Consider the following 144,179-nt stretch of genomic DNA (forward strand, 5'->3'; position numbering starts at 1 on the left):
GGCTCCATTGTGTACACCTTGCACACACACGGCTCCACTCAGTAAACACATGGCTCCACTCCGTAAACCTCGTACACATGCGGCTCTGCTCCGTACACCTTGTACACATGTGGCCAGTGCTCTGTAAACCTTGTACACATGCGGCTTTGCTCCATAAACCTCGTACACACGCGGTTCCGCTCCATACACATCACACACACGCGGCTCCGCTCCATACACACACGTTCGACTCTGATCCATACACCTCGTACAATGCAAGTCAATGGGGAATAAAAGTCAGCATTGAGTGGATGAATGTCCCATTGACTTGCATTGGGGTCGGGTTTCGGACGAAACTCCGACTTTTTTTGCCCTAGTCGGACCAGTTTCATCTGAAACGAATTTTGTTTCATGAAACCCGATCCGACTAAAGTCACTCAACTCTAGTGGGGGGGGGGGTGGTGTTGGTGGTGGGTTTGTTATAGTTGTGATTGGTGTTTTAGTTGTATTTGCTGTGTAAAAAAAAATTTAAAAAAAATTGTGTGGTTTAGATAGATGTGTTTTAAGCCAGGTGGCTGCTATGTTTCTATTTGGCCGATGGACCAGAGTTTTCTTTGTCAGGTTTGGTGTGAAGTGTGTATGTGCGCGTGTATTAATAGGTGAGGTAACCTGGGGAGGAGGAGAACTGGAGGAATCAAAAAGTGAAAAGACGAGTAAAGGACAGAAAACAGCATGAGAGAAAGATAATGGAGGAAACGTCTCTGAGAGAGAAGAAGACAAAGTTTGATTTCTGTTTGTTTTTGGGAGGGTTGTTTTGGCTGGGGGCAGTTATGCTGGACTCGGACTTTGCTTTGGACTTGGGGGTAATGTTGGACTCGGACGGTTGCTTTTACTGGGGTTTGATTTTTGCTATTTATTGATTGTAAGTTTTGTATTTTTATAATAAAAGAGTTCACTACATGCAGATTTATACAGTCACCACTAGGGGGAGCTCACTACTTAAAGGTTTATACAGTCACCACTAGGGGAGCTTACTATATACAGATTTATACAGCCACCACTAGAGGGAGCTCACTATATACAGGTTTATAGAGCCACCACTAGAGGGAGCTCACTATATACAGGTTTATACAGCCATCACTAGGGGGAGCTCACTACATACAGATATATACAGTCACCAGAAGAGGATGCTCACTACATACAGATGTATACAGCCACCACTAGAGGGATTTCACTACATACAGATTTATAAAGTCACCACTAGGCGGAGCTCACTACATACAGATTTAATATACAGAAGGGGGGCTAAAGGAAAAAAGAGAGCGCAATAGGGTCTTATCCGGGTGGTGATTCAAATTAAATATAGAAAATCCACTCACCTAATTCAGGAGCGACAAGGGCATAAGAACCAACTGTCAGCCTGCTGCACGCCCGAAGGTCCACTCCGTGACCGCCAATGTGAATCCTTATGGATAAAGTATTTTCTCGGACTTAATGTGCGCTGCTTGACAAAGTTCAATTTAGTACGACATGAGAAGTTTTAACTGTTTAATTCCCAACGCGTTTCGAAGTGTCTATCACTTCTTCCTCAGGGGATGACACTTCATGTCATCCCCTGAGGAAGAAGTGATAGACACTTCGAAACGCGTTGGGAATTAAACAGTTAAAATTTCTCATGTCGTACATACAGATTTAAACAAACGCCACTAGAGGGAGCTTAGTGCATACAGATTTATTCAGCCACCATTAGGGGGAGCTCACTACATACAGAATTATACAGTCACCACTAGAGGGAACTCAGCATATATAGATCTATACAGCCACCACTGGGGGAGCTCACTAAATACAGATTTATACAGTCACCACTAGAGGGAGCTCACTACATAGATTTATACATGCACCTCTAGGGGGAGCTCACTACATACAGATTTATACAGTCACCACTAGAGGGAGCTCACTACATAGATTTATACAGCCACCTCTAGGGGGAGCTCACTACATACAAGTTTATACAGCCACCACTAGAGGGAGCTCACTACATACAGATATATATAGCCACCAGAAGGTGGAGCTCACTACATACAGATTTATACAATCACCACTAGGGGAAGCACACTACATAAAGATTTATACAGCCCCCACTAGGGGGAGCTCACTACATACAGGTTTATACAGCCACCACTAGAGGGAGCTCACTACATACAGATTTATACAGTCACCACTAGGCGGAGCTCACTACATACAGATATATACAGCCACCAGAAGCTGGAGCTCATTACATACAGGCTTATACAGCTATCACTAGGGGGAGCTCACTACATACAAATTTATACAGTCACCACTAGGGGGAGCTAACTACATAAAGATTTATACAGCCTCCGCTAGGGGAAGCTTACTACATACAGATTTATACAGCCACCACTATAGGGAGCTCACTACATACAGATTTATACAGTCAACACTAGAGGGAGCTCACTACACAGGTTTATACAGCCACCACTAGGGGGAGCTCACTGCATATAGATATATACAACCACCTCTATGGGGAGCTCACTACATACAGATTTATACAGTCACCACTAGAGGGAGCTCATTACATATAGATTTATACAGTCACCACTAGGGGGAGCTCACTACATACAGGTTTATATAGCTTCCATTGAGTTTAATACTAGCTGTAAATATCCATTTGCAGTGAGATTCCCTTTGTCATAGTTACAGATTTTTTTTTATTAAAAAAAAGTTCTCCACTATACAGATGTAATCTATTTTGGTGTACAATTAAGGAACTCTCTGTGGGAGACCAGGACTACTCTGACCTTTGCTTCTCTTCCATGTCTTCTTTCCGGAGATCTGTCAAACAAGTCAGTTGTTTGGGAAACATTCATGACCCCTTTGATCCCACCATACAGGATTCACAAACTTCTCTCCCTCTGTGGCCTTGATCAGCCTGTTTTTTATGTTCTATCTCTGTGTGACCCATGAACACGCTCTGCCCAGAAGTAGAAAACTTCTTATGAAGTCATAATAAAGACCATAAGAAAAGTTCTTAATGATCGTATCCAGCATATAATTACAGGGGGAAGATAAAATAATTTTGGATGGATTATATTTTTGGGCGCATGATTTATTTACGCTACACTAATATACTAATGTAGGGCGTTCATAGTTTCTGTTCTTCTGTAGACAGAACTTTTTATTCCTAAAACCTGGACCCCATAGTAATTGCTGGGGCTCCTCTGCTTCTCCTTACATAACTTATGCAACAGAGCATTTACGCCATATGTCTGTTCTTTATTATTTATATAGCACCATTATTTCCACGGTGCTGTACAAGAGAAGGGGGTTACATACAAAGTTATAGATATTGTAAATTTGATTACTGTTCATAGAATCATAGAATCGTAGAGTTGGAAGGGACCTCCTGGGCCATCTGGTCCAACCCCCTGCTCAAAGCAGGATTCCCTAAATCATCCCAGTCAGATGTCTGTCCAGCCTCTGTTTGAAGACTTCCATTGAAGGAGAACTCACCACTTCTCGTGGCAGCTTGTTCCACTCATTGATCACTCTGTCAAAAATTTTTTTCTAATATCTAATCTGTGTCTCCTCCCATTCAGTTTCATCCCATTGTTTCTAGTCTTTCCTTGTGCAAATGAGAATAAAGATGATCCTTCTACAATGTGACAGCCCTTTAGATATTTGTAGACAGCTATTAAGTCTCCTCTCAGTCTTCTCTTTTGCAAACTAAACATTCCCAAATCCTGCAACCTTTCCTCATAAGACTGTTAACGATGACAGACTGGAACAGAGGGGAGGGGACCCTGTCCTTGCGGACTTACATTCTATGGGATAGTGGGGAAGAAACAGAAGGTCGGGGGTGCAGCAGCTCCAGTGATGGTGAAGCGGCGGCTCGGGCGGTGGTGAGGCGGCAGAATGGTTATTGCAGGCTGTACGCTTTCCTGAAAAGATGGGTTTTCAGGTTCCATTTGAAGGATCCGAGGGTGGTGGATAATCGGACGTGTTGGGGCAAAGAATTCCAGAGGATGGGGGATATTCGGGAGAAGTCTTGGAGGCGGTTGTGGTGAGGAACGAATAAGTGTGGAGGAGAGTAGGAGGTCTTGGGAGGATCGGAGATTACGTGAGGGAAGGTATCGGGAGATTAGTTCAGAGATATATGGAGGAGACAGATTATAGATGGCCTCGTAGGTCAGTGTTAGTAATTTGAATTGGATACGCTAAGGGAATGGGAGCCAGTGGAGGGTGTGATAGGCTATGTGGATATCATTTTGTGTATATTTCTATTTCATTTATTTTCATACTGTTTTTCTTGTATGTCTATAGCCTGACTGTATCTGTCTCTTGATGACCCCCTGTAGTTCTTTAATCCCCAAGGCTCCTTTGTTCTCCTCTGGGAGGCCTGGAAACCGCCCCAACCTGTTTGACTACCCCTGGACACAAGGAAGGGGGTGGGGAGGACAGGAGCTGGTCAAGTCAGTTCCTGTGTGGGGAGGATCGTATAAAGACTGCACTTCAGAGAGAAGGACCCATTTTATCCTCTGGTGCTAGAGTTTTGGAATCTCGTCTCCCTGGAGATTTTATCCTGTTACTGGACTACATTCTTGTTCTGGACTATTGTATCCTCAGTGTGGTGGATTGTTTATGGACCTTCTAATTTTGCCTGTAATAAAGGTCTTGGGATTGTTCACCCTTCCCTCGCTCTGTTGATTGTGTGGTATCGGAGAAGGAGCCCGTGACAGGGAACTACTGTGAGAGGCCCTCATACAGTGTGGGAGTCAATATAAAGTATGGGGATTACTGTAGGGCCATTGTACAATGAGAGAGCTAATATGGGTGCCATTTTACAGTTGAGGGGCCATCATATAGTGTGGAGACTACTGTAGAGGCTAATATAAAGTGTGAGGGGTTACTGTGGGAGCCATGACAGTGTGGAGGCCATTATATAGTGCGGTGTAACTGTGGGGGCCTTTATTCACTGTTATGACTACTGTGGAGTTCATTATACTGTGTTTGAGAGCAGAGGGCCCATCATAGTGTTTATAGGGCAGCTGTGGGCCCCTCATACCGTGTATAGGAGAGCTGTGGACCCACCCTGCTATGTATAGGGAAGCTGTAGGCTCTTCATATTGTGCATAGAGGAGCTGTGGACCCACCATACTGTGTATAGGGAACATGTGGGCCCATAATACTGTATATATGGAAGCTGTGGGCCACCCATACTTTATTTGGGGGAGCTGTAGGGGAAAAATACTGTGTATAGTGGATCTGTGAGTCCCTTCAGGGCCGGACTGGGACTAAAATTCAGCCCTGGCATTTGAAGTTACACAGGCCCACTAGTCACATGGTGACTATATAATATCTTTGTACACTTGTAGTTTACAAGAAGTGAGAGGAGATTAACACGACTATATAACATGTAGTCAGAGCTGTGCCCAGTATTTCAGCTCAGTCCTATTTATTGCTTTTAGGTACAGTACTCCTCCCAAATCTCTGTCCCCTTTTGTATGCATGATTACAGAATTCCTGGCAGAACTGCTCTCTATTGGGCAACCAGACCCCCTGGTCATAGCCGCCCCTATCATACCTCCCAACTTTTGAAGAAGGGAAAGACAGACAAAGACTGCGGCAAATTTTGGCCACGCCCAGCCACACCCATGTCACAAATAGTCACACCCATGTCCACACCTAATCGCACCCATTTAGCACTGCTGATCACACTGACTGGTACTGAGGGCACAGTGGCTGGCACTAAGGAAGAGAGAAAACAGAGAGAGACAGAAAAAAGAAAACAGAGAGAGCGAGAAAGAAAGGGGAAAGAAAGAAAGAACAGTGAGAGACAAAGAAAGAACAGTGAGAGACAGAGAAAGAGGGGAAAGAAAGAAAGAACAGAGAGACAGAGAAAGAACAGGGAGAGAAAGAAAGAAGTAAAGAAAAGAAAGAACAGAGAGAAAGAGAGGAAAGAAAAAGAAAGAAAGAAAGAGGGGAAGAAAGAACAGAGAGAGAAAGAAAGAACAGAGAGAGAAAGAAAAAGAGAGAAAGAAAGATTCTACAAAGATACTATAGCAGCCCGGCTCCCATTGTAGTGCCCACCTGAGCCTCCCGGTGCAGGACCTATCATGATCCGCTCACATGGCCGGCATCCCCGATTCCAAGGCGATCCTGCTGTCTGCGCTGTCGGAGGAGGACACGGTGATGGATCTGAAGCATTCCTGGTTCCGTCACAATCTCCTCAAGAAATTATCTCATTTCCGGTCAGCTTCCAGCACATCACTTCAGGTGGAACATCATGTGTGTGTTTTAAAATGCTCCTCGGGGCTCCGCCGTATACTCCTGTGTCCGTGGGAAAAGCACGCTTTGTATGCTTTGTACACACTTGGCTCCGCTCCGTACATCCCGTACACATATGGCTCCACTCCATACACACACGGTTCCACTCTGTCCACCTCGTACACGCGTGGCTCCTCTCCGTACATCTCGTACACATCCGGCTCCGCTCCGTACACCTCATACACACGCGGCTCCTCTCCGTACACCTCGTACACGCGCAGCTCCTCTCCGTACACCTCGTACACGCGTGGCTCCTCTCCGTACACGCGCAGCTCCTCTCCGTACACCTGCGGCTCCTCTCCGTACACCTCGTACACGCGCGGCTCCTCTCCGTACACCTCGTACACGCGCAGCTCCGCTCCGTACACCTCGTACACCCACGGCTCTGCTCCGTACACCTCGTACACACACGGCTCCGCTCTGTACACCTCGTACACACACGGCTCCGCTCTGTACACCTCGTACACACACGGCTCCGCTCTGTACACCTCGTACACACACGGCTCCGCTCTGTACACCTCGTACACACACGGCTCCGCTCTGTACACCTCGTACACACGGCTCCGCTCCGTACACCTAGTACACACACGGCACCGCTCCGTACACCTCATACACACACGGCTCCGCTCCGTACACCTCATACACACGCGGCTCCTCTCCGTACACCTCGTACACGCGCGGCTCCTCTCCGTACACCTCGTACACGCGCGGCTCCTCTCCGTACACCTGCGGCTCCTCTCCGTACATCTCGTACACCTACGGCTCCTCTCCGTACACCTCGTACACGCGCGGCTCCTCTCCGTACACCTCGTACACACACGGCTCTGCTCCGTACACCTCGTACACACACGGCTCCGCTCCATACACCTCATACACACACGGCTCCGCTCCGTACACCTCGTACACACACGGCTCCGCTCCGTACACCTCGTACACAAGGCTCCGCTCCGTACACCTCGTACACACGGCTCCGCTCCGTACACCTCATACACACACGGCTCTGCTCCGTACACCTCATACACACACGGCTCCGCTCCGTACACCTCGTACACACACGGCTCCGCTCCGTACACCTCGTACACACGGCTCCGCTCCGTACACCTCGTACACACGGCTCCGCTCCGTACACCTAGTACACACACGGCACCGCTCCGTACACCTCATACACACGCGGCTCCTCTCCGTACACCTCTTACACGCGTGGCTCCTCTCCGTACACCTCGTACACGCGCGGCTCCTCTCCGTACACCTCGTACACCTGCGGCTCCTCTCCGTACACCTTGTACACGCGCGGCTCCTCTCCGTACACCTCGTACACACACGGCTCTGCTCCGTACACCTCGTACACACACGGCTCCGCTCCGTACACCTCATACACACACGGCTCCGCTCCGTACACCTCGTACACACACGGCTCCGCTCCGTACACCTCGTACACACACGGCTCTGCTCCGTACACCTTGTACACACACGGCTCCGCTCCGTACACCTCGTACACGCGCGGCTCCTCTCCGTACACCTGCGGCTCCTCTCCGTACACCTCGTACACCTGCGGCTCCTCACCGTACACCTCGTACATGCGCGGCTCCTCTCCGTACACCTCGTACACACACGGCTCTGCTCCGTACATCTCGTACACACACGGCTCTGCTCCGTACACCTCGTACACACACGGCTCCGCTCCGTACACCTCGTACACACACGGCTCCGCTCCGTACACCTCGTACACACACGGCTCCGCTCCGTACACCTCGTACACACACGGCTCCGCTCCGTACACCTCGTACACACACGGCTCCGCTCCGTACACCTCGTACACACACGGCTCCGCTCCGTACACCTCGTACACACGGCTCCGCTCCGTACACCTCGTACACACGGCTCCGCTCCGTACACCTCGTAAACACGGCTCCGCTCCGTACACCTAGTACACACACGGCACCGCTCCATACACCTCATACACACACGGCTCCGCTCCGTACACCTCATACACAAACGGCTCCTCTCCGTACACCTCGTACACGCGCGGCTCCTCTCTGTACACCTCGTACACGCGCGGCTCCTCTACGTACACCTCGTACACCTGCGGCTCCTCTCCGTACACCTCGTACACGCGCGGCTCCTCTCCGTACACCTCGTACACACACGGCTCTGCTCCGTACACCTCGTACACACACGGCTCCGCTCCGTACACCTCGTACACACACGGCTCCGCTCCGTACACCTCGTACACACACGGCTCCGCTCCGTACACCTCGTACACACACGGCTCCGCTCCGTACACCTTGTACACACGGCTCCGCTCCGTACACCTTGTACACACGGCTCCGCTCCGTACACCTCATACACACACGGCTCTGCTCCGTACACCTCATACACACACAGCTCTGCTACATCCACACTGTAAATCCTGACCCCACACATACTTACCTCAACCAGCACCATGACAACAGCAAAGCAGAGTCTTGCAGTCGCAGACGGTAGAGGCAAGGCTGAGCGCACAGGACCTGTGATGAGGTCACAGGAGGGGCGGAGTCAGGGGTGACATGATCGGGGGTCTGGACAAAGGCTCCTGATCATGTGACCCCCTGACTCCTCCCCTCCTGTAACCTCATCACAGGTCCTGCGAACAGAGCGAGCAGGCAAGCGAGTGCGACGCTGTGAGTGGCTGCGGCCGGGGGGGGGGTCTCATGCTAAGGCGAGGGCGTGGCGGCTTATCTCCCTGCAGTGCGGGAGGAACTTGGAAACTATCACCGCCGTGCTGCAGAGGGCCGGCGGCAGGAGCAACAGTGGCCTCAGCAGCTGGCAAGCGGCCAGATGATCGGGCGCTGCCGCCCGCGGCCCAGGTGACAGCGGCCCAGCGGGAAAATGCCCGGTTGGTTATATTGCCAATCCGGGCCTGAGTCCCTTACACTGTGTATAGGGGAGCTGTACATTTTGGGACTCTGGACAATATTAAATGTTAAGTGGGCACTTAAGAAACATTATTGTTATAAGAGCATTCAGAGTTTTGTGACTGCCAAAGGTGGCAGTATCAGTAGGATGAGGAGTTTGTGCAGGCAGGGAATAGATGGGAACGATGCTGGAAAAGTGAGAAATCACATGTGTCTTTGTTTTAATCTCTGCAGCTGAGACCTGGCTGGAGAAGCTGTCATGATGGTCTGGGCCACATGGAAAAGACAGGAAAAGTGAATGTTTACATCAGAAAGAACGTCACCTGTAAGTCACTATTTATACCTGTAGTGTAAACTCCTGTATGTTCTGCAGTAGAGATATCTAGCACCATATGGCGGTAATAAGTGTTTTTTTATGGAGATTTATTTTCAGCAATATCATGCTCATCAGCAAGTTCCCCTATGCTGACAATTAGGGTGTGCCACTATAGCTGTAAGCAGGGTTACCTGGTTAGGGGCCCACTCTGATGTTTTGCCCCTAGCTACATCTCTGGATGAGGAGGTAGTGTGGGAGTGGGAAACACTGAATGTGCGGTCAGAAAGATATGAGGTTTGATGCCAAGACCTTCTTTAAACAGGCAAGCTAAAATTATTATTATTTTTATTACTATTATTATTATTATTATTTCTCTTATTACTATTTTTATTTTTACTATCATTATTATTACTATTATTATTGATAATAATATAAATAATGTAATAATTATTACCATTATTATTACTACTCTTATTACTATTATTATCATCATCATCAGGACGTATATTAACAAAATAATAATTCCTACAATTCGGTACATTAGGAGAAAAATATCTTAATCACTTAGGAAATAAATAGAAAAATGCTAACGGAAAAAAAAAATATAATATGGAAATAATATGTCAAATAATTCACATATGAAAGTTGATCTACACAATATCATTTATTTAGTTATAGAATAATAATGATCAAATATTTAATTAATAGTAATATTAAGGGTATTTGTTGCTAAATATTAATGGCGAGTAATAAATATTAGTAATATTAAGAGTAAGTAATAATAGTAATAATATTGTAACAATAATATAATTTTTATGTTATTATTTAAAATATCATAATATCATATCTGTGCATGTTATAATGACTCCAGAGCTGAACTCATGGTGGCGTTCTTACACCGTGGTGTGCTTGTGCAGGATGTGGTTGTATCCTCTCCATCTTGGTGGCACTGGATCCCTGATGTATCGGGCTGTAATAACCTCCTCCAACCGCGGAGCGACCCGCTGTAAACATATCCAGGACGTAGGTATCATCCGTCCAGGTAAAATGTATGGAAGTATTAAAAGTGAACCTGTTAAAGCCTTCAAAACCTTCCTGCTGGAGATGTGTGACAGCGGAAAGCAGTGTTGTGTGGAACCTTCAGATTTAGGGGTCTTTTTCCTTCCCGCTATGTGACTGTGGACTTGTGAATCCTCACAGCGAGCACAGTGCGCGCTCTCAGGATCATCCGGCGTCAAGAGCTAGCAGGCATGTGAGCGCAAGTATGTGATTTGCATATATGCTGTCATGTGAAGACTAGACGTGCGTGATCTCAATACATATGAATTGAGCGAGGCCAGACACGTCTAGTCGGAATGTGACCGAAAGTATGTAAATCGCCTGTCTTCTTCCGTATCTGGCACTGGAGAATCCTAACAGCACACACTGTGCGCACTGTGAGGATTCACAAGTCTACAGTCATATAACGTGACTGCAGACTTGCTCCCTTGCAAAAGCACGGGCAATATTTTATTTTCTTTGTAGCTAGAAAGACACTTAAAAAATATGATAAAATAATCAGAGACACCAGGAGTGTAACAGGTATTTATTGTATTTGGTCATACCGAGTGCAAACACTGGGCACAGAACTCAGGTTTTAGGATTAAGGAATTATTTGATAAAAAATATAAATTTATTTAAAAGTATTATGCGACTGAAAATAAGAAACCGTCAGGGAGCTCGTTCTGACGGGGAGTTTGTAACTCATGTATCTGTCTTTTTCTGAGCTCCTCTGTGTTGATCTATGACCAAATCAAAGATCAGCTTGACATTGATGTGGTCTGCGGTGGTAAATCAACACAGAGAAGTTAAAAAAAAATATACCCATGAAAGAATTACAGGCTCGCTGATGGATTCTCAGTTAACTCATTCTTCAGAATGCAAAATGCTTAAAGGGATTCTTCTCTTTTAGATATGTTTCCATATGCCACATTGTGCATCACTAGTTGCCAGGAGACCTGCTCACAGGGCAGTGGTTTCCAAAAGTGGACAATCCCTTTAAGTTGGACTTTAATTGAGAAAATATATCAATCATAGTTACACGTATAACAATAAAACATTATCTCAGTCTAGGCTTATTTGTTTTGCTACTGGCAACAAGGCCAGTTTTCATTTTCAGGTCATTTCGATAAATGAGACCCAATGAGATACAGTACCAGGTATTAAAACATGTTCACATCATACATAGTAAAATCCATAGTGGATGTAATGGACTCTACCACGTCAGCAGCATGAGCATTGATTAATATAAATATAATCATTAAAAAAAAGTAAAATGCTCAAAAATACCAAACATTTCTAATTGCATTGGACCATTATGTCTACATTTTTGTACAGTTGTAAGCAAATCTGAATATCAGCTTCCCTAAAAGATTTTTATTCCCTTTTTATGAATCAATAATTTATAATTTTATTTATTTATAACACTGATCTATTCTTCCAATTTTATTCAGATTAGACTCCGCCCCCAAGGAGCTGATAAGGCAAATTCTTCTTTATAAGTGACATTAACTGTGGCTAAAAATTGCAGTGTCTATCTGCTATGGGTCCAAGGTATGTTTCATAGCATAGCTGTTTTCATTTAGGCTATAAGCCACCCCCTTTCATGTGTGCCTGAAGGTATATGTGGATATTTTTTTGTTTACACATATTAGACTCCGCCCCCGAGGAGCTGATAATGCAATTTCCCCTTTGTAATTGACATAAACTTGGGCCAGAATTATGGTAAGTCTGTACCAGGAGGAATTGCTCTTTTCATTTATACGATAAGTTGCCCCTTCATGTGTGCCTGAAAGTTTATGTGAATATTTTTGTTTACACATTTAGACTCCGCCCCCGAGGAGCTGATAATGCAATTTCCCCTTTATAATTGACATAAACATGGGCCATGGATTGGTTGAAAGGCTAGAAATGATTGACATTGATTTAAGTCTGTACCAGGAGGAACTGCTCTTTTCATTTATACTGTAAGTCGCTCCCCTTCATGTGTGCTTTTTCTATTTTATGTTTATACAGATTGTATTTGGACCACCAAAAGCCACAAGGTCCTGGCATCAGTCTATTACTGATAATGTAATTAAATGTGAGGACCCCTCAGGGGTCTTGGGAACCCTTTTGCTTCTAGAAGTTAAAACAAAAGGGAAATTGAAAAGTATAAGGCTAGTCTGCAATATTTGACAAAATGGTGCCAGTCTGTACTCATGGAGGGATGTCACCTGAGATGAAGTTCCTCATGGGCGGGGCACTACTGGAGTTAATTAACCCATATAAAGATAACTGTGTCCATATCTTTCCTTGGTTGGATTTGGATCACAAAAAATTTGTGTAATTAATCAACGGGGCCAACCTCCGGATCAATATGACATCTAGTCTTACAACCACAAAGCTGTGGACAATTCCTTTAATTATGTGTCACAGTGGTCAGAGGTGTTATCACTTATGATATACTAGCTATTATGGCCACTGGTAAAATGTGAGGGTGCCAGTGGGCCCAGAGTCTGACCTGCAGTATACGGCCGCGTGCACACCAAGCAAAGGCCGGCCTCATTGCATCTAGTGAATTTTTTCCAGTGCAGACTAGACGCCTCCGCCGGCCTGTACTGCAATCATTTATACCAGTTTTACATTAATTAAATATCACATTATTAATAATTAGACACAAACATAAAAAGGCTCCAATCGCCAGCACCAATTCATAACTTGTTTAAGACTGTCCATAATGAGTATAAAAAGTTACAAAGAGAATTAAAAGTTAGAACGTTAAGTAGATGTAGATACTAGGAGGCCCTAATTCCCGAAATGGTGGACATTGTATCCTTTAATATGACCTGAGTCTTTCATTTGATGCAACAAATGGTTGAGCCTCCGGTGTGGGAGGAATATCGGTTCTCATTAGGGAGATCCATCCAAAGGCAATGCATGATGGGGAAAGATATGCAAATTAGCTCTCCTCGAGAAGGAAGAAAGCTAACACAGCTAGCGCCACCTAGTGGAATAAGTCAATGTTGGACGCTTTAAAGTGCCCATGATATGAAAGTTTGTCTTTGGTGGTGGTAAAAAGCCATCTCAGACTATATTGGCCATCTTGGATTTATTTTTTTCGGACGACGGTATTTTCTTTTAATCAGATGAAAAATCAAAAATGCCGATTTGTCTTTGCAATCATGACGATCGTTCGTCAGTAGGTCGTCTGTTGTAACGAACGATCATTTCATTTCACTGGTCTTGACGATGATCGTTCGGTGTGGTCCAAAGAAGCCATTTCATTTTGCCCTTTAGCCAATGTTTATCTGGGCCATGAGTCTTTTAGCAAGGCTTGTTAAAGCATCAGACGTTGATGTGTTGAGTGGCTACCTTCTTCTGGTGGGGAGCGAGTTTGGATAAGGGTTATATGAAAAATTTTTTTTTTTTAAATTGAACCCTAAGATTTTCATGGTGGAGACTCAGCCTAGTCTTAGAATCATAGAATCCTAGAATTTTAGAGTCAGAAGGGACCTCCAGGGTCATCGTGTCCATTTTACCACCTGAATTTTACTGGCAAGAGAATCTCTTCAAAGATCGAAGAACTTTCCAACTCCTAAAAAAAAAAAAATCTTCAAACATCTAATTTCTACCCGTGATTACATTACTGCAGCACTGCTCAAAAAATAATCCCTACTAAAAAAAAATATCCAGCAAAATTTATGAAAAAAAGAAGAAAATTAGGTGCAAAATTCAGTTTGTTTTCCTTTTGTAGGCCATGTCCTAATGGCCACCATGGATGGTCATCAGTTACTAGAAGTAGTCTACTGTATGCTTGGTTACAATATGTTCAGAGTTACATCCAAACCTCAGTTTTAGTGGTGAATAAATTAGTACGCCCTATGTTATTTACATGACTGGGTAAGATGTGACCTCTACCACGTTCCTTGCGCTCCTCACAAGTCTTTCTTCTCTAACTTTTGCTTAATTTTCTGCCGTAGATAGAAGGCCGTACTGGCCGTGCAGATAATGAGAAGGAAGAACGAAAGGCAAGAAGCTAGGGTCAAGGCCGGACTGTATCGTGTGGTAAAATGTTCATGTCTGGCCCGGTAGTCTAGTAACACGGCTTCTAATTGAGACAGAGTACACAAACCTAAAAACAAGTGGAAAATTTGGTGGCCATGACCAATAATATCACATCCACCCGGGAAGAATTTTTCCGGAACGGGACAAGAGAAAAAGTAGGAGCTAATAACAAAGAAGAAGATCTGTAGTGAATGGTACCAAACGGCCCTATCGGAGCAGTCTTCAACATAGCAAACGATAATCCGATGGACCACCGGGCTGATGTCCAAGATGTAGGCCAACCCCGCAGGGACCACCTGGCAGATCTTCCTCATTACTGGATACGGCCGACTATATCTGTATTTGGCATAGCAGCAACCCACACAGGACATCCACCCCAAGACAGCAGCCCCTGGCAAAAAGAAAAACCAGGCTTTGTCATACCAAGCTTGGTGGGAACTGTAGTAGTAATGGGCCAAGGCACTTCCATACTGGTAAGTGCTCACCCCCACGTAGTCCATGAAGTAGAAAGTGTAATGGGCCAGCTCCGATTTGGACTGAAGCAAGTGTGCTAGGATACTGCATGTGAGATAGGTCAATGAGGCTAGTACATATAGGACCAGAGGTATGGATAAGGTGTCCCAGGAGAAGCCTTCAGTCTCCACGAAGGTTCGAAACCTCAAGAGAACGGCCAAGGCCACCAGGAGGTGAGTCCAGACATTCACTGATTCATTGTGTTTCTGGAAAAGGCTAAGAAAGTAATACTTCCAGTGTTGGTCTGTCGGTCTATATCCGGCCTGAATGTAGGGTTCTCTGAAGAGGTTGGGAACATCCGACTCCTTGACCGTAGAAGGCATCTCCTTGAGAAGACCGCTCTCCAGAAGCTTGGGGAAACGACGGAGCTGCTGAGCGCTGATGGACAACGTGCTGATACATTCCAGAATGACGGTAGTCATGGCAAAATGGAAGAAGTGATGAAGCTCGATGTAATCAGATTTCCACCTAAAGTAAAGGAGAAACGAAACGTAAGTCAACTGGAAAGAAAACCATCGGCGAAAAGCACTAACGAAGACAAATGTCCGACCACTGACTTATTTGATCAGACCTTACATTATAGTCCGAGCCGGAGCAGTCTTTCCGCTTCTTTACATGACTAATTCATCCAGATTATCTGAGGCTTTTAGCTTGATGTGAGGCTGGAAAATCACAGTACTTATAAAGGGCAATAACAATAAGTATTCATGTATTATTGAGGTCTGAGGCACAGCGAGCATTACAACAGGGCGAGGCTTTGACTTATAACAACGGAGGGACCATTCACATTCAACAAGGTCTGTATACATACAAGTGGCCATAAAAATAGTATCAGGCCCTATCATATAATACCGCCATACAGTGCCCTAATATTAAATAGTGCCAGAAAGTGCCCATGCAATAAGTCAAACTATATAGTGTCTAAATAATACTGAAATACAATCCATATACAAGAAACCAAACTGTATAGTGCCTAAATAGTACCCCCCATATAATGACAATACAATAAGTCAAACTGTATAGTGCCTGAATAATACCGCCATATAATGACAATACAATAAGTCAAACTGTATAGTGCCTAAATAATATCGCCATGTAATGACAATACAAAAGGGTCAAACAGTATAGTGCCTAATATCGCCATACAATCCCTGTAAAATAAATCAAACTGTATATGTGCTTAAATAATACCCCCATATGATGACAATAAATAAATCAAACTCTATAGTGCCTATATTATACCGCCATACAATCCCTATACTATAAAACTGTATAGTGCCTAAATAAAACCATCAAACAATACCTATACAAGAAGTCAAACTGTATAGTGCCTAAATAATACCCCTATACAATGACTATACAATAAGTAAAATGGTATAGTGCCTAAATAATACCGCCATATAATGACAATACAATAAGTCAAATTGAATAGTGCCTAAATAATACCCCTATACAATGACTATACAATAAGTAAAATGGTATAGTGCCTAAATAATACCGCCATATAATGACAATACAATAAGTCAAACTATAAAGTGTCTAAATAATAATAATAATTTATATAGCGTTAACATTCAGCAGCACATTACAATTAAATGGTGACATGTACAGACAAAAAAAATCAGATTATGAGACTGATGCACTACCTACTGCACTAACAAATAAAACCACCATACAATGCCTATACAAGAAATCAGACTGTATAGTGCCTAAATAATACCTCCATACCATATGACTATAGAATACATCAAACTATACCTAAATAATAGTACCTAAGTAATACCCCAGTACACTGCTTTTACAAGAAATTAACCTTTATAGTACCTAAATAATACCGACATACTATGACTATAAAAGAAATCAAACCGTATAGTGGCGTAATAATATCGCCATCTAATGCTTACACAAGAAAGCAAATTGAATCTGCTCTATGTCGTATACTGGAGCGGGACGTCAAGGATTGCTGCCTCCAGTCGGTGGCACTGGAGACCCCGATCACTTCCTCTGTAAGGCGGGGAGCATTGCATGGTCTATATAGTACAAGCGATCAAACGATCGCAAGTTCAAGTCACCTAGTAGGACTAAAAAAAAAAGTAAAATGTTAAAAAAAATAGAAAAATACCTATTTTAAAATATATTAACTAAAAAACGCAGATTGCAGTCGCGTGACTTGGAAAGCACCTCCGTTTGCAGGCTGCCGTTTTGGGGATTTTTGCTCCTCCTCAGTGCAGAGCAGAACGTTGCTTGGGTAAGTCAAGGGTCTATAGGGTTAAATTTCTCCTTTTGTTGGAAAACCTGTTTAGGGTAACACAATGACTGATTTTCCATAGGACTGCAGGTAAAGGTATTCCATTGCCTTGATTGCACGAGCACTATGGAGTACAGTGACAAACTGAGCTCTGCTACATCCATCTATATTGTTTGCATAGAGCAGGCTGTCATCACACAATGCCCTCCTGTCTTACCTAGACTTTTACAGATATTATGCTCATATCCCAATTTATGTGTGACTTTACATGGGACTGCAAGTTAAATCACTGCATAATCTAAACTCGATAGTGATCATGATCAATCACAAACTGAGCTCTGCTGTACCTTTCTATATATCTGTATACGACACGTTATGTTCATTTTTACCCTTTCCCTCCTCATTTTTCCTTCATATACACATGTAGCAGAGCTGGGTTTGTTATGGTGATTCCCAATGTGGTACCTATAGTTTTTTTTTCATAGGACTGCAGGTAAACCTCTGATAGTGAATGATCAATTTCTGCCATCCTTTAGAGACTCTGCTACATCTGTCTACAGGACTGCCGAGATTTCCTTCCTCCATTCCTTGTATTGCAATGATTTTACATAGGACTGCAAGTAAATCTACTGCAGCCAGAGAGTGATCACATATACTGTTGCCCTAAAGAGCTCAATGACAAACTCAGCACTGCTACATCTGTCTATAGGACTGCTGAGATTTCTTTCCTCCACTATATTAATGCTGAGGTGCAGCAGAGCTGAGTTTGTCATGGTGTATTGCAATGATTTTACATAGGACTGTAAGTAAATCTACTGCAGCCAGAGAGTGATCATATATACTGTCGCCCTAGAGAGTTCAATGACAAACTCGGCTCTGCTACATCTGTCTATAGGACTGCTGAGATTTCTTTCCTCCACTATATTAATGTTGAGGTGCAGTAGAGCTGAGTTTGTCATGGTGTATTGCAATGATTTTACATAGGACTGTAAGTAAATCTACTGCAGCCAGAGAGTGATCATATATACTGTCGCCCTAAAGAGTTCAATGACAAACTCGGCTCTGCTACATCTGCACCTAAACATTTCTATTCATAATCCTCTTACCCTTTCTGGAAAGGTCGCTCCCCTCCTCGTCTTTCCTCATAGAGCTCTGCTACATACTAGATGTCACAACCTACATATCAGGAGGCCACCCGCATTAGGGTGTGTGTTGTGCGACAGCTACACCCTCCTAGCTGTAACCAGGCAGGTCCCGGGTGTGGGTGTCAAACACAATCAGTGACACATTATGTAAATCTGTCACTTGACTAGAAGCTTTCAGGAAATCCTTGTCCCATCCTTGTGTAATCTGTGCTCAAGTTTATCAAAATTCTGTCTAACCTCTGCTTGCTGTCAATGAATAGAAACAACGTGTTTGCTTACAGAGCCCCAAACTGAGTCCTAAAAGTGTCCATCTTACAAACAGAGAGCTCTGGATACACTGTAACGAGCCCTGCAGCTGTGTCAGTTGAGTGTTACAAGGACAGATTTTAAAATGTAACTCCTCCCACTTTTCTAATTGCACCACCCCTGCTTACATTTACCAGACGGGGAAAAAAAAGGTTTAACTACACCTACTTTTTCAAAAGTCACACCCCTGCTTACATTTATCTGTCCAAAATGTATAACTCTTTTGACGGGTTCACTACCTGCTTATGTGTATGATTCCAAGTGTTGGGTAACTCCACCCACTTTTTCAGTGCAACACCCCTGCTTACATTTCTGTGTCGAAAATGGTTAAAGTTTTCTAAACTTTTTTTTTCACATCTCATCTCTGCTTACATTTAGCTATCCAAAATGATGAAATAATGTACCGTAATTAAAACTGCTTTTTAACTCATTCACTACCTGCTTACATTTATCAGATCAAAAATGATGTAGCTCCACCTACTTTTATCACTATCCCACCCCTGCTTAAAGTTACCTGTCTAAAACTATGTAACTCCGCCCACTCTTTCTAACTGTTTTTATCTGTCTAATATCATGTTACTCCACCCAATCTTTTTTTTTACCTTTTTATCTTTGCTTACTGTACATTTATTAATCTAAAATCATGGAACTCCACCCACTTTTTTTATTGCCCCACCCCTGCTTACATTTCTGTCAAATTCAGATGTTCTTAAACTTTTTTCACTGCCAACCTCTGCTTACACTGCTTACATTTCTGTCCAAATGATGAACTAATATAATTCAATCGGCTCTTTTTAACTGCTTCACTACTTGTTTACATTTGTCAGTTCAAAAATGATGTAACACCACCTACTTTTAACTGCCCCACCCCTGCTTACATTTATCTTTTCAAATATTGTAACTCCACACACTCTTTCTAACTGCTTGTATCTGTCTAATATCACGTTACTCCACCCAAGCTTTTTTTTTTTTTTACTTCTTCACCTTCGGTTACATTTATCAATCTAAAATCATGAAACTCCACCCACCTTTTTTTTACTGCCCCACCCCTGCTTACATTTATCTTTTCAAATATTGTAACTCCACCCACTCTTTCTAACTGCTTGTATCTGTCTAATATCATGTTACTCCACCCAAGCTTTTGTTTTGTTTTTTTTTTACTTCTTCACCTTCGGTTACATTTATCAATCTAAAATCATGAAACTCCACCCACCTTTTTTTACTGCCCCACCCCTGCTTATCTTTTTCTGTCCAAAATTAAAGCAATCCAGCCCACTTCTGGAAGTGATCCATTCCAGTTGCAATGGACAGCCTTAGCATCTATGTACCCTAAGCCTAAAATGGCTGATAACAGGGAATAATAGGTCACTTTCGCTTGCACAATGAATAGAGAGCAGAAACATTTTACTGTCCCTTTAATAAGCTACTTCCTCCTGTTTATGCAGGTTCATGAAGGTCTTCCAGGAGATACAGGAGTGGTAGCTATAAAAGCAGCAGAAACTGGGTGGAGTGAACATCCTGAGGATTTCCAGAAATAGAAACAATCAGAATCAATGTTCTCAGAAGAAAAAAAAAAACCTTAAGCAATTGCCAGTAAGCGATTGCCCAGTAGTGATCTTGCTGTAGTTCTGCATAGCAATAGTTTTTCATCATGCAATACTGATACTGGCCCTTTAAGAAACGATGGCATATTTAACTATAGGATTCAGAAGAAACTGTAAAACCTGGATGAGATCTCCTGTGGGATTTTACATTGGTGTCCAGCAGCCACAAAACTTTCCCAGGTTCCTGACAGGCAAATCAACCTAGCTAAAAAGTGATACGGGAGCGGGAATTGTATCACTACGTAACTAGGAACATTACGTAAACCGGGCGTGACGGCTACATTCCTGGAAAGGCTCATAATAGAGGAAGTGATTGTTATAGCAAGCCAAATATTGTGGACATTGGGGGGAGGAAATACTAAACTGTTACAAAGTAACAATATTTTTAAAGGGGAAGCGTCATCTCTTAAAACCCTAATAGGGCATACGGATCTTGCAGATGGAGATCCCCTTCCTTTGGTCTCTAAGGCTAAGTTCACACTGAGCGTTTTTGCTGCGCTTTTTTAGTGCTAATTTTCAGCTGCTTTTCACAGTACCAGCAAAGCCTATGAGATTTCAAAAATCTTATGCACACAGTTTTTTTCTTTTTTTTTGTCATCAGTATTTTGTGCTTTGCATGGTTTTTTTTTCTGGACAGATCGTGTCACTTCTTTCAGCGTTTTTCAATGTTTTTCACCCCTTGAATTGAATGAAAGAAAAAAAAACCTATGTAAAAAAATCACCAAAACAGTACCAACAATGCAGCAAAACCTACATTTCTGCCGCAGCTTCGTTCCTACCAAGCACTCAGATTTTGCTGCTGAAAAAATAACGCAGCAAAAACGCCTAGTGTGAACTTAGCCTTAGTCAGAAAAATTTCAGCTCTGTAGTAGTGGTGAGCGAGCCTGAACTGTAAACTTCTTACTGTTCGTCTGTGATACTGTTCTGGTTTAGCAGACGAATATTGGCAGGGCTGGGATTGGCCGGCGCACCAAAAAATAAATAAAAAAGAGATGTAGGGTCCTTCCTATTTTTGATAACAAGCACAACCCTCAGCTGTCTGCTTTATCTTGGCTGGTTATTAAAAAGAGAGGGCCTCCACGCCATTCTGTGAACAAGGTTCAATAGGGTTAATTGCGGCAGGAGCGTGTGAATTTTTTTGTTCCTGACGATGAATGGGAGAGAACTGTGAAGTCTCGTTCTGACAACTTTCTCAACAAGATTACATAGGACTCAATGGGTGTTATGGCACATTTCACTATTAGATTGCAGTCGGAATTTCCTGGATTTATTATTAATTAATAAAAGGGTAAACAAAGAGTGGGGGAGTCTTTATTCAAATAAAGTATTTTTTTCTGTGTGTTTATTTTTACTACTAGGTTAGTAATGGGGTGTCTGACTAACACCTCTCCATTACTAATCCCTGGGCTTGGTGTCAGCCAGCTTCTGACATCAACACCATTACAATTACCCTGATTATCACGGCACCAGGGCAATCGGGAACAGCTGAGGCTAAGTGCCAGAATTGGACCATTAAATATGATGCGCCAATTTTGTGATGGCTCCAGGTTGATATTTTAGGTTGGGAATGTTCCTATAACCATAGGCATTCCCAGCCTATGAATATAAGCCTGCAGCTGTCTTCATTCCTTTAGATGGTTATTAAAAATAGGAGGACCCCACACATTTTTTTCATTGAGTTATTTATTTACTACTAATGAATGAATGAAAAAACCTAAGAAAAAAAAATGAATAGTATGATGTAGGGTCCCCCCTATTTTTAATAACCAGTCAAGGGAAAGCAGACAGCTGGGGGATAATTGTAATAGGCTGGGAAGGACCATGAATATTGGACACTTCCCAGTCTAATAAGACCAGCCCTCAGCCGCCCCAGAAATGTCACAACCATTAGATGCGGCAATTCTGGCTTAGACTCGGCTCTTCCCAATTGCCCTGGTGCGGTGTCCATCAGGACTGGGGGGTTGATGTCAGCTGTGCAATGTCCACTGACATTAAGCCCATGGAACATTAGGGACTAAGGAGATACACTAGAGAAGCTGAGGCCAAGAAGATAAATGCCTTGTTCTCCAAAGAACCATCCAAAGTATACTCCCAACTACAGAACAACAGCACAAAGGCAGCAACTCCACCAATAACAGAGACTGAACAATACTGTAGAAACATGGGAGAAGCAAAAAACACACAACACCAGTGCAATGTGGCTGCAAGAACTGAGAATGAAACACAGCAACCACCTAGAGCAAGAATCAGTGACCATTACAGAAGCAGACATCCAACATCGGGTCAAGAACATGAAGAGCTGGACAGCACCTGGCCCAGACATGATCCACACCTACTGGCTAAATAAATTAACAGCAGTACATGAACGCACGGCAAAACAGATGAAACAACGCCTAGAAGAAGGCCACCACCCAGCTTGGCTAACACTAGGTAGAACAGTGCTGATCATGAAGGATCCTCATAAAGGAACAATTCAATCCGACTACCGCCCAATAACCTGCCTCACAACAACATGGAAACTCCTGTCAGGCATCATAGCCACCAAACAACAGAAGCAGTACATGAATCCCAGCTCAGAAAGGCATTGGGACCAACACCAGAGGCTCCAAGCACCAGCTCCTAGTAGATAGAGTATTCGCTCAAGACTCAAGATCCAGATAGAGCAATCTCAGCACAGCCTGGATTGACTACAGCAAAGCCTATGACTCAATGCCACACACATGGATCTGTGAATGCTTGGCTCTCTACAATGTCAACAGGAAATTAAGAACTTTCCTCGGAAACTCAATGGGGCTATGGAGGACAACATTGGAAGTCAACTCAAGACAACTAGTACAAGTGACCATCAAATGCGACATATACCATTGCTGTTCTGCATAGGTTTGAACCCCCTCAGTCAAATAATTACAGAGTCTGGCTATGGATACAAGTTCAAGAGTGGAAGCACCATCAGCCACCTCCTCGACATGGATGACATCAAGCTATATGCGAAAAATGAACGAGACATCAATTCACTGATCCACCTGACAAGGATCTACAGTGGCGACATCGGGATGTCCTTCAGACTGGAGAAGTGTGGCCAGTTGGTAATAAAGAGAGGCAAGGTAGTCAAGACTGATGGAGTTGAATTACCAGCAGGGCACATAGCAGATGTACAGAAATGCTACAAGCACCTCAGCATCCCAGCGGGATACGGTAACCATGATGAGGAGGAAAGGAAAGCAGCAACATCCAAATTCCATCAAAGGGTAAGACAGGTCCTGAAGAGCCAGCTCAATGGGAGGAATAAAATCTGCGCCATCAATACATATGCTCTGCCAGTTATCAGATACCCTGCTGGCATAGTGTGCTGGCCAAAAGAAGAGATGGAAGCTGCAGATGTGAAGACACAAAAGCTCCTCACAATGCATGGAGGTCTCCACCCCAAGTCTAACACCAAAAATTGTATACCAACAGAAAGCTCCTCACAATGCATGGAGGTCTCCACCCCAAGTCTAACACCCAAAGATTGTATGCCAACAGAAAGGAGGGTGGTCGAGGCTTGATAAGCATCCAAGCCACCATCATGGATGAAACAAGGAGTATCCAGGAATACATCAGAAACATGGCAGCAAAAGATGAGATGCTAAGAGAAAGCCTAAGGCAGCAAGAACAACAGTTCTGGAAGGAATAACAGTAACATGAAGCGCCATGGGAAGACAAGCTGCTGCATGGGATGTACCATCGACAGATAATGGAAGTGGCTGACATGGAGAAATCCTACCAATGCCTGGAGAAAGCTGGACTCCGAGACAGCACAGAGACACTAATCATAGCGGCACAAGAGCAAGTACTAAGTACCAGATCCATAGAAGCAGGAATCTACCACACAAGACAAGACCCAAGATGCAGACTATGCAAAGAAACCTCAGAAACCGTCCAACACATAGTGTCAGGATGCAAAATGCAAGCAGGAACAGCGCATACCGAACGCCACAACCAAGTAGCGGGAATTGTATACAGGAACATCTGCGCAGCATATGGGCTAAGTTCCTTTAAGTCCAGTTGGGAGAACCTAGAAAAAGTGGTGGAAAATGGGCTAAAATCCTGCGGGACTTCAAGATCCAGACGGATAAGCAGGTGTTGGCTAACCAACCAGACATTGTGATAGACAAGGATCAGAAGACAGCAATGATCATAGATGTGGCAGTGCCAAGTGACAGCAACATCAGAACGAAGGAATATGAGAAGCTGGAGAAATACCAGGACCTCAAAGGAGAACTGGAGAAGATGTGGAAGGTGAAGGCAACAGTGATTCCAGTGGTGATAGGAGCACTTGGAGCAGTGACCCCTAAGATGGAAGAATGGCTACAACAGATCCCAGGAGCAACATCTGAGCTCTCTGTCCAGAAAAGCGCAATGCTAAGATCCTGCGCAGAGCCCTCAAACTCCCAGGTCTCTGGTAGAGGACCCGAGAATGAGAGAGGACAACAAAGACCACCCCCATTGGGGAGTGAGAAGGAAGTTTTTTTTTTGTTTTATAAACAGGGGTCGCCGTAATCCATAGTACGACGATCCCAGCCTTCTTCATTCAGTCTATGGAATTCCATTCAGAGAATGTAGCTCCATAGACTGGTGAAGCAGCCACTGCTGGGTCTCGGGCTGCACTCCACGAGACCCGACTGGTGTGAACTGAGGTGACTTCAATAAGATTATCTCAGTTCACAGCTGCTGGCTCTCACCGGGGCAGCCGGTCTAATGAAGATCGTGAGCAGTCATCAGTCTGGCACTCAAGCTGCAATGAGACACGGTGGCAGTAAACTCTGGTAACCTAAAAGGTTACCGGAGTTTCCAACTGCTGGAACACCCGGAGGCTGTGAACAAAGGTTTTTTTTTTAAATAAAGATTTTTTTTTTCTGATTTCTTCTCTTTTTACTTAGTAATGGGGGTGGTGTCTGATAGATGCCTCATTACTAACCCGTGGGCTTGAGGTCAGCAGATATTGTACAGCTGACATCAGCCCCATAATCCAATTACCACGATTGCCACCGCACCAGGGCAACTGGGAAGAGCCAAGGCTAAGCGCCAGAATTGGTGTATCTAATGCATGTGCCATTTCTTGGGGTGTCTAAGGGCTGGTCTTATTAGGCTTGGAAAGGGCCAATATCTGTGGCCCTTCCCAGCGTATTAATATCAACCTGTAGCTGTCTGCTTTACCTTAGCTGATTATTAAAAAATAGGAGGGCCCCATGACGTTTTTTTAAGGCCTCCCCCATATTTTATAACTACGAAAGATAAAGCAGACAGCTGTGAGCTGATATATTAATAGGCCAATATGGTATAGCCTTGTTCTTGGTGGTTATTCATTTTACTCAAATAGGAAAACCTGTCAATTATATTACGTCAGGTGGGGAAATCTGAAGGGGTGGAGCAGACACCTCTCTCCAAATGCCTAACATTCAGACACCAGCTGCTGTTGATATTATATTTTAGAGTTACACATACACCCTCTTAGGGCAGCATGAAATTACTATAAACAAGTTCATTATAAATGAGAAAATTCTAGCTCCCAGCAACCGCCACTAGGGGGAGCTCACTGCATACGGGTTTGTAATGCATGGAACCTCATTGAAATCAGTGGATTAAAAAAAAAATAAAAAAAAAATATATATATATATATATTTTTTTTTTTTTTTGCAGACAGCTCCCTCTATTGGTGAGGCCAGCAGCTTTTACAGCCGACTTGTCTCGTCTTCCAGGAGGCCAGGTGATTTCCTCAAGTTATGAGTGGTAGTCAAAATAAGTAATATTTTGAGCCTTTTTGCTGGTCTTGTGCAACTTGTCCCCCACCTGGAGTTGCATTGCGGTGTGATAAACCATAACCGATCTCCTCGCATCCTTCTACCGTTCTTGGCCACCTTATACCTGCGGAGGACACAGGACACCATCTGATAACAGGATACTACGGGTTTCAGGGTCTCGTCACCTGTAGGCAGCGCCGTCCCAACCCTCAGGTCTCATATAACCCCGCGCTGCCTGCTCCGTTGCCGAATCTCCAATACCCTTGACCTTCAGCTGACTGCAGCAGTAACGACGAGACCCATCATGGGGCTGAGCACATTGATGTACTTATTATAGGGGCATCCAGGCTCAGACCCCTAGAGCAGGGTTCCCCAACTCCAGTCCTCAAGGCCCACCAACAGGTCATGTTTTCAGGATTTCCTTAGTATTGCTCAGGTGATAATTGCTTCACCTGTGCAATACAAAGGAAATCCTGAAAACATGATCTGTTGGTGGGCCTTGAGTCCTGGAGTTGGGGAACCCTGCCCTAGAGGACCCATGGGTCACCCTGTAGACTAGCTCCTTTTCTGTTGCATGTTTCATCCCCATTACCGGCACTCAGACGCCAAGAAATGCCCATAAAATCCCATAAAATCTCCCAGAATTGAACATTTATAGGGCAGGCGTTAGGGGGTACAAACTGGGCAAATGCCAATGGTCCCAAGCCACGAAGGGGGCCCCCTACTTCTGCAGCCCCTTTATGAGGTGCTCAGCGGGTGTACAGCACTCCTTACAGACCCTGCCCACCTGTGGTTAATTTTGCAGGACACTTCTGTTAAAACTTAAGCTGCATATGATCAAACTTTTTGATAAATATTTTTTGGGGGAGAGCTAAAAAAAAATAATTTTTGCAATCGCGTTTCATTAAAAAAAAAGTTTGCCTTCTAAAGTCACTGTCTATTGCAGGCTGCAGAATGAGTTGACTGAGGATCCATCAGTGAGCTCAATCTCACAGGTCCGTTTGAAGAGTCTCTAATGCCTTTATCTGTCATTTTTACGAGCTCCTCTGCTGATTTATGATCGTAGACCACTAGAAAGTAGAATATGCAGGTAAACAAAGACAAACGTGCAGGATTTCAGTCTCTGGACATGAACATTCACTGTCAGCAAGCGGAGATATTGAAAATGAAAATAAATAGGTATAAAACATCTTTTTACCCCAGCGTATCATAGTGTTTAATACACATAATACGGTCACCGTGTGCCCTGCAATAGTGGCGAATGCGGGCACGTGCGAGGTGTGCTGTGTTTGTATTACACCATGATGCCGCGCAGGGCGGCGAGAGGAAATCTCTGCTGTGTGTTGTAACATGGGGGAGTTGCGGAGGCGGCACCTGCACCTGTTCACTCTGCTCTTGCATGGAGTCCTGTGTGTGGTACTTTGCATAAATGATATACTGCCCTGCAGTGTACAAATCCGCAAACCATACAGCGCCTACCTGTATGTACGGAGGGTTATGGCGTCCAAAAAGCAAGGAATATATTGACCCAACAGTTCCACATACCGCCACCGACTGCAGAAACCACATAAAGCACAAATAATACAGCCATATAGTGCTGAATAATTCCCACCACATAAAGCACAAATAATACAGCCGTAAAGTGCTCAAATATTACCATCAAACAATGCCCTCATATTACCCCCATACAGTGATCAAACCAATAATAACATTAAATCTACGTTGCTTCCGCTTTTCCCGGCATAGGCCCCAGGTTGAGCAGTAGCATCAAACATCGTCACCTCCAGAAGATCTATAAAAACATCCTTCACTAATAATCGAATTAATGTGGCTGCAATTTACATTTAAACCGCGGTCATATTTATGACACCTCCTCTGCGCTTAGTTACGACTGTGTTTTCCGGAACATACTGAAGGTGATAAACTTTCAAGTTTGCTCGAATAATACTTCCATAATGTGCTCAAATATTTCAACCACACAGTGCATGATACCACCATACGGTCTTAGAATAATACCACCGTATAGCGCTCATGTAATACCCTCCAACAGTGCTCATATAATACCATTCAGTCCTCAACTATTACCCCATTCAGTGCTCAAATAATACCCCCATACACTGCTTTTATAATATCACCATTCAGTGCTCAAATAATACCTCAATATAGTGCTAATATCATACTACCAAACAGTCCTCAAATAATACCCCCATACACTGCTTTTATAATATCACCATTCAGTGCTCAAATAATACCTCAATATAGTGCTAATATCACACCAAACAGTCCTCAAATAATACCCCCATACAGTGCTCAAATAATACCTCAATATAGTGCTAATATCATACCAAACAGTCCTCAAATAATACCCCCATACAGTGCTTTTATAACACCACCATTCAGTGCTCAAATAATACCTCAATATAGTGCTAATATCATACCACCAAACAGTCTTCAAATAATACCCCCATACAGTGCTCAAGTACCTCAATATAGTGCTAATATCATACCAAACAGTCCTCAAATAATACCCCCATACAGTGCTTTTATAACACCACCATTCAGTGCTCAAATAATACCTCAATATAGTGCTAATATCATACCACCAAACAGTCCTCAAATAATACCCCCATACAGTGCTCAAATACCTCAATATAGTGCTAATATCATACCAAACAGTCCTCAAATAATACCCCCATACAGTACTTTTATAACACCACCATTCAGTGCTCAAATAATACCTCAATATAGTGCTAATATCATACCACCAAACAGTCCTCAAATAATACCCCCATACAGTGCTCAAATAATACCTCAATATAGTGCTAATATCATACCAAACAGTCCTCAAATAATACCCCCATACAGTACTTTTATAATACCACCATTCAGTGCTCAAATAATACCTCAATATAGTGCTAATATCATACCACCAAACAGTCCTCAAATAATACCCCCATACAGTGCTCAAATAATACCTCAATATAGTGCTAATATCATACCAAACAGTCCTCAAATAATACCTCCCCCATACAGTGCTTTTATAATACCACCATTCAGTGCTCAAATAATACCTCAATATAGTGCTAATATCATACCAACAAACAGTCCTCAAATAATACCCCCATACAGTGCTCAAATAATACCTCAATATAGTGCTAATATCATACCAAACAGTCCTCAAATAATACCTCCCCCATACAGTGCTTTTATAACACCACCATTCAGTTCTCAAATAATACCTCAATATAGTGCTATTATCATACCAAACAGTCCTCAAATAATACCCCCATACAGTGCTTATATAATGCCCCCAGTGTTCATAATACCACCATTTAGTCCTCGAGTAATCCCCCCATACACTAATCCACTATTACCCACTTATAGCGCTAAAATAATACCCCCATACCATGCTAATATAAGACAAACCTTTGTGCAAACCTTTCTCGCAGGGACAATCCCAAATTTGCAAAAAATTAGGACAGTTCAGCAAATTGAGGAATATGTTACATCAGTCGCTCCGTGTCATCATCGCTGTAACATGTTCCTGGTGTCGGTGAAGGAGGAACGAGGGGGAAATTTATCAATTGTTGTTTAACGATGTTGGTAAAAATGGAACACCTGGGTCCTAGTGTGTGAGGGAACCCGGGATCCCCCTGCCACGTAAGAAGTCACCGGGGCAATAAATGGCGCACCAAGTGTTGCAGCATGGGTTAGGACTAAGGTTAGAGGTGGGGTTCATGTTTTGGCTTTGGTTAGGGCTAGGATTAATGTTAGGGTTAGGACTAGGGTTAGGATGACAGATAGGGTTAGAGCTACAGTTAGGGCTGCTGTTAGGGTTGGGACTAGGATTAGTGCTAGGGTTAGGACTAGAGTAAGGGTTAAACAGATATGAAGATATTGTTAGCGTTAGGGCTACGGTTAGTGCTAGTGTTAGGGCTAGAGTTAGGATTAGTGCTAGGATTTGGCATAGGGCTGTGGTTAGTGCTAGGATTATGACTGGGGTTATTGGTAGGATTTGAGTTAGGACTAGAGGTAGTACTTGGGTAAGATTTATGACTAGCATTAGGGTTAGGAAAAGGGTTGGTGTTAGGGTTAGAATTAGGGTTATTGTTAGGATTTGGGTTAGGTCTAGAGGTAGTGCTTGGATTAGGTTTAAGACTAGCATTAGTGTTATGGATAGGGCAAGGGTGACTGCTAATGTTGGGACCAAAGTTAGTGGTAGGGTTAGGTTTAGGGCTAGAGTTAGGGTTAGGACAAGGGTTAGTTTTGGGGTTAGGCAAGGGTTTGGTTTTAGGTCATTGTTAGGATTTGGGTTAGATCTAGAGGTAGTGCCAGGATTAGGTTTAGGAGGGTAGTGTTACGGTTAGGGCTAATGTTAGGACAAGGGATATTGCTAAGGTTAGGATCAGACTTTGTGGTAGGGTTAGGGGGCTAGTGTTAGGGCTAGGAAAAGGGTTAATTTTAGGGTTAGGGCTAGCGTTAGGTTCAGGACAAGGGTTAGTTTTAGGGTTAGGGCTAGCGTTACGTTTGAGGTTATTGTTAGGATTTGGGTAAGGTCTAGCGGTAGTGCTAGGATTAGGTTTAGGACTAGGGTAGTGTTACAGTTAGCCATAACCCGTGTCCTAACACTAGCCCTAACTGTAACACTTCTGCTAGACCTAAACCAAATCCTAACAATAACCTCAATCCTAACGCTAGCCCTAACCCTAAAACTAACCCTTGTCCTAATCCTAACAGTAGCCCTAAACCTAACCCTACCACTGACTCTGATCCTAACCTTAGCCATAACCCGTGTCCTAACACTAGCCCTAAGGTTAGGATCAGAGTTAATGGTAGGGTTAGGGTTAGGGATAGGGTATTAAAATGGTTTTATTAAAATGTCCAACAAAAATAATAACAAAGATAAAAATAAAAATAACACAATGTGTAACTATTTATTTTTCACATTTTTTACCAGATTTCAGCAAGAAGCATAAAAAATAGAAGCAAAGGGCAAAGCACAATTACATCCATGATTTCTTACAATACATATCGTTAGTGGATCACGGAATCAATACGGGAGCAGTGACTCCGGGAGTCAACAGTGCACAGGTTAGAGAGCGCAGGACTGGCAACCCAACCGGCACCACTGGGCACATGGCAGGCTGGGGCCTTATGGCGGCTTCCACCCTTGGGCATGTGCCAGGGTAAACTAAGGACAGACACTTAGAGACTTCCCTCCCGGCTCCGCACACAGGTCACCTCCCCAGAAACTGACAATGTGATCTCTGGGCCGGGCCGGGAACAAAGGGAATTTCTCGAAAGAAGTTTGGCGTGAGCGGCTGCCGGGCGACCATTGTCTCTGCCTTCGCCCAACGTGATCCAGCAGGTTCTCCGGTTATGTCACGGACAATGGATTCCAGTAATGGAATTTAACCCTTCCTATTCCAAAGACCTCAATATCCTCGATACACGTGAAAGATCTTTCTCTACAAGCCGTTCAGTCAACCGGGAAAGCTGAGTGACAACGCTGTTCTGATGGTTATAAATCGGGTGTCACACAGCTTTCCCAGGAACAGATACAGATATTAATTTTGGCTTCAACAATAGATTCCAAATGATTTATTATCCAGCTTTTCCAGTCTCCTGAATGTCAAATTTCCTTGATTATATATCCCATTGTAGTGCAGTTACATAACTTGCTGGGTGGGAAAGTTGGGTGACAGTCTTTGCAGGAGCAGCGACAGTGATGATATTGGGTGTCACTCAGCTATTCCAAAGTCTTGAATGGCAATAGATAACTGTGCATTACAGGAATCTTAGAAAGCTGGGTGACAACCTCTTTGGGAGCTCTGATATATAATATATTGCTTGTCACTCAGACTAGATTGATAGTGATAAGTATCATTTCCTAAATAGCCAGGGAAGCCAATCAGAAGTCTAGGAAAGCTGACAACCCCAGTACTAGATATTCTGATTGTTGTCACCCAGCATTTTTTTTACAGCTCATATTATCCAACTTTTCCTGGCTCCTGAGTGTCATATCTGCTTAGATACATGGTGATGAGAAGAAGAAATATCACAATGAGAGGAAAGTGATGATCTGCTCAGGAGTTTGGGAAAGCTGGGTGACCACCTCTGTAGGAGCCATTTTGGTAATAATTTTCAATGTCATCTATCTTTTCTAGAGTCCAGAATGCCTCGTTTTGCAGACTAGGGGATAGACCATGGACTGACAAGTTTCTTAGAAATGTAGGAAAACTGGGTGACAACCCCTTTATATCCTATTACTTGCCACACAGCTTTCCCAGGAGCAGATAGACCACATTTAAGTAAAAAAAAGTGATATATAAGCTTCACTTTCCAGTGCCCCCACAGGACATTGCATACCCCCATAACTGCACACCAGGGGGAAGCTCTGCCATATCAGAGGAGTAAACACCACATGACGCTTGAGGGGCCCCTGCTGTAGATCTTGCGTTAGGGCCCAAAACCTTCAAGTTATGTCTGCAGGAAAGACTGGAGGGCAGCAATGGGTTAAGCTTAGTCTGTAGTTTCCCAAGGGGGCGTCCTTGAGCAGCCTGTGTGATTACAGCGTGGAGCCCCTGAGGACGCCGGTGTCATAAACACAGCGGCTGTAGCTCTGCCCCACGATAAACCGCCACAACACCGGAGCCGTCATACAGTATGTATCATGGAGGAGCGCGGACGGGTGACTTCTGTCTGCCATCATGGTCCTAATATCCGGTCATGGGCTCTACGGTGACCCCAAACCAGCAAATATAGGGGGTTAGGGCCTCCAACATGATTGTTGGTTACCTATTCTTTAAATCAGTTTTTATGGTAAATTTGTATTTTTAAACAAATTTTGGCATTTTTTTTTTTTCATATCACACATTTTACTATAACAAAAACAAAATTTGTATTTTCAGGAAGAGTTTTCAGCAGTTTCTTTATCAGCAGAGACAGGGTTACAATGACAGGTAACATGTCTATACACAGATGATAATACCAGACCCAATGTTACAAGTTTCCCTCCCTGCACACGCTCATTTGACACCTCAATACAAAAAACCGGGTCAGGATATGTAATGTACAGGTGTTATTTCCTGATACAACAGGTTAAAGTGTAAAAAAAAAAAAAAAAAAAAAAAAAATCCCCTGTGGCCAGTGTGAGAATCGCAAGATTTTTTTATTTTTAATAAAGATTGTGATACATTAAAAAGAAAATTGACAAACATTTTTAAAAGATACAAAAAAAACAATAAAAGGAAAGATGGGAAGTCACTCTCATCAACCAGGACATTATGTATAATATCTTTTTTGGAGCCTAGTCTTAGGTGTGAAATGTGAGTTATGTCTTGGGTCTCAAGTATGGAGTTTGCAATATGGGTCCGATCTTGGATCTGAAGTATGGGGCCTGGTCTTGGATCTGAAGTATGGGGCCTGGTCTTGGATCTGAAGTATGGGGCCTGGTCTTGGATCTGTAGTATGGGGTCTGGTCTTGGATCTGTAGTATGGGGTCTGGTCATGGATCTGGAGTATGGGGTCTGGTCTTGGATCTGAAGTATGGGGCCTGGTCTTGGATCTGAAGTATGGGGTCTGGTCATGGATCTGAAGTATGGGGTCTGGTCTTGGATCTGAAGTATGGGGTCTGGTCTTGGATCTGAAGTATGGGGCCTGGTCTTGGATCTGAAGTATGGGGCCTGGTCTTGGATCTGAAGTATGGGGCCTGGTCTTGGATCTGAAGTATGGGGCCTGGTCTTGGATCTGAAGTATGGGGCCTGGTCTTGGATCTGAAGTATGGGGCCTGGTCTTGGATCTGAAGTATGGGGCCTGGTCTTGGATCTGAAGTATGGGGCCTGGTCTTGGATCTGAAGTATGGGGCCTGGTCTTGGATCTGAAGTATGGGGCCTGGTCTTGGATCTGAAGTATGGGGCCTGGTCTTGGATCTGAAGTATGGGGCCTGGTCTTGGATCTGAAGTATGGGGCCTGGTCTTGGATCTGAAGTATGGGGCCTGGTCTTGGATCTGAAGTATGGGGCCTGGTCTTGGATCTGAAGTATGGGGCCTGGTCTTGGATCTGAAGTATGGGGCCTGGTCTTGGATCTGAAGTATGGGGTCTGGTCTTGGATCTGAATTATGGGGTCTGGTCTTGGATCTGAATTATGGGGCCTGGTCTTGGATCTGAAGTATGGGGCCTGGTCTTGGATCTGAAGTATGGGGTCTGGTCTTGGATCTGAAGTATGGGGTCTGGTCTTGGATCTGAAGTATGGGGTCTGGTCTTGGATCTGAAGTATGGGGTCTGGTCTTGGATCTGAAGTATGGGGTCTGGTCTTGGATCTGAAGTATGGGGTCTGGTCTTGGATCTGAAGTATGGGGTCTGGTCTTGGATCTGAAGTATGGGGTCTGGTCTTGGATCTGAAGTATCGGGCCTGGTCTTGGATCTGAAGTATGGGGCCTGGTGTTGGATCTGAAGTATCGGGCCTGGTCTTGAATCTGAAGTATGGGGTCTGGTCTTGGGTCTGAAGTATCTGAAGTATGGGGTCTGGTCTTGGATCTGTAGTATGGGGTCTGGTCATGGATCTGGAGTATGGGGTCTGGTCTTGGATCTGAAGTATGGGGCCTGGTCTTGGATCTGAAGTATGGGGTCTGGTCATGGATCTGAAGTATGGGGTCTGGTCATGGATCTGAAGTATGGGGTCTGGTCATGGATCTGAAGTATGGGGTCTGGTCTTGGATCTGAAGTATGGGGCCTGGTCTTGGATCTGAAGTATGGGGCCTGGTCTTGGATCTGAAGTATGGGGCCTGGTCTTGGATCTGAAGTATGGGGCCTGGTCTTGGATCTGAAGTATGGGGCCTGGTCTTGGATCTGAAGTATGGGGCCTGGTCTTGGATCTGAAGTATGGGGCCTGGTCTTGGATCTGAAGTATGGGGCCTGGTCTTGGATCTGAAGTATGGGGCCTGGTCTTGGATCTGAAGTATGGGGCCTGGTCTTGGATCTAAAGTATGGGGCCTGGTCTTGGATCTGAAGTATGGGGCCTGGTCTTGGATCTGAAGTATGGGGCCTGGTCTTGGATCTGAAGTATGGGGCCTGGTCTTGGATCTGAAGTATGGGGCCTGGTCTTGGATCTGAAGTATGGGGCCTGGTCTTGGATCTGAAGTATGGGGCCTGGTCTTGGATCTGAAGTATGGGGCCTGGTCTTGGATCTGAAGTATGGGGCCTGGTCTTGGATCTGAAGTATGGGGCCTGGTCTTGGATCTGAAGTATGGGGCCTGGTCTTGGATCTGAAGTATGGGGCCTGGTCTTGGATCTGAAGTATGGGGCCTGGTCTTGGATCTGAAGTATGGGGCCTGGTCTTGGATCTGAAGTATGGGGCCTGGTCTTGGATCTGAAGTATGGGGCCTGGTCTTGGATCTGAAGTATGGGGCCTGGTCTTGGATCTGAAGTATGGGGCCTGGTCTTGGATCTGAAGTATGGGGCCTGGTCTTGGATCTGAAGTATGGGGCCTGGTCTTGGATCTGAAGTATGGGGCCTGGTCTTGGATCTGAAGTATGGGGCCTGGTCTTGGATCTGAAGTATGGGGCCTGGTCTTGGATCTGAAGCATGGGGCCTGGTCTTGGATCTGAAGCATGGGGCCTGGTCTTGGATCTGAAGCATGGGGCCTGGTCTTGGATCTGAAGCATGGGGCCTGGTCTTGGATCTGAAGCATGGGGCCTGGTCTTGGATCTGAAGTATGGGGCCTGGTCTTGGATCTGAAGTATGGGGCCTGGTCTTGGATCTGAAGTATGGGGCCTGGTCTTGGATCTGAAGTATGGGGCCTGGTCTTGGATCTGAAGTATGGGGCCTGGTCTTGGATCTGAAGTATGGGGCCTGGTCTTGGATCTGAAGTATGGGGCCTGGTCTTGGATCTGAAGTATGGGGCCTGGTCTTGGATCTGAAGTATGGGGCCTGGTCTTGGATCTGAAGTATGGGGCCTGGTCTTGGATCTGAAGTATGGGGCCTGGTCTTGGATCTGAAGTATGGGGCCTGGTCTTGGATCTGAAGTATGGGGCCTGGTCTTGGATCTGAAGTATGGGGCCTGGTCTTGGATCTGAAGTATGGGGCCTGGTCTTGGATCTGAAGTATGGGGCCTGGTCTTGGATCTGAAGTATGGGGCCTGGTCTTGGATCTGAAGTATGGGGCCTGGTCTTGGATCTGAAGTATGGGGCCTGGTCTTGGATCTGAAGTATGGGGCCTGGTCTTGGATCTGAAGTATGGGGCCTGGTCTTGGATCTGAAGTATGGGGCCTGGTCTTGGATCTGAAGTATGGGGCCTGGTCTTGGATCTGAAGTATGGGGCCTGGCCTGGGGTGTGAATTATAGGGTTTGTCCTGGTGTCTGATCTTGAGATCTGCTCTGAGATCAGAATTATGAGGTCAGGTTTAGGGCTTGAAGTATGGGGTCTAGTCTGGAATTTGATTAACGGGGTCTGGTCTGAGGTCTCTTAATTTTGGGGTTTGTATATTGAGTGCTAAATATTTGGATCTAAATGTTGGGATCTTGACATGCAAGAAAAAAGAAAACATTTATCAAAGTCCACCCCATGTTAAAACTCCACCCTCATGAGAAGCCTGACCTGGGCCAAAGTGGAAGTGTCCCTAGGAATAAAGATGTCTGTGCTTTAGTAACAGTAGTAGGTGCAGAACACAAAAGGTCTCTCTGCCCCGTGGGAAAAGTACAATAAATGGGGCGTCATTTTGGGGGTCCTATTACAAATTTTGTACTGGAATTTTGTAGATGACTCTGTAATACTGACCCCTGCAGGACGGCAGAAGCTACTGCACCAAAGAAAAAAAATATATGATACAACCTTGTTTCGTCTTGAAAATTTCTATTATATTTTATAAAATGTCATTTTGTTTTCGAGAGACGATGTGACTCGCGGGGGTGACTCGTCTCGTGTTCTACAGAAGATGACAAGCTGGACTGACATTTCGGCACCACGGTGATGTCATCGGACATTTACGATCAGACAATGGGGTATTGTCTTTTGTCTTTTTTAAATCACTACATTATGTCCTGCAGATTCCCATATATTCCGTATTCTAAACCCTTTCCTTGCCTCTTTTTATCTTTCTGAAACGACGTGCTTCTGCACACAGTGCCTTACTGATGACCAGGTGAAAGGCGATCTATAACAAGTCTGTGCAGCGCAGAGATGCAGTCTACTGTAAAGCAAATAATTGTTACAGCGAGGTATAATGAAATGGTGGCAGACAACCTGCACTCCTTCAGCTCGCTGAGTACTCTGGGTGACAAATGATTGATTGCTGACTACACTGTCTCCACAACAGTAACAGCGCTCATCTACTGGTTGCCTATGGTCCGTGTAACAGCGTGGACTGACTGATACATGGCACTGACTGATACCATGGTGCTACATTGTTGCACTTTCTCAGTTGATACTTTGTGTGTATGGTGATCGGCGCAGAGCCAATATTCAGAGAACACATCGTTGTCACGAGGGACTCATTAGTGGCATAATTACACTTCATCTCCTGTCAGGGCTGAGCCACCCGAGAGATGAGGGCGTCCCGACCATTGTCCGTGGCCTCGGAGGTGTCCCGACCATTGTCCGTGGCCTCGGAGGGGTCCCGACCATTGTCCGTGGCCTTGGAGGCGTCCCGACCATTGTCCGTGGCCTCGGAGGTGTCCCGACCATTGTCCGTGGCCTCGGAGGTGTCTCGACCATTGTCCGTGGCCTCGGAGGTGTCTCGACCATTGTACGTGGCCTCGGAGGTGTCTCGACCATTGTCCGTGGCCTCGGAGGTGTCCCGACCATTGTCCGTGGCCTCGGAGGTGTCCCGACCATTGTCCGTGGCCTCGGAGGGAACTCCACCTCAATTACATAATTCCAATATTGTTACAACCTTTCTGGTCTTTGATCTGTTGCTGCTGCTTTCTGATTTGATAATGATGATGATACATTTCAGTCTCTATTCCATGTGCGCCCTCTCTGTCAGACACTGCTTGGGCCTGTTTCACACATCAGTTTTTTCAAATCAGTCAAAATCCGCCAAAAAGAGAAAATGGCGGATCCGCCACAAGAAAAGCGGATCCGCCATTTTCACTTTTTGGCGGATTTTGACTGGTTTGAAAAAACTGATGTGTGAAACAGGCCTTATGGGGCACTGCTAGGCTGACACTGTGTGGGGATACTCTGTCTGGCACTGTTTATGGGGCACTGCTTGGCTGACACTGTGTGGGGATACTCTGTCTGCCACTGTTTATGGGGCACTGCCTGGCTGACACTGTGTGTGGGGATACTCTCTGTCTGGCACTGTTTATGGGGCACTGCCTGGCTGACACTGTGTGTGGGGATACTCTATGTCTGGCACTGTTTATGGGGCACTGCTGGCACTGTTTATGGGGCACTGCCTGGCTGACACTGTGTGTGGGGATACTCTATGTCTGGCACTGTTTATGGGGCACTGCCTGGCTGACACTGTGTGTGGGGATACTCTATGTCTGGCACTGTTTATGGGGCTCTGCTGGCACTGTTTATGGGGCACTGCCTGGCTGACACTGTGTGTGGGGATACTCTATGTCTGGCACTGTTTATGGGGCACTGCCTGGCTGACACTGTGTGTGGGGTTACTCTGTCTGCCACTGTTTATGGGGCTCTGCTGGCACTGTTTATGAGGCACTGCCTGGCTGACACTGTGTGTGTGGGGATACTCTGTCTGCCACTGTTTATGGGGCTCTGCTGGCACTGTTTATGGGGCACTGCCTGGCTGACACTGTGTGTGGGGATACTCTATGTCTGGCACTGTTTATGGGGCACTGCCTGGCTGACACTGTGGGGTTACTCTGTCTGCCACTGTTTATGGGGCACTGCCTGGCTGACACTGTGTGGGGATACTCTCTGTCTGGCACTGTTTATGGGGCACTGCCTGGCTGACACTGTGTGTGGGGATACTCTATGTCTGGCACTGTTTATGGGGCTCTGCTGGCACTGTTTATGGGGCACTGCCTGGCTGACACTGTGTGTGGGGATACTCTATGTCTGGCACTGTTTATGGGGCACTGCCTGGCTGACACTGTGTGGGGATACTCTGTCTGCCACTGTTTATGGGGCTCTGCCTGGCTGACACTGTGTGTGGGGATACTCTATGTCTGCCACTGTTTATGGGGCTCTGCTGGCACTGTTTATGAGGCACTGCCTGGCTGACACTGTGTGTGGGGATACTCTCTGTCTGGCACTGTTTATGGGGCTCTGCTGGCACTGTTTATGGGGCACTGCCTGGCTGACACTGTGTGTGGGGATACTCTATGTCTGGCACTGTTTATGGGGCACTGCCTGGCTGACACTGTGTGGGGATACTCTGTCTGCCACTGTTTATGGGGCTCTGCCTGGCTGACACTGTGTGTGGGGATACTCTATGTCTGCCACTGTTTATGGGGCTCTGCTGGCACTGTTTATGAGGCACTGCCTGGCTGACACTGTGTGTGGGGATACTCTATGTCTGGCACTGTTTATGGGGCTCTGCTGGCACTGTTTATGGGGCACTGCCTGGCTGACACTGTGTGTGGGGATACTCTCTGTCTGGCACTGTTTATGGGGCTCTGCTGGCACTGTTTATGGGGCACTGCCTGGCTGACACTGTGTGTGGGGATACTCTATGTCTGGCACTGTTTATGGGGCACTGCCTGGCTGACACTGTGTGGGGATACTCTGTCTGCCACTGTTTATGGGGCTCTGCTGGCACTGTTTATGAGGCACTGCCTGGCTGACACTGTGTGTGGGGATACTCTCTGTCTGGCACTGTTTATGGGGCTCTGCTGGCACTGTTTATGGGGCACTGCCTGCCTGACACTGTGTGTGGGGATACTCTCTGTCTGGCACTGTTTATGGGGCTCTGCTGGCACTGTTTATGGGGCACTGCCTGGCTGACACTGTGTGTGGGGATACTCTCTGTCTGGCACTGTTTATGGGGCTCTGTCTGCCACTGTTTATGGGGCTCTGTCTGCCACTGTTTATGGGGCTCTGCTGGCACTGTTTATGGGGCTCTGCTGGCACTGTTTATGGGGCACTGCCTGGCTGACACTGTGTGTGGGGATACTCTCTGTCTGGCACTGTTTATGGGGCTCTGTCTGCCACTGTTTATGGGGCTCTGCTGGCACTGTTTATGGGGCTCTGCTGGCACTGTTTATGGGGCACTGCCTGGCCGACACTGTGTGTGGGGATACTCTCTGTCTGGCACTGTTTATGGGGCTCTGTCTGCCACTGTTTATGGGGCTCTGCTGGCACTGTTTATAGGGCTGTGCTGGCACTGTTTATGGGGCACTGCCTGGCTGACACTGTGTGTGGGGATACTCTCTGTCTGGCACTGTTTATGGGGCTCTGCTGGCACTGTTTATGGGGCACTGCCTGGCTGACACTGTGTGTGGGGATACTCTGTCTGGCACTGTTTATGGGGCTCTGCTGGCACTGTTTATGGGGCACTGCCTGGCTGACACTGTGTGTGGGGTACTCTGGCACTGTATATAGAGACACTCACTGGCTTGGAGTGTGTGCCAGGGAACTTTCTTGTAAATCTGAAGTATGGGGTATGCGGTACATTGTGGCACCGCACACGTCTATGTCTACATAGCATTACAATGGCACAGTACGGCACTATTACATAGACCTTGTCTGGCAGTGGTACTTAGAATTATTATTTATGTACTGTGTGGCATTCTTATGTAGGTAATTTTCGGCGGTAATATTTATGTACTGTTTGGCATTATTATGTAGGTTCTTTATGGGGCTGCCTTTTGTTTTAGCATTGTTATGGCAGTATATGGCATTATTATGTAGTCACTATATGGTGATATTATTAAGATTCTGTATACTAGGTGATTTGGCCAGCATTTTCCACAGAGCTGCAGTAAAGACTGACCCGCAACGGGAGAGGGTTAGCAAGGTACCAGGGGAGGGTACAGCCTAAAAGTCAGTGAAGAAGTAGATGCTATTCAGGGTCAGTGTAATCGCATGTGACGGTCCCTCCGGGCGCAGTAATGACAGCCAGGATTGTTTGCCACCAAGCATCTATTATCCTTGCAGACGACAAAAGAAAAAAGAATTACAAGACTTCACCCATGAAGAAAAAAAAAAATTATCTTTCTGTATAAAGTGGTCGTGATACAAATAGCGACTAGCCCAAAAAGTAAAAAAAAATAATTACTTGCCATATAAAGCACACAAAGGGAGCCCCATAGCAAAGTTATAATGTGGCCCCTCAATATAGTGACAGGATCGGCACTCCGGCAGAAAGGATTGTCTGCGAAAGTCTAATCACCCGTCTTCTGCACATCACCCATTCCCGGAATAATCTTGGTCGCTATTCCCTGCACCCGCTTGAGTTCTTTTTTTTTTTTTAATTACCTTTTTGTATATTCTTTATTTATTAAATATTACAAATAAACAAAGCATTTATAGAGAAGATCAAACCCATTGTACCCAGCATCTACCGTAAGTGTGGCCGCACCGGTGACTTGTATGGAGGCGAAACCATGTTCTTGTCATGGGCTTCTCGGCAGCTGCCTGGCATTGGGCGCTAAAGTGGATTTTGCCGTCCGCCCTCACACCCAAGTCTCTTCCACTGTTATTTATACTCATTGTTTTACAGTGTAGTAATAATTGTAAGATTGGTTTCCTCAGCCAAAGTAACTAGCCTCACAATAAGGCCACGTTCACACTTTCAGCGTATGGTCAGTATTTTACATCAGCATTTGTAAGCCAATGGATTGGCCTTGTTCTCATCCATATGGTCATGACTATCTTGGATCTATGGGGCATGTCTATCTCAAAAATGAGTCAAGAAGGGTGTGTCTGTCTCTAAAAAGTCCAATAAGTCTGTCTCTATATGACTCTAGTGGGTTTGTCTATAAGTGCGTCTCACAAAATGAGAATATCATCAAAAAGTGAATTTATTTCAGTTCTTCAATACAAAAAAGTGACTCTCCTATATTCTATAGCGTCATTACACACAGAGTGATCTATTTCACGTGTTTATTTCTGGTAATGTTGATGATTATGGTTTACAGCCAATGAAAACCCAAAAGTCATTATCTCAGTAAATGAGAATAATTAACAATAAACACCTGTAAAGGCTCCTAAGTGTTTATAAAGGTCCCGTAGTCTGTTTCAGTGGCTCCACAATCATGGGGAAGACTGCTGACCTGACAGATGTCCAGAAGGCAGTCACTGACACACTCCACAATCATGGGGAAGACTGCTGACCTGACAGATGTCCAGAAGGCAGTCACTGACACACTCCACAATCATGGGGAAGACTGCTGACCTGACAGATGTCCAGAAGGTAGTCACTGACACACTCCACAAGGAGGGGAAGCCACAAAAGGTCATTGCTAAAGAAGCCGGCTGTTCACAGAGTGCTGTATCCAAGCATATTAATGGAAAGTAGAGTGGAAGGAAAAAGTGTGGTAGAAAAAGGTGCACAAGCAACCGGGATAACCGCAGCCTGGAAAGGATTGTTAAGAAAAAGCCATTCAATAATGTGGGGCAGATTCACAAGGAGTGGACTGCTGCTGGAGTCATTGCTTCACACCACACACAGACGTATCCAGGACATGGGCTACAAGGGTCGCATTCCTTGTGTCAGCCACTCATGACCAATAGACAACGCCAGAAGCATCTTACCTGGGCCAAGGAGGAAAAGAACCGGACTGTTGTCAGTGGCCCAAGGTGTTGTTTTCAGATGAAAGTAAATTTTGCATTTCATTTGGAAATCGCGGTCCCAGAGTCTGGAGGAAGAGTGGAGAGGCCACAATCCAAGCTGCTGGAGGTCTAGTGTGAAGTCTCCACAATCAGTGATGGTTTAGGGAGCCATGTCATCTGCTGGTGTAGGTCCACTGTGTTTTATCAAGACCAAAGTCAGCGCAGTCGTCTACCAGGACATTTTAGAGCACTTCATGCTTCCCTTGGCCGACAAGCTTATTGGAGATGGAAATGTCATTCTCCAGCAGGACTTGGCCCCTGTCCACACTGCCAAAAGTACCAATACCTGGTTTACACACAACAGTATCACTGGGCTTGATTGGCAGCAAACTCACCTGACCTTAACCCCATAGAGAATCTATGGAGTATTGTCAAGAGGAAGATGAGAGACACCAGACCCCGCAATGCAGACGAGCTGAAGGCTGCTATCAAAGCAACCTGGGCTTCCATAACCCCTCAGCACTGACACAGGCTGATCGCCTCCACGCCACGCCGCATTGATGCAGTAATTGATGCCAATGGAGCCCCAACCAAGTATTGAGTGCATTTACTGAACATACATTTCAGGAGGCCAACATTCCAGATATTACAATCATTTTTTCAAGCTGGTGTTATAAAGTATTCTAATTTACTGAGATAATGGCTTTTGGGTTCTCATTGGCTGTAATCCATAATCATCAACATTACCAGAAATAAACACGTGACATAGATCCCTCTGTGTGTAATGACTCTATAGAAGATAGGAGAGTCACTGTTTGTATTGAAGAACTGAAATAGTCACTTTTTGATGATATTCTCATTTTGTGAGACGCTCCTGTACCTGAGTGTAGAGAGCGTCTATTTCTGAATTGCTTTAGAAGGGGGTTTCTATAGCCAGCCATACACATCTGATGGCTGTAGGCCGAACGCTTCTTCAGACCATCTTTTGGATGACATCTATGTTACCTGACCCTCCCAAACTATGGAAGAAGGTTCAGGTCATGTACCCGAACATCAAATAAGAAAAAAATCCGGCACTCCCAAATGCAAAAAGAAGTTCCTTTTTATTTTTCACAGCTTAATAATCCACATGATGTACATTCAATAACGTTTCGGTCTCTATAATGGACCTTCTTCAGACATGTGGAGCTGTGAGAATCGACGATTCTCACAGCTCCACATGTCTGAAGAAGGTCCATTATAGAGACCGAAACGTTATTGAATGTACATCATGTGGATTATTAAGCTGTGAAAAATAAAAAGGAACTTCTTTTTGCATTTGGGAGTGCCGGATTTTTTTCTTATATGATTTATTGGGACTGGTATCCTGTTCTGAGCACCCCTTATCGAATTATCGGAGTGACGTGTCTTTTTGTTATAATGTACCCGAACATCAGCGGGTCCATCCATCCCTAGTCCTGACATGGTTTCTGTGTGAACTCTTGCTGATGTGGTTCCCGGTGGCGTTCCCTCGATCAGACACAGAACATACCGCCATGTACTGCACTTGTGGCGCTGCCCGGTACAAAAGACTTCCTGTGATTCCCTTTGAACACAATGGCGCCAGTCCGGGGTTGTCACAGCAACTTCACAACTGTCACTTCAAAGGTGGATGTTACAGAGGAGCTAGAAAGGGACGCGAGCTAATTAGGAGCGGGGGACGTGTATTCGGTGTTGAGGCTGCCGGCTGCTGACAGGGGGAACCTTGTTTGAAGTGAGACTATGTTATATCACAGCATGGATCCCGGGCCCGACGGGCGCTGACGGCGGACGATGCAGAATTCGGCACAGATAAGGAGGATCCCTTTAAATTCTAGCATCTACTTAGAGCCTCAAACACAAGACTTGAAGAGTGCATTAACCAAACCCGTTAATAATGGAACACTCCGGACAAAACTGAGGTTTTGACATAAGAAGGGCGCTCCTTCTGTCACCCCACCATGTAATAGTGCGCCTGATGCTACCCCATGGCCGCTGGGCCTGTGCTCCCCCCAAGGCTTTCCTGAGCCACTGTAAACTAATAGGCTATAAGGCTTAGGATCGCTGTGTGCTACAGAACTTTATAGAGTTCGTCAAAAGCAAAGTACAATTAAGTTATTAAAGTTTTATATAAATAAAGCCGCCACCCTTCCTTTAAAAAAAACTAAAAAGGTGATAGCTTACCATCAAAAAACATATTCATCAATATTCTAGTCTTGGAGAAACCTTCTATTAAGGCCAAGAAAATAGTAAACTGAGCAAAAAGCCATCAGAACGGCAGAAAAATAGTGAGCAGCGTATGATGGTCTCACTATATGCCGGTACTGTAAGGGGATATTTGCGCACTGCATAGCAGAATGATGTGAATGAGCTATAACAGTAATATTTGTGCATTATATGGTAGTATTTGTGGGAAATCTATGGGGGTATGAGTTTGTGGACACTGTATTGGAGTATTATTATTGTATGGGTACTGGATGGGAGTATTATTTTGTGGGCACTGTATGGGAGTATTTTATAGGTACTGTATAGGAGTATCATTTTGTGGGCATAGTATTGGAGTATTTTGTGTGTACTGTATGGGAGTATTTATTATATGGGCACTGTATGGGAGTATTATTTTGTGGGCACTGTATTGGAGTATTTTGTGTGTACTGGATGGGAGTATTTATTATATGGGCACTGTATGGGAGTATTAGTTTGTGGTCACTGTATGGGAGTATTTTGTGTTCACTGTATGGGAGTATTATTTTATGGGCACTAGATGGGAGTATTATTTTGTGTGCACTGTATGGGAGTATTATTTTATAGGTACTGTATAGGAGTATCATTTTGTGGCCACTGTATTGGAGTATTATTTTTTGTGCACTGTGTGGGAGTATTATTTTATGGGCACTGTATGGGAGTATTATTTTATGGGCACTATGTGGGAGTATTATTTTATGGGCACTATAAGGGAGTATTTTGTGTGTACTGGATGGGAGTATTTATTATATGGGCACTGTATGGGAGTATTATTTTGTGGGCACTGTATTGGAGTATTTTGTGTGTACTGGATGGGAGTATTTATTATATGGGCACTGTATGGGAGTATTATTTTGTGGTCACTGTTTGGGAGTATTTTGTGGTCACTGTATGGGAGTATTATTTTATGGGCACTAGATGGGAGTATTATTTTGTGTGCACTGTATGGGAGTATTATTTTATAGGTACTGTATAGGAGTATCATTTTGTGGCCACTGTATTGGAGTATTATTTTTTGTGCACTGTGTGGGAGTATTATTTTATGGGCACTGTATGGGAGTATTATTTTATGGGCACTATGTGGGAGTATTATTTTATGGGCACTATATGGGAGTATTTTGTGTGTACTGGATGGGAGTATTAAATATATGGGCACTATATGGAAGTATTATTTTGTGGGCACTGTATGGGAGTATTAGTTTGTTATCACTGTATAGTAGTATTACTTTATGGGCACGGTATGGGAGTATTATTTTGTGGTCACTGTATTGGTGTTGCGTGTATTATTTATGCACTGTATTTTATTTCAGCATCATGCAGATACTGTAGGAAAATTGTTTGTCCCTAATATTTATGGTATTGCTGTAGGTGAATACTATTTGTGCATTGTATTGCAGTATCATGAGGGTAATGTATAGGAATATTTCTTGAGACTCTCACACAGTATTACGTGATGGCTTTTAAGAAGTATTACTTGTTTATTGTATTGTACTGATATATGGGTACTGTGTAGTATTAGTATTTCATTGCTGTTTGCTGCTATTATGTGTATATTGTATAGGAATATTATTTCTTTATATTGTGCTATTTTGTAGAAGCATTATTTGTGCACTATATGACACTATTATGTGGTACTGTGACAGAGTATTAATAGTTTCTTGTATGGTAGCATTCTCTTGGTACTGTATGGAAGCATTATCTATGCACTTTATGACAGTATTATATCAGTACTATATAGGACTATTATATAGTGTATGTTACTTTTATATGGGTACTGTATAGGAGATTACTTGTGCTTTATGACAGCATTATATGGGTACTGTCAGAGAGTATTAATAGTTTACTGTATGATACTATTAGGCTACTACATAGGTATATTATTTGTTTTTATGGTTCTACTATGTGTGTACAGTATAGGCGTATTATTTGTTTATTCCATAGTACAATTATGTGGGAGCTGTATAGATGAATTACTTGTGCATAGTTTTACATATTATATTAGCACTATAGTTGGGTGTTATCTCTGTGTTGTATTGTTTGTTGGTAGTATATGGCAGTATTTTTTTTTTTTGCATAATATTACATATTACTTGAATAATAGTTTGTACAGTGTATCATCACAGTATCATGCGGGTACTGTATGGGAGTATCAGTCCTGTATAGAATGGCATAGACTGTGGGTAATATAGATGAGTATTATAAGTATGAGTATGGCGTCACGTCTTATATGGGTACTGTATGGGAGTACTATTTTACATGATGTATTATACCCTGTAGGAAAGTATTGTTTTGTGCTTTATAGTATATGGCAACATCTTAATACTGTAGGGGGGAATGTTTTGTGTAATGTATAGGTGAGGGCTCTCCAGAGCAGACAACTTCTGACTGTCCCATAAACACCAAAGGGGCCGAGAAGGTTGTCTCGATTGTGGCTACAGGACAGCCTCTCACATTCCTAAATCTTAGGTCCACTGTGTAAAGACTGTATTAATAAGGGTTTATATTGGACGAACGCTCCCCATCCTCAGCTCCATCAATACGTCAATATTATCAGAGTATTAGGATCTGATCTCTAATGAAGGGTGATGGAATTCCTGTCATTTTTGGAGGAGTAGGAGCCTGTGCACACCACAAAGAGCAGCACGGTCACTGCATGAACTGTCGTCATCTCCCAGCACCTCCTGAACACAGTCTCTATTGAGCGGGTTACAAATAAAATTAATTCTTAGTGAATAAATGACTTAGCTGAGTTTCTGAGCCTGTCGAAGGCTGTGTGCCATAACATTACTAACCCAAGGGCTGGGCGCCAGCTGTGATTTGTGACAAATCACAGCTACCATCAACCCCAACACTATTACCCCGATTGCCACCGCAGCAGGGCAATCGAGAAAAGCCAGAATTGGCACATATAATGTAATCCACCAATTCTAGAGCGGCTGAGGGCTGGTGTTTTTAGGTTGGGAAGGGGCCAATATCCCAGCCTGATAATTTCAGCCCGCAGCTGGTTATCAAAAATAGGGGAGACCCCACATCATTTGTGTTTATTTATTTATTAGGCTAAAAACACCTTTTAGTGCCACATGAAAGGCAGCAATAAAGGATTTAAAGATTATAACATGTTGGGGGTTGTGATATTAGTTATCTGCAGTATCACTATTCTATGTATTTACTTTACTGAACTCTTTCCTTTGGGCAACTTCCTGTTTTCTCTGCTGACTGGGTTTCAACCAACTTTATTGGGAAAAAATGCATGCATAAAAAAACAACAAAAACAAGTACAAAAACGCATAAAAAACGCAAGTGAGCTGAGGTGCAGGAATCATGGCGAAATTCAGCAGCATGAAAACCTGAACAAACACTAATCGTAGGGATGTACCCAAATATTCAAGAGCTGAACTCATAGTTCTGCAGGCTTCAGAGCAAAACTCTAAACATAAATAACTTGCTTGTTTAGTGTCAGAACAGAGCTTGTTGTGGGAAATCTCATTCTTCAGCTGGCACAAAACTCAAGAAACATTTCTGTAAAGTTACTAAAACTCAGAAAGAGATGTATAGTCGGCACGTCTCTGGTGTCAGTCATTATATATAAATGATAGGGAATAAGCCAAAAGGAGCACAGAAATAGATCATGGCCATATTACATCCTCAGAAGATTTCACAAGGATTACCTAAGCAAAATACAATGCCTGTGCATGGTGCATTACCAGAATAGTGAGTGCAGCTCTGAAGTATAATACAGGATGTAACTCATGATCAGTAATGTAATGTATGTACACAGCGACTGCACCAGTAGAATAGTGAGTGCAGCTCTGGAGTATAATACAGGATGTAACTCAGGATCAGTAATGTAATGTATGTACACAGTGACTGCACCCGTAGAATAGTGAGTGCAGCTCTGGGGTATAATACAGGATGTAACTCAGGATCAGTAATGTATGTACACAGTGACTGCACCAGTAGAATAGTGAGTGCAGCTCTGGGGTATAATACAGGATGTAACTCATGATCAGTAATGTAATGTATGTACACAGCGACTGCACCAGTAGAATAGTGAGTGCAGCTCTGGGGTATAATACAGGATGTAACTCATGATCAGTAATGTAATGTATGTACACAGTGACTGCACCAGTAGAATAGTGAGTGCAGCTCTGGGGTATAATACAGGATGTAACTCAGAATCAGTAATGTAATGTATGTACACAGTGACTGCACCAGTAGAATAGTGAGTGCAGCTCTGGGGTATAATACAGGATGTAACTCAGGATCAGTAATGTATGTACACAGTGACTGCACCAGCAGAATAGTGAGTGCAGCTCTGGAGTATAACACAGGATGTAACTCAGGATCAGGAATGTAATGTATGTACACAGTGACTGCACCAGAAGAATAGTGAGTGCAGCTCTGGGGTATAATACAGGATGTAACTCAGGATCAGTAATGTAATGTATGTACACAGTGACTGCACCAGCAGAATAGTGAGTGCAGCTCTGGAGTATAATACAGGATGTAACTCAGGATCAGTAATGTATGTACACAGTGACTGCACCAGCAGAATAGTGAGTGCAGCTCTGGAGTATAATACAGGATGTAACTCAGGATCAGTAATGTAATGTATGTACACAGTGACTGCACCAGCAGAATAGTGAGTGCAGCTCTGGGGTATAATACAGGATGTAACTCAGGATCAGTAATGTAATGTATGTACACAGTGACTGCACCAGCAGAATAGTGAGTGCAGCTCTGGAGTATAATACAGAATGTAACTCAGGATCAGTAATGTAATGTATGTACACAGTGACTGCACCAGCAGAATAGTGAGTGCAGCTCTGGAGTATAATACAGGATGTAACTCAGGATCAGTAATGTAATGTATGTACACAGTGACTGCACCAGCAGAATAGTGAGTGCAGCTCTGGAGTATAATACAGGATGTAACTCAGGATCAGTCATGTAATGTACACAGTGACTGCACCAGCAGAATAGTGAGTGCAGCTCTGGAGTATAATACAGGATGTAACTCAGGATCAGTCATGTAATGTACACAGTGACTGCACCAGCAGAATAGTGAGTGCAGTTCTGGGGTATAACACAGGATACGTAATGTATGTATACAGTAACTCAACATTATATGTTGGTTACATCTGAGCATATATAGTCTGTATAATATCATATTATACATATAAAGTATAATATATATATATATATATATATATATATATATATATATCTGTATGAAGCACCTCAACCTCTGAAGTAAAATTGTTTTAAAAATTTCTTGAACCAATTTCTACTAAGAAATCACATTGCCTGCCTAAAATGTATTAGTTAGATTTGTTTCTGAGGAGGTTGCGTGTTAACTAATATAGTGACCATTGCTGGCCCCAGCTTTCCCATGCTCCTGAATGGAATATATGCTCTGTTATGTATAGGGACATCTATTATTCAGCGACACTAAGTAACAAGACAGGTGTAGAGCTGAGAAGAGATGAGGGACAACTCCTCCTGTCAATTGAAGCCTAAACTATAGGATATTTTAAGTATGGTATTTCGGTATTCTGCAAAGAAATTTCCCCAAACTGTCAAAAAATATCTTTCAACCCCCCCCGCCATTTTTTTTTTTTTTTAGAGATTCAGTGATCTGCGAGCTGAACATATCTCATGATGAGATTCCAATGTTGGAAGGCATGATTATATGGCTGTGTTGGATTTTAGTGACTTCCCCTTTAAGGACTTGACAGAAATGTCCTATCTGTCCCTCTGCATACGACTATATGAACACAATGCAACCAGTGGGTTCCCAGATACGAGACAGACCTGCGATGGGTTAATCCTAAAGAATTTCTGTCTTGTGGCTGACACCATATAAACCTTGTATTATAAGATGATCTGATACTCTCAGCTCTCTGTGTATAAAGGTCTCTGGAGGCTCTCAGTTCTGGAAAGATGTGAGATAAAGTAATGATCATGGGAGCAGGAACTCCTGCCATTGAAAAACACTACAGTCAGCCTCTAGTCAGACTCCAATGGATGGTAACAGGGAACAATAGCTTGCAAGATATCAAAGACAATGCAGACTTTAGATTTAATGTTCCTCTAAGAAGGGAATTTAGTTATCATTTATTGAGTATAAGCCATCCATCTTATCTCAGAAGGGGTGCCGAAATGGGGTCCGCAACCCTCCCCAATTTCTGTTCAGCAATGTCTTTAGGACTGTGCAGGAAATAAGAAGGACATTGACAAGTTTCCCCACTCTTCGGCAACAGGTAAAGTGGGCAATTGGATAGAAGATCCCTGAAAGACCTCCTAAAATCACAGCCACCGAGGACCACCACATTGGATAGAGACTATCTACAGTTTATCTGTAAAAAGTAAACTTGTAGTTTTTATTGAAACTCCCCCAAAACAACATAGCAATGGAGAAAATGTCAATAAAAAATATTGTTTAAAGTCACATTGTTATGTCCGGACCACAACTGCCCCAGAACATCTTAAAATGACATATGAGTATTATAACAATGCAGCAGTGTGTATACGCCGAAACAAACATACAACCCAGGAGCGAGGGACATGAAGACAACAAGTGTCTGGAAGTGGATGCTGCCTTGGTGAGATGGAACTGAAGTGTGAAGGAAATGGAGGAGAATAACAATAAGATGTCAGGGTTCACATAGGCATCGGCAGAGTGAGAGATGGGTACAGTACCTTCCTGTAGTACCGCCAGACTCCGAGCTGAGCCTCCTGGGGCTGTCAGTTTGGGCTAAGCAGCAAGGCTGGATGTTCAGCCAGAAACAGAACACAAACAGGGTGTGTTTATAAGGAGTGAGCCATGAGGAGGCGGGAGGAGGATCACATCACATCCAGAAGAGAGTAACAGCATATACAACTCCCTGACTGTAACACATCACTGCCTGATACAGTGTAACACCATATACAACTCCCCAACTGTACACTCACAGCCTAATACAGTGTAAGGCTAAGTTCACAGGTACTGGAACTCTCGCAGAAATTACCGCGAGAATTCCGGAATTCCATTCCGCCGGAAAATCGCATATTAAATTCCCGCGATTTTCCCGCGGAAAAACTAGCATTTTGTAAGTGTAATTAGCTTGCAGAATTGCTAGCGTTTTCCAAGCGATCTGTAGCATCGCTTGGAGAACTGATTGACAGGTTGGTCACACTCGTCAAACATAGTGTTTGACGAGTGTGACCAACTTTTTACTACTGAGGCCGCCTATGCAGCATCAGTAGTAAAAGATAAAATGTAAAAAATAATTAAAAAAATAAAAAATGGTGTTATTCTTACCTTCCGACGTCCCGCGCAGCCTTCCCGCCTCTCTCCACGCTCTTGTTCCCAGTAATCCTTTGCGAAAATGCCCGCGATGACGTCCATTCTCGCGGGATCACGATGTCTCGCGGTAATTCGCGATCACGTCGCGCGAATGACCGCGAGACTTCGCGATCCCGCGGAAAAAATAGGTGCAGTTTCTGGGAAGGGATTCAGGTTTTTGAGCAGAAATTTTCTGCAACGTGTGCACTTAGCCTAACACATCACAGCCTGACACAGTATAACATCATATACAACTCCCCGACTGTAACACATCACAGCCTGATACAGTGTAACACCATATACACCTCCCCGACTGTAGCACATTACAGCCTGACACAGTGTAACACCATATACAACTCCCCGACTGCAACACATCACATCCAGACACAGTGTAACACCATATACACCTCCCCGACTGTAACACCTCACAGCCAGACACAGTGTAACACCATATACAACTGTCCGACTGTTACACATCATAGCCAGACACAGTGCAACACCATATACACCTCCCTGACTGTAACACTTCCCAGCCAGACACAGTGTAATACCATATACAACTCCCCGACGGTAACACATCACAGCCAGACACAGTGTAACACCATATACACCTCCCCGACTGTAACACATCACAGCCAGACACAGTGTAACACCATATACACCTCCCCGACTGTAACACATCACAGCCAGACACAGTGTAACACCATATACACCTCCCCGACTGTAACACATCACAGCCAGACACAGTGTAACACCATATACACCTCCCCGACTGTAACACATCACAGCCAGACACAGTGTAACACCATATACACCTCCCCGACTGTAACACATCACAGCCAGACACAGTGTAACACCATATACACCTCCCCGACTGTAACACATCACAGCCAGACACAGTGTAACACCATATACACCTCCCCGACTGTAACACATCACAGACAGATACAGTGTAACACCATATACACCTCCCCGACTGTAACACATCACAGACAGATACAGTGTAACACCATATACAACTCCCCGACTGTAGCACATCACAGACAGATACAGTAACACCATACACAACTCCCCGACTGTAACACATCACAGACACAGTGTAACACCATATACAACTCCCTGACTGTAACACATCACAGCCAGACACAGGGTAACACCATATACAACTGTCCGACTGTAACATATCACAGCCTGACACAGGGTAACACCATATTCAACTCCCCGACTGTAACACATCACAGCCTGATACAGTGTAACACCATATACAACTCCCCGACTGCAACACATCACATCCAGACACAGTGTAACACCATATACACCTCCCCGACTGTAACACCTCACAGCCAGACACAGTGTAACACCATATACAACTGTCCGACTGTTACACATCATAGCCAGACACAGTGTAACACCATATACAACTCCCTGACTGTAACACTTCCCAGCCAGACACAGTGTAATACCATATACAACTCCCCGACTGTAACACATCACAGCCAGACACAGTGTAACACCATATACACCTCCCCGACTGTAACACATCACAGCCAGACACAGTGTAACACCATATACACCTCCCCGACTGTAACACATCACAGCCAGACACAGTGTAACACCATATACACCTCCCCGACTGTAACACATCATAGCCAGACAGTGTAACACCATATACAACTCCCTGACTGTAACACTTCCCAGCCAGACACAGTGTAATACCATATACAACTCCCCGACTGTAACACATCACAGCCAGACACCGTGTAACACCATATACACCTCCCTGACTGTAACACATCACAGCCAGACACAGTGTAACACCATATACACCTCCCCGACTGTAACACATCACAGCCAGACACAGTGTTACACCATATACACCTCCCCGACTGTAACACATCACAGACAGATACAGTGTAACACCATATACAACTCTCCGACTGTAGCACATCACCGACAGATACAGTAACACCATACACAACTCCCCGACTGTAACACATCACAGACAGACACAGTGTAACATCATACACAACTCCCCGACTGTAACACATCACAGACAGACACAGTGTAACATCATACACAACTCCCTGACTGTAACACATCACAGCCAGACACAGTGTAACATCATACACAACGCCCTGACTGTAGCACATCACAGACAGATACAGTAACACCATACACAACTTTCTGTATCCTGACTGTGTTGTGTCACAAAAAAAGTATTTCTTCAGATTTTTTTCTGAGATGTCCTTAAATATTCATCCCCCTCATTCCCATATAAGAGTATACTAGAGGACACCATGAGACATTTTACATATGTAGAGCAATATATTACATGCAGTCTGACCATTTTCCTAACAGTCTTGTAATTTTAATTTTCTGAGCAGTGCTATTCTTGCTATATAATTACAATTTGTGATGTATTGCTGTATAGGCTTACCTGGAAATATATGCAGCCATTTCTACAAGGAGGAAATTTGTGTTGTTACATTTTTCCACCATGTTTATTATCTGAAAAAGTATTATATGATGTTGTTTCATATTTGTAATTTCTGACAAATACGTTGTTTCTTTTTTTGCATTGCTTTGTATGGATTATAGCATCTGACAAAGGGTTGGCCTCTCTAAGACAAAAACATCATGTGGATGGTTTTGAATTGCTAATTGAATAAATATACTCGCTACATTTCTAAGGGAGTGCCAAGGTCTTGTATTTTCTTATAAGGGGTGGATTCCTATTTGAGCACTTAACAATAAAATAACTAGGAGTGCCATCCATCTTCTCTTTCATATATAGCACATCACAGCCAGAGTGTAACACCATATACACCTACTGTTGTGTCACAGATCACAGCAAAACACCTTATAGCACCATATACAACTCTCTGACTGTAACACATCACAGCCAGACACAGTGTAACACCATATACAACTGTCCGACTGTAACGCATCACAGCCAGACACAGTGTAACACCATATACAACTCCCTGACTGTAACACATAACAGCCAGATGCAGTATATCACCATATACAACTCCCTGAGTATAACACTTCACTGCCAGACACAGTGTAACACCATATACACCTCCCTGACTGTAACACATCACAGCCAAGCACCGTATAACACCATATACAACTCCTGGAGTATAACACATCACAGCCAGACACAGTGTAACACCATATACAACTCCCTGACTGTAACACATAACAGCCAGATGCAGTATATCACCATATACAACTCCCTGAGTATAACACTTCACTGCCAGACACAGTGTAACACCATATACACCTCCCTGACTGTAACAAATCACAGCCAAGCACCGTATAACACCATATACAACTCCTGGAGTATAACACATCACAGCCAGACACAGTGTAACACCATATACACTTCCTGGACGGTAACACATCACAGCCAAACACCCTATAACACCATATACAACTTCTGGAGTATAACACATCACAGCCAGACACAGTGTAACACCATATACAACTATCCGACTGTACACATCACAACCAGACACAGTGTAACGCAATATATAACTCCCCAACTGTTGCACATCACAGCCCAACACCCTATAACACCATATACAACTCCTTTAGTATAACACATCACAGCCAGACACAGTATAACACCATAAACTCCCTGTTACACATCAGAGCCAGACACAGTGTAACACCATATACAACTCCCCGACTGTAACACATCACATCCAGATACATTGTAACACCATATACAGCTCCCTTAGTATAACACATCACAGCCAGACAGTGTAACACCATATACACTTCCCCGATTGTGACACATCACAGCCAAACACCCTATAAAACCATATACACCTCCCCGACTGTAACACATCACAGCCAAACACCCTATAACACCATATACACCTCCCCGACGCCGACTGTAACACATCACAGCCATATACAGTGTAACATCATATACACCTCCCTGACTGCAACACATCACAGCCTGACACAGTGTAACACCATATACACCTCCCTGACTGCAACACATCACAGCCTGACACAGGGTAACACCATGTACACCTCCCTGACTGCAACACATCACAGCCTGACACAGGGTAACACCATGTACACCTCCCTGACTGTAACACATCACAGCATGATACAGTGTAATACCATATACAGCTCCCTGTCTGTAACACATCACAGCCAGACACAGTGCAACACCATATACATCTCCCTGACTGTAACACTTCATAGCCAGACACAGTGTAACACCATATACATCTCCCTGACTGTAACACATCACAGCCAGACACAGTGTAACACCATATACACCTCCCTGACTGTAACATCACAGCCTGACATAGTGTAACACCATATACAACTCCCTGACTGTAACACATCACAGCCAGACACAGTGTAACACCATATACAACTCCCTCACTGTAACACATCACAGCCAGACACAGTGTAACACCATATACACCTCTACGACTGTAAAATATCACAGCCAGACACAGTGTAACACCATATACACCTCCCCGACTGTAACACACTAATCTTTTTTTTTTCCTAGACTTTATATTGCAGATTTATTTTTATGATTTCTATCTGCTCATTGGAAATGTATTGTTGTCTTTCAAGGAAGGAATCAGCATGGTAACGAATCCTATTACAACATTTAGTGTTAACCACAAACCCGTCCTGTGCAAATACCCGCCACTCTTGCTAAACAATCCTTTCCTGAACGGTTACATTCCACAAAACGTCTCAAACCTTAAAATATCCTCCATCTCCAAGTGAAGAATAAATTAAGAATAAAGTTCAAAGTTTTTTTTTCCCCTGAAGTTTAAGGGAATTTAAAATATGAAAGAAAAAGTCTAAATGGTGCGTAGTTATCAGTAAGGGACAATCGCTCCCCAGCAATTACACTGAGTGCGACTGCGCTACTGTGTCTCCATTATTCATAGAAATGAATGGAGTTTACAAAGCCAGTGTAACACAGCAGAGCTGGGCTGTTCTTGTAGCCTTATTTTCTGAGATATTTGCACCTCAGCTTCAACCTGCAGAGGTGGATATATCCCTTAAAACACCCCAAGGTTATGCCATAAATGCCCTACAAATGCGAAATCCTACTGTTGGAACCCACATCTATCTTGGAAACGAATGTCAGTCGCGGCCAGTTCGTGATGGCAAAATGATTTGCGTATGCATGAGTCTCTGTTACCTTGTATTGGAGTTCAAAAATTAGCCAAGCATGCTCCCATATGGATATACTATGAATGTCCCACATGGGAATATCCATAACGCAGCAAAAACTGTAAATGCAAACTCCACTAGATGGCAATAGAGTGGAGGGAGGACTGAACACTACCAGAGCAAGACCTGCAGTGGAGGAGCGAGGCCACCACCAGGTGGCAGCAGAATAGTCAAACAAGCCAGGTCAGTATTAGGCTGCAGCACAGTACCGAAGGAATACACAAACACAGGGTCAGAAGCAAGCCATAAAGGTCAGAGCTGGTCAGGAGCGGAAATACCAAAAGCAAGAGACAAGATGCAGATCAGGGTCCAAGCCGGATCAAGCACCAGGGAGTCCAAACACGAATGGGAAACACTGAGTCTGGATGGGGAGCGGGGAATAAACAGACATGGGAACAGTCAGCAACAGCAGAAGGACAAATCAGGGTATACATGGAGTCAGCTGCTCACGCCAGGCAGAAACTATAACTGGCACCGCCTGCAGGATGCAGTGGAGAGAAATAGCCAACCACGCACCAGAGCGAGGCAGAGAAAAGTTAACCACTGACATGACCAGATCGGGAAAGAGAGAGCAGGACTAAAAACCCGGCCTGGATCAGGACTTAAAACCTGGCCTGGATCATGACATTTTTAAGCAGCTTCTTTACTGCAAAGGAAGCAGGTGTGTGTGCTGCTCCGTCTAAGTTATGCTTATATGGTTTCATAGACTGTATTATTTTTCATGCTGTGTCTAATCTAGTCCTGCATTTGCTCTACTGCCACCTGCTGGTCCTTTTTCTGTATGGCAGCCTGCAGCTAATTAATTCTTTTACATGCCTTTCACTTCCGGGTCAAGGTTCAGGGCTTCTCTTCCTCTTTGCAGCCATTCTTAGTTTCACTTTCACCTGGGAGAGACATAGAATCGTAGAGTTGGAAGGGACCTCCTGGGCCATCTGGTCCAACCCCCTGCTCAAAGCAGGATTCGCTAAATCATCCCAGTCAGATGTCTGTCCAGCCTCTGTTTGAAGACTTCCATTGAAGGAGAACTCACCACTTCTCGTGGCAGCTTGTTCCACTCATTGATCACTCTAAATGTCAAAAAGTTTTTTCTAATATCTAATCTGTGTCTCCTCCCATTCAGTTTCATCCCATTGCTTCTAGTCTTTCCTTGTGCAAATGAGAATAAAGTTGATCCTTCTACAATGTGACAGCCCTTTAGATATTTGTAGACAGCTATTAAGTCTCCTCTCAGTCTTCTCTTTTGCAAACTAAACATTCCCAAATCCTGCAACCTTTCCTCATAAGACAGGGTTTGCAGACCGGTCACCATTCTGGTCGCTCTTTTCTGAACTTGCTCCAGTTTGTTGATGTCTTTTTTAAAATGTGGTGCCCAAAACTGGACACAATATTCCAGATGAGGTCTGACCAAAGAGGAGTAGAGGGAAATAATGACTTAACGTGATCTAGACTGTATGCTTCTGTTAATACATCCTAGAATTGCATTTGCCTTTTTTGCTGCTGCATCACACTGTTGACTCATATTCAGTCTGTGATCTATTAGTATACCCAAGTCTTTTTCACATGTGCTGTCACTTAGCCCTATTCCTCCCATTCTATATATGCTTTTTTCATTTTTATTGCCCAGATGTAGTACTTTGCATTTCTCCCTGTTAAAAACCATTCTGTTAGTTGCTGCCCACTTCTCCAGTTTATTTAAATCTTTTTGAATCCTCTCTCTCTCTTCTCTAGTATTAGCTATCCCTCCTAGCTTTGTGTCATCAGCAAATTTAATCAGTTTACCCTCAATTCCTTCATCTAAATCGTTGATAAAGATGTTGAACAATACAGGGCCCAGGACAGAGCCCTGTGGTACCCCACTTGAGACATTCTTCCAACTGGATGTGCAGCCATTTACGACCACTCTTTGGGTCCGATCACTAAGCCAGTTATGAATCCACCTAACAGTTGCCTTGTCCATTCCATACTTAGTCATTTTTTCAATAAGGATCGTATGAGAGACTTTGTCAAATGCTTTGCTGAAGTCAAGATATACTATATCTACAGCATTTCCTTGATCCACCCAATCAGTGATACCGTCATAGAAGGAAATTAAGTTAGTCTGACATGACTTATTAGTTACAAACCCATGCTGACTCTGTTTAATCACTTCATTCTTATCCAGGTATTGACATACATGTTGTTTAATAATTTGTTCAAAGATCTTTCCTGGTATAGAAGTCAGACTCACCGGCCTATAGTTGCCTGGGTCCACCTTCTTCCCCTTTTTGAAGATAGGAACAACATTTGCTCTTCTCCAGTCTTCTGGCACTTCTCCTGTTCTCCAAGAATTTTCAAAGATTATGGAGAGAGGTTCAAAAATTTCTTCTGCTATCTCCTTCAGTACTCTGGGGTGTAATTCATCTGGACCTGGAGACTTGAATTCATTTAGGTTAGCTAAGTGTTTCCTCACTAACTTTCTGTTTATAGATATCCTGGATTCTTCTATTCCCTTAATAGGACAGTGAAGAACACTTGATGTTACATTTCCTTTCTGAGAGAAAACAGATGCAAAATAGGAATTTAAAAGTTCAGCCATCTCAACATCCTGTCTTACCATTTCATCATTTTCATCCTGTAAAAATCCTATAGCATCTTTGACTTTTCTTTTACTTTTGACATATCCCCAAAATCCTTTATTATTGCTTTTGACATCTCTTGCAAGCCTCAATTCATTTTCAGCTTTAGATAATCTGATTTGTGCCCTGCAGGTTCTGCAGACAGCATTATATTCTTCTTTAGATATGCCTCCCTCTTTCCATTTTATAAACATTTTTTTCTTCCTTTTTAGCATGTGCTTAAGTTCTGTGTTCATCCATCCTGGTTTCCTTAAATGCTTCCTATTCTTCCCTCTTTTCGGAATTGTTAACAACTGTGCTTTGAGAATTTCATTTTTCAAGATTTCCCATCCTTCCTGGACATTTTTGTCTTTAAGGATATCCAGCCATTGGATCCCTCCAATTCTCTTTCTGAATCCCTTAAAATCTGCCTTTCTGAAATCTAACCTTAACGTCTGAGTCTTCACAGGTCTTCCGCCTCTAGTTATCCAAAATTCTAAAATAGCATGGTCGCTACCTCCTAGGGTCCCAGCCACTTTTACCTCCTCAACCATTTCCTCCCTGTTTATAAGGATTAGATCCAAGGTAGCAATTCCCCTTGTTTTCTCCTTTACCTTTTGGAAGATAAAGTTGTCAGCAAGAGAGGATAAGAATTTCCTTGACCTGTTAGTTTTGCCTGAGAGAGATTCCCAACAAATGTCTGGATAGTTGAAATCTCCCATGACAACTATGTCATATTTTTTGGAGAACTTAGCCATTTGATGCATAAAGAGTTCATCCATATCTTCGGCTTGCACAGGCGGCCTGTAGTAAATGCCTACAATGGTGTCCTTTCCATTGTTCTGTCCTTGTATTCTTACCCAAACAGTTTCCACAGAACTCCCAGTCTCTGAAGCTTCAATCTCTGTGCAGATATACGCGTTTCTAACATACAATGCGACACCTCCTCCTCGTTTATCAAGTCTGTTTCTTGCAAATAAGTTGTATCCTTCTATCCTTGTATTCCAATCATGTGTATCGTCCCACCAAGTTTCAGTGATTCCAATGACATCATATTTCTTTTCCTGTGTTAGTAGTTCCAATTCTCCTTGTTTGTTGCCCATGCTTTGTGCATTAGTATAGAAACATTTTAGTTTGTGATTGGTTTCTCTTTCTCCAATATTTTTATTAATTAGATTCTTTCGTCTTTGTTCTTCCTTTCCACTTCTAATAGCAGAGTTCTCAATAGCATTTGTCAGGTGTATGGCTTTTTCTGGTCTTTTGCTTCCCTTCCCATGTTGTTCTAGTTTAAAGCTCTCCTTACAAGTGTAGCAAGACGACTTCCAAATACATGCTTTCCAGTCTTCGTAAGGTGCACCCCATCTCTAGCAAGTAGTCCATCGTATAAGTAGTTCACTCCGTGATCCAGAAATCCAAATCGTTGCTGACGGCACCATCGACGTAGCCAGTTGTTCACCTGCAGAATCTTATTCCACCTCCTTGTTCCATGGCCATCCACTGGGAGGATGGAAGAGAAGACCACCTGCGCTCCCAGTTCTTTCACATGCTTGTACCGAGCTGTGAAAGGCATCAGTTTTTCGACCACACTTCGTTGCTCACACTTTGCTGTACCACCTTTGTTGTTACACCTGCATTTCTGGAGAAGTACTGCATTACCAATCATATGCTGTATGTCCAGATTTCCAAATAAACAAGTCTGGACTTCACAATCCCTGGTGTGTATCATCTCTCCGGACGCTGAACAGCAACATGGTCCTGTCTGCTCTGCATTGAGGAAACGGAAGGTAGGAATCTCTCCCGGCCCCAATCAACTACACCTCCATTCGCCTCGTGGGGACAGAACAGTGTGAACATAGTCCTTTTAGAGTTTTATAATTCGCTATAACTTATCTCTTCATTATAGCCTCCTGTTAGCAACTCGGGCATATCCTTCCAAGACTGAAGAGCTGCATTGCTCTAATAGACATCCAAGTAGAAAAAAAGTCTCCAAAAAAAAAAGTTGCATCCTTTTGAAAATATCATCTCATTTTTCCTTTTTCATGGTTCAAAAAAATTCCGGATGAAGCTATCCTAAATGTTAGCAGCTAATCTGGAAAAGAAAATTGTATCACTCTCATAGAATCATAGAAGTTACTTCACTCTCTTTAGACTCAACCCCAAGACACACAGATGTAGTTTACTACTGATAATTTCAGAGGTCCCGGCCCTTTAAGCGCTCCTCAGTTATAGCGTTTGGTGTCATGGATTCTATGGATTTAGTATGAAAATGTTTATTTGAACTTTCCTTTTACTGGGGAGATAAAAAGGGAAACACACAGAACGCTCAATGTGCTAACGAATCGATAGACGGAAGTAGATGATAATTGTATCACATTCTTTCCATAGCTCTGAAATGAACTCATCGTTTCCTTTGTAGGTGAAGCGCTCTCTTCTGTCTACACCTTGATCTGCTCGGACTTGGGAATCGCCTGTGAGATATGTCCGGAGGACGACATTGAGATCCACTTGTGTTGGTGACTACAGCACAGTACTGTTTAGACTCTTTGTTTATGGGCAACCTCTAAAGTGGGAGTGGATAAATGGAGAAACTTTAGGTTTGGAGTCCATTTAAAGGGTTTATTTTTATTTTTTTCCATTTTCGGAAATGGCTATTGTTGGATAGAGCTTGTAAAAACAAGCACTTTTGCCATTTACTGTTTCTTAAAATTTGCAACCGTTCTTGAGATGTTCACACTTTTTTCTTTTGTTTACAACTTGTTGCCTAGGAGACCGACCACCACTGTTGTTTAGCGTTTAACCACTATGTTGAAGCTGGCAGGGATTAGGAGGTAACAGCGAGCTCCAGTGATCCTGGCCAGCTTCAAAGCGATGCTTATAAGCTCAACAGAAAACAGCTTGCAAGCACTGCACGTGTTCTATTGTCTAGCAGCGGTGGTCGGTCTCCAAAGCAACGACATGGAAACAAAAGAAAAGTGTTAATATCTCGAGAATGGTTGAAAATTTTAATACGCTGTAAATTGAAAAATTGCTTTTTCTGACAAGCTCTGTGTGAAAAAAAAAAACATTTATGAAGATGATAATAACCCTTTAGATTACCCAGATGCATGTGACATGAATGTGAAGGGTTATTAAAGTCCATAATCTATTACCTAGGTGGCAGTCAGGTTCCATAACATTTTGCAACTTTATTACATTTGCTGGATTTTGCGGTTCCTGTTCTTTCTATGTGATGATGAAACATAATTTGCAATTTTTTGCAGATAATTAGAAAACAAACTCCGCAGATGAGAATTGCCCCTAAATGTTATAAAGTCGACCATCCCAACCCTGCAATCGAGCCTCATTCCCCTAAGCATCACAAGTGGTTTAGATTCTTGTTTATAATCATTTTATTTTTGCTGAATTAGCTCCCATTGCACTGACTTTCTGCGGAGCGGCCACTTTGAAAAAGTAGTGCTGCAGTGTAAAGCAAGGGGGTTAATTAACAGAGATGCCAATTTTACCTTGTGATGAGACAAGAGTTGGAGCTGACATAAAGAAACATCCAGACAGCCGACAATGAAGAAAATGTATGTAGTACAAAATACCTATAAGCACCCACAAAGTGCAGGCTGCAGTGTAAAGAAGGGATGGTTTCATTCTGGTTGCCGTGGAAACGTCCTTTTATGAACAAATATAGAACTACCCCATGTTACATATCAAACTAAAGGGCTAAAGATGCCAAATGCTAAACTGTGCTTTCTTTTAATGGTTTGTCTCATGGTTAATAACAAAATGTGTAAAAGGGGATTTTTTTTTTACTATTTTTTTGGAGCTAAAAGCTTCAAAAGAAAGCAAAAAATATTCGAAGAGACGCTTTAGTATTGTAAGATTGAAAAATATGCCACATTTATCGAAGTGGTGAACATGGCATATAAATCATCCAGCCAAGAAGTTTCCTCCTATGTGCTGAGACTATATGGAAAGAGAGTAACAACGGCCCTGAATGCGGCCCGACACCCCCAGGACGGTCACCCACAGGACATGCTTTTGGAAGCTCTTTGAAGCATGTATGAGAATACAATAAAAAGGGAAGTAATGTCACCGGTCTGACACCATGCGCCTTGTCTTGTGAAAAAAAATTGCAAAAACGAATCTTAAGAAGAGGAACAAATTTGGAAAGTTACAATTAATGGGGTTTTATGTGTTTATTACCACAAACAAATATAAAATATTAACCAAAAATGCCCCTAATTGTGACTTTTCAACTTTTTCAGTGACTTGGTAATGTACAGGAGCCTCTCACAAAATGAGAATATCATCAAAAAGTGAATTTATTTCAGTTCTTCAATACAAACAGTGACTCTCCTATATTCTATAGAGTCATTACACACAGAGGGATCTATGTCACGGGTTTATTTCTGGTAATGTTGATGATTATGGCTTACAGCCAATGAAAACCCAAAAGTCATTATCTCAGTAAATTAGAATAGTTTATAACACCAGCTTGGAAAATGATTGTAAAATCTGAAATGTTGTCCTACTGAGATGTTTGATCAGTAAATGCACTCAATACCTGGTCCGGGCTCTTTTTGCATCAATTCCTGCATCAATGCAGCATGGCATGGAGGTGATCAGCCTGTGGCACTGCTGAGGGGTTATGGAAGCCCAGGTTGCTTTGTTAGCAGTCTTCAGCTCGTCTGCATTGTTGGGTCTGGTGTCTCTCATCTTCCTCTTGATAATACTCCATAGATTCTCTATGGGGTTAAGGTCAGGCGAGTTTGCTGCCAATCAAGCACAGTGATACTGTTGTGTGTACACCAGGTATTGGTGCTTTTGGCAGTGTGGACAGGGGCCAAGTCCTGCTGGAGAATGACATTTCCATCTCCAAAAAGCTTGTCAACAGAGGGAAGCATGAAGTGCTCTAAAATGTCCTGGTAGACGGCTGCGCTGACTTTGGTCTTGATAAAACACAGTGGACCTACACCAGCAGATGACATGGCTCCCCAAACCATCACTGATGGTGGAGACTTCACACTCTGCACAGAACACGTCTCCTCCAGAGTCCAGAGGTGGTGGCTTTACACCACCCCATCCGACGCTCAGCATTGTGCTTGGTCATGAAGCTCCCAGGGGGGACGCAGTGTCTGTGATGATACCAGAGGAGGTCTGGACTCTGCAGTTATAGGGTCAGCAAAGTGGTGGTGACTTTCTGCCCTCTTGTCCTCAGCACTCTTTCCCCCGCTCTGTAACATTACGGGGTCTCCACTTCTTGGCTGAGTTGCTGACGTTCCTTCCACTTCTCAGTAATATTACTCACAGGTGATGGGGAAGATTCAGGAGGAGAGGTGTAATTAATGGACCTGTTACCCCACTGGCTCCTATTACAGGACCGCGCTGGTATCAGTGAGCGCTGCACCAGCAGTCGCTCTGTTACATGATAGTAAAGGCAGACGACATGGCGGGGGGCCGGATGTTATACACCAGAAAGTGAGGGGTCAGTTATTTTACACCAGGACTCTATGGGCCAGATGCTGTACACCAGGGGGTGAGGGTCCAGATGTTATATACGAGGGGGGAGGGAGGGTTAAGGGGTAGATTTTATACTCCAGGGGGTGAGGAGTCAGATGTTATACATCGGGGCCAAATATTAAACACTGGGGGTGAAGTGCCAGATGTTATACACCGGGGAGGGAGGGCGGAGCAAGGTGCCGGATGTTATACACTGGGTGTGAGGGGCCAGTTGTTATACACCGGGGGGGGTGAAGTGCTGGAAGTTATATACAGGGGAGGGGTGAGGGGCCAGATGTTATACACCAGGAGCAAGGGTCCAGAAGTTATTCAAAGTGGCGAGAGGCCAGATGTTATACTCCGGAGGTGAAGGCCCGGATTTTATATAAGGGGGGGCGAGGGGCCAGATGTTATAAACCGGGGATGAGGTGCCGGATGTTATACACCAGTGGGTGATGTACTGACGTTATACACTGGGGGTGAAGGGCCAAATGTTATACACCATGGGTGAAGTGCCAGATGTTGTACATCAGGGAGGGAGGGCGGGTAAGGTACCAGATATTATACACCGGGTATGAGAGGCTAGGTGTTATACACCGGCGGTGAAGTGCCGGATGATATACATGGGGGAGGGCGAGGGGCCAGATGTTATTCAATGGGGGTGTCACGGGGTCCTTCTCTGGTATCACACAATCAACAGAGCAAGCAAATAGAGTGAACAATTCCAAGACCTTTATTCAGGCAAAAATACGAAAAGGACCATATTCAGTCCACCACACAAAGGATAAGATAGTCCAGAATAAGAATGCAGTCCAGTATCAGGATAAAATGTCCAGGGAAACGAGATTCCACAACTCTAGCACCAGAGGATAAAAATGGGTCCTTCTCTCTCTGAAATGCAGCCTTTTCACCATCTTGTCTCTACCGGAACTGACTTGTCCAGCTGCCGTTCTTCCCCCCACCCCCTTCCTTGTCCAGGGGTAGTCAAACAAGTTGCCTCCCAGAAGAGAACAAAGGGCCTAAGGGATTAATGCACTACAGTGGGTCATCAAGAGACAGATACAGTGAGGCTGTAGACTTACAATGTAATAAGAAAAACACTATGAAAATAACTGGAATTGTTAAAAATAGGAATATACAAAAAATGACATCCACATAACATATCACACCATCACAACCTCTCCCCCCCCATAATAAGTGAGCACGCCATGAGGTCTACACAGACCTCTGGCCTGCTCACTTTAGTCCACATTGCTCAGTTATTTATAATTCCTTGTACAGTGGCAGGGGTAGGTCGGCCTGGGGAGCCTATGGTTCTTCTTGTCGAGACAGTCCATCGGCGTTCTGGTGTTGGCTTCCCCGCTTGTATTGGATGGAGAAGCTGTAGGGTTGTAAGGACAAGCTCCACCGCAGCAATCTTCCATTGTCCCCTGATACGCGATTCAGCCATGTGAGGGGGGTTTGGTCTGTAACAATTGTGAAGTCTCTGCCATACAAGTAGGGCTGCAATTTTTTTAGCGCCCATACGATGGCAAGGCACTCCTTTTCAATAGCGGCATAGGCAACTTCCCGATCCAGTAGTTTCCGACTGGCAAAAGCAACAGGATGTTCTTCTCCGGCGGCGTTCACTTGGCTAAGTACTGCCCCAATCCCAAAGGTGGATGCATCTGTCTGCACGAGGAACCTGCGTTTATAATCCGGGGCAGCCAAGACAGGAGCAGTGACAAGGGCAGTCTTTAACGCTGAAAAGGCATCCTCGCATGCCATCGTCCACGTCATATTCCTAGGCATGTTCTTGCGGGTCAGGTCGGTTAGGGGCTTGGCCAAGGTGCTGAAATTAGAAACAAATTTGCGATAGTAACCAGCAGTTCCTAAAAACGCAAGTACCTGCTTTTTAGTCTGGGGTCTACACCAGTTGCAAATGGCTTCCACCTTGGCAGGCTCAGGCCTTAGTGTCCCACCCCCTACTCTATGCCCGAGGTACTGCACCTCAGCCATCCCTATTTGGCACTTATCAGGGCGAATGGTCAGTCCTGCAGTAAGGATACAGTCCAGCACTATGCCCAAGTGTTTAAGATGTTCCTCCCAGGTTGTGCTAAAAATGGCGATGTCGTCTAAGTAAGCACAGGCAAAGTCCTGACATTGTTGTAACAGTCGATCCACCAGTCTCTGGAAAGTAGCGGGGGAAATTTTCATCCCAAAGGGCATTCCCAGGAACTCATAAAGCCCAAATGGAGTAATGTAGGCTGAGCGCTCCCGAGCGTCCTCCGTTAGGGGTATCTGCCAGTACCCCTTGCTCAAGTCTAACGTGGTCACAAATTGGGCACTGGCCAGACGATCCAATAGGTCATCAATCCTGGGCATGGGATAAGCATCACTCTTGGTGGCATCATTTAGTCGTCTGTAATCAACGCAGAATCGTGTTGTACCATCCTTCTTGGGGACCAGGACGACAGGAGAGGCCTAAGAACTGTGAGATGGCTGAATAACTCCCAGTTGTTTCATCTCCTCCAGTTCGTTCTTTATCATGCCTTGAACAGCCTCTGGAACCCGGTAGGCAACCTGCTGGATGGGGCGTTGTCCGGGGGTTTCCACATGGTGACTGGTGAGAGTAGTTTTCCCCGGCCCTCGGCCTTAGTACGGCGACAATATCGTCCTTTTGTATATCCGATAAATGGGAGCCCAGGGGCACTTGTTCCAGTGATCCTCCCGCTTGGGCAGCCTGGAGGAGATATGGGAGATACTCGTCGTTGGCGGTATCACTAGGGGGGTGGCAGACAGCTAGAACAGGCAGAGATCGGTCGAGGTAGTCTTTCAGCATGTTAATGTGGACGGTTTTCTGTCGTCGACCACTAGAGTCCAGGGCAATAACATAGTTAGTGTCATTAATTTTCTTGACAACCTGATAAGGGCCTTCCCACACTGCTTGAAGCTTGTTGGCAGGGGAAGCAGTAATCATGAGCACTTGCTGTCCTTCCATAAATTCCCGGTTCCTGGCATTACGGTCATACCAGGTTTTTTGTCTGGACTGGGCCATTCGCTGATGTTCTTTAGCGAAGGTAGCTAGCTGGGCGAGACGGTCTCTGAGCTCTAGAACATAGGGAACGATGGGCATTCCGGTATCTGAGATGTCTCCCTCCAAATTTTCTTTCAGAAGAGTGAGAGGCCCACGGACCTTCCGGCTAAACAGTAGTTCGAAGGGAGAGAACCCTGTGGACTCTTGGGGAACCTCCCTATAGGCGAAGAGGAGATGTGGCAGGTACTTTTCCCAGTCTTTTTCAACGTCAACAAAAGCCCTCAGCATATTTTTTAGGGTTCCATTAAAGCGTTCACATAGTCCGTTGGTCTGCGGGTGGTATGGGGTGGTGCGAATGGCTCGAACACCACAGGTATGCCATAGGGACTGGACCAGATCTGACATGAACTGAGTGCCTTGATCCGACAATATTTCACTAGGAAACCTTACCCGGGTAAAGATGGTAACAAGGGCCTCGGCTAACTTTACTGCTGTAATACTGGACAGGGCCACAGCTTCAGGATACCTAGTGGCATAGTTCACCACGGTCAGGATATATTTTTTCCCCAACCTGCTGGGGTGGGCCAGATGACCTATGATGTCGACGGCTACACGTTGAAATGATTCCTCAATTATGGGTAGGGATTGCAGGGGTACCTTATGTCGAGCTCCTGGATGCCGCATTCGCTGGCACACATCACAGGTGCGGCAATAATGGGCTACCGACTGCGAGACGCCCGGCCAGTAAAAACTTTGGGTGAGTCTCTTTTCAGTCCTTTTTCTCCCTTGATGCCCAGCCAAGGGGATATCATGGGCCAGTTGAAGTAGCTGTGTCCTGTACTTCTGAGGGACAATGAGTTGCCTGGTCGGTGCATCAGGGTTGCCCTGGTCACTGCCCTTTGTTACACGATAATACAGTCCGTTTTCTCGAGTGAAGCCATCCCCATTATCTCCCATGTGCCCAGTTTCTGCCTTTCGCCTAAGGGCTGCTAAGATAGTGTCACCCTCTATTTCTCTCCTAAACTCCTCTCTGTCCCAAGACTCTCCCAATGTGGTAGCAGCGAAAGTATTGCTTACCGACTCTGATGCGGTTCGTGGTGGTTGCTCCCCGGTGGGGTCCGGATGACGTAGTGCTTGAAGGGCTTGTAGTCGGGTTACTGCTCCCACAAATTGGCACTGTAATTCCCCAATGTCGTTCCCAAGGAGGATATCTGCAGGAAGTCCTCCCATAACTCCAATCCAACACAGTTTTTCTCCACAACCATAATCCAAACGCACAGAAGCTCACTGTATATATTTGTGGGCACCGCCCGCCAGGACAATGAGAATTCCCGGACCCTGGTAAATTGCCTCGGGTCGAACCACACGGGGGTCAGCGATAGTCAAGAATGCCCCCGTGTCTCTAAATCCTGACACTTTGTATCCATCAATAAAGACATCCTGCAGGTGGCGTTGCCATTGCTCTGAGTAGCTAAAGGACAGAGGCCGGAGTCCGTACACTCCAGGAGGGGTATCTATGGTGCCGTGGTCGGTGGTCCACTCTGGTGGGGGTGGTGGTAGCTCTTCCTCAGGTGTGGTGGAATGTACAAGATGCACTGGACGAGGTGGGGCTCCCTCCGAATCTTGGAGGGACAGCCAGACTGCAAATGTCCAGGTTGCCCACACCCATAACACCTCCTCTCTGTGATACCCCCAGGTCGTGGTCGGAACTGTTGGGGCCTAGGATTGTGAGGCGTGATTGTCATTGGCTTGCAACTAGGTGGAAGGGCAGATATAATTGGAGGGGGACGGGGCGCGGGAGCAGGCCGTGGTTCATTGTCCAGAAGCCTCCTCCATTGCTGCCGGATAGTAAGGGCTTCATCGGCCAGGGCTGCAGCTCTATCCACGATACACGGTGTGCGCTTCCGGACCCATTCCCGTACCTCTGCAGGGCACTTGGCAAGAAATTGTTCTATAAGGAACGCCTGTATAACATCTTCCACAGTAAAGGTGTTTTCTGCTTCCAGCCATCTCCGACATGCCTCGGACATCTTATGTGCATACATCCTAAACGATCCCCCCGTGGTGCATGGGAGGTCTCGGAGCTTGGCCCTATATGAGTCTGGGGTGATAGCATGGTAATCCAGGATAGTCCGCTTTACAATGTTATAATCCCGATTCCACAGTGCATCAATGGTTCGGTAAGCCTCCGCCAAGCTTCCGTTCAGGAGGCCCACTAACAAACGCATCCAGCTAGAGTGGGGCACCTCCATCACAGCACACTGCTGCTCAAAGTCTTTGAAGAACCCCTCCACATCTCCAGAAGCCTCATCAAATGGCTTAAACTCTGTCCGGGTGATCCATACAGGCTCCCGGATTGTTGGGGTTACACTCCACATTGCGTTACTCCCTTTTTCAAGCTCCATTGCTGCCTGTCTCCGCTGTGCCCGGCGGGCAGCCTCCTCCTTGTACTCCTGAGAGACGCCGGAGCCCAGAACCGCCATCTCTTCTTCATACCACACCAACCACTGGCTTTTCTGGATGGGGATCCCTGTCTCTAGTGCTCGTCCTTCAGACATCTGGGAGGAGGTGGCCGGGCTAGTGCCCACCAGTAGATCGATTAAGGCCTCTTTAGTCAGTCCCTGGTAGTTCAGGCCCAGGTCTCTGGCTCTCTCCTGTAAACTGCATACAGTCCAATTTCTGTACTCACTCTGTGGGTGGTTCTCCATTGGGTGACGCTCTGTTGATCCCACTGCTGCCACCAGTTGTCACGGGGTCCTTCTCTGGTATCACACAATCAACAGAGCAAGCGAAGAGTGAACAATTCCAAGACCTTTATTCAGGTAAAAATACGAAAAGGTCCATATTCAGTCCACCACACAAAGGATAAGATAGTCCAGAATAAGAATGCAGTCCAGTATCAGGATAAAATGTCCAGGGAAACGAGATTCCACAACTCTAGCACCAGAGGATAAAAATGGGTCCTTCTCTCTGAAATGCAGCCTTTTCACTATCTTGTCTCTACCGGAACTGACTTGTCCAGCTGCCGTTCTTCCCCCCACCCCCTTCCTTGTCCAGGGGTAGTCAAACAAGTTGCCTCCCAGAAGAGAACAAAGGGCCTTAGGGATTAATGCACTACAGGGGGTCATCAAGAGACAGATACAGTGAGGCTGTAGACTTACAATGTAATAAGAAAAACACTATGAAAATAACTGGAATTGTTAAAAATCATAGAATCATAGAATCATAGAATCGTAGAGTTGGAAGGGACCTCCTGGGCCATCTGGTCCAACCCCCTGCTCAAAGCAGGATTCGCTAAATCATCCCAGTCAGATATCTGTCCAGCCTCTGTTTGAAGACTTCCATTGAAGGAGAACTCACCACTTCTCGTGGCAGCCTGTTCCACTCATTGATCACTCTAACTGTCAAAAAGTTTTTTCTAATATCTAATCTGTGTCTCCTCCCATTCAGTTTCATCCCATTGCTTCTAGTCTTTCCTTGTGCAAATGAGAATAAAGTTGATCCTTCTACAATGTGACAGCCCTTTAGATATTTGTAGACAGCTATTAAGTCTCCTCTCAGTCTTCTCTTTTGCAAACTAAACATTCCCAAATCCTGCAACCTTTCCTCATAAGACAGGGTTTGCAGACCGGTCACCATTCTGGTCGCTCTTTTCTGAACTTGCTCCAGTTTGTTGATGTCTTTTTTAAAATGTGGTGCCCAAAACTGGACACAATATTCCAGATGAGGTCTGACCAAAGAGGAGTAGAGGGAAATAATGACTTCACGTGATCTAGACTGTATGCTTCTGTTAATATATCCTAGAATTGCATTTGCCTTTTTTGCTGCTGCATCACACTGTTGACTCATATTCAGTCTGTGATCTATTAGTATACCCAAGTCTTTTTCACATGTGCTGTCACTTAGCCCTATTCCTCCCATTCTATATATGCTTTTTCCATTTTTATTGCCCAGATGTAGTACTTTGCATTTCTCCCTGTTAAAAACCATTCTGTTAGTTGCTGCCCACTTCTCCAGTTTATTTAAATCTTTTTGAATCCTCTCTCTCTCTTCTCTAGTATTAGCTATCCCTCCTAGCTTTGTGTCATCAGCAAATTTAATCAGTTTACCCTCAATTCCTTCATCTAAATCGTTGATAAAGATGTTGAACAATACAGGGCCCAGGACAGAGCCCTGTGGTACCCCACTTGAGACATTCTTCCAACTGGATGTGCAGCCATTTACGACCACTCTTTGGGTCCGATCACTAAGCCAGTTATGAATCCACCTAACAGTTGCCTTGTCCATTCCATACTTAATCATTTTTTCAATAAGGATTGTATGAGAGACTTTGTCAAATGCTTTGCTGAAGTCAAGATATACTATATCTACAGCATTTCCTTGATCCAACCAATCAGTGATACCGTCATAGAAGGAAATTAAGTTAGTCTGACATGACTTATTAGTTACAAACCCATGCTGACTCTGTTTAATCACTTCATTCTTATCCAGGTATTGACATACATGTTGTTTAATAATTTGTTCAAAGATCTTTCCTGGTATAGAAGTCAGACTCACCGGCCTATAGTTACCTGGGTCCACCTTCTTCCCCTTTTTGAAGATAGGAACAACATTTGCTCTTCTCCAGTCTTCTGGCACTTCTCCTGTTCTCCAAGAATTTTCAAAGATTATAGAGAGGGGTTCAAAAATTTCTTCTGCTATCTCCTTCAGTACTCTGGGGTGTAATTCATCTGGACCTGGAGACTTGAATTCATTTAGGCTAGCTAAGTGTTTCTTCACTATCTTTCTGTTTATAGATATCCTGGATTCTTCTATTCCCTTAATAGGACAGTGAATAACAGTTGATGTTACATTTCCTTTCTGAGAGAAAACAGATGCAAAATAGGAATTTAAAAGTTCAGCCTTCTCAACATCCTGTCTTACCATTTCATCATTTTCATCCTGTAAAAATCCTATAGCATCTTTGACTTTTCTTTTACTTTTGACATATCCCCAAAATCCTTTATTATTGCTTTTGACATCTCTTGCAAGCCTCAATTCATTTTCAGCTTTAGATAATCTGATTTGTGCCCTGCAGGTTCTGCAGACAGCATTATATTCTTCTTTAGATATGCCTCCCTCTTTCCATTTTATAAACATTTTTTTCTTCCTTTTTAGCATGTGCTTAAGTTCTGTGTTCATCCATCCTGGTTTCCTTAACTGCTTCCTATTCTTCCCTCTTTTCGGAATTGTTAACAACTGTGCTTTGAGAATTTCATTTTTCAAGATTTCCCATCCTTCCTGGACATTTTTGTCTTTAAGGATATCCAGCCATTGGATCCCTCCAATTCTCTTTCTGAATCCCTTAAAATCTGCCTTTCTGAAATCTAACCTTGACGTCTGAGTCTTCACAGGTCTTCCGCCTCTAGTTATCCAAAATTCTAAAATAGCATGGTCGCTACCTCCTAGGGTCCCAGCCACTTTTACCTCCTCAACCATTTCCTCCCTGTTTATAAGGATTAGATCCAAGGTAGCAGTTCCCCTTGTTTTCTCCCTTACCTTTTGGAAGATAAAGTTGTCAGCAAGAGAGGATAAGAATTTCCTTGACCTGTTAGTTTTGCCTGAGAGAGATTCCCAACAAATGTCTGGATAGTTGAAATCTCCCATGACAACTATGTCATATTTTTTGGAGAACTTGGCCATTTGATGCATAAAGAGTTCATCCATAGCTTCAGCTTGCACAGGCGGCCTGTAGTAAATGCCTACAATGGTGTCCTTTCCATTGTTCTGTCCTTGTATTCTTACCCAAACAGTTTCCACAGAACTCCCAGTCTCTGAAGCTTCAATCTCTGTGCAGATATACGCGTTTCTAACATACAATGCGACACCCCCTCCTCGTTTATCAAGTCTGTTTCTTGCAAATAAGTTGTATCCTTCTAGTCTTGTATTCCAATCATGTGTATTGTCCCACCAAGTTTCAGTGATTCCAATGACATCATATTTCTTTTCCTGTGTTAGTAGTTCCAATTCTCCTTGTTTGTTGCCCATGCTTTGTGCATTAGTATAGAAACATTTTAGTTTGTGATTGGTTTCTCTTTCTCCAATATTTTTATTAATTAGATTCTTTCGTCTTTGTTCTTCCTTTCCACTTCTAATAGCAGAGTTCTCAATAGCATTTGTCAGGTGTATGGCTTTTTCTGGTCTTTTGCTTCCCTTCCCATGTTGTTCTAGTTTAAAGCTCTCCTTACAAGTGTAGCAAGGCGACTTCCAAATACATGCTTACCAGTCTTCGTAAGGTGCACCCCATCTCTAGCAAGTAGTCCATCGTATAAGTAGTTCAATCCGTGATCCAGAAATCCAAATCGTTGCTGACGGCACCATCGACGTAGCCAGTTGTTCACCTGCAGAATCTTATTCCACCTCCTTGTTCCATGGCCATCCACTGGGAGGATGGAAGAGAAGACCACCTGCGCTCCCAGTTCTTTCACTTTCTTGCCTAAGTCTTCAAAGTCTCTGCAGATGGTTTCCAGGTCGTTTCTTGCAGTGTCATTTGTCCCCACATGTAGTAGCAGGAATGGGTAGTCATCTGTAGGTCTGAAGAGTCCTGATATCCTGTCAGACACATCTTTAATTTTTGCACCTGGAAGACAGCACATTTCTCTTGAAGTTATATCCGGTCTGCAGATAGCGGCCTCTGTTCCTCTCAACAGGGAATCCCCCATGACCACCACTCTCCGTTTCTTCTTCACAACATTTTTCTTTCTCCATCCAGGAGGACTCTGAAGGCGTACAAGGTTGCTATTTGTTGGCAAAGTCTTATCCTGATGTATTTCTTCATTGTTTTCCTGCGTGAGAGCCTGGTACTGGTTTCTGAGCAGTATAGGTGCTGACTGCCTCCTGATCCTCCTGCTTCTATGGGTCAAATGTCTCCATTCCTCTGTTTCTTCAGGTGCACTTCGAATTTCTTCTCTTTCTGTAACATGAAGAGATAATTCTGCTCTGTCCAAGAACTCTTCACCTTCCTTAATGATCTTCAACGTAGCTAACCTCTCTTCGAGATTTTGCAACTTTTCCTCCAACAGGGACACAAGCTTGCATTTGTGGCATGTGAAGTTTGGCTTTTCCACTGGTAAGTCTGTGAACATGTAGCAAGAAATGCAGCTCACCAAATGGCTCCTGGCCTCTTCCATCTTGAGATTTCTTAAAAACGATGAAAGATGAGCCCAAATTCGCGCGCCGATAGGCGCGCGGTTTTTCCGATTTCCTCTTTTCAGCTGCAACGGCCAAAACCCAGTGATCGTTGAGCTCGCGGAGACTCTTCACTTATCCCAGAAGGCACTGGGAATATGCAAATGATCTCCTCAAGACTCTTCCCCTGGTTTTCCGATTTCCTCTTTTCAGCTGCAACGGCCAAAACCCAGTGATCGTTGAGCTCGCGGAGACTCTTCACTTATCCCAGAAGGCACTGGGAATATGCAAATGATCTCCTCAAGACTCTTCCCCTGGTTTTCCGATTTCCTCTTTTCAGCTGCAACGGCCAAAACCCAGTGATCGTTGAGCTCGCGGAGACTCTTCACTTATCCCAGAAGGCACTGGGAATATGCAAATGATCTCCTCAAGACTCTTCCCCTGGTTTTCCGATTTCCTCTTTTCAGCTGCAACGGCCAAAACCCAGTGATCGTTGAGCTCGCGGAGACTCTTCACTTATCCCAGAAGGCACTGGGAATATGCAAATGATCTCCTCAAGACTCTTCCCCTGGTTTTCCGATTTCCTCTTTTCAGCTGCAACGGCCAAAACCCAGTGATCGTTGAGCTCGCGGAGACTCTTCACTTATCCCAGAAGGCACTGGGAATATGCAAATGATCTCCTCAAGACTCTTCCCCTGGTTTTCCGATTTCCTCTTTTCAGCTGCAACGGCCAAAACCCAGTGATCGTTGAGCTCGCGGAGACTCTTCACTTATCCCAGAAGGCACTGGGAATATGCAAATGATCTCCTCAAGACTCTTCCCCTGGTTTTCCGATTTCCTCTTTTCAGCTGCAACGGCCAAAACCCAGTGATCGTTGAGCTCGCGGAGACTCTTCACTTATCCCAGAAGGCACTGGGAATATGCAAATGATCTCCTCAAGACTCTTCCCCTGGTTTTCCGATTTCCTCTTTTCAGCTGCAACGGCCAAAACCCAGTGATCGTTGAGCTCGCGGAGACTCTTCACTTATCCCAGAAGGCACTGGGAATATGCAAATGATCTCCTCAAGACTCTTCCCCTGGTTTTCCGATTTCCTCTTTTCAGCTGCAACGGCCAAAACCCAGTGATCGTTGAGCTCGCGGAGACTCTTCACTTATCCCAGAAGGCACTGGGAATATGCAAATGATCTCCTCAAGACTCTTCCCCTGGTTTTCCGATTTCCTCTTTTCAGCTGCAACGGCCAAAACCCAGTGATCGTTGAGCTCGCGGAGACTCTTCACTTATCCCAGAAGGCACTGGGAATATGCAAATGATCTCCTCAAGACTCTTCCCCTGGTTTTCCGATTTCCTCTTTTCAGCTGCAACGGCCAAAACCCAGTGATCGTTGAGCTCGCGGAGACTCTTCACTTATCCCAGAAGGCACTGGGAATATGCAAATGATCTCCTCAAGACTCTTCCCCTGGTTTTCCGATTTCCTCTTTTCAGCTGCAACGGCCAAAACCCAGTGATCGTTGAGCTCGCGGAGACTCTTCACTTATCCCAGAAGGCACTGGGAATATGCAAATGATCTCCTCAAGACTCTTCCCCTGGTTTTCCGATTTCCTCTTTTCAGCTGCAACGGCCAAAACCCAGTGATCGTTGAGCTCGCGGAGACTCTTCACTTATCCCAGAAGGCACTGGGAATATGCAAATGATCTCCTCAAGACTCTTCCCCTGGTTTTCCGATTTCCTCTTTTCAGCTGCAACGGCCAAAACCCAGTGATCGTTGAGCTCGCGGAGACTCTTCACTTATCCCAGAAGGCACTGGGAATATGCAAATGATCTCCTCAAGACTCTTCCCCTGGTTTTCCGATTTCCTCTTTTCAGCTGCAACGGCCAAAACCCAGTGATCGTTGAGCTCGCGGAGACTCTTCACTTATCCCAGAAGGCACTGGGAATATGCAAATGATCTCCTCAAGACTCTTCCCCTGGTTTTCCGATTTCCTCTTTTCAGCTGCAACGGCCAAAACCCAGTGATCGTTGAGCTCGCGGAGACTCTTCACTTATCCCAGAAGGCACTGGGAATATGCAAATGATCTCCTCAAGACTCTTCCCCTGGTTTTCCGATTTCCTCTTTTCAGCTGCAACGGCCAAAACCCAGTGATCGTTGAGCTCGCGGAGACTCTTCACTTATCCCAGAAGGCACTGGGAATATGCAAATGATCTCCTCAAGACTCTTCCCCTGGTTTTCCGATTTCCTCTTTTCAGCTGCAACGGCCAAAACCCAGTGATCGTTGAGCTCGCGGAGACTCTTCACTTATCCCAGAAGGCACTGGGAATATGCAAATGATCTCCTCAAGACTCTTCCCCTGGTTTTCCGATTTCCTCTTTTCAGCTGCAACGGCCAAAACCCAGTGATCGTTGAGCTCGCGGAGACTCTTCACTTATCCCAGAAGGCACTGGGAATATGCAAATGATCTCCTCAAGACTCTTCCCCTGGTTTTCCGATTTCCTCTTTTCAGCTGCAACGGCCAAAACCCAGTGATCGTTGAGCTCGCGGAGACTCTTCACTTATCCCAGAAGGCACTGGGAATATGCAAATGATCTCCTCAAGACTCTTCCCCTGGTTTTCCGATTTCCTCTTTTCAGCTGCAACGGCCAAAACCCAGTGATCGTTGAGCTCGCGGAGACTCTTCACTTATCCCAGAAGGCACTGGGAATATGCAAATGATCTCCTCAAGACTCTTCCCCTGGTTTTCCGATTTCCTCTTTTCAGCTGCAACGGCCAAAACCCAGTGATCGTTGAGCTCGCGGAGACTCTTCACTTATCCCAGAAGGCACTGGGAATATGCAAATGATCTCCTCAAGACTCTTCCCCTGGTTTTCCGATTTCCTCTTTTCAGCTGCAACGGCCAAAACCCAGTGATCGTTGAGCTCGCGGAGACTCTTCACTTATCCCAGAAGGCACTGGGAATATGCAAATGATCTCCTCAAGACTCTTCCCCTGGTTTTCCGATTTCCTCTTTTCAGCTGCAACGGCCAAAACCCAGTGATCGTTGAGCTCGCGGAGACTCTTCACTTATCCCAGAAGGCACTGGGAATATGCAAATGATCTCCTCAAGACTCTTCCCCTGGTTTTCCGATTTCCTCTTTTCAGCTGCAACGGCCAAAACCCAGTGATCGTTGAGCTCGCGGAGACTCTTCACTTATCCCAGAAGGCACTGGGAATATGCAAATGATCTCCTCAAGACTCTTCCCCTGGTTTTCCGATTTCCTCTTTTCAGCTGCAACGGCCAAAACCCAGTGATCGTTGAGCTCGCGGAGACTCTTCACTTATCCCAGAAGGCACTGGGAATATGCAAATGATCTCCTCAAGACTCTTCCCCTGGTTTTCCGATTTCCTCTTTTCAGCTGCAACGGCCAAAACCCAGTGATCGTTGAGCTCGCGGAGACTCTTCACTTATCCCAGAAGGCACTGGGAATATGCAAATGATCTCCTCAAGACTCTTCCCCTGGTTTTCCGATTTCCTCTTTTCAGCTGCAACGGCCAAAACCCAGTGATCGTTGAGCTCGCGGAGACTCTTCACTTATCCCAGAAGGCACTGGGAATATGCAAATGATCTCCTCAAGACTCTTCCCCTGGTTTTCCGATTTCCTCTTTTCAGCTGCAACGGCCAAAACCCAGTGATCGTTGAGCTCGCGGAGACTCTTCACTTATCCCAGAAGGCACTGGGAATATGCAAATGATCTCCTCAAGACTCTTCCCCTGGTTTTCCGATTTCCTCTTTTCAGCTGCAACGGCCAAAACCCAGTGATCGTTGAGCTCGCGGAGACTCTTCACTTATCCCAGAAGGCACTGGGAATATGCAAATGATCTCCTCAAGACTCTTCCCCTGGTTTTCCGATTTCCTCTTTTCAGCTGCAACGGCCAAAACCCAGTGATCGTTGAGCTCGCGGAGACTCTTCACTTATCCCAGAAGGCACTGGGAATATGCAAATGATCTCCTCAAGACTCTTCCCCTGGTTTTCCGATTTCCTCTTTTCAGCTGCAACGGCCAAAACCCAGTGATCGTTGAGCTCGCGGAGACTCTTCACTTATCCCAGAAGGCACTGGGAATATGCAAATGATCTCCTCAAGACTCTTCCCCTGGTTTTCCGATTTCCTCTTTTCAGCTGCAACGGCCAAAACCCAGTGATCGTTGAGCTCGCGGAGACTCTTCACTTATCCCAGAAGGCACTGGGAATATGCAAATGATCTCCTCAAGACTCTTCCCCTGGTTTTCCGATTTCCTCTTTTCAGCTGCAACGGCCAAAACCCAGTGATCGTTGAGCTCGCGGAGACTCTTCACTTATCCCAGAAGGCACTGGGAATATGCAAATGATCTCCTCAAGACTCTTCCCCTGGTTTTCCGATTTCCTCTTTTCAGCTGCAACGGCCAAAACCCAGTGATCGTTGAGCTCGCGGAGACTCTTCACTTATCCCAGAAGGCACTGGGAATATGCAAATGATCTCCTCAAGACTCTTCCCCTGGTTTTCCGATTTCCTCTTTTCAGCTGCAACGGCCAAAACCCAGTGATCGTTGAGCTCGCGGAGACTCTTCACTTATCCCAGAAGGCACTGGGAATATGCAAATGATCTCCTCAAGACTCTTCCCCTGGTTTTCCGATTTCCTCTTTTCAGCTGCAACGGCCAAAACCCAGTGATCGTTGAGCTCGCGGAGACTCTTCACTTATCCCAGAAGGCACTGGGAATATGCAAATGATCTCCTCAAGACTCTTCCCCTGGTTTTCCGATTTCCTCTTTTCAGCTGCAACGGCCAAAACCCAGTGATCGTTGAGCTCGCGGAGACTCTTCACTTATCCCAGAAGGCACTGGGAATATGCAAATGATCTCCTCAAGACTCTTCCCCTGGTTTTCCGATTTCCTCTTTTCAGCTGCAACGGCCAAAACCCAGTGATCGTTGAGCTCGCGGAGACTCTTCACTTATCCCAGAAGGCACTGGGAATATGCAAATGATCTCCTCAAGACTCTTCCCCTGGTTTTCCGATTTCCTCTTTTCAGCTGCAACGGCCAAAACCCAGTGATCGTTGAGCTCGCGGAGACTCTTCACTTATCCCAGAAGGCACTGGGAATATGCAAATGATCTCCTCAAGACTCTTCCCCTGGTTTTCCGATTTCCTCTTTTCAGACATCCATATAACATATCACACCATCACAGGGGGGTGAGGTTCCGGATGTTATACAACCAAGGGGCGAGGGGCCAGATGTTATAAACCAGGGGTGAGGTGCCAGATGTTATACACCAGTGGGTGAGGTACTGACATTATACACTGGGGGTGAGGGGCCAGATGTTATACACCATGGGTGAAGTGCCAGATGTTGTACACCCTAAGGTACCAGATATTATACACCGGGTATGAAAGGCTAGTTGTTATACTGTACATCGGGGGTGAAGTGCCAGATGTTATACACGGGGGGAGGGCTAGGGGCCAGATGTTATTCAATAGGGGGTGAGGTTCCGGATGTTATACATCCAAGGGGCGAGGGGCCAGATGTTATAAACTGGGGGTGAGATGCCGGATGTTATACACCGGGGGTGTGTGGCCAGATGTTATATACTGGGGGGTGAAATGCCGGACGTTATATACTGGAGGCGAGCGGCCATTTGTTATACACCAGGGGTGAGGTTCCGGATGTTATGCACCAGGAACAAGGGGCCAGATGTTATACAATGGGGGCGAGGGGTTAGGGAAGCGTGAAGCGCTGGGTGTTATTACATGGGGAGGGTGAAAAACTGGATGTTATACACTGAGAGGTGAAGGGCTGGATGCTATACACCAGGGGAGTGAAGGGCTAGGTGTTATACACTGAGGGGTGAAGGGCTGGATGTTATACACCAAGGGATGAAGGGCTGAATGTTATACACTGGAGGGGAAAGGGCTGGGTGTTATACATCGGGGATGAAGGGCTGGTTGTTATACACTGAGGTGTGAAGGGCTGGATGTTATACACTGGTGGGGGGAGGTGAAGGGCTGGATGTTATACACTGGGGGGAGGGCTGGATGTTATACACTGGGGGGAGGGCTGGGTGTTATACACCGGGGGGGGGGGGGTGGGGGGGTGAAGGGCTGGTTGTCTACACCGGGCGGAGGTGAAGGGCTGGATGTTATACACTGGGGGCACAAGGGGCCAGATATTATACACTGTGGGGGGCGAGAGGGCCAGATGTTATACACTGGGGGGCAAGTGTTATACATCGGGGGCAAAAGGACCTGGTAAAAAGCTATAGTCAAAGATTAAGACGTCCATCCAAACCTTTTCTCCATATTCTGCTTTTTTTTTGCAGACTTCCCATGGAATATACTTATACTTGTATCAGATGAGATTTCACAGTCAGGTCACTGACTACGATTAACTCTCTCAAGGAGCAAAACAAGGGTTTTGGGGTTTCAAACTGGTGACAAAAGCTCCATTCACGCGCAACTAAGGTGTTTATTTCCATGCTCCTTTGTCGGGACCACGAGAGTGAGTACACAGTGTTGTGTGCTGCGAGGGCCGTCCTTCCTCCTTACACTTCATTCATTATAACCAACATTGGACGCCTTCCAAGGCCAAAGCGGGTGCGCGGTGTCATTGCTGAAAGATGTGAACGGCCTTTTATTTCCAAGGGTAACAGAGTTGAAGCTGAAACGTTCCTTTACTCCATGTCCCTTCTCCAGCATTTTTTGGACATTTTTCGCATCCTAATCTACATGGAAGGAAAAATGTAAAAGAAAATAAAGTTTCTCCAGATTTGGCAAAGGGTTAAGGAATGCCCTCAGTATTCCGGATTCCTGAGTCCCATACAGTAACCTCATTGTCACGGTGTGATCACTATCTGCACTGTAGATAATTGGTGGGGTATCGTCGCCCCATAGTTGGCCATAGATGGGGGTATTCTTGGAAACTTATATACCAGGCAAGAACCCAGGATGGGGGACATATATACCAGGTAAGAATCCAGGATGGGGGACATATATACCAGGTAAGAACCCAGGATGGTGGGCATATATACCAGGTAAGAACCCAGGATGGGGGACATATATACCAGGTGAGAACCCAGGATGGGGGACATATATACCAGGTGAGAACCCAGGATGGTGGACATATATACCAGGTAAGAACCCAGGATGGTGGACATATATACCAGGTAAGAACCCAGGATGGTGGACATATATACCAGGAAAGAACCCAGGATGGTGGACATATATACCAGGTGAGAACCCAGGATGGGGGGAATATATACCAGGTAAGAACCCAGGATGGGGGGCATGTATACCAGGTGAGAACCCAGGATGGGGGGCATATATACCAGGTAAGAACACAGGATGGGGGACACATACATCAGGTAAGAATCCAGGATGGGGGACATATATACCAGGTAAGAACTCAGGATAGGTGACATATACACCAGGTAAGAACTCAGGATGGTGGGCATATATACCAGGTAAGAACCCAGGATGGGGATACATATATACCAAGTAAGAACCCAGGATGGGGAACATATATACCAGGTAAGAATCCATGATGGGGGACATATATACCAGGTAAGAACCCAGGATGGGGAACACATATACCAGGTAAGAACCCAGGATGGTGGGCATATATACCAGGTAAGAATCTAGGATGGGGGGCATATATACCAGGTAAGAACCCAGGATGGTGGGCACATATACCAGATAAGAACCCAGGATTGTGGGGATATATCAGCTAAGAATCCAAGACGGTGGGCATATATACCAGGTAAGAACCCAGGATGGTGGACATATATACCAGGCAAGAACCCAGGATGGTGGACATATATACCAGGCAAGAACCCAGGATGGGGGACATATATACCAGGCAAGAACCCAGGATGGGGGACATATATACCAGGCAAGAACCCAGGATGGGGGACATATATACCAGGCAAGAACCCAGGATGGGGGACATATATACCAGGCAAGAACCCAGGATGGGGGACATATATACCAGGCAAGAACCCAGGATGGGGGACATATATACCAGGTAAGAATCCAGGATGGGGGACATATATACCAGGTAAGAACCCAGGATGGGGGACATATATACCAGGTAAGAACTCAGGATAGGGGACACATATACCAGGTAAGAACCCAGGATGGGGGACATATATACCAGGCAAGAACCCAGGATGGGGGACATATATACCAGGTAAGAACTCAGGATAGGTGACATATACACCAGGTAAGAACTCAGGATGGTGGGCATATATACCAGGTAAGAACCCAGGATGGGGATACATATATACCAAGTAAGAACCCAGGATCGGGGACATATATACCAGGTAAGAACTCAGGATAGGGGACTTATATACCAGGCAAGAACCCAGGATGGGGGACATATATACCAGGTAAGAACTCAGGATAGGGGACATATATACCAGGTAAGAACCCAGGATGGGGGACATAAATACCAGGTAAGAACTCAGGATAGGGGACATATATACCAGGCAAGAACCCAGGATGGGGGACATATATACCAGGTAAGAACTCAGGATAGGGGACATATATACCAGGCAAGAACCCTGGATGGGGGGCATATATACCAGGTAAGAACCGAGGATGGGGGACATATATGCCAAGTAAGAACCCAGAATGGTGGGCATATATATCAGGTAAGAACCCAGGATGGGGGACATATATACCAGGCAAGAACCCAGGATGGTGGGCACATATACCAGGTAAGAACCCAGGATGGTGGGCATATATACCAGGGAAGAACCCAGGATGGTGGGCACATATACCAGGTAAGAACCCAGGATGGGGGACATATATACCAGGTAAGAATCCATGATGGGGGACATATATACCAGGTAAGAACCCAGGATGGTGGGCATATATACCAGGTAAGAATCTAGGATGGGGGACATATATACCAAGTAAGAACCCAGTATGGTGGGCATATACAGTGGGGAAAAAAAGTATTTAGTCAGTCAGCAATAGTGCAAGTTCCACCACTTAAAAAGATGAGAGGCGTCTGTAATTTACATCATAGGTAGACCTCAACTATGGGAGACAAACTGAGAAAAAAAATCCAGAAAATCACATTGTCTGTTTTTTTTTCATTTTATTTGCATATTATGGTGGAAAATAAGTATTTGGTCAGAAACACGCAATCAAGATTTCTGGCTCTCACAGACCTGTAACTTCTTCTTTAAGAGTCTCCTCTTTCCTCCACTCATTACCTGTAGTAATGGCACCTGTTTAAACTTGTTATCAGTATAAAAAGACACCTGTGCACACCCTCAAACAGTCTGACTCCAAACTCCACTATAGTGAAGACCAAAGAGCTGTCAAAGGACACCAGAAACAAAATTGTAGCCCTGCACCAGGCTGGGAAGACTGAATCTGCAATAGCCAACCAGCTTGGAGTGAAGAAATCAACTGTGGGAGCAATAATTAGAAAATGGAAGACATACAAGACCACTGATAATCTCCCTCGATCTGGTGCTCCACGCAAAATCCCACCCCGTGGGGTCAGAATGATCACAAGAACGGTGAGCAAAAATCCCAGAACCACGCGGGGGGACCTAGTGAATGAACTTCAGAGAGCTGGGACCAATGTAACAAGGCCTACCATAAGTAACACACTACGCCACCATGGACTCAGATCCTGCAGTGCCAGACGTGTCCCACTGTTAAGCCTGTACATGTCCGGGCCCGTCTGAAATTTGCTAGAGAGCATTTGGATGATCCAGAGGAGTTTTGGGAGAATGTCCTATGGTCTGATGAAACCAAACTGGAACTGTTTGGTAGAAACACAACTTGTCGTGTTTGGAGGAAAAAGAATACTGAGTTGCATCCATCAAACACCATACCTACTGTAAAGCATGGTGGTGGAAACATCATGCTTTGGGGCTGTTTCTCTGCAAAGGGGCCAGGACGACTGATCCGGGTACATGAAAGAATGAATGGGGCCATGTATCGTGAGATTTTGAGTGCAAACCTCCTTCCATCAGCAAGGGCATTGAAGATGAAACGTGGCTGGGTCTTTCAACATGACAATGATCCAAAGCACACCGCCAGGGCAACGAAGGAGTGGCTTCGTAAGAAGCATTTCAAGGTCCTGGAGTGGCCTAGCCAGTCTCCAGATCTCAACCCTATAGAAAACCTTTGGAGGGAGTTGAAAGTCCGTGTTGCCAAGCGAAAAGCCAAAAACATCACTGCTCTAGAGGAGATCTGCATGGAGGAATGGGCCAACATACCAACAACAGTGTGTCAACCTTGTGAAGACTTACAGAAAACATTTGACCTCTGTCATTGCCAACAAAGGATATATCACAAAGTATTGAGATGAAATTTTGTTTCTGTCCAAATACTTATTTTCCACCATAATATGCAAATAAAATGAAAAAAAAACAGACAATGTGATTTTCTGGATTTTTTTTTCTCAGTTTGTCTCCCATAGTTGAGGTCTACCTATGATGTAAATTACAGACGCCTGTCATCTTTTTAAGTGGTGGAACTTGCACTATTGCTGACTGACTAAATACTTTTTTTCCCCACTGTATACCAGGGAATCATAGAATCATAGAATCGTAGAGTTGGAAGGGACCTCCTGGGCCATCTGGTCCAACCCCCTGCTCAAAGCAGGATTCGCTAAATCATCCCAGTCAGATGTCTGTCCAGCCTCTGTTTGAAGACTTCCATTGAAGGAGAACTCACCACTTCTCGTGGCAGCCTGTTCCACTCACTGATCACTCTAACTGTCAAAAAGTTTTTTCTAATATCTAATCTGTGTCTCTTCCCATTCAGTTTCATCCCATTGTTTCTAGTCTTTCCTTGTGCAAATGAGAATAAAGTTGATCCTTCTACAATGTGACAGCCCTTTAGATATTTGTAGACAGTTATTAAGTCTCCTCTCAGTCTTCTCTTTTGCAAACTAAACATTCCCAAATCCTGCAACCTTTCCTCATAAGATAGGGTTTGCAGACCGGTCACCATTCTGGTCGCTCTTTTCTGAACTTGTTCCAGTTTATTGATGTCTTTTTTAAAATGTGTTTCCCAAAACTGGACACAATATTCCAGATGAGGTCTGACCAAAGAGGAGTAGAGGGCAATAATGACTTCACATGATCTAGACTGTATGCTTCTGTTAATACATCCTAGAATTGCATTTGCCTTTTTTGCTGCTGCATCACACTGTTGACTCATATTCAGTCTGTGATCTATTAGTATACCCAAGTCTTTTTCACATGTGCTGTCACTTAGCCCTATTACTCCCATTCTATATATGCTTTTTTCATTTTTATTGCCCAGATGTAGTACTTTGCATTTCTCCCTGTTAAAAACCATTCTGTTAGTTGCTGCCCACTTCTCCAGTTTATTTAAATCTTTTTGAATCCTCTCTCTCTTCTCTAGTATTAGCTATCCCTCCTAGCTTTGTGTCATCAGCAAATTTAATCAGTTTACCCTCAATTACTTCATCTAAATCGTTGATAAAGATGTTGAACAATACAGGGCCCAGGACAGAGCCCTGTGGTACCCCACTTGAGACATTCTTCCAACTGGATGTGCAGCCATTTACGACCACTCTTTGGGTCCGATCACTAAGCCAGTTATGAATCCACCTAACAGTTGCCTTGTCCATTCCATACTTAGTCATTTTTTCAATAAGGATAGTATGAGAGACTTTGTCAAATGCTTTGCTGAAGTCAAGATATACTATATCTACAGCATTTCCTTGATCCACCCAATCAGTGATACCGTCAAAGAAGAACCCAGGACGGTGGGCACATATACCAGGTAAGAACCCAGGATGGGGAACATATATACCAGGTAAGAACCCAGGATGGGGAACATATATACCAGGTAAGAATCCATGATGGGGGACATACACTCACTGGCCACTTTATTAGGTACACCTGTCCAACTGTGTGTTAAGACTTAATTTCTAATCAGCCAATCACATGGCGGCAACTCAGTGCATTTAGGCATGTAGACATGGTCAAGACAATCTCCTGCAGTTCAAACCGAGCATCAGTATGGGGAAGAAAGGTGATTTGAGTGCCTTTGAACGTGGCATGATTGTTGGTGCCAGAAGGGCTGGTCTGAGAATTTCAGAAACTGCTGATCTACTGGGATTTTCACGCACAACCATCTCTAGGGTTTACAGAGAATGGTCCGAAAAAGAAAAAAAAACCAGTGAGCGGCAGTTCTGTGGCCGGAAATGCCTTGTTGATGCCAGAGGTCAGAGGAGAATGGGCAGACTGGTTCGAGCTGATAGAAAGGCAACAGTGACTCAAATTGCCACCCGTTACAACCAAGGTAGGCAGAAGAGCATCTCTGAACGGACAGTGCGTCGAACCTTGAGGCAGATGGGCTACAGCAGCAGAAGACCACACTGGGTACCACTCCTCTCAGCTAAGAACAGGAAACTGAGGCTACAATTTGCACAAGCTCATCGAAATTGGACAGTAGAAGATTGGAAAAACGTTGCCTGGTCTGATGAGTCTCGATTTCTGCTGCGACATTCGGATGGTAGGGTCAGAATTTGGCGTAAACAACATGAAAGCATGGATCCATCCTGCCTTGTATCAACGGTTCAGGCTGGTGGTGGTGGTGTCATGGTGTGGGGAATTTTTTCTGGGCACTCTTTGGGCCCCTTGGTACCAATTGAGCATCGTTGCAACGCCACAGCCTACCTGAGTATTGTTGCTGACCATGTCCATCCCTTTATGACCACAATGTACCCAACATCTGATGGCTACTTTCAGCAGGATAATGCGCCATGTCATAAAGCTCGAATCATCTCAGATTGGTTTCTTGAACATGACAATGAGTTCACTGTACTCAAATGGCCTCCTCAGTCACCAGATCTCAATCCAATAGAGCATCTTTGGGATGTGGTGGAACGGGAGATTCGCATCAGGGATGTGCAGCCGACAAATCTGCGCCAACTGTGTGATGCCATCATGTCAATATGGTCCAAAATCTCTGAGGAATGCTTCCAGCACCTTGTTGAATCTCTGCCACGAAGAATTGAGGCAGTTCTGAAGGCAAAAGGGGGTCCAACCCCTTACTAGCATGGTGTACCTAATAAAGTGGCCAGTGAGTGTATATACCAGGTAAGAACCCAGGATGGTGGACATATATACCAGGTAAGAACACAGGATTGGGGATACATATACCAGGTAAGAACAAAGGATGGGGGACATATATACCAGGTAAGAACACATGATGGTGGACATATATTCCAGGTAAGAACTCAGGATGGGGGACATATATACCAGGTAAGAATCCAGGATGGTGGGCATATATACCAGATAAGAACCCAGGATGGTGGGCATACAGTATATACCAGGTAAGAACCCAGGATGGTGGGCATACAGTATATACCAGGTAAGAACCCAGGATGATATATATGCCAGGTAAGAACCCAGGATGGGGGACATATATACCAGGTAAGAACACAGGACGGTGGGCATATATACCAGGTAAGTACCCAGGATAGGGGACATATATACCAGGTAAGAACACAGGACGGTGGGCATATATACCAGGTAAGAACCCAGGATGAGGAACATATATTCCAGGTAAGAACTCAGGATGGTGGGCACATATACCAGTTAAGAACCCAGGATGGGGTATACATATACCAGGTAAGATCCCAGGATGGGGAACATATGTGCCAGATAAGAACCCAGGATGGTGGGCACATATACCAGGTAAGAACCCAGGATCGGGGACATATATACCAGATAAGAACCCGGGATGAGGGACATATATACCAGGAAAGAACCCAGGATGGGGGACATATATACCAGGTGAGAACCCAGGATGGGGGGAATATATACCAGTTAAGAACCCAGGATGGGGGGCATGTATACCAGGTGAGAACACAGGATGGGGGGCATATATACCAGGTAAGAACACAGGATGGGGGACACATACATCAGGTAAGAATCCAGGATGGGGGACATATATACCAGGTAAGAACTCAGGATAGGTGACATATACACCAGGAAGAACTCAGGATGGGGATACATATATACCAAGTAAGAACCCAGGATGGGGAACATATATACCAGGTAAGAATCCATGATGGGGGACATATATACCAGGTAAGAACCCAGGATGGGGAACACATATACCAGGTAAGAACCCAGGATGGTGGGCATATATACCAGGTAAGAATCTAGGATGGGGGGCATATATACCAGGTAAGAACCCAGGATGGTGGGCACATATACCAGATAAGAACCCAGGATTGTGGGGATATATCGGCTAAGAATCCAAGACGGTGGGCATATATACCAGGTAAGAACCCAGGATGGTGGACATATATACCAGGCAAGAACCCAGGATGGTGGACATATATACCAGGCAAGAACCCAGGATGGTGGACATATATACCAGGCAAGAACCCAGGATGGGGGACATATATACCAGGCAAGAACCCAGGATGGGGGACATATATACCAGGCAAGAACCCAGGATGGGGGACATATATACCAGGCAAGAACCCAGGATGGGGGACATATATACCAGGCAAGAACCCAGGATGGGGGACATATATACCAGGCAAGAACCCAGGATGGGGGACATATATACCAGGCAAGAACCCAGGATGGGGGACATATATACCAGGCAAGAACCCAGGATGGGGGACATATATACCAGGTAAGAATCCAGGATGGGGGACATATATACCAGGTAAGAACCCAGGATGGGGGACATATATACCAGGTAAGAACTCAGGATAGGGGACACATATACCAGGTAAGAACCCAGGATGGGGGACATATATACCAGGTAAGAACTCAGGATGGGGGACATATATACCAGGCAAGAACCCAGGATGGGGGACATATATACCAGGTAAGAACCCAGGATGGGGGACATATATACCAGGTAAGAACTCAGGATAGGGGACATATATACCAGGCAAGAACCCAGGATGGGAGACATAAATACCAGGTAAGAACTCAGGATAGGGGACATATATACCAGGTAAGAACCCAGGATGGGGGACATATATACCAGGTAAGAACTCAGGATGGGGGACATATATACCAGGTAAGAACCCAGGATGGGGGACATATATACCAGGTAAGAACTCAGGATGGGGGACATATATACCAGGCAAGAACCCAGGATGGGGGACATATATACCAGGTAAGAACTCAGGATAGGGGACATAAATACCAGGTAAGAACTCAGGATAGGGGACATATATACCAGGCAAGAACCCAGGATGGGGGACATATATACCAGGTAAGAACTCAGGATAGGGGACATATATACCAGGCAAAAACCCAGGATGGGGGACATATATACCAGGTAAGAACTCAGGATTGGGGACATATATACCAGGCAAGAACCCAGGATGGGGGACATAAATACCAGGTAAGAACTCAGGATAGGGGACATATATACCAGGTAAGAACCCAGGATCGGGGACATATATACCAGGTAAGAACTCAGGATAGGGGACTTATATACCAGGCAAGAACCCAGGATGGGGGACATATATACCAGGTAAGAACTCAGGATAGGGGACATATATACCAGGTAAGAACCCAGGATGGGGGACATAAATACCAGGTAAGAACTCAGGATAGGGGACATATATACCAGGCAAGAACCCAGGATGGGGGACATATATACCAGGTAAGAACTCAGGATAGGGGACATATATACCAGGCAAGAACCCTGGATGGGGGGCATATATACCAGGTAAGAACCGAGGATGGGGGACATATATGCCAAGTAAGAACCCAGAATGGTGGGCATATATATCAGGTAAGAACCCAGGATGGGGGACATATATACCAGGCAAGAACCCAGGATGGTGGGCACATATACCAGGTAAGAACCCAGGATGGTGGGCATATATACCAGGGAAGAACCCAGGATGGTGGGCACATATACCAGGTAAGAACCCAGGATGGTGGGCATATATACCAGGGAAGAACCCAGGATGGTGGGCACATATACCAGGTAAGAACCCAGGATGGGGGACATATATACCAGGTAAGAATCCATGATGGGGGACATATATACCAGGTAAGAACCCAGGATGGTGGGCATATATACCAGGTAAGAATCTAGGATGGGGGACATATATACCAAGTAAGAACCCAGTATGGTGGGCATATACAGTGGGGAAAAAAAGTATTTAGTCAGTCAGCAATAGTGCAAGTTCCACCACTTAAAAAGATGAGAGGCGTCTGTAATTTACATCATAGGTAGACCTCAACTATGGGAGACAAACTGAGAAAAAAAATCCAGAAAATCACATTGTCTGTTTTTTTTTCATTTTATTTGCATATTATGGTGGAAAATAAGTATTTGGTCAGAAACAAGCAATCAAGATTTCTGGCTCTCACAGACCTGTAACTTCTTCTTTAAGAGTCTCCTCTTTCCTCCACTCATTACCTGTAGTAATGGCACCTGTTTAAACTTGTTATCAGTATAAAAAGACACCTGTGCACACCCTCAAACAGTCTGACTCCAAACTCCACTATAGTGAAGACCAAAGAGCTGTCAAAGGACACCAGAAACAAAATTGTAGCCCTGCACCAGGCTGGGAAGACTGAATCTGCAATAGCCAACCAGCTTGGAGTGAAGAAATCAACTGTGGGAGCAATAATTAGAAAATGGAAGACATACAAGACCACTGATAATCTCCCTCGATCTGGTGCTCCACGCAAAATCCCACCCCGTGGGGTCAGAATGATCACAAGAACGGTGAGCAAAAATCCCAGAACCACGCGGGGGGACCTAGTGAATGAACTTCAGAGAGCTGGGACCAATGTAACAAGGCCTACCATAAGTAACACACTACGCCACCATGGACTCAAATCCTGCAGTGCCAGACGTGTCCCACTGCTTAAGCCTGTACATGTCCGGGCCCGTCTGAAGTTTGCTAGAGAGCATTTGGATGATCCAGAGGAGTTTTGGGAGAATGTCCTATGGTCTGATGAAACCAAACTGGAACTGTTTGGTAGAAACACAACTTGTCGTGTTTGGAGGAAAAAGAATACTGAGTTGCATCCATCAAACACCATACCTACTGTAAAGCATGGTGGTGGAAACATCATGCTTTGGGGCTGTTTCTCTGCAAAGGGGCCAGGACGACTGATCCGGGTACATGAAAGAATGAATGGGGCCATGTATCGTGAGATTTTGAGTGCAAACCTCCTTCCATCAGCAAGGGCATTGAAGATGAAACGTGGCTGGGTCTTTCAACATGACAATGATCCAAAGCACACCGCCAGGGCAACGAAGGAGTGGCTTCGTAAGAAGCATTTCAAGGTCCTGGAGTGGCCTAGCCAGTCTCCAGATCTCAACCCTATAGAAAACCTTTGGAGGGAGTTGAAAGTCCGTGTTGCCAAGCGAAAAGCCAAAAACATCACTGCTCTAGAGGAGATCTGCATGGAGGAATGGGCCAACATACCAACAACAGTGTGTGGCAACCTTGTGAAGACTTACAGAAAACATTTGACCTCTGTCATTGCCAACAAAGGATATATCACAAAGTATTGAGATGAAATTTTGTTTCTGACCAAATACTTATTTTCCACCATAATATGCAAATAAAATGAAAAAAAAACAGACAGTGTGATTTTCTGGATTTTTTTTTCTCAGTTTGTCTCCCATAGTTGAGGTCTACCTATGATGTAAATTACAGACGCCTGTCATCTTTTTAAGTGGTGGAACTTGCACTATTGCTGACTGACTAAATACTTTTTTTCCCCACTGTATACCAGGGAATCATAGAATCATAGAATCGTAGAGTTGGAAGGGACCTCCTGGGCCATCTGGTCCAACCCCCTGCTCAAAGCAGGATTCGCTAAATCATCCCAGTCAGATGTCTGTCCAGCCTCTGTTTGAAGACTTCCATTGAAGGAGAACTCACCACTTCTCGTGGCAGCCTGTTCCACTCACTGATCACTCTAACTGTCAAAAAGTTTTTTCTAATATCTAATCTGTGTCTCTTCCCATTCAGTTTCATCCCATTGTTTCTAGTCTTTCCTTGTGCAAATGAGAATAAAGTTGATCCTTCTACAATGTGACAGCCCATTTAGATATTTGTAGACAGTTATTAAGTCTCCTCTCAGTCTTCTCTTTTGCAAACTAAACATTCCCAAATCCTGCAACCTTTCCTCATAAGATAGGGTTTGCAGACCGGTCACCCTTCTGGTCGCTCTTTTCTGAACTTGTTCCAGTTTATTGATGTCTTTTTTAAAATGTGTTTCCCAAAACTGGACACAATATTCCAGATGAGGTCTGACCAAAGAGGAGTAGAGGGCAATAATGACTTCACATGATCTAGACTGTATGCTTCTGTTAATACATCCTAGAATTGCATTTGCCTTTTTTGCTGCTGCATCACACTGTTGACTCATATTCAGTCTGTGATCTATTAGTATACCCAAGTCTTTTTCACATGTGCTGTCACTTAGCCCTATTACTCCCATTCTATATATGCTTTTTTCATTTTTATTGCCCAGATGTAGTACTTTGCATTTCTCCCTGTTAAAAACCATTCTGTTAGTTGCTGCCCACTTCTCCAGTTTATTTAAATCTTTTTGAATCCTCTCTCTCTTCTCTAGTATTAGCTATCCCTCCTAGCTTTGTGTCATCAGCAAATTTAATCAGTTTACCCTCAATTACTTCATCTAAATCGTTGATAAAGATGTTGAACAATACAGGGCCCAGGACAGAGCCCTGTGGTACCCCACTTGAGACATTCTTCCAACTGGATGTGCAGCCATTTACGACCACTCTTTGGGTCCGATCACTAAGCCAGTTATGAATCCACCTAACAGTTGCCTTGTCCATTCCATACTTAGTCATTTTTTCAATAAGGATAGTATGAGAGACTTTGTCAAATGCTTTGCTGAAGTCAAGATATACTATATCTACAGCATTTCCTTGATCCACCCAATCAGTGATACCGTCAAAGAAGAACCCAGGACGGTGAGCACATATACCAGGTAAGAACCCAGGATGGGGAACATATATACCAGGTAAGAATCCATGATGGGGGACATATATACCAGGTAAGAACCCAGGATGGTGGGCATATATACCAGGTAAGAACACAGGATTGGGGATACATATACCAGGTAAGAACAAAGGATGGGGGACATATATACCAGGTAAGAACACATGATGGTGGACATATATTCCAGGTAAGAACTCAGGATGGGGGACATATATACCAGGTAAGAATCCAGGATGGTGGGCATATATACCAGATAAGAACCCAGGATGGTGGGCATACAGTATATACCAGGTAAGAACCCAGGATGGTGGGCATACAGTATATACCAGGTAAGAACCCAGGATGGGGGATATATATGCCAGGTAAGAACCCAGGATGGGGGACATATATACCAGGTAAGAAGACAGGACGGTGGGCATATATACCAGGTAAGTACCCAGGATAGGGGACATATATACCAGGTAAGGCTGGTTTCACATTTGCGTTTTTTAGCGCTGGAAAAAAACGCTAACCTGCGCATGCGTTTTTTCCCCTATATTTAACATGGGTGCGCATACCTGCGCGCTTGTAAGCGCATGTATGCGATTTTCATGCGCTGCGTTTTTTTGGGGTGTGCGATTGGATTTTCCAGACGCATCATGTTGCATTTTTTGGCCCTGCAAAAAAGCGCATGCGCACATATGCGCACGTTTTGCGCTAAAAATGGCCATTATAGCCTATGGATGCGCATATGTGCGCACTGGCATGCTCATGTAAGCGTTTTTTTGCATATGCGTTTTTTTTTTTTAACCATGGAATTTAGGGGTTTGAGTTAGAGTTAGGGTTAGTTAAGGGGGTTTAGGGTTAGGGTCAGGGTTGGGTTTTGGGTCAGGGTTAAGTATGGTTTGGTTAAGGGTTAGGGTCAGGGTTAGGGTCAGGATTAGGGTTAAGTATGGTTTTGTTAAGGGTTAGGGTCAGGGTTAGGGTTAAGTATGGTTTTGTTAAGGATTAGGGTCAGGGTTAGGGTCAGGATTAGGGTTAAGTATGGTTTTGTTAAGGGTTAGGGTCAGGGTTAGGGTTAAGTATGGTTTTGTTAAGGATTAGGGTCAGGGTTAGGGTCAGGATTAGGGTTAAGTATGGTTTGGTTAAGGGTTAGGGTCAGGGTTAGGGTCAGGATTAGGGTCAGGGTTAGGGTTAAGTATGGTTTTAAGGGTTAGGGTTAGGGTCAGGGTCAGGGTTAGGGTTAAGTATGATTTGGTTAAGGGTTAGGGTCAGGGTTAGGGTCAGGGTTAGGGTCAGGGTTAGGGTTAGTAAAGTCATGGTTTGGGTAGTGTGAGGGGCCACCTAAAAATGTTGGAAAAAAACGCAAACGCGGTAAAAACGCGCTAAAAACGCATACAAACGCATAAAAACGCTGCGTTTTTTTCATGCATGCTCATAAAAATGCTTGAAAAAAACGCAGCAGTTGTATGCTTATGTATGCGTTTTTTCAATGCGTTTTTTTGCGGGAAAAACGCGCTGCAAAAAAAAGCAAGTGTGAAACTAGCCTAAGAACACAGGACGGTGGGCATATATACCAGGTAAGAACCCAGGATGAGGAACATATATTCCAGGTAAGAACTCAGGATGGTGGGCACATATACCAGTTAAGAACCCAGGATGGGGTATACATATACCAGGTAAGATCCCAGGATGGGGAACATATGTGCCAGATAAGAACCCAGGATGGTGGGCACATATACCAGGTAAGAACCCAGGATCGGGGACATATATACCAGATAAGAACCCAGGATGAGGGACATACACTCACTGGCCACTTTATTAGGTACACCATGCTAGTAAGGGGTTGGACCCCCTTTTGCCTTCAGAACTGCCTCAATTCTTCGTGGCAGAGATTCAACAAGGTGCTGGAAGCATTCCTCAGAGATTTTGGACCATATTGACATGATGGCATCACACAGTTGGCGCAGATTTGTCGGCTGCACATCCCTGATGCGAATCTCCCGTTCCACCACATCCCAAAGATGCTCTATTGGATTGAGATCTGGTGACTGAGGAGGCCATTTGAGTACAGTGAACTCATTGTCATGTTCAAGAAACCAATCTGAGATGATTCGAGCTTTATGACATGGCGCATTATCCTGCTGAAAGTAGCCATCAGATGTTGGGTACATTGTGGTCATAAAGGGATGGACATGGTCAGCAATAATACTCAGGTAGGCTGTGGCGTTGCAACGATGCTCAATTGGTACCAAGGGGCCCAAAGAGTGCCCAGAAAAAATTCCCCACACCATGACACCACCACCACCAGCCTGAACCGTTGATACAAGGCAGGATGGATCCATGCTTTCATGTTGTTTACGCCAAATTCTGACCCTACCATCCGAATGTCGCAGCAGAAATCGAGACTCATCAGACCAGGCAACGTTTTTCCAATCTTCTACTGTCCAATTTCGATGAGCTTGTGCAAATTGTAGCCTCAGTTTCCTGTTCTTAGCTGAGAGGAGTGGTACCCAGTGTGGTCTTCTGCTGCTGTAGCCCATCTGCCTCAAAGTTCGACGCACTGTGCGTTCAGAGATGCTCTTCTGCCTACCTTGGTTGTAACGGGTGGCAATTTGAGTCACTGTTGCCTTTCTATCAGCTCGAACCAGTCTGCCCATTCTCCTCTGACCTCTGGCATCAACAAGGCATTTCCGGCCACAGAACTGCCGCTCACTGGATTTTTTTTCTTTTTCGGACCATTCTCTGTAAACCCTAGAGATGGTTGTGCGTGAAAATCCCAGTAGATCAGCAGTTTCTGAAATACTCAGACCAGCCCTTCTGGCACCAACAATCATGCCACGTTCAAAGGCACTCAAATCACCTTTCTTCCCCATACTGATGCTCGGTTTGAACTGCAGGAGATTGTCTTGACCATGTCTACATGCCTAAATGCACTGAGTTGCCGCCATGTGATTGGCTGATTAGAAATTAAGTCTTAACACACAGTTGGACAGGTGTACCTAATAAAGTGGCCAGTGAGTGTATATACCAGGTAAGAACCCAGGATGATGGGCACATATATCAGGTAAGAACCCAAGATGGGGGATATATATATATACCAACAAGCTCAACGATCATTAGGTTTTGGCCGTTGCAGCTCGAAAGAGGAAAATCGGAAAACCAGGGAAGAAGTCTTGAGGAGATCATTTGCATATTCCCAGTGCCTTCTGGGATAAGTGAAGAGTCTCCGTGAGCTCAACGATCACTGGGTTTTGGCCGTTGCAGCTGAAAAGAGGAAATCGGACAGCCGAATTTTGGCTCATCTTTCATCGTTTTTAAGAAATGTCAATATGGAAGAGGCCAGGAGCCATTTGGTGAGCTGCATTTCTTGCTACATGTTCACAGACTTACCAGTGGAAAAGCCAAACTTCACATGCCACAAATGCAAGCTTGTGTCCCTGTTGGAGGAAAAGTTGCAAAATCTCGAAGAGAGGTTAGCCACGTTGAAGATCATTAAGGAAGGTGAAGAGTTCTTGGACAGAGCAGAATTATCTCTTCATGTTACAGAAAGAGAAGAAATTCGAAGTGCACCTGAAGAAACAGAGGAATGGAAACATGTGACCCAAAGAAGCAGGAGGATCAGGAGGCAGTCAGCACCCATACTGCTCAGGAACCAGTACCAGGCTCTCACGCAGGAGAACGATGAAGAAATACATCAGGATAAGACTTTGCCCACAAACAGCAACCTTGTACGCCTTCAGAGTCCTCCTGGATGGAGAAAGAAAAATGTTGTGAAGAAGAATCGGAGAGTGGTGGTCATGGGGGATTCCCTGTTGAGAGGAACAGAGGCCGCTATCTGCAGACCGGATATAACTTCAAGAGAAATGTGCTGTCTTCCAGGTGCAAAAATTAAAGATGTGTCTGACAGGATATCAGGACTCTTCAGACCTACAGATGACTACCCATTCCTGCTACTACATGTGGGGACAAATGACACCGCAAGAAACGACCTGGAAACCATCTGCAGAGACTTTGTTTTCAAATAATTTTATTGGTTTTTTAGAAATAAACAGGGTAGGGAAAGGAAGGTAGGAAAGGAGGGAAGGGAGTGGGGAATAAACAACCTTGCTCAGGTACGGAAAAAAAATTTAAAAACTAGAGAACCCACAAATAGGCATAGAATAACATATATCGAATAACAACATAAAAGAAAAAAAAAATCGACAATCTTTATTATGGGGTAACATTCTTGGAAGGAGATACAGCATCCCATTACTAAAGCGCCCAGGTTTAAACTTCAAAATATAGTGCCTCTTGTTAAGTCTATTTGATATGAAATTTGTTGTTCCAGGTCTTCCATTTTTTTGATTATTTGTGAATGTGATTGTTGTTAATCGCAAATCTGCGTTCTAAATCGCTGTGTTGGCCTATCTTGTCAAGTATGTCTGAAAACTTGGGAACCTCTGCTTTCTTCCACCATTGTGGATTGTGCTAACATGGTCTTGATCACTCAGAGGATGTGTATGATAATGTGTCTTAGGCCTCTTTCACACTTCAGTTTTTTGCATCAGTTCAAACGGACGGATCCTGAAAATGAAAGAGAGAGAGAGAGAGAGAGAGAGAGAGAGAGAGAGAGAGAGAGAGAGAGAGAGAGAGAGAGAGAGAGAGAGAGAGAGAGAGAGAGAGAGAGAATTTTTTTTTTTGTCCGGCACCCAGAAAGAAATTCGGGTTAAATCAGTGTTTGCAGGATCCGCCAGAGAAAAAAACGTTACAAGCTCCGTTTTGAAATTTTTGAGGATGGTGACGGACAGCAACTTTTGGCGGATCCTCACAAAAAACGGATGCAACGGACAGCAATCCGTCACAATCCGCCATTAATGCAAGTCAATGGGAAAAAAACGGATCCTCAAAAAAAAAAATTGAGGATCCGTTTTTTTTCAAAACCTGGCGGATTGTGACTGATTGTAAAAAACGGAAGTGTGAAAGAGGCCTTACCGAATCATCACATTGTTCCATGTCTAATGAAAGAAGTGCTCTTTCGGGTGTATCTGCAGAGACTTTGAAGACTTAGGCAAGAAAGTGAAAGAACTGGGAGCGCAGGTGGTCTTCTCTTCCATCCTCCCAGTGGATGGCCATGGAACAAGGAGGTGGAATAAGATTCTGCAGGTGAACAACTGGCTACGTCGATGGTGCCGTCAGCAAGGATTTGGATTTCTGAATCACGGAGTGAATTACCTATACGATGGACTACTTGCTAGAGATGGGGTGCACCTTACGAAGACTGGAAAACATGTATATGGAAGTCGCCTTGCTACACTTGTAAGGAGAGCTTTAAACTAGAACATGGGAAGGGAAGCAAAAGACCAGAAAAAGCCATACACCTGACAAATGCTATTGAGAACTCTGCTATTAGAAGTGGAAAGGAAGAACAAAGACAAAAGAATCTAAATATAAAAATATTGGAGAAAGAGAAACCAATCACAAACTAAAATGTTTCTATACTAATGCACAAAGCATGGGCAACAAACAAGGAGAATTGGAACTACTAACACAGGAAAAGAAATATGATGTCATTGGAATCACTGAAACTTGGTGGGACAATACACATGATTGGAATACAAGACTAGAAGGATACAACTTATTTGCAAGAAACAGACTTGATAAACGAGGAGGGGGTGTCGCATTGTATGTTAGAAACGCGTATATCTGCACAGAGATTGAAGCTTCAGAGACTGGGAGTTCTGTGGAAACTGTTTGGGTAAGAATACAAGGACAGAACAATGGAAAGGACACCATTGTAGGCATTTACTACAGGCCGCCTGTGCAAGCTGAAGCTATGGATGAACTCTTTATGCATCAAATGGCCAAGTTCTCCAAAAAATATGACATAGTTGTCATGGGAGATTTCAACTATCCAGACATTTGTTGGAAATCTCTCTCAGGCAAAACTAACAGGTCAAGGAAATTCTTATCCTCTCTTGCTGACAACTTTATCTTCCAAAAGGTAGGGGAGAAAACAAGGGGAATTGCTACCTTGGATCTAATCCTTATAAACAGGGAGGAAATTGTTGAGGAGGTAAAAGTGGCTGGGACCCTAGGAGGTAGCGACCATGCTATTTTAGAATTTTGGATAACTAGAGGAGGAAGACCTGTGAAGACTCAGACGTTAAGGTTAGATTTCAGAAAGGCAGATTTTAAGGGATTCAGAAAGAGAATTGGAGGGATCCAATGGCTGGATATCCTTAAAGACAAAAATGTCCAGGAAGGATGGGAAATCTTGAAAAATGAAATTCTCAAAGCACAATTGTTAACAATTCCAAAAAGAGGGAAGAATAGGAAGCATTTAAGGAAGCCAGGATGGATGAACACACAACTTAAGCACATGCTAAAAAGGAAGAAAAAAAAGTTTATAAAATGGAAAGAGGGAGGCATATCTAAGGAAGAATATAATGCTGTCTGCAAAAGCTGCAGGGGACAAATCAGATTATCTAAAGCTGACAATGAATAGAGGCTTGCAAGAGATGTCAAAAGCAATAATAAAGGATTTTGGGGATATGTCAAAAGTAAAAGAAAAGTCAAAGATGCTATAGGATTTTTACAGGATGAAAATGATGAAATGGTAAGACAGGATATTGAGAAGGCCGAACTTTTAAATTCCTATTTTGCATCTTTTCTCTCAGAAAGGAAATGTAACATCAACTGTTCTTCACTGTCCTAATAAAGGAATAGAAGAATCCAGGATATCTATAAACAGACAGATAGTGAGGAAACAGTTAGCTAACCTAAATGAATTCAAGTCTCCAGGTCCAGATGAATTACACCCCAGAGTACTGAAGGAGATAGCAGAAGAAATTTTTGAACCCCTCTCCATAATCTTTGAAAATTCTTGGAGAACAGGAGAAGTCCCAGAAGACTGGTGAAGAGCAAATGTTGTTCCTATCTTCAAAAAGGGGAAGAAGGTGGACCGAGGCAACTATAGGCCGGTGAGTCTGACTTCTATACCAGGAAAGATCTTTGAACAAATTATTAAACAACATGTTTGTCAGTACCTGGATAAGAATGAAGTGATTAAACAGAGTCAGCATGGGTTTGTAACTAATAAGTCATGTCAGACTAACTTAATTTCCTTCTATGACGGAATCACTGATTGGGTGGATCATGGAAATGCTGTAGATATAGTATATCTTGACTTCAGCAAAGCATTTGACAAAGTATCATACAATCCTTATTGAAAAAATGACTAAGTATGGAATGGACAAGGCAACTGTTAGGTGGATTCATAACTGGCTTAGTAATCGGACCCAAAGAGTGGTCGTAAATGGCTGCACATCCAGTTGGAAGAATGTCTCAAGTGGGGTACCACAGGGCTCTGTCCTGGGCCCTGTATTGTTCAACATCTTTAGCAACGATTTAGATGAAGGAATTGAGGGTAAACTGATTAAATTTGCTGATAACACAAAGCTAGGAGGGATAGCTAATACTAGAGAAGAGAGAGAGAGGATTCAAAAAGATATAAATAAACTGGAGAAGTGGGCAGCAACTAACAGAATGTTTTTTAACAGGGAAAAATGCAAAGTACTACATCTGGGCAATAAAAATGACAAAAAGCATATATAGAATGGGAGGAATAGGGCTAAGTGACAGCACATGTGAAAAAGACTTGGGTATACTAATAGATCACAGACTGAATATGAGTTAAGAGTGTGATGCAGCAGCAAAAAAGGCAAATGCAATTTGTATTAACAGAAGCATACAGTCTAGATCACGTGAAGTCATTATTTCCCTCTACTCCTCTTTGGTCAGACCTCATCTGGAATATTGTGTCCAGTTTTGGGCACCACATTTTAAAAAAGACATCAACAAACTGGAGCAAGTTCAGAAAAGAGCGACCAGAATGGTGACCGGTCTGCAAACCCTGTCTGATGAGGAAAGGTTGCAGGATTTGGGAAGGTTTAGTTTGCAAAAGAGAAGACTGAGAGGAGACTTAATAGCTGTCTACAAATATCTAAAAGGCTGTCACATTGTAGAAGGATCAACTTTATTCTCATTTGCACAAGGAAAGACTAGAAGCAATGGGATGAAACTGAATGGGAGGAGACACAGATTAGATATTAGAAAAAACTTTTTGACCGTTAGAGTGATCAATAAGTGGATCAAGCTGCCACGAGAAGTGGTGAGTTCTCCTTCAATGGAAGTCTTCAGACAGAGGCTGGACAGACATCTAACTGGGATGATTTAGCGAATCCTGCTTTGAGCAGGGGGTTGGACCAGATGGCCCAGGAGGTCCCTTCCAACTCTACGATTCTATGATTCTATGATATACCAGGTAAGATACAAGGAAGGGGAACATATATACCAGGTAAGAACCCAGGATGGGGGACATATATACCAGGTAAGAACCCAGGATGGGGGACATATATACCAGGTAAGAACCCAGGATGGGGGACATATATACCAGATAAGAACCCAGGATGAGGGACATATATGTCAGGTAAGAATCCAGGATGGGGGACATATATACCAGGTAAGAACCCAGGATGGGGGACATATATACCAGATAAGAACCCAGGATGAGGGACATATATGTCAGGTAAGAATCCAGGATGGGGGACATATATTCCAGGTAAGAACTCAGGATGGGGGATATATGTACCAGGTAAGAACCAAGGATGAGGGACATATATACCAGGTAAGAACCCAGGATCGGGGACATATATACCAGGTAAGAACCCAGGATCAGGGACATACATACCAGGTAAGAACCCAGGATGGTGGGCATATATACCAGGTAAGAAGCCAGGATGGTGGGCATGTATACCAGGTAAGAACCCAGGATGGGGGACATATATGCCAGGTAAGAACCCAGGATGGGGGACATATATACCAGATAAGAACCCAGGATGAGGGACATATATGTCAGGTAAGAATCCAGGATGGGGGACATATATTCCAGGTAAGAACTCAGGATGGGGGATATATGTACCAGGTAAGAACCAAGGATGAGGGACATATATACCAGGTAAGAACCCAGGATCGGGGACATATATACCAGGTAAGAACCCAGGATCAGGGACATACATACCAGGTAAGAAGCCAGGATGGTGGGCATATATACCAGGTAAGAACCCAGGATGGGGGACATATATGCCAGGTAAGAACCCAGGATGGGGGACATATATACCAGGTAAGAACCCAGGATGGGGGACATATATGCCAGGTAAGAACCCATGATGGGCGACATATATACCAGGTAAGAATCCATGATGGGGGCATATATACCAGGTAAGAACCCAGGATTGGGGACATATATACCAGGTAAGAACTCAGGATGGGGGACATATATACCAGGTAAAAACCCAGGATGGGGGATACCAGGTAGGAACCCAGGATGGGGGACATATATACCAGGTAAGAACCCAGGATGGGGGACATATATACCAGGTAAGAACCCAGGATGGGGGATACCAGGTAAGAACCCAGGATGGGGGACATATATACCAGATAAGAACCCAGGATGGGGGACATATATACCAGGTAAGAACCCAGGATGGGTGATACCAGGTAAGAACCCAGGATGGGGGACATATATACCAGGTAAGAACCCAGGATGGGGGACATATATACCAGGTAACAACCCAGGATGGGGGATACCAGGTAAGAACCCAGGATTGGGGACATATATACCAGGTAAGAATCCAGGATGGGGGACATATATACCAGGTAAAAACCCAGAATGGGGGATACCAGGTAAGAACCCAGGATGGGGGACATATATACCAGGTAAGAACCCAGGATGGGGGATACCAGGTAGGAACCCAGGATGATGGGCATATATACCAAGTAAGAACACAGGATGGGGGACATATATACCAGTTAAGATCCCAGGATGATGGGCATATACACCAGGTAAGAAACCAGGATGGGGGACAAATATACCAGTTAAGAACACAGGATGGTGGGCATACATATCAGGTAAGAATCCAGGATGGGGGACATATATACCATGTAAGAACCCAGGATGGTGGACATATATACCAGGTAAGAGACCAGGATGGTGGGCATATATACCAGGTAAGAATCCAGGATGGGGGACATATGTACCAGGTAAGAATCCAGCATGGGGGACATATATACCAGGTAAGAACCCAGGATGAGGGACATATATACCAGGTAAGAATCCAGGATGGGGAACATATATACCAGGTAAGAACCCAGGATGGGGGACATGTGTACCAGGTAAGAATCCAGGATGGGGGACATATGTGCCAGTTAAGAATCCAGGATGAGGGACATATATACCAGGTAAGAACACAGGATGGGGGACATATATTCCAAGTAAGAACTCAGGATGGGGGACATATGTACCAGGTAAGAACCCAGGATGATGGGCATATATACCAGGTAAGAACCCTGGATGGGGGACATATATACCAGTTAAGAACACAGGATGGTGGGCATATATACCAGGTAAGAATCCAGGATGGGGGACATATATACCATGTAAGAACGCAGGATGGTGGACATATATACCAGGTAACAACCCAGGATGGTGGGCAAATATACCAGGTAACAACCCAGGATGGTGGGCATATGTACCAGGTAAGAACCCAGGATGGGGGACATATGTACCAGGTAAGAACCCAGGATGGTGGGCATATATACCAGGTAAGAACCCAGGATGGGGGACATATATACCAGGTAAGAACACAGGATGGGGGACATATATTCCAAGTAAGAACTCAGGATGGGGGACATATGTACCAGGTAAGAACCCAGGATGGGGGACATATATACCAGTTAAGATCCCAGGATGATGGGCATATATACCAGGTAAGAAACCAGGATGGGGGACATATATACCAGTTAAGAACACAGGTTGGTGGACATATATACCAGGTAACAACCCAGGATGGTGGACATATATACCAGGTAACAACCCAGGATGGTGGGCATATATACCAGGTAAGAACCCAGGATGGGGGACATATATACCAGGTAAGAACTCAGGATGGTGGACATATATACCAGGTAAGAACCCAGGATGGGGGACATATGTACCATGTAAGAACCCAAGATGATGGGCATAAATACCAGGTAAGATCCCAGGATGGGGGACATATATACCAGGTAAGAGACCAGAATGGGGGACATATATACCAGGTAAGAACCCAGGATGGGGGACATATATAGCAGGTAAGAACCCAGGATGGAGGATACACATACCAGGTAAGAACCCAGGATGGGAAACATATATACCAGGTAAGAACACAGGATGGGGGCATATATATCAGCTAATAATCCAGGATGGGGGACATATATACCAGGTAAGAACCCAGGATCGGGGATCTATATACCAGGTAAGAGACTAGAATGGGGGACATATATACCAGGTAAGAACCCAGGATGGGGGACATATATAGCAGGTAAGAACCCAGGATGGAGGATACACATACCAGGTAAGAACCCAGGATGGGAAACATATATACCAGGTAAGAACACAGGATGGGGGCATATATATCAGCTAATAATCCAGGATGGGGGACATATATACCAGGTAAGAACCTAGGATGGGGCACACATATACCAGGTAAGAACTCAGGATGGAAAACATATATACCAGATAAGAACACAGGAAGGGGGCATATATTCCAGGTAAGAACTCAGGATGGGGGACATATAGACCAGGTAAGAACCTAGGATGGGGGACATATATACCAGGTAAGAACCCAGGATGGGGGACATATATACCAGGTAAGAACCCAGGATGGGAAACATATATACCAGGTAAGGCTGGTTTCACATTAGCGCTTTTTAAGCGCACGCACGGCCGGGGGTAGCTCCGCCCTCGAGCCGGCTCTCTGCCCGGCGTGCCCGCCCCTTGCTTGTAGCGCCGCCTCCTAGCGCACAGCGGCGCCTGCGATCGGCGCACCCTATCTTTAGCATAGGGTGCGCAGATCGTGCGCAGGCCGTGCGCTAGTTGCGCTTTGACCTGCGCTGCGCACTTTTGACGGTGCGCCGTGCGCGCCAAAATCCGAAAAGTTTGATTTTGGCGCGCACGGCGCACCGTCAAAAGTGCGCAGCGCAGGTCAAAGAGCAACTAGCGCACAGCCTGCGCACGATCTGCGCACCCTATGCTAAAGATAGGGTGCGCCGATCGCAGGCGCCGCTGTGCGCTAGGAGGCGGCGCTACAAGCAAGGGGCGGGCACGCCGGGCAGAGATCCGGCTCGGGGGCGGAGCTACCCCCGGCCGTGCGTGCGCTTAAAAAGCGCTAATGTGAAACCAGCCTAAGAACACAGGATGGGGGCATATATATCAGCTAAGAATCCAGGAAGGGGGACATATATGCCAGGTAAGAACCCAGGATGGGAAACATATATACCAGGTAAGAACCCAGGATGGAGGGCATATATACCAGGTAAGAAGCCAGGATGGTGGGCATATATACCAGGTAAGAACCCAGGATGGGGGACATATATGCCAGGTAAGAACCCAGGATCAGGGACATACATACCAGGTAAGAACCCAGGATGGTGGGCATATATACCAGGTAAGAAGCCAGGATGGTGGGCATATATACCAGGTAAGAACCCAGGATGGGGGACATATATGCCAGGTAAGAACCTAGGATGGGGGATATATATACCAGGTAAGAACCCAGGATGGGGGACATATATGCCAGGTAAGAACCCATGATGGGCGACATATATACCAGGTAAGTATCCATGATGGGGGCATATATACCAGGTAAGAACCCAGGATTGGGGACATATATACCAGGTAAGAACTCAGGATGGGGGACATATATACCAGGTAAAAACCCAGGATGGGGGATACCAGGTATGAACCCAGGATGGGGGACATATATACCAGGTAAGAACCCAGGATGGGGGATACCAGGTAAGAACCCAGGATGGGGGACATATATACCAGGTAAGAACCCAGGATGGGGGACATATATACCAGGTAAGAACCCAGGATGGGGGATACCAGGTAAGAACTCAGGATGGGGGACATATATACCAGGTAAGAACCCAGGATGGGGGATACCAGGTAACAACCCAGGATTGGGGACATATATACCAGGTAAGAACTCAGGATGGGGGACATATATACCAGGTAAAAACCCAGGATGGGGGATACCAGGTAAGAACCCAGGATTGGGGACATATATACCAAGTTAAGAATACAGGATGGGGGACATATATACCAGGTAAAAACCCAGGATGGGGGATACCAGGTAAGAACCCAGGATGGGGGACATATATACCATGTAAGAACCCAGGATGGTGGACATATATACCAGGTAAGAGACCAGGATGGTGGGAATATATACCAGGTAAGAATCCAGGAAGGGGGACATATATTCCAGGTAAGAACTCAGGATGGGGGACATATATGCCAGGTAAGAACCCAGGATGGGGGATATATATTCCAGGTAAGAACTCAGGATGGGGGACATATATGCCAGGTAAGAACCCAGGATGGGAAACATATATACCAGGTAAGAACCCAGGATGGAGGGCATATATACCAGGTAAGAACCCAGGATGGGGAACATATATGCCAGGTAAGAACCCAGGAAGGGAAAAATATATACCAGGTAAGAACACAGGATGGTGGGCATATATCAGCTAAGAATCCAGGAAGGGGGACATATATTCCAGGTAAGAACTCAGGATCAGGGACATACTGTATATACCAGGTAAGAACCCAGGATGGGGGACATATATACCAGTTAAGAACCCAGGATGGGAAACATATATACCAGGTAAGAACCCAGGATGGGGGACATATATACCAGGTAAGAACCCAGGATGGAGGGCATAAATACCAGTTAAGAACCCAGGATGGGAAACATATATACCAGGTAAGAACCCAGGATGGGGGACATATATACCAGGTAAGAACCCAGGATGGGGGACATATATACCAGGTAAGAACCCAGGATGGGGGACATATATACCAGGAAAGAAGCCAGGATGGGGGACATATATACCAGGTAAGAACCCAGGATGGAGGGCATAAATACCAGTTAAGAACCCAGGATGGGAAACATATATACCAGGTAAGAACCCAGGATGGGGGACATATATACCAGGAAAGAACCCAGGATGGGGGACATATATACCAGGTAAGAACCCAGGATGGGGGACATATATACCAGGTAAGAACCCAGGATGGAGGGCATAAATACCAGTTAAGAACCCAGGATGGAAAACATATATACCAGGTAAGAACCCAGGATGGGGGACATATATACCAGGTAAGAACCCAGGATGGAGGGCATAAATACCAGTTAAGAACGCAGGATGGGAAACATATATACCAGGTAAGAACCCAGGATGGGGGACATATATACCAGGTAAGAACCCAGGATGGAGGGCATAAATACCAGTTAAGAACCCAGGATGGGGGACATATATACCAGGAAAGAACCCAGGATGGGGGACATATATACCAGGTAAGAACCCAGGATGGAGGGCATAAATACCAGTTAAGAACCCAGGATGGGAAACATATATACCAGGTAAGAACCTAGGATGGGGGACATATATATCAGGTAAGAACCCAGGATGGGGGACATATATACCAGGTAAGAACCCAGGATGGGGGACATATATACCAGGTAAGAACCCAGGATGGGAAACATATATACCAGGTAAGAACCCAGGATGGAGGGCATATATACCAGGTAAGAACCTAGGATGGGGGACATATATACCAGGTAAGAACCCAGGATGTGGGACATATATACCAGTTAAGAACCCAGGATGGGAAACATATATACCAGGTAAGAACCCAGGATGGGGGACATATATACCAGGTAAGAACCCAGGATGGGGGACATATATACCAGGTAAGAACCCAGGATAGGGGACATATATACCAAGTAAGAACCCAGGATGGGGGACATATATACCAGTTAAGAACCCAGGATGGAGGGCATATATACCAGGTAAGAACCTAGGATGGGGGACATATATATTAGGTAAGAACCCAGGATGGGGATACATATATACCAGGTAAGAACCCAGGATGGGGATACATATATACCAGGTAAGAACCCAGGATGAAGGGCATATATACCAGGTAAGAACCTAGGATGGGGGACATATATACCAGGTAAGAACCCAGGATGGGTGACATATATACCAGGTAAGAACCCAGGATGGGGGACATATATACCAGGTAATTACCCAGGATGGGGGATACCAGGTAACAACCCAGGATTGGGGACATATATACCAGGTAAGAACTCAGGATGGGGGACATATATACCAGGTAAAAACCCAGGATGGGGGATACCAGGTAAGAACCCAGGATTGGGGACATATATACCAAGTTAAGAATACAGGATGGGGGACATATATACCAGGTAAAAACCCAGGATGGGGGATACCAGGTAAGAACCCAGGATGGGGGACATATATACCATGTAAGAACCCAGGATGGTGGACATATATACCAGGTAAGAGACCAGGATGGTGGGAATATATACCAGGTAAGAATCCAGGAAGGGGGACATATATTCCAGGTAAGAACTCAGGATGGGGGACATATATGCCAGGTAAGAACCCAGGATGGGGGATATATATTCCAGGTAAGAACTCAGGATGGGGGACATATATGCCAGGTAAGAACCCAGGATGGGAAACATATATACCAGGTAAGAACCCAGGATGGAGGGCATATATACCAGGTAAGAACCCAGGATGGGGAACATATATGCCAGGTAAGAACCCAGGATGGGAAAAATATATACCAGGTAAGAACACAGGATGGTGGGCATATATCAGCTAAGAATCCAGGAAGGGGGACATATATTCCAGGTAAGAACTCAGGATCAGGGACATACTGTATATACCAGGTAAGAACCCAGGATGGGGGACATATATACCAGTTAAGAACCCAGGATGGGGGACATATATACCAGGAAAGAACCCAGGATGGGGGACATATATACCAGGTAAGAACCCAGGATGGAGGGCATAAATACCAGTTAAGAACCCAGGATGGGAAACATATATACCAGGTAAGAACCCAGGATGGGGGACATATATACCAGGAAAGAACCCAGGATGGGGGACATATATACCAGGTAAGAACCCAGGATGGGGGACATATATACCAGGTAAGAACCCAGGATGGAGGGCATAAATACCAGTTAAGAACCCAGGATGGAAAACATATATACCAGGTAAGAACCCAGGATGGGGGACATATATACCAGGTAAGAACCCAGGATGGAGGGCATAAATACCAGTTAAGAACCCAGGATGGGAAACATATATACCAGGTAAGAACCCAGGATGGGGGACATATATACCAGGTAAGAACCCAGGATGGAGGGCATAAATACCAGTTAAGAACCCAGGATGGGGGACATATATACCAGGAAAGAACCCAGGATGGGGGACATATATACCAGGTAAGAACCCAGGATGGAGGGCATAAATACCAGTTAAGAACCCAGGATGGGAAACATATATACCAGGTAAGAACCTAGGATGGGGGACATATATACCAGGTAAGAACCCAGGATGGGGGACATATATACCAGGTAAGAACCCAGGATGGGGGACATATATACCAGGTAAGAACCCAGGATGGGAAACATATATACCAGGTAAGAACCCAGGATGGAGGGCATATATACCAGGTAAGAACCTAGGATGGGGGACATATATACCAGGTAAGAACCCAGGATGTGGGACATATATACCAGTTAAGAACCCAGGATGGGAAACATATATACCAGGTAAGAACCCAGGATGGGGGACATATATACCAGGTAAGAACCCAGGATGGGGGACATATATACCAGGTAAGAACCCAGGATAGGGGACATATATACCAAGTAAGAACCCAGGATGGGGGACATATATACCAGTTAAGAACCCAGGATGGAGGGCATATATACCAGGTAAGAACCTAGGATGGGGGACATATATATTAGGTAAGAACCCAGGATGGGGATACATATATACCAGGTAAGAACCCAGGATGGGGATACATATATACCAGGTAAGAACCCAGGATGAAGGGCATATATACCAGGTAAGAACCTAGGATGGGGGACATATATACCAGGTAAGAACCCAGGATGGGTGACATATATACCAGGTAAGAACCCAGGATGGGGGACATATATACCAGGTAAGAACCCAGGATGGTGGGCACATATACAGTGGGGCAAAAAAGTATTTAGTCAGTCAGCAATAGTGCAAGTTCCACCACTTAAAAAGATGAGAGGCGTCTGTAATTTACATCATAGGTAGACCTCAACTATGGGAGACAAACTGAAAAAAAAAATCCAGAAAATCACACTGTCTGTTTTTTTTTCATTTTATTTGCATATTATGGTGGAAAATAAGTATTTGGTCAGAAACAAGCAATCAAGATTTCTGGCTCTCACAGACCTGTAACTTCTTCTTTAAGAGTCTCCTCTTTCCTCCACTCATTACCTGTAGTAATGGCACCTGTTTAAACTTGTTATCAGTATAAAAAGACACCTGTGCACACCCTCAAACAGTCTGACTCCAAACTCCACTATGGTGAAGACCAAAGAGCTGTCAAAGGACACCAGAAACAAAATTGTAGCCCTGCACCAGGCTGGGAAGACTGAATCTGCAATAGCCAACCAGCTTGGAGTGAAGAAATCAACTGTGGGAGCAATAATTAGAAAATGGAAGACATACAAGACCACTGATAATCTCCCTCGATCTGGTGCTCCACGCAAAATCCCACCCCGTGGGGTCAGAATGATCACAAGAACGGTGAGCAAAAATCCCAGAACCACGCGGGGGGACCTAGTGAATGAACTGCAGAGAGCTGGGACCAATGTAACAAGGCCTACCATAAGTAACACACTACGCCACCATGGACTCAGATCCTGCAGTGCCAGACGTGTCCCACTGCTTAAGCCTGTACATGTCCGGGCCCATCTGAAGTTTGCTAGAGAGCATTTGGATGATCCAGAGGAGTTTTGGGAGAATGTCCTATGGTCTGATGAAACCAAACTGGAACTGTTTGGTAGAAACACAACTTGTCGTGTTTGGAGGAAAAAGAATACTGAGTTGCATCCATCAAACACCATACCTACTGTAAAGCATGGTGGTGGAAACATCATGCTTTGGGGCTGTTTCTCTGCAAAGGGGCCAGGACGACTGATCCGGGTACATGAAAGAATGAATGGGGCCATGTATCGTGAGATTTTGAGTGCAAACCTCCTTCCATCAGCAAGGGCATTGAAGATGAAACGTGGCTGGGTCTTTCAACATGACAATGATCCAAAGCACACCGCCAGGGCAACGAAGGAGTGGCTTCGTAAGAAGCATTTCAAGGTCCTGGACTGGCCTAGCCAGTCACCAGATCTCAACCCTATAGAAAACCTTTGGAGGGAGTTGAAAGTCTGTGTTGCCAAGCGAAAAGCCAAAAACATCACTGCTCTAGAGTAGATCTGCATGGAGGAATGGGCCAACATACCAACAACAGTGTGTGGCAACCTTGTGAAGACTTACAGAAAACGTTTGACCTCTGTCATTGCCAACAAAGGATATATCACAAAGTATTGAGATGAAATTTTGTTTCTGACCAAATACTTATTTTCCACCATAATATGCAAATAAAATGAAAAAAAACAAACAGACAATGTGATTTTCTGGATTTTTTTTTCTCAGTTTGTCTCCCATAGTTGAGGTCTACCTATGATGTAAATTACAGACGCCTCTCATCTTTTTAAGTGGTGGAACTTGCACTATTGCTGACAGACTAAATACTTTTTTGCCCCACTGTATCAGCTAAGAATCCAGGAAGGGGGACATATATTCCAGGTAAGAACTCAGGATCAGGGACATATATACCAGGTAAGAACCCAGGATGGGGGACATATATACCAGTTAAGAACCCAGGATGGGAAACATATATACCAGGTAAGAACCCAGGATGGAGGGCATATATACCAGGTACGAACCTAGGATGGGGGACATATATACCAGGTAAGAACCCAGGATGGGGGACATATATACCAGGTAAGAACCCAGGATGGGGGACATATATACCAGGTAAGAACCCAGGATGGAGGGCATATATACCAGTTAAGAACCCAGGATGGGAAACATATATACCAGGTAAGAACCCAGGATGGGGGACATATATACCAGGTAAGAACCCAGGATGGGAAACATATATACCAGGTAAGAACCCAGGATGGAGGGCATATATACCAGGTAAGAACCTAGGATGGGGGACATATATACCAGGTTAGAACCCAGGATGGGGGACATATATACCAGGTAAGAACCCAGGATGGGAAACATATATACCAGGTAAAAACCAAGGATGGAGGGCATATATACCAGGTAAGAACCTAGGATGGGGGACATATATACCAGGTTAGAACCCAGGATGGGGGACATATATACCAGTTAAGAACCCAGGATGGGAAACATATATACCAGGTAAGAACCTAGGATGGGGGATATATATACCAGGTAAGAACCCAGGATGGGGGACATACAGTGGGGCAAAAAAGTATTTAGTCAGTCAGCAATAGTGCAAGTTCCACCACTTAAAAAGATGAGAGGCGTCTGTAATTTACATCATAGGTAGACCTCAACTATGGGAGACAAACTGAGAAAAAAAAATCCAGAAAATCACATTGTCTGTTTTTTTTTCATTTTATTTGCATATTATGGTGGAAAATAAGTATTTGGTCAGAAACAAAATTTCATCTCATTACTTTGTGATATATCCTTTGTTGGCAATGACAGAGGTCAAACGTTTTCTGTAAGTCTTCACAAAGTTGCCACACACTGTTGTTGGTATGCTGGCCCATTCCTCCATGCAGATCTCCTCTAGAGCAGTGATGTTTTTGGCTTTTCGCTTGGCAACACGGACTTTCAACTCCCTCCAAAGGTTTTCTATAGGGTTGAGATCTGGAGACTGGCTAGGCCAGTCCAGGACCTTGAAATGCTTCTTACGAAGCCACTCCTTCGTTGCCCTGGCGGTGTGCTTTGGATCATTGTCATGTTGAAAGACCCAGCCACGTTTCATATTCAATGCCCTTGCTGATGGAAGGAGGTTTGCACTCAAAATCTCACGATACATGGCCCCATTCATTCTTTCATGTACCCGGATCAGTCGTCCTGGCCCCTTTGCAGAGAAACAGCCCCAAAGCATGATGTTTCCACCACCATGCTTTACAGTAGGTATGGTGTTTGATGGATGCAACTCAGTATTCTTTTTCCTCCAAACACGACAAGTTGTGTTTCTACCAAACAGTTCCAGTTTGGTTTCATCAGACCATAGGACATTCTCCCAAAACTCCTCTGGATCATCCAAATGCTCTCTAGCAAACTTCAGACAGGCCCGGACATGTACAGGCTTAAGCAGTGGGACACGTCTGGCACTGCAGGATCTGAGTCCATGGTGGCGTAGTGTGTTACTTATGGTAGGCCTTGTTACATTGGTCCCAGCTCTCTGCAGTTCATTCACTAGGTCCCACCGCGTGGTTCTGGGATTTTTGCTCAACGTTCTTGTGATCATTCTGACCCCACGGGGTGGGATTTTGCGTGGAGCACCAGATCGAGGGAGATTATCAGTGGTCTTGTATGTCTTCCATTTTCTAATTATTGCTCCCACAGTTGATTTCTTCACTCCAAGCTGGTTGGCTATTGCAGATTCAGTCTTCCCAGCCTGGTGCAGGGCTACAATTTTGTTTCTGGTGTCCTTTGACAGCTCTTTGGTCTTCACCATAGTGGAGTTTGGAGTCAGACTGTTTGAGGGTGTGCACAGGTGTCTTTTTATACTGATAACAAGTTTAAACAGGTGCCATTACTACAGGTAATGAGTGGAGGAAAGAGGAGACTCTTAAAGAAGAAGTTACAGGTCTGTGAGAGCCAGAAATCTTGATTGCTTGTTTCTGACCAAATACTTATTTTCCACCATCATATGCAAATAAAATGAAAAAAAAACAGACAATGTGATTTTCTGGATTTTTTTTTTCTCAGTTTATCTCCCATAGTTGAGGTCTACCTATGATGTAAATTACAGACGCCTCTCATCTTTTTAAGTGGTGGAACTTGCACTATTGCTGACTGACTAAATACTTTTTTGCCCCACTGTATATACCAGGTAAGAACCCAGGATGGGGGACATATATACCAGGTAAGAACCTAGGATGGGGGGCATATATATCAGGAAAGAACCCAGGATGGGGATACATATATACCAGGTAAGAACCCAGGATGGAGGGCATATATACCAGGTAAGAACCCAGGATGGGAAACATATATACCAGGTAAGAACCCAGGATGGAGGGCATATATACCAGGTAAGAACCTAGGATGAGGGACATATATACCAGGTAAGAACCCAGGATGGGGGACATATATACCAGGTAAGAACCCAGGATGGGGGACATATATACCAGGTAAGAACCCAGGATGGTGGACATATATACCAGGTAAGAACCCAGGATGGTTGGCATACATACCAGATTAGAACCCAGGATCAGGGACATATATACCAAGTAAGAAACCAGGATGGGGGACATATATACCAGGTAAGAATCCAGGATGGGGGACATATACACCAGGTAAGAATCCAGGATGGGGGATATATATACCAGGTAAGAACCCAGGATGCAGGGCATATATACCAGGTAAGAACCTAGGATGGGGGACATATATACCAGGTAAGAACCCAGGATGGGGGACATATATACCAGGTAAGAACCCAGGATGGGGGACATATATACCAGGTAAGAACACAGGATGGGGGACATATATACCAGGTAAGAACACAGGATGGGGGACATATATACCAGGTAAGAACACAGGATGGGGGACATATATACCAGGTAAGAACACAGGATGGGGGACATATATTCCAGGTAAGAATCCAGGATGGGGGACATATATTCCAGGTAAGAACTCAGGATGGGGGACATATATACCAGTTAAGAACCCAGGATGGGAAACATATATACCAGGTAAGAACTCAGGATGGAGGGCACATATATCAGCTAAGAACCCAGGATGGGGGACATATATACCAGTTAAGAACCCAGGATAGTGGGCACACATATCAGCTAAGAATCCAGGATGGGGGACATATATTCCAGGCAAGAACCCAGGATGGTGGGCACGTATATCAGCTAAGAATCCAGGATGGGGGACATATATTCCAGGTAAGAACTCAGGATGGGGGACATATATACCAGGTAAGAACCAAGGATGGGGAACATATATACCAGGTAAGAACCCAGGATGGTGGGCACATATGTCAGCTAAGAATCCAGGATGGGGGACATATATTCCAGGTAAGAACCCAGGATGGGGGACATATATTCCAGGTAAGAACCCAGGATGGTGGGCACATATATCAGCTAAGAACCCAGGATGGGGGACATATATTCCAGGTAAGAACCCAGGATGGTGGGCACATATATCAGCCAAAAACCCAGGATGGGAAACATATATACCAGGTAAGAACCCAGGATGGTGGGCACATATGTCAGCTAAGAATCCAGGATGGGGGACATATATTCCATGTAAGAACCCAGGATGGTGGGCATATATACCAGGTAAGAGCACAGGATGGGGGATATATATATCAGTTAAGAACCCAGGATGGGGGACATATATACCAGGTAAGAATCCAGGATGGGGGACATATATACCAGGTAAGAACACAGGATGGTGGACATATATACCAGGTAAGAACCCAGAATCAGGGACATATATACCAGGTAAGAACCCAGGATGGGAAACATATATACCAGGTAAGAACCCAGGATGGGGGACAAATATACCAGGTAAGAATCCAGGATGGTGGACATATATACCAGGTAAGAATCCAGGATGGGGGACATATATACCAGGTAAGAACCCAGAATCATGGACATATATACCAGGTAAGAACTCAGGATGGGGGACATATATACCAAGTAAGAAACCAGGATGGGGGACATATATACCAGGTAAGAATCCAGGATGGTGGGCATATATACCAGGTAAGAATCCAGGATGGGGGACATATATACCAGGTAAGAATCCAGGATGGGGGACATATATACCAGGTAAGAATCCAGGATGGTGGGCATATATACCAGGTAAGAATCCAGGATGAGGGACATATATACCAGGTAAGAATCCAGCATGGGGATACATATATACCAAGTAAGAAACCAGGATGGGGGACATATATACCAGGTAAGAATCCAGGATGGTGGGCATATATACCAGGTAAGAATCCAGGATGAGGGACATATATACCAGGTAAGAATCCAGGATGGGGGACATATATACCAGGTAAGAACCCAGGATGGTGGACATATATACCAGATAAGAACCCAGGATCAGGGACATATATACCAGGTAAGAATCCAGGATGGGGGACATATATACCAGGTAAGAACCTAGGATGGTGGACATATATACCAGGCAAGAACCCAGGATGGTGGGCACATATGTCAGCTAAGAATCCAGGATGGGGGACATATATTCCAGGTAAGAACTCAGGATGGGGGACATATATACCAGGTAAGAACCCAGGATGGTGGGCACATATATCAGCTAAGAATCCAGGATGGGGGACATATATTCCAGGTAAGAACCAAGTATGGGGAACATATATACCAGGTAAGAACCCAGGATGGTGGGCACATATGTCAGCTAAGAATCCAGGATGGGGGACATATATTCCAGGTAAGAACTCAGGATGGGGGACATATATACCAGGTAAGAACCCAGGATGGTGGGCACATATATCAGCTAAGAATCCAGGATGGGGGACATATATTCCAGGTAAGAACCAAGTATGGGGAACATATATACCAGGTAAGAACCCAGGATGGTGGGCACATATGTCAGCTAAGAATCCAGGATGGGGGACATATATTCCAGGTAAGAACCCAGGATGGTGGGCATATATACCAGGTAAGAGCACAGGATAGGGGACATATATACCAGGTAAGAACCCAGGATGGTGGGCACATATGTCAGCTAAGAATCCAGGATGGGGGACATATATTCCAGTTAAGAACCCAGGATGGGGGGCATATATACCAGGTAAGAATCCAGGATAGGGGACATATATACCAGGTAAGAACCCAGAATCAGGAACATATATACCAGGTAAGAACCCAGGATGGGGGACATATATACCAGGTAAGAACACAGGATGGGGGACATATATACCAGGTAAGAATCCAGGATGGGGGACATATATACCAGGTAAGAACACAGGATGGTGGACATATATACCAGGTAAGAACCCAGAATCAGGGACATATATACCAGGTAAGAACCCAGGATGGGGGACATATATGCCAGGTAAGAACCCAGGATGGGAAACATATATACCAGGTAAGAACCCAGGATGGGGGACAAATATACCAGGTAAGAATCCAGGATGGTGGACATATATACCAGGTAAGAATCCAGGATGGGGGACATATATACCAGGTAAGAATCCAGGATGGGGGACATATATACCAGGTAAGAATCCACGATGGGGGACATATATACCAGGTAAGAATCCACGATGGGGGACTTATATACCAGGTAAGAATCCACGATGGGGGACTTATATACCAGGTAAGAATCCAGGATGGTGGACATATATGCCAGGTAAGAATCCAGGATGGGGGACTTATATACCAGGTAAGAATCCAGGATGGGGGACATATATACCAGGTAAGAAACCAGGATGGGGGACATATATACCATGTAAGAATCCAAGATGGTGGGCATATATACCAGGTAAGAATCCAGGATGAGGGACATATATACCAGGTAAGAATCCAGGATGAGGGACATATATACCAGATAAGAACCCAGGATCAGGGACATATATACCAAGTAAGAAACCAGGATGGGGGACATATATACCAAGTAAGAAACCAGGATGGGGGACATATATACAAGGTAAGAATCCAGGATGGTGGGCATATATACCAGGTAAGAATCCAGGATGAGGGACATATATACCAGGTAAGAATCCAGGATGGGGGACATATATACCAGATAAGAACCCAGGATCAGGGACATATATACCAAGTAAGAAACCAGGATGGGGGACATATATACCAAGTAAGAAACCAGGATGGGGGACATATATACCAGGTAAGAACCTAGGATGGTGGGCATATATACCAGATTAGAACCCAGGATCAGGGACATATATACCAAGTAAGAAACCAGGATGGGGCACATATATACCAAGTAAGAAACCAGGATGGGGGACATATATACCAGGTAAGAACCCAGGATTGTGGGCATATATACCAGATAAGAACCCAGGATCAGGGACATATATACCAAGTAAGAAACCAGGATGGGGAACATATATACCAAGTAAGAAACCAGGATGGGGGACATATATACCAGGTAAGAACCTAGGATGGTGGACATATATACCAGGTAAGAACCCAGGATGGTGGGCATATACACCAGATTAGAACCCAGGATCAGGGACATATATACCAAGTAAGAAACCAGGATGGGGGACATATATACCAGGTAAGAACCTAGGATGGGGGACATATACACCAGATTAGAACCCAGGATCAGGGACATATATACCAAGTAAGAAACCAGGATGGGGGACATATAAACCAGGTAAGAATCCAGGATGGGGGACATATACACCAGGTAAGAATCCAGGATTGGGGATATATATACCAGGTAAGAACCCAGGATGGGGGACATATATACCAAGTAAGAAACCAGGATGGGGGACATATACACCAGGTAAGAACCCAGGATGGGGGACATATATACCAGGTAAGAAGCCAGGATGGGGGACATATATACCAAGTAAGAAACCAGGATGGGGGACATATATACCAAGTAAGAACCCAGGATGGGGGACATATATACCAGGTAAGAACCCAGGATGGGGGACATATATACCAAGTAAGAAACCAGGATGGGGGACATATACACCAGGTAAGAACCCTGGATGGGGGACATATACACCAGGTAAGAACCCGGGATGGGGGACATATATACCAGGTAAGTACCCGGGATGGGGGACATATATACCAGGTAAGAACCCAGGATGGGGGACATATATACCAGGTAAGAACCCGGGATGGGGGACATATATACCAGGTAAGAACCCAGGATGGGGGACACATATACCAGGTAAGAACCCAGGATGGGAAACATATATACCAGGTAAGAACACAGGATGGGGGACACATATACCAGGTAAGAACCCAGGATGGGAAACATATATACCAGGTAAGAACACAGGATGGGGGACACATATACCAGGTAAGAACTCAGGATGGGAAACATATATACAAGGTAAGAACACAGGATGGGGGACACATATACCAGGTAAGAACCCAGGATGGGAAACATATATACCAGGTAAGAACACAGGATGGAGGGCATGTATATCAGCTAAGAATCCAGGATGGGGGACATAAATTCCAGGTAAGAACTCAGGATGGGGGACATATATTCCAGGTAAGAACTCAGGATGGGGGACATATATACCAGGTAAGAACCCAGGATGGAGGGCATGTATATCAGCTAAGAATCCAGGATGGGGGACATATATTCCAGGTAAGAACCCAGGATGGTGGGCACATATATCAGCTAAGAATCCAGGATGGGGGACATATATACCAGGTAAGAGCACAGGATGGGGGATATATATATACCAGGTAAGAATCCAGGATAGGGGACATATATACCAGGTAAGAACCAAGAATCAGGAACATATATACCAGGTAAGAACCCAGGATGGGGACATATATACCAGGTAAGAACCCAGGATGGGGGACATATATACCAGGTAAGAACCCAGAATCAGGGATATATATACCAGGTAAGAACCCAGGATGGGGGACATATATACCAAGTAAGAACCCAGGATGGGGGACATATATACAAGGTAAGAATCCAGGATGGGGGACATATATACCAGGTAAGAATCCAGGATGGTGGGCATATATACCAGGTAAGAACCCAGGATGGGGGACATATATTCCAGGTAAGAACCCAGGATGAGGGACATATATACCAGGTAAGAACCCAGAATCATGGACATATATACCAGGTAAGAACTCAGGATGGGGGACATATATACCAAGTTAGAAACCAGGATGAGGGACATATATACCAGGTAAGAATCCAGGATGGTGGGCATATATACCAGATAAGAATCCAGGATGGGAGACATATATTCCAGGTAAGAATCCAGGATGGGAGACATATATACCAGGTAAGAATCCAGGATGGGGGACATATATACCAGTTAAGAACCCAGGATGGGAAACATATATACCAGGTAAGAACCCAGGATGGAGGGCATATATACCAGGTAAGAACCCAGGATGGGAAACATATATACCAGGTAAGAACACAGGATGGGGGACACATATACCAGGTAAGAACCCAGGATGGGAAACATATATACCAGGTAAGAACCCAGGATGGAGGGCATGTATATCAGCTAAGAATCCAGGATGGGGGACATATATTCCAGGTAAGAACCCAGGATGGGGGACATATATACCAGGTAAAAACCCAGGATGGTGGGCACATATATCAGCTAAGAATCCAGGATGGGGGACATATATTCCAGGTAAGAACCCAGGATGGTGGGCACATATATCAGCTAAGAATCCAGGATGGGGGACATATATACCAGGTAAGAGCACAGGATGGGGGATATATATATACCAGTTAAGAACCCAGGATGGTGGGCATATATACCAGGTAAGAATCCAGGATAGGGGACATATATACCAGGTAAGAACCAAGAATCAGGAACATATATACCAGGTAAGAACCCAGGATGGGGGACATATATACCAGGTAAGAACACAGGATGGTGGACATATATACCAGGTAAGAACCCAGAATCAGGGACATATATACCAGGTAAGAACCCAGGATGGGGGACATATATACCAAGTAAGAACCCAGGATGGGGGACATATATACAAGGTAAGAATCCAGGATGGGGGACATATATACCAGGTAAGAATCCAGGATGGTGGGCATATATACCAGGTAAGAATCCAGGATGGGGGACATATAGTCCAGGTAAGAACCCAGGATGGGGGACATATATACCAGGTAAGAATCCAGGATGGGGGACATATATACCAAGTAAGAAACCAGGATGAGGGACATATATACCAGGTAAGAATCCAGGATGGGAGACATATATTCCAGGTAAGAATCCAGGATGGGAGACATATATACCAGGTAAGAATCCAGGATGGGGGACATATATACCAGGTAAGAATCCAGGATGGTGGGCATATATACCAAGTAAGAATCCAGGATGGGGGACATATATACCATGTAAGAACCCAGAATCATGGACATATATACCAGGTAAGAACTCAGGATGGGGGACATATATACCATGTAAGAACCCAGAATCATGGACATATATACCAGGTAAGAACTCAGGATGGGGGACATATATACCAAGTAAGAAACCAGGATGGGGGACAAATATACCAGGTAAGAATCCAGGATGGTGGGCATATATACCAGGTAAGAACCCAGGATCAGGGACATACATACCAAGTAAGAAACTAGGATGGGGGACATATATACCAGGTAAGAATCCAGGATGGGGGATATATATACCAGGTAAGAACCCAGGATGGTGGACATATATACCTGGTAAGAAGCCAGGATGGGGGACAAATATACCAAGTAAGAAACCAGGATGGGGGATATATACACCAGGTAAGAACCCAGGATGGGGGACATATATACCAGGTAAGAACCCGGGATGGGGGACATGTATACCAGGTAAGAACCCGGGATGGGGGACATAAATACCAGGTAAGAACCCAGGATAGGGGACATATATACCAGGTAAGAACCCAGGATGGGGGACATATATACCAGGTATGAACCCGGGATGGGGGACATATATACCAGGTAAGAACCCAGGATGGGGGACACATATCTGGTAAGAATCCAGGATGGGGGACATATATACCAGGTAAGAACCCAGGATTTGGGATACATATATAATATACCAGGTAAGAACCCAGGACGGTGGGCAAATATAACAGGTAAGAACCCAGGATAGGGGACATATATACCAGGTAAGAACCCAGGATGGGGGACATATATACCAGGTAAGAACCCAGGATGGGGGACATATATACCAGGTAAGAACCCAGGATGGGGGACACATATCTGGTAAGAACCCAGGATGGGGGACACATATACCAAGTAAGAATACAGGATGGTGGGCATATATACCAGGTAAGAACCCAGCATGGGGAACATATATACCAGGTAAGAACCCAGTATGGGGGACACATATACCAGGTAAGAACACAGGATGGGGGACATATATACCAGGTAAGAACCCAGAATCAGGGACATATATACCAGGTAAGAACCCAGGATGGGGGACATATATACCAAGTAAGAACCCAGGATGGGGGACATATATACAAGGTAAGAATCCAGGATGGGGGACATATATACCAGGTAAGAATCCAGGATGGTGGGCATATATACCAGGTAAGAATCCAGGATGGGGGACATATATTCCAGGTAAGAACCCAGGATGAGGGACATATATACCAGGTAAGAACCCAGAATCATGGACATATATACCAGGTAAGAACTCAGGATGGGGGACATATATACCAAGTTAGAAACCAGGATGAGGGACATATATACCAGGTAAGAATCCAGGATGGTGGGCATATATACCAGATAAGAATCCAGGATGGGAGACATATATTCCAGGTAAGAATCCAGGATGGGAGACATATATACCAGGTAAGAATCCAGGATGGGAGACATATATTCCAGGTAAGAATCCAGGATGGGAGACATATATACCAGTTAAGAACCCAGGATGGGAAACATATATACCAGGTAAGAACCCAGGATGGGAAACATATATACCAGGTAAGAACAAAGGATGGGGGACACATATACCAGGTAAGAACCCAGGATGGGTAACATATATACCAGGTAAGAACACAGGATGGGGGACACATATACCAGGTAAGAACCCAGGATGGGAAACATATATACCAGGTAAGAACACAGGATGGAGGGCATGTATATCAGCTAAGAATCCAGGATGGGGGACATATATACCAGGTAAGAACCCAGGATGGTGGGCACATATATCAGCTAAGAACCCAGGATGGGGGACATATATACCAGTTAAGAACCCAGGATGGGGAACATATATACCAGGTAAGAACCCAGTATGGGGGACACATATACCAGGTAAGAATCCAGGATGGGGGACACATATACCAGGTAAGAACCCAGGATGGGGGACATATATACCAGGTAAGAACCCAGGATGGGGGACACATATACCAGGTAAGAACACAGGATGGGGGACATATATACCAGGTAAGAACCCAGGATGGGGGACATATATACCAGGTAAGAACCCAGGATGGGGGACATATATACCAGGTAAGAACCCAGGATGGGGGACACATATACCAGGTAAGAACCCAGGATGGGGGACATATATACCAGGTAAGAACCCAGAATCAGGGACATATATACCAGGTAAGAACCCAGGATGGGGGACATATATACCAAGTAAGAACCCAGGATGGGGGACATATATACAAGGTAAGAATCCAGGATGGGGGACATATATACCAGGTAAGAATCCAGGATGGTGGGCATATATACCAGGTAAGAATCCAGGATGGGGGACATATATTCCAGGTAAGAACCCAGGATGAGGGACATATATACCAGGTAAGAACCCAGAATCATGGACATATATACCAGGTAAGAACTCAGGATGGGGGACATATATACCAAGTTAGAAACCAGGATGAGGGACATATATACCAGGTAAGAATCCAGGATGGTGGGCATATATACCAGATAAGAATCCAGGATGGGAGACATATATTCCAGGTAAGAATCCAGGATGGGAGACATATATACCAGGTAAGAATCCAGGATGGGGGACATATATACCAGGTAAGAACAAAGGATGGGGGACACATATACCAGGTAAGAACACAGGATGGGAAACATATATACCAGGTAAGAACCCAGGATGGAGGGCATGTATATCAGCTAAGAATCCAGGATGGGGGACATATATTCCAGGTAAGAACCCAGGATGGGGGACATATATACCAGGTAAAAACCCAGGATGGTGGGCACATATATCAGCTAAGAATCCAGGATGGGGGACATATATTCCAGGTAAGAACCCAGGATGGTGGGCACATATATCAGCTAAGAATCCAGGATGGGGGACATATATACCAGGTAAGAGCACAGGATGGGGGATATATATATACCAGTTAAGAACCCAGGATGGTGGGCATATATACCAGGTAAGAATCCAGGATAGGGGACATATATACCAGGTAAGAACCAAGAATCAGGAACATATATACCAGGTAAGAACCCAGAATCAGGGACATATATACCAGGTAAGAACCAAGAATCAGGAACATATATACCAGGTAAGAACACAGGATGGTGGACATATATACCAGGTAAGAACCCAGAATCAGGGACATATATACCAGGTAAGAACCCAGGATGGGGGACATATATACCAAGTAAGAACCCAGGATGGGGGACATATATACAAGGTAAGAATCCAGGATGGGGGACATATATACCAGGTAAGAATCCAGGATGGTGGGCATATATACCAGGTAAGAATCCAGGATGGGGGACATATATTCCAGGTAAGAACCCAGGATGAGGGACATATATACCAGGTAAGAACCCAGAATCATGGACATATATACCAGGTAAGAACTCAGGATGGGGGACATATATACCAAGTAAGAAACCAGGATGAGGGACATATATACCAGGTAAGAATCCAGGATGGGAGACATATATTCCAGGTAAGAATCCAGGATGGGAGACATATATACCAGGTAAGAATCCAGGATGGGGGACATATATACCAGGTAAGAATCCAGGATGGTGGGCATATATACCAAGTAAGAATCCAGGATGGGGGACATATATACCATGTAAGAACCCAGAATCATGGACATATATACCAGGTAAGAACTCAGGATGGGGGACATATATACCATGTAAGAACCCAGAATCATGGACATATATACCAAGTAAGAAACCAGGATGGGGGACAAATATACCAGGTAAGAATCCAGGATGGTGGGCATATATACCAGGTAAGAACCCAGGATGGGGGACATATATACCAGGTAAGAACCCTGGATGGGGGACATGTATACCAGGTAAGAACCCGGGATGGGGGACATAAATACCAGGTAAGAACCCAGGATAGGGGACATATATACCAGGTAAGAACCCAGGATGGGGGACATATATACCAGGTATGAACCCGGGATGGGGGACATATATACCAGGTAAGAACCCAGGATGGGGGACATATATCTGGTAAGAATCCAGGATGGGGGACATATATACCAGATAAGAACCCAGGATTTGGGATACATATATAATATACCAGGTAAGAACCCAGGACGGTGGGCAAATATAACAGGTAAGAACCCAGGATAGGGGACATATATACCAGGTAAGAACCCAGGATGGGGGACATATATAGCAGGTAAGAACCCAGGATGGGGGACATATATACCAGGTAAGAACCCAGGATGGGGGACATATATGCCAGGTAAGAACCCAGGATGGGGGACACATATCTGGTAAGAATCCAGGATGGGGGGCATATATACCAAGTAAGAATACAGGATGGTGGGCATATATACCAGGTAAGAACCCAGCATGGGGAACATATATACCAGGTAAGAACCCAGGATGGGGGACACATATCTGGTAAGAACCCAGGATGGGGAACATATATACCAAGTAAGAATACAGGATGGTGGGCATATATACCAGGTAAGAACCCAGCATGGGGAACATATATACCAGGTAAGAACCCAGTATGGGGGACACATATACCAGGTAAGAATCCAGGATGGGGGACACATATACCAGGTAAGAACCCAGGATGGGGGACACATATCTGGTAAGAATCCAGGATGGGGGACATATATACCAGGCAAGAACCCAGGATTTGGGATACATATATACCAGGTAAGAACCCAGGACGGTGGGCAAATATAACAGGTAAGAACCCAGGATGGGGGACATATATACCAGGTAAGAACCCAGGATGGGGGACACATATCTGGTAAGAATCCAGGATGGGGGCCATATATACCAGGTAAGAACCCAGGATGGGGGACATATATACCAGGTAAGAACCCAGGATGGGGGACATATATACCAGGTAAGAACCCAGGATGGGGGACATATATACCAGTTAAGAACCCAGGATGGGGGACATATATACCAGGTAAGAACTCAGGATGGGGGACATATGTACCAGGTAACAACCCAGGATGGTGGGAATATATACCAGGTAAGAACCCAGGATGGGGGACATATATACCAGGTAAGAACCCAGGATGGGGGACACATATCTGGTAAGAATCCAGGATGGGGGGCATATATACCAGGTAAGAACCCAGGATGGGGGACATATATACCAGGTAAGAACTCAGGATGGTGGACATATATACCAGGTAAGAACCCAGCATGGGGAACATATATACCAGGTAAGAACCCAGTATGGGGGACACATATACCAGGTAAGAATCCAGGATGGGGGACACATATACCAGGTAAGAACCCAGGATGGGGGACATATATACCAGGTAAGAACCCAGGATGGGGGACATATATACCAGGTATGAACCCAGGATGGGGGACATATATGCCAGGTAAGAACCCAGGATGGAGGACATATATACCAGGTAAGAACCCAGGATGGGGGACATATAAAACAGGTAAGAACCCAGGATGGGGGACATATATACCAGGTAAGAACCCAGGATGGGGGACATATATACCAGTTAAGAACCCAGGATGGGGGACATATATACCAGGTAAGAACCCAGGATGGGGGACATATATACCAGTTAAGAACCCAGGATGGGGGACATATATACCAGGTAACAACCCAGGATGGTGGGAATATATACCAGGTAAGAAACCAGGATGGGGGACATATATACCAGTTAAGAACACAGGATGGTGGGCATATATACCAGGTAAGAATCCAGGATGGGGGACATATAAACCAGGTAAAAACCCAGGATGGTGGGCATATATACCAGGTAAGAATCCAGGATGGGGGACATATAAACCAGGTAAGAACCCAGGATCAGGGACATATATACCAGGTAAGAATCCAGGATGGGGGACATTTGTACCAGGTAAGAATCCAGGATGGGGGACATATATACCAGGTAAGAACCCAGGATGAGGCACTTAAATACCAGGTAAGAACCCAGAATCATGGACATATATACCAGGTAAGAACTCAGGATGGGGGACATATATACCAAGTAAGAAACCAGGATGGGGGACATATATACCAGGTAAGAATCCAGGATGGGGGACATATATACCAGGTAAGAATCCAGGATGGGGGACATACAGTCATGGCCAAAAGTATTAACACCCCTGCAATTCTGTCAGATAATACTCAGTTTCTTCCTGAAAATGATTGCAAACACAAATTCTTTGTTATTATTATCTTCATTTAATTTGTCTTAAATGAAAAAACACAAAAAGAATTGTCCTAAAGCCAAATTGGATATAATTCCACACCAAACATAACAAAGAGGGTGGACAAAAGTATTGGCACTGTTCGAAAAATCATGTGATGCTTCTCTAATTTGTGTAATTAACAGCACCTATAACTTACCTGTGGCACCTAACAGGTGTTGGCAATAACTAAATCACACTTGCAGCCAGTTGACATGGATTAAAGTTGACTCAACCTCTGTCCTGTGTCCTTGTGTGTACCACATTGAGCATGGAGAAAAGAAAGAAGACCAAAGAACTGTCTGAGGACTTGAGAAACCAAATTGTGAGGAAGCATGAGCAATCTCAAGGCTACAAGTCCACCTCCAAAGACCTGAATGTTCCTGTGTCTACTGTGCGCAGTGTCATCAAGAAGTTTAAAGCCCATGGCACTGTGGCTAACCTCCCTAGATGTGGCCGGAAAAGAAAAATTGACAAGAGATTTCAACGCAAGATTGTGCGGATGTTGGATAAAGAACCTCCACTAACATCCAAACAAGTTCAAGCTGCCCTGCAGTCCGAGGGTACAACGGTGTCAACCCGTACTATCCGTCGGCATCTGAATTAAAAGGGACTGTATGGTAGGAGACCCAGGAAGACTCCACTTCTTACCCCGAGACATAAAAAAGCCAGGCTGGAGTTTGCCAAAACTTACCTGAAAAAGCCTAAAACATTTTGGAAGAATGTTCTTTGGTCAGATGAGACAAAAGTAGAGCTTTTAGGGCAAAAGCATCAACATAGAGTTAACAGGAGAAAAAAGAGGCATTCAAAGAAAAGTACATGGTCCCTACAGTCAAACATGGCGGAGGTTCCCTGATGTTTTGGGGTTGCTTTGCTGCCTCTGGCACTGGACTGCTTGACTGTGTGCATGGCATTTTGAAGTCAGAAGACTACCAACAAATTTTGCAGCATAATTTAGGGCCCAGTGTGAGAAAGCTGGGTCTCCCTCAGAGGTCATGGGTCTTCCAGCAGGACAATAACCCAAAACACACTTCAAAAAGCACTAGAAAATGGTTTGAGAGAAAGCACTGGAGACTTCTAAGGTGGCCAGCAATGAGTCCAGACCTGAATCCCATAGAACACCTGTGGAGAGATCTAAAAATGGCAGTTTGGAGAAGGCACCCTTCAAATATCAGGGACCTGGAGTAGTTTGCCAAAGAAGAATGGTCTAAAATTCCAGCAGAGCATTGTAAGAAACTCATTGATGGTTACCGGAAGCAGTTGGTTGCAGTTATTTTGGCTAAAGGTTGTGCAACCAAGTATTAGGCTGAGGGTGCCAATACTTTTGTCCGGCCCATTTTTGGTGAAATGATCAATGTTTTGCTTTTTGCTTCATTCTCTTTTGCGTTTTTTTATTTAAGACAAATTAAATGAAGATAATAATACCAAAGAATTTGTGTTTGCAATCATTTTCAGGAAGAAACTGAATATTATCTGACAGAATTGCAGGGGTGTCAATACTTTTGGCCATGACTGTATATACCAGGTAAGAATCCAGGATGGTGGGCATATATACCAGGTAAGAATCCAGGATGGGGGACATATATTCCAGGTAAGAACCCAGGATGAGGGACATATATACCAGGTAAGAACCCAGAATCATGGACATATATACCAGGTAAGAACTCAGGATGGGGGACATATATACCAAGTAAGAACCCAGGATAGGGGACATATATACCTGGTAAGAACCCAGGATGGGGGACATATATACCAGGTATGAACCCGGGATGGGGGACATATATAACAGGTAAGAACCCAGGATGGGGGACACATATCTGGTAAGAATCCAGGATGGGGGACACATATACCAGGTAAGAACCCAGGATTTGGGATACATATATACCAGGTAAGAACCCAGGACGGTGGGCAAATATAACAGGTAAGAACCCAGAATGGGGGACATATATACCAGGTAAGAAATCAGGAGGGTGGACATATATACCAGGTAAGAACCCAGCATGGGGAACATATATACCAGGTAAGAACCCAGTATGGGGGACACATATACCAGGTAAGAATCCAGGATGGGGGACACATATACCAGGTAAGAACCCAGGATGGGGGACATATATACCAGGTAAGAACACAGCATGGGGAACATATATACCAGGTAAGAACCCAGGATGGGGGACACATATACCAGGTAAGAATCCAGGATGGGGGACACATATACCAGGTAAGAACCCAGGATGGGGGACATATATACCAGGTAAGAACCCAGGATGGGAAACATATATACCAGGTAAGAACCCAGGATGGAGGGCATATATACCAGGTAAGAACACAGGATGGGGAACATATATTCCAGGTAAGAACCTTGGATGGGGGACATATATACCAGGTAAAAACCCAGGATGGTGGGCACATATATCAGCTAAGAATCCAGGATAGGGGACATATATTCCAGGTAAGAACCCAGGATGGGGGATATATATACCAGGTAAGAACCCAGGATGGTGGACATATATACCAGGTAAGAACACAGGATGGGGGACATATATACCAGGTAAGAATCCAGGATGGGGGACATATATACCAGGTAAGAACACAGGATGGTGGACATATATACCAGGTAAGAACCCAGAATCAGGGACATATATACCAGGTAAGAACCCAGGATGGGGGACATATATACCAAGTAAGAACCCAGGATGGGGGACATATATACCAAGTAAGAACCCAGGATGGGGGACATATAAACCAGGTAAGAACCCAGGATGGGGGACATATATACAAGGTAAGAATCCAGGATGGGGGACATATATACCAGGTAAGAATCCAGGATGGGGGACATATATTCCAGGTAAGAACCCAGGATGGTGGGCATATATACCAGGTAAGAGCACAGGATGGGGGATATATATACCAGGTAAGAACCCAGGATGGTGGACATATATACCAGGTAAGAACACAGGATGGGGGACATATATACCAGGTAAGAATCCAGGATGGGGGACATATATACCAGGTAAGAACACAGGATGGTGGACATATATACCAGGTAAGAACCCAGAATCAGGGACATATATACCAGGTAAGAACCCAGGATGGGGGACATATATACCAAGTAAGAACCCAGGATGGGGGACATATATACCAAGTAAGAACCCAGGATGGGGGACATATATACCAAGTAAGAACCCAGGATGGGGGACATATAAACCAGGTAAGAACCCAGGATGGGGGACATATATACAAGGTAAGAATCCAGGATGGGGGACATATATACCAGGTAAGAATCCAGGATGGGGGACATATATACCAAGTAAGAATCCAGGATGGGGGACATATAAACCAGGTAAGAACCCAGGATGGGGGACATATATACAAGGTAAGAATCCAGGATGGGGGACATATATACCAGGTAAGAATCCAGGATGGGGGACATGTATACCAGGTAAGAACCCAGAATCATGGACATATATACCAAGTAAGAAACCAGGATGGGGGACATATATACCAGGTAAGAATCCAGGATGGTGGGCATATATACCAGGTAAGAATCCAGGATGGGGGACATATATACCAGGTAAGAATCCAGGATGGTGGGCATATATACCAGGTAAGAACCCGGGATGGTGGACATATATATCAGCTAAGAACCCAGGATGGGGGACATATATACCAGTTAAGAACCCAGGATGGGAGACATATATACCAGGTAAGAATCCAGGATGGGGGACATATATACCAGGTAAGAGCACAGGATGGGGGATATATATACCAGGTAAGAACCCAGGATGGGGGACATATATACCAGGTAAGATCCCAGGATGGGGGACATATATACAAGGTAAGAATCCAGGATGGGGGACATATATACCAGGTAAGAATCCAGGATGGTGGGCATATATACCAGGTAAGAACCCAGGATGGTGGACATATATACCAGGTAAGAACCCAGCATGGGGAACATATATACCAGGTAAGAACCCAGTATGGGGGACACATATACCAGGTAAGAATCCAGGATGGGGGACACATATACCAGGTAAGAACCCAGGATGGGGGACATATATACCAGGTAAGAACTCAGGATGGTGGGCATATATACCAGGTAAGAACCCAGGATGGGGGACATATATACCAGGTAAGAACCCAGGATGGGGGACATATATACCACGTAAGAACCCAGGATGCGGGACATATAAACCAGGTAAGAACCCAGGATGGGGGACATATATACCAGGTAAGAACCCAGGATGGGGGACATATATAAAAGGTAAGAACCCAGGATGGGGGACATATAAACCAGGTAAGAACCCAGGATGGGGGACATATATACCAGGTAAGTACCCAGGATGGGGGACATATATACCAGTTAAGAACCCAGGATGGGGGACATATATACCAGGAAGAACCCAGGATGGGGGACATATATAAAAGGTAAGAACCCAGGATGGGGGACATATATACCAGGTAAGAACCCAGGATGGGGGACATATATACCAGTTAAGAACCCAGGATGGGGGACATATATACCAGGTAAGAAACCAGGATGGGGGACATATATACCAGTTAAGAACACAGGATGGTGGGCATATATACCAGGTAAGAATCCAGGATGGGGGACATATGTACCAGGTAGGAATCCAGGATGGGGGACATATATACCAGGTAAGAACCCAGGATGGTGGGCATATATATCAGGTAAGAATCCAGGATGGGGGACATATAAACCAGGTAAAAACCCAGGATGGTGGGCATATATACCAGGTAAGAATCCAGGATGGGGGACATATGTACCAGGTAGGAATCCAGGATGGGGGACATATATACCAGGTAAGAACCCAGGATGAGGGACATATATACCAGGTAAGAATCCAGGATGGGGAACATATATACCAGGTAAGAACCCAGGATAGGGGACATATGTACCAGGTAAGAATCCAGGATGGGAGACATATATACCAGGTAAGAACACAGGATGGTGGACATATATTCCAGGTAAGAACTCAGGATGGGGGACATATATACCAGTTAAGATCCCAGGATGATGGGCATATATACCAGGTAAGAACCCTGGATGGTGGACATATATACCAGGTAACAACCCAGGATGGTGGGCATATATACCAGGTAAGAACCCAGGATTGGGGACATATGTACAAGGTAAGAACCCAGAATCATGGACATATATATCAGGTAAGAACTCAGGATGGGGGACATATATACCAGGTAAGAATCCAGGATGGTGGGCATATAAACCAAGTAAGAATCCAGGATGGGGGACTTATATACCAGGTAAGAATCCAGGATGGGGGACATATATACCAGGTAAGAAACCAGGATGGGGGACATATATACCAGGTAAGAATCCAGGATGGTAGGCATATATACCAGGTAAGAATCCAGGATGGTAGGCATATATACCAGGTAAGAATCCAGGATGGGGGACATATATACCAGGTAAGAATCCAGGATGGGGGACATATATACCAGGTAAGAACCCAGGATGGTGGGCATATATACCAGATAAGAACCCAGGATCGGGGACATATATACCAGGTAAGAACCCGGGATGGGGGACATATATACCAGGTAAGAACCCAGGATGGGGGACACATATCTGGTAAGAATCCAGGATGGGGGACATATATACCAAGTAAGAAACCAGGATGGGGGACATATATACCAGGTAAGAACCCAGGATGGGGGACATATATACCAGGTAAGAACCCGGGATGGGGGACATATATACCAGGTAAGAACCCGGGATGGGGGACATATATACCAGGTAAGAACCCAGGATGGGGGACACATATCTGGTAAGAATCCAGGATGGGGGACATATATACCAGGTAAGAACCCAGGATGGGGATACATATATACCAGGTAAGAACCCAGGACGGTGGGGAAATATACCAGGTAAGAACCCTGGATGGGGGACATATATACTAGGTAAGAACCCAGGATGGGGAACATATATACCAGGTAAGAACCCAGGATGGGGAACACATATACCAGGTAAGAATCAAGGATGGGGGACACATATACCAGGTAAGAATCCAGGATGGGGGACACATATCTGGTAAGAATCCAGGATGGGGAACATATATACCAGGTAAGAACCCAGGATGGGGAACATATATACCAGGTAAGAACCCAGTATGGGGAACATATATACCAGGTAAGAACCCAGTATGGGGGACACATATACCAGGTAAGAATCCAGGATGGGGGACATATATACCAGGTAAGAATCCAGGATGGGGGGCATATATACCAGGTAAGAACCCAGGATGGGGAACATATATACCAAGTAAGAATACAGGATGGTGGGCATATATACCAGGTAAGAACCCAGGATGGGGGACATATATACCAGGTAAGAACTCAGGATGGTGGACATATATACCAGGTAAGAACTCAGGATGGTGGACATATATACCAGGTAACAACCCAGGATGGTGGGCATATATACCAGGTAAGAACCCAGGATTGGGGACATATGTACAAGGTAAGAACCCAGAATCATGGACATATATATCAGGTAAGAACTCAGGATGGGGGACATATATACCAGGTAAGAATCCAGGATGGTGGGCATATATACCAAGTAAGAATCCAGGATGGGGGACTTATATACCAGGTAAGAATCCAGGATGGGGGACATATATACCAGGTAAGAAACCAGGATGGTAGGCATATATACCAGGTAAGAATCCAGGATGGTAGGCATATATACCAGGTAAGAATCCAGGATGGTAGGCATATATACCAGGTAAGAATCCAGGATGGGGGACATATATACCAGGTAAGAATCCAGGATGGGGGACATATATACCAGGTAAGAACCCAGGATGGTGGGCATATATACCAGATAAGAACCCAGGATCGGGGACATATATACCAAGTAAGAAACCAGGATGGGGGACATAAATACCAGGTAAGAACCCGGGATGGGGGACATATATACCAGGTAAGAACCCAGGATGGGGGACATATATACCAGGTAAGAACCCGGGATGGGGGACATATATACCAGGTAAGAACCCAGGATGGGGGACATATATACCAGGTAAGAATCCAGGATGGGGGGCATATATACCAGGTAAGAACCCAGGATGGGTAACATATATACCAAGTAAGAATACAGGATGGTGGGCATATATACCAGGTAAGAACCCAGGATGGGGGACATATATACCAGGTAAGAACTCAGGATGGTGGACATATATACCAGGTAAGAACTCAGGATGGTGGACATATATACCAGGTAAGAACCCAGGATGGGGGACACATATACCAGGTAAGAACCCAGGATGGGGGACATATATACCAGGTAAGAACTCAGGATGGTGGACATATATACCAGGTAAGAATCCAGGATGGGGGACACATATACCAGGTAAGAACCCAGGATGGGGGACAGATAAACCAGGTAAGAACTCAGGATGGGGGACATATATACCAGGTAAGAACACGGGATGGGGGACATATATACCAGTTAAGATCCAAGGATGATGGGCATATACACCAGGTAAGAAACCAGGATGGGGGACATATATACCAGTTAAGAACACAGGATCGTGGACATATATACCAGGTAACAACCCAGGATGGTGGGCATATATACCAGGTAAGAATCCAGGATGGGGGACATATGTACCAGGTAAGAATCCAGGATGGGGAACATATATACCAGGTAAGAACCCAGGATGGGGGACATATATACCAGGTAAGAACACAGGATGGGGGACATATATACCAGGTAAGAAACCAGGATGAGGGACATATATACCAGGTAAGAATCCAGGATGGGGAACATATATACCAGGTAAGAACCCAGGATGGGGGACATATGTACCAGGTAAGAACCCAGGATGAGGGACATATATACTAGGTAAGAACACAGGATGATGGGCATATATACCAGGTAAGAACCCTGGATGGTGGGCATATACACCAGGTAATAAACCAGGATGGGGGACATATATACCAAGTAAGAACCCAGGATGGTGGACATATATACCAGGTAAGAACCCAGGATGGTGGGCATATATACCAGATTAGAACCCAGGATCAGGGACATATATACCAAGTAAGAAACCAGGATGGGGGACATATACACCAGGTAGGAATCCAGGATGGGGGATATATATACCAGGTAAGAAACCAGGATGAGGCACATATATACCAGGTAAGAATCCAGGATGGGGAACATATATACCAGGTAAGAACCCAGGATGGGGGACATATGTACCAGGTAAGAACCCAGGATGAGGGACATATATACTAGGTAAGAACACAGGATGATGGGCATATATACCAGGTAAGAACCCTGGATGGTGGGCATATATACCAGGTAAGAACCCAGGATGGGGGACATATATACCAGGTAAGAAACCAGGATGGGGGACATATATACCAGGTAGGAATCCAGGATGGGGGATATATATACCAGGTAAGAACCCAGGATGGTGGACATATATACCAGGTAAGAACCCAGGATGGTGGGCATATATACCAGGTAAGAACCCAGGATGGTGGACATATATACCAGGTAAGAACCCAGGATGGTGGACATATATACCAGGTAAGAACCCTGGATGGTGGGCATATATACCAGGTAAGAACCCAGGATGGTGGACATATATACCAGGTAAGAACCCAGGATGGGGGACATATATACCAGGTAGGAATCCAGGATGGGGGATATATATACCAGGTAAGAACCCAGGATGGTGGACATATATACCAGGTAAGAACCCAGGATGGTGGGCATATATACCAGATTAGAACCCAGGATCAGGGACATATATACCAGGTAAGAATCCAGGATGGGGGACATATACACCAGGTAGGAATCCAGGATGGGGGATATATATACCAGGTAAGAACCCAGGATGGTGGACATATATACCAGGTAAGAATCCAGGATGGGGGACATATACACCAGGTAGGAATCCAGGATGGGGGATATATATACCAGGTAAGAACCCAGGATGGGGGACATATATACCAGGTAGGAATCCAGGATGGGGGACATATACACCAGGTAGGAATCCAGGATGGGGGATATATATACCAGGTAAGAACCCAGGATGGGGGACATATATACCAGGTAAGAATCCAGGATGGGGGACATATATACCAGGTAAGAACCCAGGATGGGGGACATATATACCAGGTAAGAATCCAGGATGGGGGACATATATACCAGGTAAGAACCCAGGATGGGGGACATATATACCAGGTAGGAATCCAGGATGGGGGACATATATACCAGGTAAGAACCCAGGATGGGGGATATATATACCAGGTAAGAACCCAGGATGGTGGACATATATACCAGGTAAGAATCCAGGATGGGGGACATATACACCAGGTAGGAATCCAGGATGGGGGATATATATACCAGGTAAGAACCCAGGATGGGGGACATATATACCAGGTAAGAATCCAGGATGGGGGACATATATACCAGGTAAGAACCCAGGATGGGGGACATATATACCAGGTAAGAATCCAGGATGGGGGACATATATACCAGGTAAGAACCCAGGATGGGGGACATATATACCAGGTAGGAATCCAGGATGGGGGACATATATACCAGGTAAGAACCCAGGATGGGGGACATATATACCAGGTAGGAATCCAGGATGGGGGATATATATACCAGGTAAGAACCCAGGATGGGGGACATATATACCAGGTAGGAATCCAGGATGGGGGACATATATACCAGGTAAGAACCCAGGATGGTGGACATATATACCAGGTAAGAATCCAGGATGGGGGACATATACACCAGGTAGGAATCCAGGATGGGGGATATATATACCAGGTAAGAACCCAGGATGGGGGACATATATACCAGGTAAGAACCCAGGATGGGGGACATATATACCAGGTAGGAATCCAGGATGGGGGACATATATACCAGGTAAGAACCCAGGATGGGGGACATATATACCAGGTAAGAACCCAGGATGGGGGACATATATACCAGGTAGGAATCCAGGATGGGGGATATATATACCAGGTAAGAACCCAGGATGGGGGACATATATACCAGGTAAGAACCCAGGATGGGGGACATATATACCAGGTAGGAATCCAGGATGGGGGACATATATACCAGGTAAGAATCCAGGATGGGGGACATATACACCAGGTAGGAATCCAGGATGGGGGATATATATACCAGGTAAGAACCCAGGATGGGGGACATATATACCAGGTAAGAACCCAGGATGGGGGACATATATACCAGGTAGGAATCCAGGATGGGGGATATATATACCAGGTAAGAACCCAGGATGGGGGACATATATACCAGATAAGAACCCGGGATGGGGGACACATATCTGGTAAGAATCCAGGATGGGGGACATACAGTCATGGCCAAAAGTATTGACACTCCTGCAATTCTGTCAGATAATACTCAGTTTCATCCTGAAAATCAGGCCCGGATTGGCAATATAACCAACCGGGCATTTTCCCGCTGGGCCGCTGACACCTGGGCCGCGGGCGGCAGCGCCCGATCATCTGGCCGCTTGCCAGCTGCTGCGGCCACTGTTGCTCCTGCCGCCGGCCCTCTGCAGCACGGCGGTGATAGTTTCCAAGTTCCTCCCGCACTGCAGGGAGATAAGCCGCCACGCCCTCGCCTTAGCATGAGACCCCCTCCCCCCCGCAGCCACTCACAGCGTCGCACTCGCTTGCCTGCTCGCTCTGTTCGCAGGACCTGTGATGAGGTCACAGGAGGGGAGGAGTCAGGGGGTCACATGATCAGGAGCCTTTGTCCAGACCCCCGATCATGTCACCCCTGACTCCGCCCCTCCTGTGACCTCATCACAGGTCCTGTGCGCTCAGCCTTGCCTCTACCGTCTGCGACTGCAAGACTCTGCTTTGCTGTTGTCATGGTGCTGGTTGAGGTAAGTATGTGTGGGGTCAGGATTTACAGTGTGGATGTAGCAGAGCTGTGTGTGTATGAGGTGTACGGAGCAGAGCCGTGTGTGTATGAGGTGTACGGAGCGGAGCCGTGTGTGTATGAGGTGTACGGAGCGGAGCCGTGTGTACAAGGTGTACAGAGCGGAGCCGTGTGTGTATGAGGTGTACGGAGCGGAGCCGTGTGTGTACGAGGTGTACGGAGCAGAGCCGTGTGTGTACGAGGTGTACGGAGAGGAGCCGTGTGTATGAGGTGTACGGAGCGGAGCCGCGTGTGTACGAGGTGTACGGAGAGGAGCCGCGCGTGTACGAGGTGTACGGAGAGGAGCCGCAGGTGTACGAGGTGTACGTAGAGGAGCCGCGCGTGTACGAGGTGTACGGAGAGGAGCCGTGTGTGTACTAGGTGTACGGAGCGGAGCCGTGTGTGTACTAGGTGTACGGAGCGGAGCCGTGTTTATGAGGTGTACGGAGCGGAGCCGTGTGTACGAGGTGTACGGAGCGGAGCCTTGTGTGTATGAGGTGTACGAGCAGAGCCGTGTGTGTACGAGGTGTACGGAGCGGAGCCGTGTGTACGAGGTGTACGGAGCGGAGCCGTGTGTACGAGGTGTACGGAGCGGAGCCGTGTGTGTATGAGGTGTACGGAGCGGAGCCGTGTGTGTACGAGGTGTACGGAGCGGAGCCGTGTGTGTATGAGGTGTACGGAGCGGAGCCGTGTGTGTACGAGGTTTACGGAGCGGAGCCGTGTGTGTACGAGGTGTACGGAGCGGAGCCGTGTGTGTACGAGGTGTACTGAGCAGAGCCGTGTGTGTACGAGATGTACGGAGCAGAGCCGTGTGTGTACGAGGTGTACGGAGAGGAGCCGCGCGTGTACGAGGTGTACGGTGAGGAGCCGCAAGTGTACGAGGTGTACGGAGAGGAGCCGCGCGTGTACGAGGTGTACGGAGCGGAGCCGTGTGTGTACAAGGTGTACGGAGCAGAGCCGTGTGTGTACGAGGTGTACGGAGCGGAGCCGTGTGTGTATGAGGTGTACGGAGCGGAGCCGTGTGTGTACGAGGTGTACGGAGCAGAGCCGTGTGTGTACGAGGTGTACGGAGCAGAGCCGTGTGTGTACGAGGTGTACGGAGAGGAGCCGCGCGTGTACGAGGTGTACGGAGAGGATCCGCAGGTGTACGAGGTGTACGGAGAGGAGCCGCGCGTGTACGAGGTGTACGGAGAGGAGCCGCGCGTGTACGAGGTGTACGGAGAGGAGCCGCGTGTGTATGAGGTGTACGGAGCGGAGCCGCGTGTGTATGAGGTGTATGGAGCGGTGCCGTGTGTGTACTAGGTGTACGGAGCGGAGCCGTGTGTGTACGAGGTGTACGGAGCGGAGCCGTGTGTGTACGAGGTGTACGGAGCAGAGCCGTGTGTGTACGAGGTGTACGGAGAGGAGCCGCGCGTGTACGAGGTGTACGGAGAGAAGCCGCAGGTGTACGAGGTGTACGGAGAGGAGCCGCGCGTGTACGAGGTGTACGGAGAGGAGCCGCGCGTGTACGAGGTGTACGGAGAGGAGCCGCGCGTGTACGAGGTGTACGGAGAGGAGCCGCGTGTGTATGAGGTGTACGGAGCGGAGCCGCGTGTGTATGAGGTGTATGGAGCGGTGCCGTGTGTGTACTAGGTGTACGGAGCGGAGCCGTGTGTACGAGGTGTACGGAGCGGAGCCGTGTGTGTACGAGGTGTACGGAGCGGAGCTGTGTGTGTATGAGGTGTACGGAGCAGAGCCGTGTGTGTATGAGGTGTACGGAGCGGAGCCGTGTGTACGAGGTGTACGGAGCGGAGCCGTGTGTACGAGGTGTACGGAGCGGAGCCTTGTGTACGAGGTGTACGGAGCGGAGCCGTGTGTGTACGAGGTGTACGGAGCGGAGCCGTGTGTGTATGAGGTGTATGGAGCGGAGCCGTGTGTGTACGAGGTGTACGGAGCAGAGCCGTGTGTGTACGAGGTGTACGGAGAGGAGCCGCGCGTGTACGAGGTGTACGGAGAGGAGCCGTAGGTGTACGAGATGTACGGAGAGGAGCCGCAGGTGTACGGAGAGGAGCCGCGCGTGTACGAGGTGTACGGAGAGGAGCCGCGCGTGTACGAGGTGTACGGAGAGGAGCCGCGTGTGTATGAGGTGTACGGAGCGGAGCCGTGTGTGTATGAGGTGTACGGAGCGGTGCCGTGTGTGTACTAGGTGTACGGAGCGGAGCCGTGTGTACGAGGTGTACAGAGCGGAGCCGTGTGTGTACGAGGTGTACAGAGCGGAGCCGTGTGTGTACGAGGTGTACAGAGCGGAGCCGTGTGTGTTCGAGGTGTACAGAGCGGAGCCGTGTGTGTACGAGGTGTACAGAGCGGAGCCGTGTGTGTACGAGGTGTACGGAGCAGAGCCGTGGGTGTACGAGGTGTACGGAGCGGAGCTGCGCGTGTACGAGGTGTACGGAGAGGAGCCGCGCGTGTACGAGGTGTACGGAGAGGAGCCGCAGGTGTACGGAGAGGAGCCGCGCGTGTACGGAGAGGAGCCACGCGTGTACGAGGTGTACGGAGAGGAGCTGCGCGTGTACGAGGTGTACGGAGAGGAGCCGCGTGTGTATGAGGTGTACGGAGCGGAGCCGGATGTGTACGAGATGTACGGAGAGGAGCCACGCGTGTACGAGGTGGACAGAGTGGAGCCGTGTGTGTATGGAGTGGAGCCATATGTGTACGGGATGTACGGAGCGGAGCCAAGTGTGTACAAAGCATACAAAGCGTGCTTTTCCCACGGACACAGGAGTATACGGCGGAGCCCCGAGGAGCATTTTAAAACACACACATGATGTTCCACCTGAAGTGATGTGCTGGAAGCTGACCGGAAATGAGATAATTTCTTGAGGAGATTGTGACGGAACCAGGAATGCTTCAGATCCATCACCGTGTCCTCCTCCGACAGCGCAGACAGCAGGATCGCCTTGGAATCGGGGATGCCGGCCATGTGAGCGGATCATGATAGGTCCTGCACCGGGAGGCTCAGGTGGGCACTACAATGGGAGCCGGGCTGCTATAGTATCTTTGTAGAATCTTTCTTTCTCGCTTTTTCTTTCTCTCTCTGTTCTTTCTTTCTCTCTCTGTTCTTTCTTCCCCTCTTTCTTTCTTTCTTTTTCTTTCCTCTCTTTCTCTCTGTTCTTTCTTTTCTTTACTTCTTTCTTTCTCTCCCTGTTCTTTCTCTGTCTCTCTGTTCTTTCTTTCCCCTCTTTCTCTGTCTCTCACTGTTCTTTCTTTGTCTCTCACTGTTCTTTCTTTCTTTCCCCTTTCTTTCTCGCTCTCTCTGTTTTCTTTTTTCTCTCTCTCTCTGTTTTCTCTCTTCCTTAGTGCCAGCCACTGTGCCCTCAGTACCAGTCAGTGTGATCAGCAGTGCTAAATGGGTGCGATTAGGTGTGGACATGGGTGTGACTATTTGTGACATGGGTGTGGCTGGGCGTGGCCAAAATTTGCCGCAGTCTTTGTCTGTCTTTCCCTTCTTCAAAAGTTGGGAGGTATGATAGGGGCGGCTATGACCAGGGGGTCTGGTTGCCCAATAGAGAGCAGTTCTGCCAGGAATTCTGTAATCATGCATACAAAAGGGGACAGAGATTTGGGAGGAGTACTGTACCTAAAAGCAATAAATAGGACTGAGCTGAAATACTGGGCACAGCTCTGACTACATGTTATATAGTCGTGTTAATCTCCTCTCACTTCTTGTAA

General features: G+C 45.2%; 1 protein-coding gene and 1 long non-coding RNA gene across 8 annotated transcripts; one reads left to right on the top strand and one right to left on the bottom strand.

The window, feature by feature from the left end:
* Nucleotides 1-8,911: 8,911 nt before the first annotated feature.
* Nucleotides 8,912-64,866, top strand: LOC141098530 (uncharacterized). Of its 6 annotated transcripts, XR_012234272.1 has the most exons (9): nt 8,920-8,984; nt 9,453-9,543; nt 10,452-10,557; nt 12,027-12,126; nt 12,228-12,297; nt 12,400-12,539; nt 31,173-31,306; nt 62,724-62,820; nt 63,568-64,866. It is a non-coding gene; the product is annotated as an uncharacterized lncRNA (long non-coding RNA). The 6 variants fall into 6 exon arrangements; XR_012234271.1 differs by lacking the exon at nt 31,173-31,306 and having other exon boundaries at nt 8,912-8,966; XR_012234270.1 differs by lacking the exon at nt 31,173-31,306.
* On the bottom strand, nt 11,105-51,956 carry PAQR8 (progestin and adipoQ receptor family member 8). Of its 2 annotated transcripts, none has more exons than XM_073586408.1 (2): nt 51,863-51,956; nt 11,105-15,600 (listed from the first exon to the last, which is right to left on the bottom strand). In XM_073586408.1, the coding sequence occupies exon 2, from the start codon at nt 15,552-15,554 to the stop codon at nt 14,490-14,492; it is 1,065 nt and encodes a 354-aa protein (XP_073442509.1). In that variant the 5' UTR covers nt 15,555-15,600; nt 51,863-51,956; the 3' UTR covers nt 11,105-14,489. The 2 variants fall into 2 exon arrangements, with proteins under 2 accessions (XP_073442509.1, XP_073442510.1); XM_073586409.1 differs by lacking the exon at nt 51,863-51,956 and adding an exon at nt 18,487-19,318.
* Nucleotides 64,867-144,179: the final 79,313 nt, after the last annotated feature.

This window comes from Dendrobates tinctorius, unplaced genomic scaffold, assembly GCF_039654945.1.
Source record: "Dendrobates tinctorius isolate UK_male_01 unplaced genomic scaffold, ASM3965494v1 ptg000093l, whole genome shotgun sequence".
In the NCBI taxonomy this organism is placed as follows: Eukaryota; Metazoa; Chordata; class Amphibia; order Anura; family Dendrobatidae; genus Dendrobates; species Dendrobates tinctorius.

Bases quoted from the DNA above. Each gene is read 5' to 3' on its own strand.
- PAQR8 (XM_073586408.1), bottom strand. From the start codon at position 15,554: ATGACTACCGTCATTCTGGAATGTATCAGCACGTTGTCCATCAGCGCT.